This window comes from Myxocyprinus asiaticus, chromosome 29 (assembly GCF_019703515.2).
Source record: "Myxocyprinus asiaticus isolate MX2 ecotype Aquarium Trade chromosome 29, UBuf_Myxa_2, whole genome shotgun sequence".
Classification (NCBI taxonomy): Eukaryota; Metazoa; Chordata; class Actinopteri; order Cypriniformes; family Catostomidae; genus Myxocyprinus; species Myxocyprinus asiaticus.
In genome coordinates, this window is record NC_059372.1 from 11,758,021 (window position 1) to 11,879,530 (window position 121,510).

The 121,510-nt window shown below is 38.5% G+C and overlaps 2 protein-coding genes across 5 annotated transcripts; one reads left to right on the forward strand and one right to left on the reverse strand.

The window, feature by feature from the left end:
- The first annotated feature begins 3,880 nt into the window (after positions 1-3,880).
- Positions 3,881-29,284, forward strand: LOC127420123 (calcium-binding and coiled-coil domain-containing protein 1). Its single transcript, XM_051662134.1, has 15 exons — positions 3,881-4,051; positions 5,963-6,115; positions 6,210-6,312; positions 8,481-8,683; positions 10,319-10,531; positions 10,729-10,877; positions 13,690-13,759; positions 13,859-14,014; positions 15,207-15,461; positions 17,667-17,792; positions 19,165-19,260; positions 21,522-21,609; positions 23,460-23,713; positions 25,144-25,235; positions 27,452-29,284. The coding sequence occupies exons 2-15, from the start codon at positions 5,984-5,986 to the stop codon at positions 27,477-27,479; spliced, it is 1,965 nt and encodes a 654-aa protein (XP_051518094.1). The 5' UTR covers positions 3,881-4,051; positions 5,963-5,983; the 3' UTR covers positions 27,480-29,284.
- Positions 29,285-38,370: 9,086 nt separating this feature from the next.
- LOC127420108 (retinoic acid receptor gamma-A) lies at positions 38,371-103,726 on the reverse strand. Of its 4 annotated transcripts, none has more exons than XM_051662103.1 (10): positions 103,565-103,726; positions 86,576-86,855; positions 84,692-84,808; positions 45,997-46,145; positions 44,370-44,511; positions 42,833-42,999; positions 42,480-42,656; positions 42,194-42,398; positions 41,515-41,673; positions 38,371-40,501 (listed from the first exon to the last, which is right to left on the reverse strand). In XM_051662103.1, exons 2-10 carry the CDS (start codon positions 86,742-86,744, stop codon positions 40,146-40,148), a joined length of 1,641 nt encoding a protein of 546 aa, XP_051518063.1. In that variant the 5' UTR covers positions 86,745-86,855; positions 103,565-103,726; the 3' UTR covers positions 38,371-40,145. The 4 variants fall into 4 exon arrangements, with proteins under 4 accessions (XP_051518063.1, XP_051518064.1, XP_051518065.1 ...); XM_051662104.1 differs by lacking the exon at positions 103,565-103,726 and adding an exon at positions 87,457-87,473; XM_051662105.1 differs by lacking the exon at positions 84,692-84,808.
- Between the last annotated feature and the right edge of the window lie 17,784 nt (positions 103,727-121,510).

The window sequence follows — 121,510 nt, forward strand, 5'->3', positions numbered from 1 at the left end:
GCAAGAGACAGACAAACCTCATTTAAAGGTGCCGAATCAGAGGCTAAAGCCTGCCAATTTGGAATCAGCTTTCTGCATGTTTGTGTGTTGGAGGGTGTGTCCCTGGCGAAGGTGTGCCCAGCATGCGTCAATGCTCCGCTCGGTCCAGGGATGGCCACCGATCAGATGGATGATCAAACTCTAATCATTCCCTCACGGCCCATCCTGGGTAAAGCTGTCATTAATTTTGCGGAATTGCATCAAATTGGAGACATTCTTTATGCGGCCCACGGCCTACAGACAGTTATACGATGGGGACTGCTGTGCTAAGCAGATGGGGCAGCTTGGCCATGCATACTAAATACCCCTGCCCCCCTCCTTCATGTTTCTCTCGTTCTCTTTGGCACACCCACTCCCTCCCTGCATTTTTTATCGCCTCCCTTTATCTCTGTCACTCACGTACCTATCCCTCCTTCCCTCACTCTTTGTCTTCTACCCTTCTGGTGCCTTTGATTGACTTTTTAAGCTTTTTCTTATCCTTCACTCCTGCCCTGTCTCCGTTATGACACTTCCACTGACAGTATGTCTATATGCATAGTTAAAGTCGAGCTACAGCAGGTTTTCGCATAGTCGAGCTGCACTCTTCATCTTTCTGTCCAAGGATACATGACACAATGCGTAATCGAATATTTGGAAGGAAGGACGCCAGCTGAGGAAGTGTGAAATACACGTCACATGTCACCTTTGTCTTTTGGAGCATGCATATGCACAACGCTGAGGCCAACTGTACTCCGTTTAACATGTAAACATGCTGGACAAAGCAGAGCTACAACTGCATTATTTGGGTATTTTAGTCCAACTGGTACAATTTCAGCCAGACTAAAGCATTTACATGACATTTTAAAAAGACTAATTATTGTTGTAGTCAGACTGAAATCGAACCTTTAAAGTGCATGTAAACGTACTGTATGTCTCCTTAATCTAAAGCTGTTGTTTCTCACCTATAGTACCCACATCATCTCTTTCCCAACAGGTAAGACTGTATGTTCAGGGTTTGGTGAGTGTTTGTTACTGATGATCGCTCTGTCCCTCCCATTTCTCTCTGAAGATATCACCATGATATAAGCAAAACTACCCCACCCCAGAGGCTCACTGTAAAATCACTCATGTTGCAACTAAATGCATGTTACTGCATGTCAGCAGCACTCACCATGTCCTTCAAGGTGCTGTAATCTGTCACACAAGCCCAAATATGAAATATATAATCTCTTCTGCTGTGAAACCTAACACATAGTTCACCCATGAATGAAACTTCTGTTCTTTTTAACTCACCCTCATGTTGTTCCAAACCTGTATGATTTTCTTTTTTGTGTGGAACACAAAAGGAGATGGAAGAAAGTTAGCCTCAGTTACCATTCACTCACTGCATCTTTTATTTCCATACAATAAAAGTGAATGGTGACTGAGGCTAACATTCTGCCTAACATCTCATTTTGCATTTCACCAAAAAAAGGAAGTCATACAGGTTAAGAACAAATAATAACAGTATTTCATTTATAGGTGAACTATTCTTAAATATGCAGAGACAGCTATAATTCAGCCATTTGTAGGTTGATTTCCCCCAAAAGAGTAAATACTGTGGCACTCCGTAGCACTATCAAAACATTGCTCTGTTTCTTTGAGCATCCTGTCCAGCTCGACATATTAATACCAATTAAGACACAATTAATACCAGTAACAAAGGTCTGATTTAGACCTGCTGTCTGAGTTGTAGCAATTACTGCAAAAACTCAATAGTTTTCATCCTTCATGTCTTACAATATCTATAAAACATGGAGAAGGAATCCCTGACCAGGTTAGTAATGAGATGGTAAAAAGACTAGCCAACATAAGATCTTACTCTGGACTGCACCATTTCTTGTCATTGATCTCCTCAAATACGCTTGACATGGAGCACATGGGAGGAGGAGCAAGGTTAGGAGTATCATGGGCCTGAGGGAGATTTGTCATCAAGCAAGGTCAATAACACACTGTCTGTGTGCCATCAATCACAGGCCTCTGCCCTTCCCCCCTTCCTGCCTGTCTCTCACGGCAGCCTTCGACGCATTTCAGCCAAGCTCACTCTGTTAAAACAATCTCAGCACCTTTATTGGGCTGCCTCATTTACTGCCTGCATCCAATTACAGGCTTAGGGTGGCCATCTTGTACGCAGTGTCCATGGTTGCCTTTCTTGTAGTGCAAAGTGGTTCCAGTGCCATTATACACACAAAAAAACAAACAAAACAAAGTGTTGTATTTATCAGTGGTTTAAAAATCTGGACAAGATGACCATTCTGAGATTGATTTGGAATTGAAGAGGATATAAAAATTTTGCAAGCAGTGGACAGTGTTGTGAGACCTTAAAAATAGTGACATGTTCACTTAAACCCTTAACATAATAAGAATGTGTTAAATCGGTACTTTGAGATCATTTAAACTGTATATCACTTTGACGTCCTAAAGGCACTCTAAGACCCTGAGTGTTCTGTGTGCCAAATTCCTCATGAAAGTTCTTCTCCAATATAATCATCCATTCATTTAAGCACACCCCAAATATGAAAGATAATGTCTGACTGCTCCAAGGATTTACGCCGAGCTATATAGAAAAAATAAGTGTTTTTCTTAAGTTTCAGTGCCTTCTTTTACAGTTGACTTTTCAAATATAGTATGGTGTGATAAAATGCTATTTTGAAAACTATGGGAATTCAGTAACTTTATATAAACAGTATAAAAAATACATTTGAAAATGAAGAGCAAATATGCAATTTTCAGAGTGCTGGAATTGAAACAATTGTACTATTATTTTTATAAATAATATATATACATATATATATATATATATATATATATATATATATATATATATATATATATATATATATATATATATATATATATATATATTTTTTTTTTTTTTTTTTTTTTTTCAGAAATTGTAGCATTATAACAAAAAAGAATTGAGGGCAAAAACTCAGCTCTTTTTCACTGGCCTTTCCTAAATAGTGTTTCCTAAAAGTACACTGCCATCTCGTGTTTACAAGGAAAACACCAGGCTTTACCACAGTCACCGTTATGGTCTCCTGAGAGCACTGATTTAAGATAGCTAATTATACAGCCTCCCAGGAGCTATTTATTAACATATTGTAAATCCTTTTATTTCACCGTTGTTTGTTTTTAATGCATGCATTGAGCTGCTGATAAAAGGAGCTTATTTTTTTTAAAGTCAAACTAAGTGGGAGAGACAAATATTTCTTGGAATTATTGAAACATGATAGGCCTTTAGCATCTGCTTATCAGCTTCACTGCCAAGTATTCCAGTTTCAAGTTTCTTGAGAGTCAGCAAGCAATTTAGAGTACTGTTTACTCAAGCTGAATGTGTGTCTGCTTACTGGGACTGATGGAATTAAACTTTGATAATATGTTGACATTGCAGACATAAGTCAGAGGTGGGTATAGGCTATATGGATGGTCCATATACGACGCAGGTGCTCCAAAGGTCTATTATCTATGTACGTACTATTGCACTTGCAATACTGAAATACTTCACTGTTCATTTCGCAATCGTCTGATGAGAGTCGTGTTGCTTTCCACCGTGCGTGTTTGACGTAGAACTATCGAATTGGTCAAAATTTGATTGACCTGCATATTTAACCAATAGAATCAATTCGATGAATTCGATTAGCGATGTGAACCAATCAGAGCCGCAACCGCTGTAGCATCACCACGACATTTGACATGTCACGCCGACTTTCAAAGGAATCTCGTTGCAGATGGGGATTATTGTAGTTTTTTTTGCTGTTAAGCCATTAGTCAGATTCGCTTCTTGCACTACATTTCCCACAATGCAACGGGACTCAAAGCAACCATGCTTGTGTTTTTGTTATTGTTGTGAGTGGTTTGTGTTACGGCGTATCTCGGTGAATGTGTTAAGTCTCGATTACAGTTCTCATCAGTCTCATAGATGTGTTTTCTCAGTCATAACCGAACATCGTTTCGCGGGATGAAATTGTTCTGATCATCTAAGCAAAATCGGGTGAGTTCTTTAATCCGACGGTTGCTGTTTTTTTTTTTGTTTTTTTTTACACAAAAGAAAGAAGAAAAAATGCAGCATAGTCTGTATTACGCAGCTACTATAAAAACTTAAGCATGTTACTTCTGTATTGCATTTGATGTTTCTTTTGAGGCAATTCAAGAGAATGTGAATTACAAAAGTAGTGTCATATAATGTTTAGTCCTTTGTTGTTGATACGCTGAACCGAGTAAATTGAGCTTGTTTCTAACTTTGGGCCTCGCTTGCAGCGGCCATCCACGATCAAAGTAAACTTAAGAAGATTTATTTGGTAAGTCAGCAAAAAATTAAAGCAATGAGCCATATTATTCCAGCAGTCAGTATAGTTGTTGTCACCATCATAATTATTATTACAGTAAGTAAACGTGTACGTCGTTTAATTATGCTAAAACCGTCAGGTGGCAAGTGGCATTTTTTCATGAATACAAATGTAAAGTGGTGCTTTATTCTCTTGTTTTTCATTATCTATTAAGTCGCACAATACAATTCTGTTTTAAAACTACCTCATACTGTCAAGAGCATGTCCCTGTCATAATTAACCACCAACTGAAAAAAATAACAAATGTATTATTTTGCTTAAAGAGATAAAAATTAAGTCGTCTTTTAGGGCAATTAATTTTTTTTTTCGCATTGTGATTATTTTCATGACAACTAAGCACATTTGTCTTCACATTACCTCAATGCAAATTAAAAAATAATATATTTTTTTAAACTGATATAGTACTTTTATTATGCACTTATACATCATGCATACATCTTTTTGTTGATTTAACTTACAATTAATTGTATTACAGTATTTTTATGTAATATATTAAAAAGCTGAATCAGAGTAATGGAAATCTAAAGAGAAATCATGTAAATTACCCCCCAAAAATTAATTAAATAAATAAATAAATAAATAAATAAAAAGAGAGGGGCATTATGCTTAATTGTCATGAAAATGATGTCACAATGCAAAAATATTGATGGTCCCTACAATTGGCTTCATTTTCTCTTCTATTTTTTATTTTTCGGGTGAAATGTGACATGCTTTTATGACATTCACCCACAGTATTTTAAGACAAAGACTATTTGTTTTGTACTCTGAATAAAGCAAGGGTAGACTCATTAGACACTGTGCAGTCGTTTGTTTGTTGTAAAGTCATGGAGAGTCTAAATATGGAGCACATGGACTATTATGAGGTGCTAATGATGCACCCACCTGTTTTTGCATGTAATCTATGTGTTCACACACAGTCAGTCACAGCATCTGCAACACGTGACAGCCTGTCATGAATGCTCTCTAAGATCCGATCGGTGTCAGGGTGAAAAAAGTATGCACTTGTGCACACATCATCCTCAGGCACTCGCCGTCCAGTTCAACATAACAAGCTATTTCTCATGACTTGCGCAAGATATTTCACCTTTGCCCTACTGTGCTGTCCAAGATGAGCCTGGAAAACAGTTTTCATTTAAATTTTGTGGAGTAATTAATCTAAAGCCTGCTTCAAAGCATCTTCAGTCAAGCATTTTTATTAAGTCGGGTGTATTTGTAAATGTATAGATATTCAGCATATTTACAGATAGAAATAAATAGATAACATATCTAAAATAAAGGATGATACTTTTCCTTATTTGACCTTTGCTCTCACATGCACTTACAGTAAATATACAGTATGTAGAATGGAAGGTGTATTTTTTTGCACGCTGTAGATGTTCACTGTCAGATTTTTCACTATACTCAGCCTTTAGTTCAATAGTCCTGTGATGCGACATAATATTTAAAAATACTAATATTCCATATGACTGTAAAAACTGTAGCTATAACAATTTTAACATATTCCATGTCACACTGAAGGACACTTCACTGCTTGAAATGTCATGTTAACTTTTCAGGAGCATCACTATTCTGTTACCATGGAGAAGATATGTGGGGTGGAGTTTCGGAACGTCGGGAGTTGCTACTTCCCTCAGAGCAGAGTGGACTGTCATTACACCATCAACCCACAGCACACATGGGCCAGTAACGACTGGATTGGACTATTTAAGGTAAGTGAGAGCTATCTGGAATTTTTTTTTTTTTCCAGCATTAATGCAGCTCTTCTGGTTAATTACTGTTGATTTTTTTTTCTTACACCCTCAGGTTGGCTGGTCATCAGTCAGGGACTACCATACATTTGTGTGGGCAGTAGTTCCATCCAACTACAAAGAGGGGATGTCTGTCAACTGCTGCGTTAATTTTCAAGGTCTCTTGAGCATTGATTTTGGCATTCACTACCACTTGAAAGTCATCTGATGGTCTCAGTACAGTATGAATAAAGTATAGACTGCTTGAGGGATATTGAATGAGCTAATTACAGTTTCTTCTGTTGATTCACTAGACTACTGGTCTCAGGCACTGAGGTGCATCTAGTACATTAGCTAATGCTTGTCATCAAATGGCCAGTGAAACAGATAAAGCACCACAGAGGATTCATTCTGTTGCTAGTTATGAGACCTCAGGACAGGGCCCAAAATAAATGTTTTGCTATACAAGTGAATTGAGAAAATGTACATTATTCAGGGTATACATTTGATCAGTTTTGTATGTTCCCTGGGAGTCTAACCTTTGAACTTGGCGTTGCTAGTACCGTGATATGTTGAACTGTTTCCCAGGGAAATTTTAAATGTAAAATATTAATTTAACATTCATTTATAAATACATTTTATTTTAATATTTAAAACATTTCTTAATGGCCATGAAACTCAATTTTGCATTATGTTTATTAAAAATATATATTTTTGTCCTTATGACAGTATACAGTCATATTGTCACTCGCAGCATCATACTTGAGCTTGTCTAAGTCTCCCGGTGAAATGACACCTGACACAAAATGACAAACGTCGTGATTTTGTGAATATTCCATAAACGTGTTGCCACATAGAGTTCTGGAGAAAAAAAAATATTTAAAAGTAAAATTTCCACTGAAGCAAACGTCTTTAGAAGATGTGCAAGGTGCTACAGATGTTTTCTTTTGTAGACTGTTTGTATGCATTGATTTGAATCGTTTACATTGCTTACAGTAATGAAGGTCAGACTACCACTCTTGCAGTTCAACTTAAACTATAGCCGCATTTTCATTGTCTCCGACATTTACAAATGACTGTCGTATTTCTCCCCCTTGTGGCAGTCATGATGTAACTCTTAAGTTTGCTCACAATGTGATTTTATTCATTGAAGCTACCAGGTTTGCAGCCAAACCTCAGAACGATATTTTTGACACTATTTTTTTTATTTTTATTATTATTTTTTTTATTATATTTTTTTTAAGCAGATGTATGAATTCAGTGAAATTCATGATTAATATTCTCTCAGTATTTATTATTATTATTTTTATCTATTATTAATATTGTTTTTATAGATATTATAATAATTCACAACAACGACAACCATAATTTTGCAAATAGGAAGTTGAAATGAATATGTCATTAATTAATTATTTTAAGGTTTTACATGTGCAGAAATAAATGACACATTAACTGTAATTTTGTGATATATTTGCAATGTAAATGATTATTTCTGACTATTTTTATTTCTCATAATTGTCCAATATACAGAAAGAGCAAGCATTTACAACAAAGTGTCGGCCAAAATCCGTTGCTATTTCTCACTTTGCACTTGTAGTTTTGCATAAATTCATCATATACGGTCCAGTGGTCATATACGGTGTAGTCGCAAAGTTTGAAAAATTTCAAAGCAGCCAAAGCTCAAATCGGATCCAAAACTTCTGCATCCACAGATGGTCAGAACTCCACACAGCCTCCGTCCGACACTCCATTGGAAATGACTGATTTCTGGTCTGTTGTCTGCCGTTTGTCGGACGCAGTGAAAAGGCAGCTTAAGTTTTATGTTGCAGATCCTTATAAAGGAGAGTGGTTAGTAAGCCACTGGCGAGTAACTCATGTCAAAAGAGTTTTATTTACTCGCCAAAGTCCATTTTTGTTTGCATTAATAGTCTATATAGCGTTATGGCTGTTTCAAGGTAACATAAGTCTTGAGTAAATGCCCTTTTGTCTGTGCACAAGCATCTGAGCATGTCAGTCAAAGTGTCGTCCTGGCCGTGTTTGCATAATGCAGAATGGCTGTATTGTAATTTGCGGCGAGTAATGGCGATGCAGAAAGAGTTTGTTTAGGACCTTCGAGAGAAACCAGATGACGTCATCAGTAATGCCACGGAATACATTTCGGCAGGAAATCTCTGAACTCCACTTACCATACATAACCAGACAGGAAATATTCAAATGCACTTTGCCTGTATTCAAAAGCAGTGCCCACTCATGACAACTGTTTTGTTTATCCTAATAATTTATCATGTATACTATGAACCAAGGACACTAAATTCCACATGGCCTTTCAAATCTTCCTCTTTTTCAGCTTCTTACCTACCAGGGACTAGTGCTCAGCAATACCAGTTTGTGTATGTCGATGGAAAGGGGGAGGTTTGTTCTTGCAGTACTGCCTTTACCTTCTCGTCCCCAAAGCCCCTGGAAGAGCTGGTGACACTGGAGGAGGAGGGTCAAGGGGAGGAAGTGGGCGAGGATATGTTACTTGTCATCCCCAGAGCCCAGTTACTCCAGGTCAGATGGAAAAAAATGATAAGGTTCATAGGATGCTTATGTTAAAAGTGCAGATTGACAGTTTTTGAATAATAGAAATAACATCAAGTTCCAAGTAAATTGTTTTGTCGCAGACTGGTCAGCCTGACAGTCTAATTGATAGATATTAAACAAATATATAGATTAAATAACTGTAACCTTTTTTTTTGCGCAAACATATCATTGAAAAGATTACACCACCCGAATTGACCTCTGCCTCACTGTAAGCAGCCATTTGTCCAATGATTGTAGTGCCATTGGCATATTTGAAGAATCTGGACAGAGCTGTATCTTGACCACACAATTGTTGGTATCAAGGAGAACAGCAAAGGACCAAAATGCACAGCCCTGAGGGGCAACATCATTTGTTAGTGGGAGGACTTAAATCAACAAAAGGCTACAGACCTCAGACAGAGTCTCATTTCAAAATGTCCACAATGTGCAGTTTTGTTGTGTGGCTTGAGAATCACATGAACAACATTAAGGCCTTTGCAAACCAAAGGCGACGTGATTATGAGAGGCGAATAGAAGAAAAGTCAACAGTGAATAATGCTGATTTGTCACTGATGTAGTACTACAGGTCCTTGTCCTGAGTTGTTATCTTTTGGGCTACAGCAAAAAGACATGGTTACGTTGGTACACAATTCAGTAAGTTTTGAGAGTGACAACCGCAAAAAAATAAATAAATAAAAAAAATAAAGTGACTGCCTTAAATTTTCAGGACTCACAACCGAATTTTGAGTTTAGTTGATATGCATGGTACAAACTGAACTGCTATGAAAAATGGCAACACAAAAGCCCTATCAGTTGTTTGGGCAAAGGAGAAAGGAATAAACTGAATTAAACCGATTTCTTTTTGTTTTTACCAGATACCTGAGGGAATGAAAGCAGCAAGATAAATAGCTAAGAATAAGTCCTTAGAGATGCAATGCAAAGCCTTTATATTTACTATCATAATCTGTTGCTATGGTTACAGGCATTAAGGCTCTCATAAGTTATTCTAGGTTCCATTTGAAATTCCCAAATTCCTAGTAGTAAAATTCAAATGGAATGCCACATAATTTGGACTTCAAACTTGGAAACTCATGAGGGAAACTATCAATCCTACGATTGCCATATTTGATAATCGGACACATGTAGAACAAATGCTAGCATTGTAAAGCATCATTTATTCTCTGCAATTTGGTTGCTTGGAGACGTCTCTGTTGACAATTTAGAACCTGTTAAGTTTAAAGGATTGTTTCCTGATGCATCATCTTTCGAGCATCTGGCAGTTGACTGCGTAAATGGTCGGTGATCAGAGATATCATGTTGGAATATCCCACATCCGACTTTGAAAGGAATGCAGCATTAGAGAAGGGGAGTGATTTTGGTAACTTGAGCATCAAAACTGTTATTAAATAGGGTTATTACTCCCAGACAGTGTGAATGTAGCCTTGGTTTTTATTTGATTGACTGTTGGGGTAATATCTTCTTGAAGCAAAACACTAAGAAAGAAGGTATTAAAGGAATCAAATAAAAGCACGTTTAGAAGTACATTTTATTTTCCTCTCCACCTTTTTGGTCTTGTTATTAATATCTGGATCTGTCTGATTTTTTTTTTTTTTTTTTTTACAGAGTCGCCTGCAGGAGTGTCTGAAAGAGCGTGCGGAGCTGCTCAAGGCTCTGGAAGCAGCAGACCAGAACATGGAAAGAGAGAAAGACAGGAGAGAGAGAGACAAATGTTTCTGGGAGGACAACCGCAAGGAACTGGAAAGAAAGATCAGTGAGCTGAAGGAGGAAGTGAGAGAATATAGAGCAAAAGTAGAGGGAATGAAGAAAAAGCAAAAGGTAGCGTAAACACTTGTTTCATCACACTGTGTGGTCAGCCCTGGGTCATAGTTTTATGTGTATTTTCTATAGCCTTTCTTAAGTGTTTACTGTGGTGTATCTTATTACAAACACTGGTGGTGTGCTTACTACTTAATGATTTTTAGTGTTAAGATTTAGCGTAAGCATCTCACCACCATCATACCTCTCTTTTTTAGGAGGTTAAAGAATTAGGTGAGGCCCTGACAGAGGAGAAGAAAGCCCTCCTGGCTCAAAAAGAAGCTAATGAGCAGAAAATCAGGGAACTAGAGGAGGACATCAAAGTACTGACCCAGAGAGGCCTGGAGAGAGAAACTGACATAGAAAGGTAAGAGGCTATCTGTCTGCTAGTCATCTCTTTTGAACCTGTGTACAGCACAAACGTCTGTACAGTGGTCAAATTTTGTCAATATTGTCTAGGGGAGGGTCTTTGATGACTGCAAACATCACTTATGCAATAGAGTCAAAGTCTGTCGCATAGAAATGCTATGACGTCAGACATACCAAAGATGTTCTTCAAGTTGATTAAGTGATTATTTTAAAGCTGTACCTAGCTACTAACATTTAAAACCCTTGTTTTGGCACAAATCTTTATGTTACATGACTAAATGATGTTAAATCACTTTAAATGACATGAGTAGGTGGTCCTTTGATGTTGTCTGTGGCGCATCAAGATGTGGTCATATGCATCCTAGGCCACCTCTGGAGGGATGAAGGTGACTGAACCATAATTAGGGCTGAAACTATTTTGATAATTGGTTAATCTAACGATTAATCTAACGATTATTCGACTATTCGGCAATGATTGCAACGATTAATCATTAGCTCTTAACCGATTATTCAGCTTGTGCCCTGACTTAAAAGGTTGTATTAAACGTGCATACTAACAATAAAGGGGACAAAATCATCTTTTAAAAATACCTCTAAATGACATTCACTGAATTAAAGGGAAAAAATACTTTTTATTAAGTTTAATTCAGCAAAGAAATTCATGGCTAAAAATACTATTATCAAGTGTTTTTGTCTTGTTTTCCATTTAAAATAGTCTAAAAATCCTTAAAGCAAGATACATTTACTTGAGAAGCAACATATAAGATATTTAGACTTGCTTTAAGAGAATGTATCTTAAATATAGGTGTATTTTTTCCACTTGGTAATACTTCTGCGAGTGCTTATATTCAAGATCTATTCTCTAAAAGCAAGTCTAAATATCTTTTATGCTGCTTCTCAGGTGAATGCATCTTTTTTTAAAGGATTTTTAGATATTTTAAAATATTAGTATTTTTAATATTATATGCAACATTCTCAGATAACAATTTTTTCTTCTGCAGTAAAGTTCCTAAAGTAAATGTACGTTGTTTTAAAGGAGTTTTAGTTATTTATATTGGAAAACAAGTCAAAACAAAAACAAATCAAAAACAAATTTTTTTGCATTGTATAATGGGGCGAAGACTACCCTCTCTCACCTTTCTGTTCACTTCAATCCATCTTTAACTCACAAAAAACAAACTCTCTCTTGTTAATCAAGCTGCATATTGCACACATATATTAAGATTCAATAAGTTGCGTGCCATCACATTATAATCTAGCTGCATTAAGCGTGCGTGCTCGAGGGACGAGCGTCCCCGCCCCAGAGTGTGCATCAGCCGGGTGCAGTTTCAATCTCTCCCCCTTAGATCGGGACATTTGCGCAACTCACAGAAGAGGCACTGACTGCACAGAGAAATGCCAGTTTCGGAGTTTGCCGTTATTTACATGATCTGCTTCCGGATTATTTGAACTTTAATAAAGCTATAACGCATTAAATACAACTGAATTTAAGATGTAACGCCGGGGTGTGTTTCCTATAAAGATGCTCGACACACAAGTTTTTGGCTCCGCTTATTCCACAATAAGAGTGCTTCTGTATTTACATATTTAGTATTTTTGCATTGTAATTCCCTCATACTTTGTGGTCTACATCATCTGAAGCTCTTTGGAAGGTTTAGAGTGCTTCTGGACTGTGAGCTGTGTTTTCTTCCTCTCCTCAGTCAGTCGCGAGCTGCAGTGCTGCTCTTACGCGCCATCATTAGAGTTTAATATGATCTCATGTTACGTTAAATGAGATCAAACGACTATTCGACAACGAAAATTTTTGTCGACAATTTTTTTTATTGTCGACGTTGTCGACTAAACATTTCAGCCCTAATCATAATGCATGTCTAAAGCAATTTAGACCCCTTTAACACTTCTATTTAGTGTTGTCAACTTCTGATTAGATCACCTGGGATGGATGTTAATACTAAATGTAAACATGGGTTTTATTGGCTTTGTGTCCCACAAGGTGTAACGCAGTATGTTTACATGCAGAGTACTAATTGAGTTACAGTGGGTTTTTGCTGTAGTTGAGCCAGAGTCTTCATCTGTCTGTCAAAGTTTGCATGATGCAATAAATAAACGTCAGCTCATCACCTCTGTCTTTTGGAGCAAGCACACAAAGCAGAGGCCAATGTGGTCTGATATAAAGAAATATACAGTTAACATTAACTAGCATTTTCAGGCAAAAGAAAATCCTCTTCGGGTCAAAATGACCAGAACACAACATGAGGGTTAAAGGCAGAAATGTGAAGCTTATAGTTTTATAACAGAACTTGTATTAATTTTTCTGTTAAAACCTGTGTATTTTTTGAGCTGTAAATTTGTTTAAATCAAAATTTTTACAGTTGTTCTATGGTTTTAGGGTGTTACGTTATCAGTTGTAAAATCGGAAAAAACTTTACACAAAAAAGAGTAATAAGTGTTTTGTTTTTTTTTGTTTTTTTTCCACACTTAAATCATGTTCACTTGCATATTGTTTTAGTCTTATGTCTATACCTTTGAAACAGTGAGGTTTTTTTTTTTTTTTACATTTATGGATTGGCCCCATTCACTTCCATTGTAAGTGCTTCACTGTATCCCAGATTTTTGCTTTTTTTTTTTAAAGTAAAGTAGGGACAAGAACCCAGGAATATTCCTTTAATGTGTTTTCATGCCAAGTATCTTAGTCTGACTTTGCAAAAATCTGACTGGTACAATTTCATTCAGATTAAAACATTTATATGACATTTTAAAAAGACAAATTATTGTTTTATTTTTGAAGTGTTTTTTGTGGTTCTGTGTAGAATGAGGGAACGAGCTAAGAAAGCAGCTGCTCAGAAGAAGGAAGATGAGGATGAACAAAAGAACCTGAAGGTTTCTCAGCTATAACTTATGAACTCACATTTAGAATAAGCATACACAGAAATACATGTTCGCAAATGTTTATAATTATTTGATTTTTGTGCATTTAAGTTAAAGATGGGGCAGACCGAGAAAGAGCTGCACAGTCTGTCTGCAGAGTTTCAGAGTCTGAGAAGCTCTCTGGCCCAGAGAGATACACACGCCCTACAGCTCCAAGACACCATCTCAACCCTCACACACAAACTCAACAGTGCTCACAGGAAAGAGGTAACATTCCAGAAGTTTTAACACCCCAAAGTCGCACCTTCTATGTCTCATGGGGCTTACACACCAAACTTACTCTTGTGTTCAGAAATTGTTAGATTGAGCACATAATATACATAGATTTGGGCATAATGCACTGCAATGCATAGTGTATAATAGGGCTGGGTAAAAATATAAATTGTCCGATGCATTATAATCTTCGTTTGAACAATCTCAATATCCATTCTTAAATGCCAAGATCGATCTTTCACTTTAGGTAGCAAACCTCTATAATGCAAGTAAATCACTTGCATGTGCAACCAAATCTCATTGCTATGTGACTAAAAATGTCTATGATTAGCCACTGGCTAGTAAATGTTCAGATTTCACTCAAACTATATTACTGATTGAGTTGTATAGTGGAGAAGAAGTTATTAGCACAGAGATCCTTTAACTTAGTGTTGAGAGTAAAAGTTTGGTTTAACTCATTCTGTGTGTCCAAAGACAAGAGCTTCAGACCCATATTTAATTGAATAATGTCTCTTTTAATAGCCATTTTGTTTTTTACAGTCATTTGTTGATTAAAAAAGAAAAAAGCAAACTAATTCTAATTCTAACATGGATGCGCTAAAGAAACCACGCACGTCTTCACTCATTGTATGTTCTTATTGGCTGATGCCGCTAGTCTTAAAGAGACAGTACCAATTAAGCACGTGTTCTACATATCAATGTAAATACTTTTAAATAGTACAAATTATGCAAGTAAACAGTAAAAATGTAACCAAAATACTTATGCAATTTCAAGACATTAATTGATGGAACATTATTTGTAAAAATGAATATTTTCTAATTGTACCTAGAAGGGTTGCCTAGAAGGTCCCTTTATAATTAAGAGCATTAGCTGAGAGAGAATTTATTTTATAGGTTAGCAAAATGGAACATTGTTACAGAAATGTTCCCATACGATTCCATATCGAATCAGGAAATCTGTATCAATACCTAGCCCTTGTGTATAAGAAAAGTTTAACTGTGTTTAACTTAACACCATATTTACAATGCATGTTCATATCCATCCTTTGTAAGTGTATATAGACCTGTATGTAAACCTCCTGACTGCCTTTAGACTGATACCCTGCCTGTACACTAAACATACCCAAAACTGAGTATACAAGCCGATACCATATTATGATTATGTTTCTGTGTCATGTTGGAGCAGGCAGCCAATGAAGTGGCTCTGGGTGAACTCCGGAGTGTTCAGGAACGTTTGAACGTGAGTGAGCGCTGCGTGGAGACTCTCAAGGGGGAGCTGAGAGACATGGTCGCTCAGAGGGACACTGCACACACTGAGCTTCATCAAGCCCGTCTGCAGGCCGCACAGCTCACACTGCAGCTGGCAGATGCCAGCCTGGCTCTGAGAGAAGGCAGGGCCAGCTCGGCACAGGAGAGAGAGACCGTGCAGCAGAACGCTGAGGTAATCTAAAATTCAACTAAAAATATAAAAATAACTGTTTATTTTGGGGATAATAACTAGCTGCCACTCATTGTATTAAGCACGTAATGTATTCATGTAGCATACTACTCTTTATCGTTACATACTGCATACTATTTAATATTCTATTCTTAAAAGTAAAGTAGGCAGTACACAGTATACTGTGCAGTATGCAGCGCTATAGTATACCGCTGTGAGCATAGTCATAAACTCTTAAAGTTGGGGTGTGTAATTTTCATCAAATCACTTTTTGTCAAATTCCATGAATATCTCTTCACAGTCTGCTAGCTGTCCGTTCTGTGTGTGCGCTGAAAAGAAATCCGGTGTTTGTACACAGCCCTGGCTTTGTAAATGGGAAAATAAACAAAGTGGATCAGACCAATCCACACAACACTGTTGCAATCACACAGCATTGGCAATAGGCGTGCATGCATTTGGGGGGCGGAGCTTCTGAAGGAATCGCTTACTCCACCTTAAACATGAAAACCAGTTGAACCATAACACCGGCAATGTTATTGGACAATCCGATTCCTCTACACTGCTTTCTGTCTGGTGTGTTTATGTTATAGTGGTCTTGTTATTACGATGTTAAACGTTTATCATCTTTTATTTAAAATGGCCTATTTGTTCATAGGGAATCAGAGAGTGCGAAAGGGCATGATGAGTCTGAGGGGTGTTGGCAAACGTTGTTTGAAAACATACTTATTTTTGTAATTCCATTTGGTGCCACTAGTAGCGCAGAAATTCATACTCCACCTTTAAGAGAGATTGGACTGAGAGGCATGATGAAACTGGGGTAACCCATACTTTTGTAATTACAATCAGGGCTTATTGAATTATTAAACATACTGCTCTTTGTACGCACTACAGTCTTCCATTCTCAGGGACTGTTGTCATTAATCTGTAATCTTGTATACTTACATGTTGTTCTATTGTGTCTGGCCATTCTCTGTTGACCTCTCTTATCAACAAGGCATTTCCATCCGCAGAACTGCCGCTCACTGGATGTTTTTGGTTTTTGGCACCATTCGGAGTAAATTCTAGAGGCTGTTGTGCATGAAAATCCCAGGAGATCAGCAGTTACAGAAATGCTCAATCCAGCCCATCTGGCACCAACAATCATGCCACGGTCCAAATCACTGAGACCACATTTTTTCCCCCATTCTGATGGTTGATGTGAACATTAACTGAAGCTCCTGTCCCATATCTGGATGATTTTATGCACTGCACTGCTGCCACACGATTGGCTGATTAGATAATCGCATGGATGAATGTTGGTGCCTGACAGGCTGGTTTGAGTATTTCTGTAACTGCTGATCTCCTGGGATTTTCACACACAACAGTCTCTAGTATTTACTCAGAATGGTGCCAAAAACAAAAAACATCCAGTGAGCAGCAGTTCTGCGGATGGAAACGCCTTGTTGATGAGAGAGGTCAACAGAGAATGGCCAGACTGGTTCGAACTGACAAAGTCTATGGTAACTCAGATACAGTGTTGGGTGTAATGCATTACTAAGTAATTAATTACTGTAATTAAATTACTTTTTCATTGAAAAAAGTAAATTATGGGATTACTCTTAATTTTTCAGCAATTTAATTAGTCACTTCTGATGTAATTACGTTAAATACTATATAGACTCTAGAACAATTCTATATAAAACAATAGCGAATTTAAAATCAAAATTTAACGTCTAATGTTAAAATGTATGTTTTCTAATTTAACGCTGCCCCTTTAAATTCTTTGGCCAGTTCATGAATAGTTTATTTGATTTTATTTGATTTATTTGAAAGAATTAAAAGAACAGTTTCATGTCTTTCCTTGTATTTTTCATCTAGTCGAGGTTGATAGAAAGTAATTAGTAATAAGTAATGCAATTACTTTTCAGAAAGTGTAATTATTACTGTAATCTAATTACACTGTAGAAGATGTAATTAGTAACTTACCCAACACTGCTCAGATAACCGCTCTGTACAATTGTGGTGAGAAGAATAGCATCTCAGAATGCTATTCTGAGATGCGGGTTGGCGCTGTTTTGGCGCCACGAGGGGGACCGACACAATATTAGGCAGGTGGTTTTAATGTTGTGGCTGATCGGTGTAGATATTGCCTAATGAATAAAATATGACTTGCATAATAACAAGATTATTTAGACCCCTGTTCCCTGAAGTGAATTTATGGATTAACAGATGCACAAAGTGCGTCTGGACCGACTGAATGATGAGATCCAGCAGAAAGAGCAGTTGTTGCAGGAGGCGAGGATGGAGAGGGAGAAAGCGGTGGTGGAGCTGGGACGAGAAAAAGACTGCAATCGGGTAAACATGAAAGTTCTCTATTAAAATCATAAAGATTCTTACATTATTGATTAATAAGATATAATTATACATCACAGTGCTAAACTATATTGAATGTAGAAGTATTTGGGTAGTTGATATTAATATGACACCAAGAAGTTCTGACATGGTATACTTAAACTATTTAAACAATTTTTTCTTGCATGATTATTATACAGGTAGTTTATATATTTAGATATTAATTGAGAAACTACATGAAATATTTGCACTTTTAAAAATATAGTCTTTAGTCACACTGCAACACTACTTCAGTGAACTGCAATTAAAGTTAAAAAAGTTATTAAAATGGTGTAAAAAAAAAAAAAAAAGAAAAATGTTGACCAGTCACAGCACCTAAAATATAAATTTTCCTTTAAACGTATACATTTTAATTTAAAAATCTTGATGTAAAAAATACATTTATGGACATATTATTTGGCAACTGCCCATGTATGTGTTAATTAGGGCTGTCGATTTAACCTGTTAATTTAGTGCAATTAATTATTTAAAAAATAATAATAATAACGCAATTAATCATGTCTCCTGACCCGTACTTAAATTCCGTAATAAAAGTACGTATTTTTCTGCTAGCGGAGTGTTTTAAGCTTGAAGTAACATATAATGTGTTTTTACAAGCTGCCTCAGCAGGGGGCAGTGAGCGCAACTTAACAAATCTCACAAACAGTGTAGCCACAGAATGAGAGCCAGGACGCATTGCTGGACAACAAAATGCAGGGATCGCGAGACACGATTTTCATACTTCAACTACTTTTTACTTGACACAGCGTCCTAACAAAGCAGTGTTTATGACGCTGAAAACCAGTGAGATGCTCCATAAGCACCCGTCTGATACATATTTACATGGACCAAAATACAGTCAGAAAATAAGAACTGATCCTGTGAGAAAAGGACTCAATTGCAAAATGGATTGCTGACTGTAGGCTTATGTTCCAGGATATGGGAATAAATCAAACAATTTATTGACTTCTAAAGCCAATTTTTGTATTGTCTAATTAATGCTTTTCTTGTCTGCCACAATAATGCAATATATTTCAATTTGAATTAAATGTATAGGCCTAATTATTTAAATTATGTATTATTTACATTGATCTTTATTTAGGGGCCTTTCTCAGCAAATATTGATATGCAGTTAATTGTGATTAATTAGTCAGCATGTTATTTAATTAATTTGATTAAAAATTGTAATCAATATACAGCCGTAGTATTTATGTAATGTAGATTAAGGTTTTCAATGTTTAAGTTTACAATGTATTTTCAATGAAAACATTTTAAAGGCCGCCATGATAGGTCTATACTACTCTTGTGGAAATGTGATATTTGTGTGTGTTCTCAGGTTCAGCTTAGCGAGACTCGCCGTGAGCTGCAGGAACTGAAGGCCAGTTTAAGGGTGGCTCAGAAAGAGAAGGAACAGCTGCAGACAGAAATACAGGCAAGATTCTGCAGTTCTCACAAAACTCTCAGTGGAGCTGTCTCACTTTCAGCCTAACTGTCTTAAACTTTATGCTCTGCACAGTCTCAATAGTCTGTGGTTTTTCTCACAGGTTACCCAACAAGTCTTGTTGTTTATAAAGCTTTCTTCATATTCACTTGAGCCTGAAGGCATGGCAAAAACATGCTATACCTGTCCCAAACATCAGCTGCAACCTGTCTCAAGCATGTTTTGAAATGTGAAGCTTTGCCTTTTGATAAAATACTTGCATGAATTCTTCAGTAAAGAAATGTTACCTGTGCTGTTAAGTTTTAATGGTTCTTTTGAGTTGGGGCTACTTTTCTAGGTAGAGGAACATACAGTATGTGTTACCAACATATTTGTCCTCCTAAATTTCACCAAATTAAAGTTTAGCAGATAAACACATTTAAAATGTACAGTCTTTCTCTTCAGGGACAGTGTACCAAAAATATTGATGCTTCATCTTGCACTCACAGGTGTCCTATAAAATTCTCTCTAGTATGATAATGTCCCTCCCCTTAATCACATTTGATTTGATTAGGCATAGAAAGTAGCAAATCATGGCTGTGACGTACACAAAAGCCTATTGATTTTATTTATATATATATATATATAAAGAGAGACCTAAATATGTTTTTGCCCTTAATTCAGGAAATAAAACTGTTCTCATTTAGAGTTTGTCTTTACTGTAAGCTACTTTTAAATAGGGGTGGGTCAAATTATTGATTTCCTGATGCATCGTGATCTTCATTTGAACGATCTCTATATCAATTCTTAAACCCCAAGATCGATCTTTAACTCTATGCACAACCCTCCACTACAATGAGAAAAAAATCACTCGCATTTGCAACCAATTTTCACATTATGCGACTAAAAATGTATATATTTGGCAACTGCCTGGTAAATGTTTAGATTTCACTCACCAGGAATTGTGTAGGATAGTGGTGGAGTATTCAGCTGCAAGATCCTTTCACTGCGTGTTGAGAGTAAAAGTTGTTCCGTGTAATGTGTGTCCAAAGATAAGATCCACGCAACCGATTTGTCAATGAATAATATTTCTTTTAATAATCTTTCTGTTCTTTACAGGCAGTTGTTGATCAAAAACAACAAAAAATAAATATTTAATTCTAATCAGGCATAGCACAGATGAGATAAAGCCATTCGTGTCTCTCTCATTAACTTGTTTTAATTTAAAGACGCTGTTTACAGAAATGCCGCGTTTCCTTAAAGAGACAATACCGGTTTTAACACGTGTTCAACAAGTCAATGTAAATACCTGTAATTAGTACAAAAAAATGCAATTAAACAATGTAACAAAATACAATATTTGCAATATAATATCATATTTATTGATTAAATTCATTGATTCATTCTTTTTTTAAAAGCTAAAATAATGAAAAACTAATATTTATTAATATTTTCATATTGTGGGGGGCCTGGGTATCTCAGCGAGTATTGATGCTGACTACCTCCCCTGGAGTCACGAGTTCGAATCCAGGGTGTGCTGATTGACTCCAGCCAGGTCTCCTAAGCAACCAAATTGGCCCAGTTGCTAGGGAGGGTAGAGTCACATGGGGTAACCTCCTCGTGGTCACGATTAAGTGGTTCTCGCTCTCAGTGGGGCGTGTGGTAAATTGTGTGTGGATCGCGGAGAGTAGCACGAGCCTCCACATGTTGTGATTCTCCGCGGTGTCATGCACAGCGAGCCACGTGATAAGATGTGCAGATTGACAGTCTCAGATGCGGAGGCAACTAAGACTTGTCCTCCGCCACCCGAATTGAGGTGAGTAACTGCGCTACCATGAGGACCTAGTAGTGGAAATTGGGCATTCCAAAATTAGGGAGAAAAGGGGATAAAAATATATATATATATATTTTCATATTGTTCCTAGTTAGGTCCCCTGTATAATTAACAGCATTAGCTGGGAGAGATTGTATTTCTGTATTTAAGCAAAAGGGACATTATAACTAAAATATACCCGTATGTATCGATATGGATTTGAGTCGAATTGAGAGCTCGTGAATCGTATCGAATCGTGGATAAATTATCAATACCCAGCCCAACTTTCAAACATAGAGAATTGTAGAATTCAGCTCTCTGCAGACCTCAGAACAGTAGCAGTAGTTTTATAAAGATTTATGGCCAAGATGATAGACAGTGTGGTAAATATTGAACATTACAGTTTGACATTATTTTCATTCTAAACAATGTTTGGTTTGTTGACTGTGTGTGTGTGCAGGAAGTGATGGAGTACAGCCGCCAACTGGAGAGAAGGCTGGAGGTGCTGAGTGATTCTAAATGGAGTGAAACAGCCCTGCTGCACAGCAGTGAGTCAATGTGCTTTCTTTAATTCTGTACAAACACCACTACACAACGGCACTTTTGTGAGTCTCGCTACTCTCTTTATTACCCTCACAAAACAATACCACAGAACGCCAGGATAGCAGACAGCCACATCATAAAATGCCACACATCACTGCGCAAAACCGTTATACAGCCCAGCACCGTGCCAATACACAGCACTTTAAGACCATACAACACTATCATACCAATCCCACATAGTAGTAGCATGCAGCACTGCTATAATACATAACGCTCTAATTGAACACCGCTTTATTATAGACTTATTAACTTTTAAAATGTCTCGGCTTCAGACAGCACACCCACAGACCGTTCACTGACTGTCTGATGCATATTGCACTCAAAAATGGAAAGCTTCTCAAAGTCACAAGTGGGTTGCAAAACGATTGGTTGGCTCTACACTGTTTGTAACATTGTTACAAGTTCCCAGGCTGCTACTGTGTTTTTTTAAATAGCAATAATATTTTTGTTCATTAATTATGAACCCGGAGTTATACTTGGAAAAACCAACCAGAATCCACCCTGTCTGGTTCGGGTCGAGTCGCAGACCTCTACCTTGAGCACACCTATATATTCTACTTTGCTCTCAGCATAATATTGGGTTTAAGTTTTACCTATTCCTAACTGTAACATAAACAGGGCTCAAAAATAAGGACTGCCCGATGGCCCGGGCCCCAGTGTAAGGGAGATTCGGGCCAGTTGCAAGATCTGTCACTTGCCCTCTCGGGTCAGAGCTGCATTTATAACTTTAGTGCAAGCAGACAACAAGCGATAGAGCACAAAAATTACACAGAGCGAACACAGTCTTCTAACAGAGCGCACAGAGACGAACTAGCACGAGCGTGCAGACAGACGTGCATGAGCACTGAGCGAACTATCCTCGTTTTAAGTGTCTTAGCAGCATCAATTTCCAAATGGGTTGAAAATTACAGGTAAAAACCCACCTCATGAATTTCAAAGCGGGATCGCACGTATAACACAACATTTTAATTATCCCTGCACATTCCATGTTCACAGTGCAGGGAATTTCCTGTTTTTTTTTTTGTTTAACATGATGGTGAACATTAGTACCACATGGGAACACAAAAAATCAATAGTTTCTTTCTGTTGGACTAGAAATCCATTTTTCTCCGTGCATCTCTCTCATCATCTCTCTTCGTGCAGTGTACTGACCAGAAAAGGTTAGTCAGTGATTTTAGCACACTAAAATCATGTTAACACACTTATTGCTTATGTCGTGTGGCTGTACTTTGGCCCACTTGAATGTTTTCGCCTTCCGAGTGCCCATTGTTGTTGCATAAATTGCATATATGGTTTTTGAGCCTCTGATCTGCTCCGTTGAACTCTTCGCTGAAAAACATGTGTTAATTGCAGGATGGCTGAGGTTAGTATGATGTATTTATGACTTCATATCTGTAAAGTTCTTATATAGGGTTACATAAGGCATAAAGCTGTAATTTATGCGGGCCAGTAGAACAATCCTTATTGTTGAGCCCTGCATAAATAAAGCAAACTGTGATTGATCATTTTAAACGTCAGACAGACAGCCACTTCCTGTTCAAGTGGGCAGTTCCTGGCCAGTATAATCAGCCAATTTATGCTGATAGTCAAAAGTCTTGCTATGTCAATCTGGTAAAATACTGTACAATGAAAAACACAATTATAAAGCACATCTTTTTAAAACATATCTTTCAGGAGCAGAGCATTACACAACTTTACATGTTCAATTGTGCAAATCAAGACAATAATACATAATAGCCTAACAGGACTCTTCATATTATCTGATTATATGCTCCTATGCCATCCTCGGTTGCAGGCCGTGCAGAGAGCCCACTGCTGTCTGATTCGGAGGATGAGAATCCTGAGGCCTTGCAGGACGCACACTCTTCTGGGCCTCTGAACCACTACAGTCTTTGTGAGCAGCCCCAGGCTGACCTGCTGCTCCCAGCCACCCCACCACCCTCTCCTAGACACCCTTCCAGCATGGACACAGTAGTCATCAGCCAACCTGCACCTTTGTCCTATCCGCACCAGCCCAAAGCTCATACACACTCTCACAGCTCTGAGTCGGTGAGAGTTTGTTATCGCCAGGTTACTGCAGTACATCTAAAAGTGCTGTTATTGGGGTTGCATAGAAATCACTCTAGGGAACAATCTGCATATTGTCTAGAATAGATTATCAACTGTTTGTTTGTATAGTTTCGTTGTAGGCGACCTACATGTAATACTGCATAGTGGCTGAGTTTCACCTACAGTATAATGCCTTTGTACACTAGGGATGTGCACAACAACTAATTTCACTGACATTTAAAATGAAATTTTGTCTAAAAGTAAGAAAGCCTCAGAAAACAGTAAAAAAAAACAAACATTGTATATATTCAATCTATTTGAAATAATCTATTATTCCAACAGTCAAATCCGATACTAAATGTCGCTGAAAAAAGACCATTTGCGACGTGCTAGCCTTTCATTATGACCATTGTACATAAAACATAAATCCTGATAGGCATTACTGAATCAATGCTAGCCAATATAGGCATATTAATAAAAATTTTTTTTTTTAAAAAGAATAGTCTGCACTTCGTTGAAAACTACTTACTCAGACAATACATTTTTGCTGAGGGAAATTTACATGTCAGCGTAGTCCGGTTAAAGTCGGGACCTGAGGTGATTAATCCATGCACTTCAGAAAGCAATCCGCTAAAATTCTGAGTAAGCGTCTGGCATTCCCGCACCAATACAGAAGTGTATATTTCCATACTTTGCTCATCTTGCGAGAGGACAATTTTTCAGCGCACCGCGAGTGAAAGCATGCAAACCCTAATGTAAAATGAAACTTTTTATAGATCTGCTCCAGATATCAGCTTTTTTTAATTGTATTATTTATTATATTAAAAAAGGAATGTTAACATGACAGTAATTTGAGCGTTGCCATATAAGGCAAAAAGTTTAATGTGGAAATGTTTTTTAACTGACTAGTGCTAGTGCTGACTAGCAGCAGCAGTACCGTTTAGTTGACTAGTCTCGCACATGCGTTAAAAAATATTCGCACCAGTCTGGGAACACATATTTTTTGTTAAGTGAACAGTAATTTTTATTTTATTTTTGGCATCCGAACAAGTAAAATAATCAACAGCTGTAGCCTCCTAATTTAAAAAAACTGAAAAACGTATGCAGAATGATATTTTAGACTTTTTTTTTGTAATGGTCTGTGAGGGTTTTTTTTGGCATCTAAACAATTAAATAAAATCATCCTAGCCTTCGAATACAGATACTGTAGTATCCCTGAACTTTATTTTGTCAGTATAAAAGAGTTCAGAAATCTAGCCGAATAAAAAATAATAATAATAATAATTTATTATTTTTTTTAAAATTACATTTTTTTTATTTTTTTTTATTTTTTATCTTGCATTAAAAATCTTCTTTTTCATGCCATAAACTTGGTGTGAATATTCATGTGGTCTCTTATTAATGTGAATGTGCCTGTGTGTGTTTTGCAGGAGGAAGAGTATGAAGCCGCTCTGTCAGGTGGGCACAGCTCTGGAGAGGAGACAGCCCTCCTCTTGCCTGACAGCAGAGATGCTGCCCTCGGGTACAGCATGCACAAAAACACATTCATTGTCTATAAACTCCATCAGTCACACCGTCATTATCTGTGACCTGCAGACACGGGCTCAGATAGATTTTCACATGTACTCTTACACAACCCACACAAGTAAATATGTCACTGTCGCAAAAACGCACTCGGCCCTTCTCTTTCCCTAACACCTCACTTTATATCTCCCTGTCAAAGTTCATCTCTTTTTCTGTCTTTGCACACTCACACGCGTTAATGTAGGCCTTTATTTATGGTGACAGTCTGAATATGGTGAGGAGATGGAAGTTTTGAATACCACCTCATAAAATTAGTGAGGGAGAAGGGAGGAGTGAAAGAGAGCGAGAGAAGGCATAGAGTGAGTTCTGTGAGAGGAGGACAAGAGGACGGATAAGTTGACAGGAAGCTGTAGCAATGATTTACACAGAGGGTAGTCAGCGCTCACCGGCCAATTTTCAGCATCATTAAAAGCCTTTCTCCCTCACAACTCTCCTTCACCCGCTTTCTTTCTCTCCCTAACTCTACTCTTCTACCCCCCTCTATCAGTTCCCCTCTTTCTATCCATCTTTTTCATATTCTGTCCTGTTTTGCCATCTATTAACACCAATTCTTCCAGGGGTCCAAGATTTGGTTTGGTACTATTGGCAGTTAGCCCCTGCTGGTAGATGCCGTAACTACACCAATATATGTAACTTAAAATTGCTACATTTTCACATGTTCTTTAATTATTATTTTTTTAGAGGCTCTTAAAGGGATAGTTTACCAAAAAATGAAAATGTTGTCATTATTTACTCATGTGGGGCTCCAAAAAGGTCAAAATAACACTGAAATGCACCATTATATTAGTCAATATGACACGTGCTATATTCTACGTTTTTTTAAGCCTTTGTCCTCAGAAAAGTCATTATGCACTGAAAATCTTGCCCTACCCCAAATATTCAGCTTCAGGAGATTTGGAATATACAGAGATGAGCCAAAACATTATGACGACCTGCCTAATATGCTGTCGGTCCTCCACATGCTGCCAAAAACGGTGCCGACCTGCCGAGGCATGGACTCTACAAGACCCCTCTGGCACCAAGACATTAGTCCTGTAAGTTGCGAGGTGGAGCCTCCGTGGATCACACTTGTTGGTCCAGCACATCTCACAGAGGGAATTTGGAGGCCAGGGCAACACCTTGAACTCTTCATCATGTTCCTCAAACCATTCCCGAACAATGTGTGCAGTGTGGCAGGGTGCATTATCCTGCTGAAAGAGGCCACAGCCATCAGGAAATACCATTGCCATGAAGGGGTGTACCTGGTCTGCAACGATGTTTAGGTAGTTGGCACGTGTCAAATTGATGTCCTCATGAATGGCCAGACCCAAGGCTTCCCAGCAGAACATTGCCCAGAGCACACGTATACACGGCCGTCCACGTGATGTAAAAGAAAAAGGGACTCATTAGACCAGGCAACATTCATCCACTGCTCCAAGGTCCAGTTCCGATGTTTGCTTGCCCAATGTAGGCACTTTCGACGGTGGACAGGGGTCATCATGGGCACTCTGACTGGTCTGTGCCTATGCAGCCCCATACGCAGCAAGGTGTGATTCACTGTGTGTTGTGACACATTCCTCCCATAACCATCATTATAATTTTCTGTGCTACAGTAAACCTTCTGTCGGTTCGGACCAGACGGGATAGCCTTCGTTGCCCTCACTCATCGATGAGCCTTGGGCGCCCAACACCCTGTCGCCGGTTTGTGGTTTGTCCCTCCTCGGACCACTGTTGGTAGGTACTCACCACTGCTGACCGGGAGCACCCCACAAGCCTTAACGTTTCCGAGATGCTCTGACCCAGTCATCTGGCCATAACAATTTGGCCCTTGTCAAAGTCGCTCTGGTCTTTACTCCTGCCCATTTCTCTTGAATTTAACACGTTGACTATGAGAACTTATTGTTCGCTTACCATCTAATCTACCAAGACCTTGACATGTGGCCTTGTTAGGAGATCATCAACAATATTCGCTTCACCTGTGAGTGGTCATAATGTTTTGGCTCATCAGTGTATGTACACATCATATTGACTACTTTTTTTTTTTTTTATCCTTTTTGGAGCTTGACAGCCTTTGGTCACTATGAACTGTTGTATGTCTCCCCAAGTACAGTATATTAGAAATGATTGATTTCTTCCCAAAGTCATTCTTGTCCTGTTGTGTGTGTTCTCATGCAGAGATCTGGCTGAGAGTCCCCTGTGGTGAAAAGTAGAACTGCAGAGGGCCAGCACAGTGTGGATGGCTTCACGCCACTGCAACTTGTGTTAAAAGTTTTATATTTAGAAGCATTTGCGCTTTATATTATATTGACATGAGTATTTAAATATGCAATTTGCTTTATACTTTATATGCATTTAGAATCTGCACAAGCTATTAGACCTCTAAATGTATCACACGGTTTTAATGATATTTGCCCGGACGTGTTATTTTTCACATATCAACTGACAAGCAGAAAGAGTGTCTGTAATGAGCAGATCAAAGGAAAGATTGTATATGAGGAGGAAGTAATGCGTTTGTTTGTGTGTGTATGTTACTGTTGTTTATCTATTTGAATCTTGCTTCTCTTGGTATTTACTTGAGTTCTGTCACAAGTCTCATACTTCTATATTACCATTAATCTGTAATCAGCAATAATTTAAAGCACAATGTTTGACATCTTTTCAGGTTTTTAATGTAAGATTTAGTTTGGGTGCTCTTCATTTTGTGGGTCTTGTAGTAGAAATATTTTGAATTGTTGTTGCAGAATCAAAAGTCTTTTGAAGAAAGTTTCTGTGATTGTTCACGGATGACATGGTTATGTGCAATGGGACACACTAGCAACTGATCATTGTGTTTCATAGTAAAAGAGTGACATTTTTCATAGATTCATTAAATTTACTTTCATCCTAAAGTCACATCATTCATATATGCAAGCTTTTATTTGGTGGAGAAAATCCACTGCACCAGTGACCGGAGATTTTGGATATTTTAATTAGTGTGAATTTATTTAAAATTGTAATTACTCTGAATTGTTATTTGGTGCTTACTGGATTTATTGTAGTTTTATGCATTATATTGAAACACTATTTGACATTACAGAGGGAATTCTTACTTGTATTGACTTGGCTCTTGGATATCAGTAATTAGTACTGTAGAAAGGTATTTTAATTTCAAGGCATTATTTTTTCCAACAAATCAAACTGTTTAAAAATGTGCCTCATAAAAAACAAACAAAGCATATATTAAAAAGTGCAAATAATTAAGGGAAATATGACATGGTATTATACGTTTTTTTCCACAATGTTTTTTTTTTTTTTTCAGTCTTTAAAACATTGCCCTGTTTTGCTCACTGTATTCAAAGAACTTGCATTGTGTTTGGTTGATTTTTTTTTATTGCTTTTATCTTTACTATAGGGACAAGTTTGAATAGCTCCTATGTTATTTGCCTTTTATACAACACATTTTAACATCTGTATTGACTTATGTGATGTCAACATTATTACACACTGAAACATGCTTTTGCTGTTACTCTGTATTCATCAGTCTACTAAACTTTAGACTTTTGTATTGTATGCTTGACTAGGTTTTTCTTGAATAGTAGGCTGTACTCTAGAACGTTATGCTATTGTCAAGAAATCTGGGATTGAATACATCATTTTCATGAGTTAAACTTCTGTTGTTTCCACCAACTCTAAAAGTTTGACCACAGCTATATGAATTTTGACCTACACTACCACATTTACTGGAAACTCGTTTATGGCAGGAAAATGTTAAGTCATAAGTAATTGTTGTCAAATTATTTCTATTATATAAGAGTTTCAATAATGTCTAAGGGACATTGTTTTTAAGAACGCAGGTCAATTGAGGGCAATGTGATTTTTGTCAACTCTGTCAGAGAATTTGACTTTTGTGCAGTTATTGCTATATTCACTTAATTAAAATATTTTATTTTATTTTATTTTTATTTTTTAGGTTATGCTGTTCTGTGCAGGGTGTGGATGGGTTTCAGTAATAAAATAATATAACATTTATGTTTCCATTGGATCATTTAAAAAAAATTCAGTCTCAGTTAACAGAATTTGGGGCATTATGTTGATTAGCACAACTTATTTTGACTCATCACTTCTTTATTTAAAATAAAGAAAAAAGCACCGTTACATTAAGGCATTTACAATGGAAGTGAATGGGGGAAGTACATAATCGTTAAAATAAACAATATTTCAAAAATATAGCCACAAGACATTATACACGTAAACATGATTTAAGTGATATCAAATCACTTACTAACCTTTTCGGTGTAAAGTTAATCTTTGTTGTCATGGCCTGTAATCCTGTATTTGGATATACTGTAAGTTTACACAGACACGATTAGTAAGTGATTGTATCTCACTAAATTCACATTAACGGATAATGTTTACTGTATGTCTTGTGGCTATACCTTTGAAACCATGTATATTTTAATGTTATGGACTGGCCCCATTCACTTCCACTGCATTACTGTACCTGTTTTTTTTAAATAAAGAGGTGGTGAGTTGAAATTATTTTTTGTTAATCAACATGCCACAAACATAATTTTTGTTTACCCTTAAATGCATGGGAATTTCACCAATTCTTACATAGTTTGATCTTTAGAGACCCAGAACATATATCTATCAAAAATGGATCTACAAAATGCTCAGATAGTGTCAAATTTTCAAGACAATTAGAAAATAATAAAATAAAATATATTCTGATATTCTTTTTTTCATGTATCAAAGAGATAATGCAACAAATCAGGACAAATCTAGAACAGGATTAATTATTTTCATACTGAAATTTTATGAGGCAACTGGCTGTAAAACATATTGAGCTACGCATAACACATAAGATACACATAAGTATTTTCACAGGCACTTATTGAGTCTAAATTGATGCACAACTTGCATAATAATTTCAATAGTCATATCATACTGTTCATGTGTTGTACTCGCTATAGTTTACTTCCATGTTGTTTCTTCATCAAATAGCAATGTCAAATGTAAATCAAGTCAATCACTGATATATCACTGCCACCATTAGTAAAAAATAGCATGTATATTATGTGTGTACACGCAAATGGGATACATACAATCCACCATTTTTTTATATAATTTTATTTATTTATCACATATTATACATTTGCACATATACAGTGAAATTCTTTTTTTTTTCACATATCCCAGCTAGGCTGGGTTCAGAGTGCAGGGTCAGCCATAATACAGCGCCCCTGGAGCAGATAGGGTCAAGGGCCTTGCTGAAGGGCCCAACAGTGGCATCTTGGCGGTGCTGGGGCTTGAACCCCCGACCTTCTGATCAGTAACCCAGAGCCTTAACCGCTGAGCTACCATGTATAAAATATGCTATGCTTTTCAATAAAAATGGAATAGTTTTAAAATATATTTAGATCCATATGAAATATTCCTGAATCCTTCAGGTTATTAAGGTTTATTTCACCCAGTGTGCTCAAGTTATCTAGAATATCAATTCACATATACAGCAAAGTCCTACATTATTCTGCGATTATGCATGCACTATGCTGCTGGATTTTACTGCATAGTCCAGCCAGTGCTTTTGATTTACCTATAGAGATATGTATATAGAATTGGTCCATTGCCCTCCTGTTATCCTCTCTTGCTTTTTAACAACTTTTTTGCTGACCTAAACCTCATTTTTTTTCCTCTGTTTTTTCTATACCTCTCCAGCTCTCCCTTATTTTTTCTCCTCTCCACACTCACTCCCCTAGCTGGATGACGGGAGCTAATTATAAAATCAATGGAGCCGGGCTGCCTTCTTTACGGCTGCCTCTAAAACCTTAACAGGGAAATCACTGTAGGATTGATGACTCCCTAACTCTTTATCTCTTTTAATTAGAAATGTAAAAGATATGAAGAGCCTGGGGCCACAGCACTGCACCCAACTCTCAAATGCTCACCCATCTATCTCTCTCCATCTTTCTCCTTTTTCTGTTTTCAGTACTGTTTAGAGTCTCATGCATCCTTGCCTAACTCCCTAATTTGTTTTTGTTTTGTTTTTTTGCACCATTTCTGCCACCTTTTCATGTCTTTTAGGGCTCCCCACCTCTGTCTCTTGCAGTGGATTTATATACAGTATAACATGTATGAACTTTTCAAAACTGATCTCATTGTGAATTCGGAGACAGTAGGTCAAAAGTTATTTAGGTAAAATTGGCCTCTGCTTACCGAAATTCGAAAGATGTCTGATGGCAGATGGTGATTGTCAGTAAATCGGCAGAATGGGGTTGGTATCTATATGGGCAGGTAGTGCAGAGCCCCACCTAAATATTCATCCACTTAAAAACATTGATTCATAATATAAACTGCCAATAATGTAATTTGCTTGCAAAATAAATGTGTTCAAAATGCTTACATATGTATTTAAAAGCAGGTCTAGTATAAGTTTTTCTTCTTTTTTTTTTTAAGTCATTATGTAGCTGAAAGCTTCGTTACACAGTGTTTGATAAAGATACACAAGCATGTGGGGCACAATGTCTGCTGCCCTCCCGAACTCCACAGCACCCCTCAGTTTTTCTAATGGAAATCTGTGATCAAATATGGTACTGCAATGAGCCCTCATTAGCCGCTTTTCAACTGGCCAGCCAGGGTCAATAGCTTCGGACCTTGAGCCGCGAGACCAAAATCAATCTGTGTTCCCACCATCGGGCCAATAGCCCCACAGCGTTGCCCTAAAACCCACCCTTAACACGCCGCACTGGTGCCAATGTATCACACCCCGCCCATTTCACAAGCAAGAGGGAAGCTCAAGCTAAGGTATCATGCTATCTAGTTATCTAGAATATCAAGTTTATATTGACTGTATACATTAGCTAGCTAGCAAGGAATGTTAGCTTTGACAACTCACCAACTGTAACTGTCCCGAGTGATCTCTCCACTAACAGTGGGACGATGTACCAACGATGAAAACCAGGAAGTGACAGTGGGAACGCAACTGGCCCTGGCACACACTAGCATGCCCTCGATTGACCCGATAGTGGAAACGCGGCTGAGACCTATTGGGGCAGAAATGAATCTGCCCATAAATATAGTGCCAAACCAAAGGGAACTTTAGTATTAGTGTGCGCCAGCAGTGTGACAGATTGCGAACATGGAGAGCACTATCAATGAACGTGTGTGTAACAGCGTGTCGTTTCTACTGCAAATTCAAGGCAAAATGGTCATCAAACATCTTGGTCCTGACAAGCCAAACATAAAAATAGTTTGGCAATCAAGACAGTGTATGTTTTTTTATGACGACAAATCGTATATCAAAAAGCCTTGGCTCTTGAATCTTTCTGTTTTAAATTTACTGTGATTTAAAACATTACTAGCAAAAAAACAAATGTAGTTTTTCAGTACTGTGGAAACGTTTAAATGGCATGTAAATAATTCTGTTTCTCTCCGTCTTCTCCCTGGGGATTTTTAACAACATTTAACATTATAAAATAACACTGGATTTAGATTTGATCTACAAGTAAACATTTTAAAGCTACACTATGTAAGATTTTTTTGTTAGAAATGAACAAAATTTCATTAATGAGCAAGTACACCAACAACCCATCTTCCATGTTTTTGCCTTACCCTGATTCACTATGGTAAGCCTATAATATTGATTTATATTTTAGAGCTGTCTGGACGGATTTGGTGGGAAATTGCATACTTCCGGGATTCGTCCGTAAGTGTTTAGGTCATGTCCGTAAATAAAGAAAAGTAGGTCCAGCTACTACAGCGCGTGTATATTTGCGGTGATAGGTGTGGTAGTAGTTTGAAGCTGAAAGATTGTAGCCACAACAAATGAGCGACACTGACCATGGATCATTCAAAAAGGCAACCATCTGGGGAATAAACTGTTTTCTATTTGCCTGCTAGCTAAGTTATAATAGTTTCCACCGTTTGATTTGATCTGATATGACTAGCAATCGTTATGTCTAATGTCATTGTTGCCTAACTTTTGTAATGCTATTTATTTGAAAACAACTGTTTTCAGTAAGTCAAAACAACAGTGGAAGATATGCTTCTTACCTGCTCATAAGACATATTTTTCTTTGTTTCGTTATTTATATATTTTTTAAGGGGAGGGGGCGAGATTTGTTGTCATTAGTGACATTCGCTCTGATAAGATGATCACCTTTAACCATTGTTACATCGGTACTTCTCAAACCATCAGATTTATTCACGCCGATGAGCAGAGTCAAAGCCCAACTCACGTAATTAACAAAACAATGTTCCTCCACAAGTAACTTGCAGTTTTATGCTTCAGCCGCTAGAGGGACAAAAGTTACATAGTGTAGCTTTAATATAAAGCATTCTTATTTAGAATATTAGAATCAACATAATGTTCTAAGAGTGTCGCCTTGTGGTGGAATAATACAAGGACACCACATATTGTATCAGGGTGTTTGTGTTTGAATAATGAGTTGAACCAGTTGAATAATGTAAAAAAAAAAAAAAAAGAGAGAGAGAAAAGAGCAAGATCTGCCCCACCTATTTCTGTGGTCATGAGCCGCTACTGGATATCAGAGTACTGGAACATTCGGTAGCAAAATGTCAAGTTCCCATGTGACCGTGTTGGTTTAGGGCCTCTTTCTCTGGATCTTCTTTTTGAAAAACACCTCCAGCCAGAGTCTTTTCTGTAAATTATTAAAGTATAAATTATTATAAGTCGTTTTACATTTTATTACGAGATTAAACGGCATTAAATCTGTTCTGCTGGTATAGTCTCCTCTTGCTGGGCAAGTTATAAGAGCCATTCTTTTCTTTTACATTTAATACCATTAGAAGTGTTTTAAATTTCTCGCTCTGTCTGCACTCTTTCCTTTGTCACTTGCTCACTCTGCAGTTACTTTGTGTTGCGTTAGTCAATCTTTTTTTTTTTTATTTTTTTTATTTTTTTTTAGTAGAGTGTGCTTAAGCAAGCATGCTCATACTTACGGTTAGGGGTTTGTTTTGCTCTTTTGACTTGAGCCAGTAAGTAACCACCTAGAAACCACCCAGAACACCCTAGCAACGCCCTAGAGGCCACATAGCAACACACTAAAAATCACTCAGAACACCTTAGCAACCACCCACAACATCCTAGCATCATAGTGGCAAGTTTCGCACGGACAAGCACTTGTCTATTTAAAAATCTAGTTATTTATGAAGGGCTCATTGAGAATAAATGAGTGAATATCTCTCCACATGTGCCTCTTTTGTTGCTTCTGTAATTGAAACAATTGTAGCTGAGACATTCATGATTGCTCTTTTCTCCTTCATTTAACTCGTATTGTTCTCAGCGGTATGTGCTAAACTCCACAGGAAGCTGAGCATTTTCGCCACGGAAAGAAAAACATGCACTGGCTCTTTAAATCCATCAACTCCGTCTGTCTGCCTTGTGTTAGCATTGTAACATCTTATTGGATTGAATATATGGGGGTCCTTGTAAACCAGTGTATAATGCATGGGCCTTGTTTTAATCTTAGCTCTAGTTTATTTGTCTATTTAATGAAAGTTAATTATAGTAATCCTTTTAATTAATAGTACCAGACCCCTGTTCACCGCTAAACCCTCAAGCTACGAATAAATAGAATGCTATAATGTGAGCCTCTGTGTGCACTTTACAAATAAATAAAATCATTAAAGTGCTGTGTCCGTCGAGGATGTAAAATAAATAAATAAATAAGTAAAATAAAAAGATTGGGATCTATTACATCCAAATGAATTTGTGTTTTATGGGTGTTGAGAATATTAAAACATATTTAAATTGGTGTGGTCATATAAAGGCTATATTTAGATTTTCAGCCATCTGCATTGTAGAAAATACACACCCAGATGACCACAAAAAAAAAAAAAAAAAAAAAAAAAAAAAAAAATCCTAAATTAATTTGTATGGTCATATAAAATGGTAAAAAAAAAACAAAAAAACAAGCAAACAAAAATTTTTTTTTTAACATTTAATAGCTCCTATCCATTGTCACTATATATATATATATATATATATATATATATATATATATATATATATATATATATATATATATAATGCTTAAATTGCCAGCCTAATATAATCAATTAAATTATAGATTGTGAATATGCACGTACATTTTAAAATGTTTTTTCTTTTTAATTTAAATTTATTAATTGAGCTAACAGATGAATTCATTATTATTATTTTTTTTAATGAAAATTAATTTTATAATAATTTAAATATTTGCCTATGCTGTCTAATGTCTGAGCCTTTAATGTGCTGTCTTCCTGCATGAGTAACGCAGGGATGTTTCTTTGTCCTCAGATAATTACTGAATGACACATGCAGACAAATGAGCTCACACTGGCAGAATCCATTAGTTTGGTCTCAGTAGTGTTTGTGTGTGGTTACCATTTGATAAATTACACTGAGTTCTGCAGCCAGCAGTGTACCAGAGCAATTATGTGGTGCATGATCGCCCTCTGCTGAAAGAATTAACGGCTTACATATTAAAGGAAAGCTTGTTTAGTACACGGAAATTATCAGGGCATATTATTAAGACATAATTAGATTACGTATTATGCTGAGTGAGGAAATTATATTTCATAAATGTGATATTCATAATGAACCATTTAATGACTCATCTCTCAATGAAAATGTGGGCCTTCAGCATAAGTGTGTCATTTTGCTGTTAGGTAGTCAGTGCAGGTTAAAATTCCTGTTTCATTGTGAATAAAGGCTACATTATGAACACTCAACAATTTCCTCAGTGAATATTGTGAGCTAAACTTGTACATTCAGTTTTCATAAAATAGCAAATACAGATAAATCTGTCATCATCTTGGTACTCCCCCTCATGTCGTTTTTAACCTCTGTGATTTTCTTTCTACCATGCAACGTTAAAATGAGAAATTTAGCAGAATATCCAAGCTGCTTTTGATCTTAATACGTCATAGATACGAGTAGGCCTACCATAAACTTAGTCCATACAACTGATAAATGACTATTTTCCAAGTTCTTAAGTCCTATAGCTTTGTGTGAGGAACAGATCGAAAATTAACTCATTATTACCTGAAGATTTTGACCGTGTCCCATTGCTTTTCAAATCTAATTTCACGCTTACTAACATTTTATGTGCGAAATGGGGTGGGCGGATGGATCTTGAAAAATACTTCCCACTTCCTCTTATAAAAATATCGGTCCTGTGTGTTTTTAAAGTACTAATGATTTATTAAGCATTAAACTAAAATTGTATCACACGTTTTGAAGGGGAAAATTTTAACTTTATTGCCAAAATGTTGCGTAGGATAGGAACTATTTGTCCTTCCGCTCATCTTAAAAGCATAAAGCAGTCACAGACAAGACAGAGCATAGTGCTTGTTAATTGACAGAAAAAAGGGGACACCTAGGCCATGTCTGAAAATTCTGCCTTCAGAAGCTGTGTACATAGGTAGGATGAAAATAAGGTGCTTTTCAAACTGTTCTGAGACCAGTTTCCGTAAGAGTTTCATTCATTCAAAAATGCTGTCCGTTAAGCCATTACCTGAATAGGCAGCAAGGTAGCAAGTCAGCATCCTACGTTTTAGGATGCAGCCCTACAGTTTTCACACCACTAAATAACAACTAAGAAAAATAGGACATTTATCATACGCTAATAGGTTTTTGTGGTATTTTATAGTGTTGGGTAAGTTACTCAAAAAAGTAGGCTAATGTGTGAACCCCAAATAATGTAAATACCAAATAAAGTAATTAAATTTATCAAAAGTCAATGTTCTATCTGATTACAAAAATGCACTCCTTTTTGTGCTTAAAACATAGTTAGATTACAATAATTAGGTTACAACCTTGGTTTTATATAACTTTAATCTTTTATTACTTTAAAATGTTAAATTATGATCATTTTCTATAATTGTTGTTTATAAATGGAAAGCAAAAAGGTTTTAATACTTTGCAGTTCACCCCTATTAAAATCTCAGTAATGGCTTTTAAACCTTAAATGGCTATAATTTTACACTTCATCCCCAAAAAACTTTCCGTTTAATAGGGGTATTGGTATTGATACCTGAGATAGTACTGGCCTTGATAGTACTTGGTATCCAATCAAAAAGAAAATACAAGGTATAATCCATCCTTTGTGTTGCAGTATAGGTTTGACATCAGAATTCATTTTCATATCAGATGAAGTATTCCTTTAACCTTCCTATACTGTTCGGTCATTTTTGACCTAAATCAGTTTTTATGATGTAATAAACATGGTTTCCTTTATCTGAGTGGTACAAGACTTGGTGACTTTTCCTCCACTTGCCATCTGAACACACACAAAAAATTGGACTTGATTCAAAGAGTCTAAAAAATAAAGCAACACCTTTACTGTTTATGGACCGATCATAGGAAATGAATGGGAAAGACTAAAAAGCAGAGCAATTTTTGGGGGGGATTTATCAAATACAATCTACAAATCATCCAAAATACAGAACAAACACACACAGAAATAAAGGGGCGAGACTATACAACATGCTGAGTACAAAACATGCACACCAACAAACACACACACTTAGAAATAAATAAATGGGTAACATTTTAACACAGCCAGAAGGCAGAACACAACACAGAGAGAGAGAAAGAGCAAGAGAGAGAGATAGAGAATAAAGACTGAGTCTGACCCCAATGTAAGAAAGTTTACCTATTCCACTATGAGAAAGTTTACGCGTGGGTGCGGGAGCCTCACCTTCCAGACAAAAAACAGCATCTTTCTGACACTTCAAAAAAAAAAAAAAAATACTTGACGAATAATAGTTTGATAAAGTCTAAATATGTATCTAAATGCATGAGAAATTCTCATATTTTCTTCATGTTTCAAGTAGGTTTTTACTGTAGTGAAGTTGATAAATCTGATAATAAATTTGCTTATTTGCATATGAAATTGAGAAATGTATATGTAAATAAGATCTAGAAAACATAAAATCCCCAAAGAAGTGCATACTTTTATTGTATTTACTTCAGGGTAGAAGAAATGTTTTCCTTTCTTTAAAAAAAAAAAATTGTAATGTTTCTGGTCAAAAATGACCATGAACAGTAAAGTAAGCAGTCCTACTTGAACAGAATAGGAGGGTTAAATAAAAGAACGACAGAGACAGAATTTCTCGAAAAAAAAGTTTATTGTGCCTCTTATTGTTTATATGGCTTTTTTATATATATAACAGAATTTGTTGAACACAAACAAAGGACTAACAATACATTAACCAAGTTGAGAGAACAAAAAATATGACGAGGAGTTAAAGTTATCTCAACATTCCATTTGCGTGTGGCTGTCGTGCAACTCTGAAGGAGAAGAGGTCAGTATGACAGCTCACATACTCTCTGACAGCACCACAGTGATGACATTCATAATAATGTACTACACTACAGCTTATTGAGTGCAGCCATCCTCACATTCAACACACACACATACACACACAGCTGAGTTCTGGTCATAGTCATATTGCTGGACTGAGACAACTGAAATCTTTTAATGTATGTTCAGTGGCACATGGCCACCAAACTGCATATTGTGTGTTTTTGGCAATGAAACTGATCAAAATAGTACAGAGACAACCCACCAAATCTATTTCTATGATGAAGAGAGAAGATGAAAGTTCTGCAATGACTGTATAAGATATGCAGATATTTTCATTAATTGAATTGTAAGACAGCGAGATTTCTAAAATGTAACACACATAAATATTGCCTGGTTCTAGGCTGCCGCCAGACAGCAAGCGTTTGGTCCTTACAGAGATGCCCTGAGTCTGAATTTCATGTTTCTATTTTTCATTCTTTTTAACAAATGTTTATGAGTACATGTATAACAAGCATGCTTATCAAGTGTGTATGTGAGTGAGTGTGTATGGTACATAATTATGATTCAGAAAATCCTCCAAGTATACTTATCCTGAAGTGTTGTTAAGGGTGATGAGGTCAAATTCCATAATTACACACAGAGCATTAGGCTCGCCATCTTTTAGTTGAACTGAAGTGCTGCATAACTTTTGCCTGAGCACTTTGAATGAAACCAGTCCAGTATGACATTTTGTGTATGATGCAGAGATTTCAGGGTCATGTGGGTGGTTCTGTTTGGAACTGGGCTCCCTGACAGGAGTTGAACCCTACAAGCTGCAAACTTTGGCACAGACACGCCATTCAATTGGCAGCGAATCATATGATGCAATGAAAACTGATCCGTAAAGGCAGTCCCCTAAAAAACTGATCATCTGGCAGGAACAATGGGAGATACCCTGCCACCGAACTGATTATCAGTGACATCTTTGCTGAGCCAAAGTGCCCAAGAACCCATCCAAGCAGCTGGATAAAGACTCAGCAGAGAGGTTTGCCAGTTATAGTAATCCGATTATCTTTCTGTATCTCTGCCCAGGAAAGCTATCAAACAAAATATAACTAAGAAAATAGAATACAGGACAAAAATATATAAAGGTATATATTGATATGTATGGGTGTATTCATAAAATGTAAAGAGAACAAACTATCTCAAAGCTGAAAATGTCAAAAAGATATTCAAAAGCATCAATGATAACAGAAAAAGCATTAGCATTTTCAGTTTTCTTCCTGTATTTTCTTTCGAAAGAATATTTTGAACCCGTTGAAAGTCAGCTGTTAATGGTGTTAAAGTCCATTTGGCTTCTCCTTTTCAAAGCAAACAAACAAGTTTTTAGAAAAGCGGTAGTTATTTTGTCTAAAAAAACAGTTGTTTTGTCTTTTTCTACCTTCCCTCTCGCTCTGCTGGAGAGGTCCTGAGAATAGGTTTTTATGTGAGTTTTTTTTAAACTGCCTCACTAATGTGTCTCTCATCGTTGACCATGTGGCCTGAGTTAGGAGTGTCTGTACAGGTAAGGCTCTAAGTTTGCCCTGGATGAAGCATCCTCACTGAGCTCTTCCTCCATGTCTCTTTCTGGACACATCCACATTGGGTTCCTGGCCACCCCAGGCTTCTCCGTCGCTGTCTGTACCCCTCTCCTCCTCTCCATCATCATAATCATCATCTTCCTCTTCTGGTGAAGGCTCGCTGCCGTTCTCTGTGTTCCAGCTGTCTTCCTCATCCTCCTGCTCTTTCTTCATAGTAAGCAAAGCGGGTGGAGGAGTGAGTTGTTCGGGCTCCGGCTTCTTCTCTGTGGACTCAGTCTGATCCTCGAAGGCCTCTGGGTTTTCCAGCATCTCTCGAATAAGTGGCGGCATGGGGCCTGGGATCTCCATCTTTAAAGTTATGGCTCTTTCTGCTCCTGTTGCACACAACAGAAACAGTTCATTTCAGGATGATGTACATATTAACATTTTGCAGTTATAAGGTCAAATATACAGCTGGCCTACAGGCTTATTCACAGAAATTTGTGCATAATCAGTGAGGATTTTAAAACGAAACAATGCATCCTTACGGACCACTTTACACATTTGAACAATGAGATATAAGCTTAAGGGACATAATGTATATTCGGAACTGACATTCCATATAAACATCAAACTGTTGATACTGATGTTCTCCCTTTATACAAGGAACATAAACAACCCATATCGGCAATACCTAAGCAGGTATCATTATTGAATCGCATCAATTGGAATTTTATCGTGTCGATACCCAACCCTACAAATATTAGTTGATGCTGATTTAATTTTATAGGTTACAGCCTACAGTATCTTATTATTCAGATTGAACTAATTGATTAAATTGAAGTATTTCACATAAAAGGATGACAAAGAGTCATTTAATAAGATTAGAATCAATAGTCCTTTTAAATGTAAAAAAATGCCCCAAAGTTAATTTCTGACACTGATACCAGTATATATACAGTATATAGTTTAAATAATATACTTTAATATACAATTTATGACCATTTTCATTATTATTATGCTGTGATATAGTCCTATATCACACTATTTTACTTCCATTGTTCAATTCCAGGAAAGTGACAACATATTTGTTACATTTAGTAATGGGTTGTTTTGCATTAAAACAAGTCAAATTTGTACTGTCAGATGGGCTGTATTTTGCATTAAAGCATGTGAATGACTGGAGTGTGAATTGCTTTTGTTCAAGCATGCAAACTTATCTCAGAGACTGATGAAAATTTGAGTCACACTCAGTGTGATGAATAGTTTTGGTGTTAAAACTTTTTGACGATGTTTGTTTGTGATTTGCATCGTTCAAAGTGTGAAAATCCGTTAAGTTCTATAATACCTCCAGAAAACAATAGTAATCCTAATTTGTTTTTTGTCTATTTTTGCCTTGTAAACTCACCCTTGGTGCTGATGCCACGCAGGTCAGTGATCTTCATCAACATACGGGGAAACATGTGGGGTTTGTTGGGTCGGCGGCGACGTGCATAGATCTTAAGAGCCTCCAGCAGGGGCTCCTGTAGACGATCTACACGGTCTGGCTCTTCAAGGTCCATTCGGTCTACAGAAAGAGAAAGAGATGGTTAATATTAGTAAATTAGTACTTTTTATCAATTTTTTTCTTTTTGTGGTGGTGTGTGTGTAGTCAGGGGTTAAATTGGGATCGATCGACAAACAAGCCACCAGTTTCTCCTTTGAATCAAAGGTGCCATTCCGGAATGTTCAATCCCAATTTAACCCCTGGGTGTAGTGGGTAAAGATCTGGGCTTGCAACCAAATGTTGTAGGTTCGAATCCTACAAGGCTTATTATCATCGTGCCCTAGAGCAAGGCACTAAACCTTGGGTTGTTTCAGGACAAAAAACGTGTACTGCTTAATGGTTTTTTCTAAGGTTTCAGATAAGCTAATAATAAGATAGATCCCTGTGAATTCTGAATTTATGTTTTCATCATGTGCCAGTTTTCCTATTAGCAGTTTGTGATATATGTAATAAATAGAATTTAGAGCACATCCATCGCTGGCTGCTTGCTTCAACTAGGTGGCAGCAGTGTGGAAGAAAAACAATTTGCATTCTGTAGTACCTCCACAAATGAGGCAGATGGCACTGAGGAGGCCAGTCTCCGTATCATCCATCTCCAGGGGTAGGAGCTGACCAGCAAAAGCAAACACCAAGTCAGTGAGTGGGCCGAAGCCAGCATTGTGCATCTGGGTCCGGTTGAGGGTCAGTCCATCTGAAAAGGTCATTGTGTCCTGCTCCGGTGTGTATCGTGTGCAGATTCGCAGCATCTACAAGAGACACAATCGTTAATGATGTTAGGTAGATTCATGCTCTACATCAGGGTAAGTTTCTCTAGAAAGGGCACATACTAGAATATCCAAGCAGGCAGATTTAAGGAGGGTGATCTGATCTGCAATGGTGAGGGTGGTGAAGCCCGGCAGACGTTTGGCAAACTCCACAATTTTAATGATGCACTTGGTGGAAAGCTCACTGAACTTGTCCCACAGGCCAAGGTCCAACTGGACCCGGTGGTCTGAGCTAGAGTTCTGATGAAGAAAAAAAGCAGAGGAGGTTGAAGTGTTTATATTTGTCTCCATTAAAATGCTTTCAACAACATGAAACCTGTTTATCACACTACATCTGATACGGTCGGTTTACACTGCTGTAAATACATTCCACATTCCACTGCTGACAGATTCACTCATTTTGAGAAAACACTCACTGTGGTATATTTTCCCAGCTGGCAGAGTGAAGGGAAGGTCTCTTGATGTGCTTTGCTCACTTTGTTGACCAGTTCCTCCAGTTCTCCGCTCAGCTCATAGCTCTCTGGCGGAATGAACTCATCCTTCACGTCCTTAATTTTCTTCTTATTTCGATCATTGCGCACAGCTGAGAGGCACAAAGAGAGGCTACTTAGTACTTGCATGATGAATATGGCTCACCTACGAACTGCCAAACAATGATTGTAGAAGTTGGATGTGCAACCTAGAGGAACTCTACATGGTTATGTACCAGAAAAACGGCTTAACGTTTAATTTTAGGTCTAATCGCTTAGAATGTGTCCTTACCAGGTGTGACGCAATAGCGTCAAGACATTTTTGGCTATATGGTATGTGACAATTGGGGGGTTAAATGTGCTACAGTGTCCTGAAGCCAATGTCACAAGCCAAAAAATTAAAATGGTCTTAAAAGTAGGCTTAATTTCTTTATGCAAAATATTATTTATTATTTTTTTTTTTATTAATTCGGGGTTAAACAAACTGTACCTTGGCAGATTTCATGAGAATCTGAGCTACCCACTGAAACTAAACAACTGACAAAATGCCTTGATGCCTGCCGTCTGCTGCTGTTGCTGGTTATGGCAAAAACTTGGTGCGTAACATGAAAGCCATAGGCTTTATCAAGTTGCCAGGTTAGAACACTGTGTTACCCTCTGCCTAATCCTTAACATTATCACTAGTGGATTAAAACTGACCTTAGATCAGAAACCGTGGGTGTTTTGGTGAGTTTGACCCAAGGAAGAGGAGCACTGCCAACCCTGCCCCCCTCCCATTCTTTCCTTCCTACCAGGATATCCAGTAATAGCAAAAGCACAATGTGATCCCGGTCCCGAAACACATCCCATACATATAAACACACACATACATGTCCCAGCGGACACATAGAGGGCCAGTGTGCCACTCTTCATGTGACATCATCACTGTGACCCTGGCAAATGAACAAACACATGCCCCAGACTCGCTCTTTCAACCTCAGGATATTGTCTGTTACAACACAAATCTGTTAGTGCAAAGTCATAAAGTGACTTGAGGAAGGGCTACCAGAGAAATCACTCCTAGCATTGATTGATTGATGTGGGTGAAACTACAAACATGTAATCCATTTATGAAGTGAACGCTCTAAGTTCTAACCTCTATGCCAACCAACTACTTTGTTTGTGTGCTGAGTTGAGTTATTTGTCCTTTCTGTCTTCAAGTGTCTCGAATTTGCAGTTTACAAGCCTCCTTTCTACAGCTTGTTTTGCCATCAGTGCGTTTATAGTGCATTTGCGTGTGTCCCAGCGCTCAAGTCTCACGACTCTAAATTTGTCTGTGTATGTCTGGATTGTGTGTCTGTTTCACAGCTCCTAACCTATATCAGTGTGACCCAGTCTGTCTCCTCTCCTGTCCAACAGTCTCTATATTTGTGTTTGTATGTATGTGTGGGTCTTGGCTGAGGGCCAAGGAGCCCGCTAGCCTGGCAGGGGTCTGAACACTCACCTTCCTTGGACATGCCAACCTCGAAGCACTTCTGCAGCCGGCAGTATTGGCAACGGTTGCGTGTGACCTTGTTGATCTGGCAGTTCTTGTCGCGGTGGCAGGTGTACACCATGTTCTTCTGAATACTGCGACGGAAGAAACCCTACAACAAACATCCACGAGAGAGAGAGAGAGAGTAGGTAAATACAAGAGTCAGTACAAGAGTTATAACCAACTCACTTTTGCAACACTTTTGTCTTCCAACAGATGTCCAAAAAGCACGTTATACTGGTCTGTAGCAATGCTATAAAACGGAGAATGTTGTGAAAACAGTCCGTGGAAAAGTTTAAGCAAAATCAGAGTTGATGTCTTTAAATGCAATATAAATGTAACTATGGCATTTCACGGCTCAACTAAAGCGATGATAACAGCGCAATCACGACACCTCAGGAGCCACTACAGCCAAATAAGGTAAATTTCCTTTGAGTGCACACTCAAGAGACACAACATGCAGTGAAAGACGAGGCTGAATCCAGCTTCTTAAATGCCAGCTTTTTTTTCAGTAAAAGGATCGCTGTGCTTAAGTTCTTGACCACTACTCAACTCAATCACTGGCAAGTGAAATCTGAACATTTACTAGCCAGTGGTTAATAACATATTTCAGACATATTTTAGTTGCATAGCATGAAATGTGGAAGCATATGCAAGTGATCTACTTGCAATGTATAGGGCTGCATAGGGTAATATCTTAAGAGTAACTTATAAACCTTTAAAGACAGACCTACTGTGAGCTCTGAGGTTGTTAATCGATGCTTCTGCTGAAGCCAACAGTTCACGTTATTTCAAAAACATGTTTAATAACAGAATTCCTGGTGAATAACTACACTACCCATGATCCTGAAGGGAAATGATCCACCAACCAGAGAATTGCGGCAAACAAGCCACAGCAAAAGAGCCTATCAGCAACCGTGTACTCCCATGATGCACTGTGAATATCGAGTCGGCCTCCCTACATTCTCAAACTACTTGTATATTTACATATATATGAATAATTTGCAATAAACTTCAAATATGATGTTGTCCCTGCAGAAAAGACCAGCATTGTTGGTCACCAGCTTGTGTTGTGATTTGGGTGCTGGTCCTCCAGCATGGGATGCTGGTGTCTCCACCAGGCTTTTAAACTAGCTTAGCAGCTTCATCAGAAAGACAATGCTGATCAACCATCTTCACCAGCTAGGTTTTGCTGGTGAAAAGCACTAGCTAGACCAGCACCATGACAGCACTAACCAGCATTACCAGCCTAGACCAGCATGGGAACTGCATGAAGGTTAAGCTGGCCTTTTTAGCAGGGGTGATTCACCTCGGAGCCAGTTGTTTTGGTTCATGGCTTAGAACTCTTGTAACTCTTGTAACTCTTGTACATCTTTTGGATGTTTTAATAAAGATTTTTGCTCCCTGTACTACAAGTTCCTCGCAAGTTTCTTGGTGTTCAGCATTTCTGAGAAAGCCTTTTTTGTACACAGTCAGGTTGTCCATATCTCCATGTTTTTTCAAATTGCTTGCCAAACATCAAGACAAATTTTATAACAAACTCATGAAAGAACATGAGATTTGTCAGGCCAGAGGCGATGACAGTTCTGTTATTTACCTTACACCCTTCGCAAGAACTGACACCATAGTGGTACCCAGAAGACTTGTCCTGGCAGACGAAGCAGGGCTTGTAGACTCGAGGCGGCGGTGGTGGAGAAGGGGAGCTGGGCACCATCTCCTCCGAACTGGTGCTCTGGGTCTCCACCGCTGCAGAGAGAAAGACAGGGGAGAGAGAAAACATCAGACGCTTCACCTAATCGGATCACTTCACACTATTTACACAGCACAGGGGGATTTAATGAGAGTGAGATATTAAATGCCACATGGGGAGAAGAAAAGATTCTCCAGTGATCCTTTTAAACCGTATCCGATTTCAAAGACACTTGAGTGTTCCTTCTAAACCTTTTTAATAATGCCCTAAAGCAGAAACATACAAGATGCTAACTTTCCTTTTTTAAACCTATTATGGGTAGATTATGCATAACATGTCCATGGTTTTAGGGTTAAGATTTTGGGTTCAAATTTATATGTGTATAAGACAAGCATATATCTGGTCATCATTTCTTTTTATTTTTTTTTTATTTTTTTTTTTTTTTATTTTCATCACTTTTTGCCATTTTAAATGGTCCTACAGTGTGACAGATACATTTTTAGATGTACAATTATTATTATTATTAATATGGATAGTTAACATATCCATGGATGTTTTTTAAATGAAAAACATTTTGGATTCAAATTTATATATAAGTGTACATATAATTATATAACTGTATAAGTGTTTTGAGCCAAAACATTATGACCACCTGCATAATATGCTGTTGGTCCTTCGCGTGCCGCCACAACAGCACCGACCCGCTGGAGGCATGGACTCTACAACACCCCTGAAGGTGTCCTGTGGTATCTGACATTAGCTGCAGATCCTTCATCGGACCAGGCAACCTTCTTCCACTGCTCCAAGGTCCAGTTCCGATGCTCACGTGCCCATTGTAGGCACTTTTGATGGTGGACAGGGGTCATCATAGGCACTCTGACCGGTCTGCGGCTACGAAGCCGCATACGCATCAGGGTGCGATGCACTGCCTGTTGTGTCACATTCCTCCCGCCACAATCATTAAAAATTTTTGTGACTTGTGCCACAGTTGACCTTCTGCTGGTTTGGACCAGACCGGATAGCCTTTGTTGCCCTCGCGCATCGATAAGCCTTGGGTGCCCAACACCCTGTCGCTGGTTTGTGGTTTGTCCCTCCTCGGACCACTGTCAGAAGGTACTCACCACTGCTGATCGGGAGCACCCCACAAGCCTTGCTGTTTCACAGATGCTCTGACCCAGTCGTCTGGCCATAACAATTTGGCCCTTGTCAAAGTCGCTCAGATCTTTACTCCTGCCCATTTCTCCTGCATTCAACATTACCAGCTAATCTACCCAGACCTTGACATGTGGCCTTGTTAGGAGATGATCAATGTTATTCGCTTCACCTGTGAGTGGTCATAAAGTTTTTGCTTATCGGTGTACATCTAAGGTCCTGTAACTGGTCACCATTTCTTTTAAGTTTTAAGTTAAGTTCTTTTAATTTGTTTTTAAACCATTTTTAAAGAACTTTTTTTTTGCCTTTGCTAGTTAACTTTAAATTGTCCTACAGTGTGACAAATTAATTTTTAGAAGTACAAATATTTTTATTATTATTATTATGAGTAGTTGACGCATAACAAATCCATTGGGTGTTTTTTTTAATCAAAAACATTTTAGATTAAAATGTATATATAAGTGTAGATATAATTATATACAAGTGTATATCTTAGGTCCTGTAACTGGTCACCATTTCTTGTAAGTTTTTCACCATTTTAAATAAACATTTCTGCGTTCACTAGAGCATTTTAAATGGTCCTACAATGTGACAAATAAATGTTTAAAAGTAGAAATATTCCATGCAGTCTCTCAATTAATATGAGGTCGTAAAAGCTACATCCAAAATAATTACACAAAAATGTGTGTATTGCTGTGTAATATAGTTGGAGCATGTCACACAACAGGATATACAGTACGTCAACTTTCCAAAAGTGTTTCATGTCAACTACTCGTATGCTAAGCAAATGCCAACTAGGTAAAAGTCAAGTCTAGTTAACATGTCTGTAGAATTCATTTCCCTGTAGCTCCACCCACAGCCCACCCTATCCTTAGGGAGTCAGGATTCTAGGGATAAGAGTTCTAGGAGTTGATTGACAGTGGAAAGAAAAGACAACACAAACAGTTTAACACTAGCAGACAGATAAGCGGTGCAGATAAGACAGGTAGCTCATCTCTGTCACATAGCCAGGGGGCAAATCTCCACCCCGTGTTGGTGCCTTGCTTGCAGGACAGCCAACTTACTGTATATTATATATTCCCTTTTCTCAGACACAGTCTCACTAATTCTCACACTAATGACACCAGGCCTTAACAAAAGTCATGACTTTGAGACATCACACCATATTAAACCTTTAAAGACTATTTTTACAATATTTCATCATGTCATATTCATTCATTTTAGTCATTTTACTCTGACTAAAATTGCATTTGATAATGTGCAAAATGACAAAATGTGTCAAACTGTAAAAAAACTAACTTTAAATAAATATTCAAACATTTGGAAAAAATGTATAAAACATTTCTTAATTTAAATATGTATCAAACATATAAAAGACACTACATACAAAATACTGTACAACTATTCTGAAATAATAGCATATAATGAAGATACTAAAGTATTAACTACTTTTTAGAAGTTAGCCTACTGTATTATGAATTCTTGCTTTAGACAATATTATTTTTCTGTCTTTAGTCCGTTTATGATATTGCATTGCATGTAGCGTGTTTTTTAAGCAAGTTACACATACTATGACGAGCACGTAACATAGTTTAAGTTCACCTGTTGATTCACTTCATTGTCTGTGCAGATGCAAGTTGTAATATTACATATATGATGTGGATATAGTGATTAATCTCATGTATAAATAGAATGCATTTGAGTGAGGTAATTAACCCATTTTAAAGTGGTTCATTTTGCCAGTGTTCAGCACCTTTAACTCATCCAGCTCAAGCGGTAAAATCCCCAACATATTAGATTATTGGATTAGATGAATCCATATCTAATATATTCTTCTATAAACAGATTTTCTTCTTCTGTTTTTATCTTGCACTGTTAAGGCCGAAACATACTTCACGCAAGTACGCAAACGCAGATGCGAGCACTTGACCAATGCATGGCCAACGCGTGATCCCGCTGTACATACATTACGTGTGCTCTTGCGTTGCTCTAGCGGTTACAAACCTCAGACCACAAGGGGGCAATAGATTTCTTAGGCATGACCACGAAACCGGTGCTGCGTCCGAAACCAGGAAAATCCTGCCTTCTGAGGCTGTATATGAAGGCAGGGTGAAAATAAGGTGCTTTTCAAACCAAAAAAAATGAGTTTGCGTAGCAAGGTGCGTCTGAGTTCACGTACTTGCGTAGAGTATGTTTGGGCCTTTAATATCTTGCAGTATTATTTTAAAAATTATAATAATTTAATTATCGCCATAAAGCATCTTTTTCATCTCGTATTCATTATTCGCTAACAAAATCAAAAAACCCTTCATCAATGAAGGTTTTCGTCAGTGATTTTGTTGACGAGATTTATACTGCATACAGGCTCTTCAAAAGCAAACAGTAACCTTCAAACAACATTTGCCATTGGTCAACCTCCATATTCAACCCCCCAACTTCACCCTTGCCATCTTTTGACACACAAACCCTATTTTTCTCTTGTTTCCTGGCCCTAAATTCCTCAGCGCAGTCCTGCTAGGTTTTAATAGAGGCCCCTGCTCGTAAGCCAGACCTATAAAGGTGGTCTCATGGCTGGACTGGAGGCCCCAGCCCGGCTGGCGGGGTCTTTATTAAGACTTTGACACCTCGGGCAGCCATTCACACCACCAGCTGTAGCCCTGGCTTGTAAAAAAGGCCCAATCATAAAAATAAAAAAACAGAGAGACTCTAAAGTTCTAACTTTTATTGCCCCTCCTTCTTCAGCCACCTTCAATGGGAGCCTAAACTTAACCTACAACCCCTCCTTCCCTCTCCCACGACAGAACTTAGCAAAAACCACCAGCTTGGCCTTTAACAAGAGTTTGGAGACTTCAAAAGAAGAAAAGGGCATAAAAAGAGGAATTTGATAGAAAACAGAAAAAGGGACAAGGATGGAAGGGGTGAACAAGTAGAGGCAAACACTTCTCTTCAGGGTTGGGCTCACATACAGTAGAGCCCTGTGTTCATGGCCACGGTTACAAAGAAATCACTTATTCTTCAAGTGAGAGTGAGAAATGCACAAGCTTTTGCAGTCTATGATTTTGTAAAATCTGAAAGCAAAAGGAAATTCTAATTGCATTTGAACTTTTTTTAATTTTACAGTTCAAATAAGCTTGATGAATATTCACTGAATTTGTAATTAGACTGTAAATGAATAGGTTTTATTTTATATTTTTGGTGCGTTTTAATTGTCAACACACATTCAACAACATTTTCTTGGGGTACACAAACTAGCACAATAAATTAAAGGAATATTCCAGGTTCAATACAAGTTAAGCTCAATCGACAGCATTTGTGGCATAATGTTAATTACTACTATTTGACCATTATTTTCTTTTAAAAAAGCAAAAATCTAAGTTACACTGAGGCAATTAAGTGAAATCAAAGTGAATGAGGCCAATTTTTGGAGGGTTTAAAGACAGAAATGCAAAGCTTAACATTTTATAAAAGCTCTTACATAAATTATTCTGTTAAAATATATGTATATTTGAGCTGTAAAGTTGTTTAAATTGTCATTGTTACAGACGTTTTAGGGTTGTAAGGTTTCCAGCATTACTTCGTCATGGCAACACATTTTTAAAATTAGATTGAACTTTGCACAGAAAAGGTTAGTATGCAATTTTATCATACCCAATGCATGTTAATACATATATTGTTTACATATTGTTATTTGAAACGGTGAGTATTTTTAAGTAGACGTACAACGATATATCAGTTTTACCGATTAATCGGTGCCGATAGTTGCTTTTTGGAACATTATCACCAACTTAGTTATCGGTATCGGCAAAATCCACTATTGGTCGACCTCTATATTTAACGTTAACCGATTTGCCACATTCACTTCTATTGTACGCCTCACTCTAAGAAAAAGGAGGGATGAGTTGGAATTAATTTTTGTGGTAATCAACATCATGCCACAAATGCTGTCCATTGAGCTAAACTTGTATTAAACCTAGAATATTCCTTTAAGAACTAACATATGAAACTATCAAAAACATGACAAGTAAAATTACATACTAAAATTGTATAGACTCCAAGCATGTATGCTATCATAACACGCAGGTGTTTTAAATCCTTAAAAAAAAAAATTGTCTAAGTGGCAGAGAGACAGGCAAAATAAAAGAACGGGAGGGCGAGAGGGACAAAAATCCATCAGGATCTCTCAACAACCCGAGATGGTTGCTGCCGTAAAAACCCCGGTCGCTTTCCCTCCCTCGAACACCTCTTCCCAAATATCAGTCAACACTTCTCCCAGGGTGCACAATGGGACGGGATCCAATGTCAGCCCAGAGGCCCTCTCGGCATCCCCTCCACTAAGCTATCCTCTGTTTGGGAAACAAAGCGCTGTAAAATGAGAGGCCTCCATATCAGCTCTCCAGCCAGGGACTTGATTTGCATGACAATATGAAGGCAGAGGGTGGATGGCTAGTGATGGAGGGACAGGTAGAGACTGACTGCAGTTATCAGTAGACACTGTTCATTTCCTGCCTGGTATTGTGTTTCTCTCCCGGACTCCTCTCTCTGTATCCTCTGTACACAAGTACTCCAGGTGGACCATCCTATGATAATCCCACTGTCGATCTAGACAAAAAGCCCCTGCACTAGGAAATGTCCATATGCACACAATACACTCAACTCAAGGGAAAAGTAAACACACAAATGTGGCAAAAAGATAAATAAACATACATAGACTGCAAAGAATCATGTTCAAATTCTTACTCTTACTGTTACTATTTTATGTCTTGTATTCTAGTTAAAATACCTAAACATCCTTAAAACAAAATACATTTAATTAAGAAGAAAAATTATATTAAGGCCACATTGCGTTTGAAAACACATAGATTTTTCTACATTTATGATTCTCATCCATACTAGAACAGTGTTTTCCTCCACCAAAAATGGAGTGTTACAAACACAGTCTCCATTAACGCATACTTTGGAAAATGGTGACATTAGGAAACTGAAAACTGAGTAGTGTGGATGTGGCCTAAACTTGTTTTTAGAATAGAGAAATCTAACCAAATTTAGTGAGGTTTATGCTTAGGAGTGTCAAAGAAGTAAATGCTTGTTATGTTCCTAATTTGTAAGTTGCTTTGTATAAAAGCTTATGCTAAATGACTACATGTAAATGCATTCATATTTATATACATATTATCAATATAATCTATATTTTGGTTTGAGAAAAATCGGAATATTATTATTATTATTATTATTTTTTTTTTTAATAAAGCAGCGTTTCCAAACGTGTTTAAGAGAACCAAAAATAAAATACAAAATAATAATAATCTAGGGAAACTGGTGCAAAATAGAAATAAAAATGGAAGATGAAGCCACTATTGCTCTTTTATTAAATGTAATAAAAAACTTGTGGTCCAGAGAATGCAGATAAAACACTCTCACAAACTTCATATTTGCTAGCGTTATGCGGCAAATGCTTTGTCTTAAAGCGAAAGCGTGTCAGGAAGTTCTGGGAGGTAACAGTAGCCAATCATTCTGACAACAGGCTTTGGATCCGGCATTTCAGAACAACCAGAGCAACATTTGAGATGCTATGCAATGATATTGATGATATTCTTTGAGTGAATTATGTTTTCAGATGGATTGTTGAGGCAAAGTCACGTGACTTTTTTGATGTGCATCTACACTTACTGAGCACTTTATTAGGAACACCTGTGCACCGACTTATTCATGCGATTGTCTAATCAGCCAGTCATGTGGCAGCAGTGCAATGCATAAAATCATGCAGATATGGGTCAGGAACTTCAGTGAATGTTCACATCAACCATCAGAATGGGGAAAAAATTAGATCTCAGTGATTTCGACCCTGGCATGATTGTTGGTGCCAGATGGGCTGGTCTGAGTATTTGTTTAAACTGCTGATCTCCTGGGATTTTCACACACAACAGTCTCTAGAGTTTAATCAGAGTGATGCCAAAAACATCCAGTGAGCGGACGGAAACGCCTTGATGAGAGAGGTCAATAGAGAATGGCCAGAATGGTTCAAGCTGACAGAAAGGCTACGGTAACTCAGATAACCACTCTTTACAATTGTAGTGAGCAGAATAGCATCACAGAATGCACAACATGTCGAACATTGAGGCGGATGGGCTACAACAGTAGAAGACCATGTCAGGTGCTTTATTAGGACCATAGTGTTCCTAATAAAGTGATCAGTGAGTGTATATTCTTATATAAATTTTATCGGAAAATATTTGATAATGTTTCCATCGTAGTTTATGCGCATGTCTTATTATCGAATAAAACAATTATCCACCTCAAGGGAACGTATACGTTTTTCATGCACATTTTGGAAACTATCTGCATGTTGGTGTTTCCATAAAGCATTTTTAATGCAATACCCCAACATTTGCAGAAAATGTGTTGATGGAAACCCAGCTAATGTTCATAAAGCCATGTATATAAACATGCATGCATACTATGTACATTTCCTTGTTGCTGAAAAAATTTCCTTCAAAATGACATTGGTATCACATTAAACAACTAATGCAAACATAAATAACAGGAAGTGAACTGTGCCTGTGACCCAGAGTTTCTTTATTTTGGTTCAAAATGAAAGTGTCTTCCATGTATTAAAGTATAAATATTTTTGTGTTTTAAGTGTTGCAACACTACTTTTAGCAGAGCAGCATATGACGCATTGGCTGCAGAACAACTATTCTTTCACAATACAAGAGCAGATTTTGTGTACGTGACTGTGGGTGTGATTGAATCTTCAGTGGAACTGTGTTCCCAAATCTAGTCTTGGCATGTGAGTGTGTGTTCAGTTCTGCATGGGCGCACATCCAGCGAGTGTCTCTAAAGACTCCCATTTGATTTGCAAATATAGTTCTCTGCGTCTCAATTCCTCTTAAGTATTTCAGTGTGTTGGGCGTGTTTTTGCGTGTTGCTCGCTTTGCATTTCTCAGTACATGATCCTGCTTCCCTGCACTGAAAGCTCCCAGATTTAGCTTTGTCTCGTATAGAAGGGATAGTTCACCCAAAAATGAAAATTATGTCATTATTTACTCACTCTCATGCTGTTCCAACCCGTACAACTTTCTTCTGTGGAACACAACTGGAGATGTTAGGCAGTATGTTAATCTCGGTCAGCATTTACTTTCATTGTATGGAAAAAAGATGCAATGGATTTCAAACAACATGAGGATAAGTAAATGATCAAAGAACTTTCATTTTTAAGGTGAACTATCCCTTTAAGACACCATATCACCATGTTGGGTGAACAGACTGCTTTGTTGTGCATGCAGCCAGTGTGGCAGACGGGCCGAAGATCGGCCAGGTTTTTTGGAGCGGTGTGATTGATAGACTGACTGGCAAGGCCCCCCTCTCGGAGCAGTGCCTGATGGGCAAGGACACACAGCCCTACTGCCTGCCAGCTTCCTGATGAAGGGAACCAGCCATGGCTCTTTCTCTCTCTCTCTCTGTCTCTTATTGCCCACAATTTCCTGCCATCACCCAGATCCTCCTCACATGTTGTTGTCATCGTAAAACCTCATACAACACAATCACATTTCCTTCCTCTCCACTGCATCATGGTCTCTTTCTGCTGGATGTACTCTCTCTGATTGCATTCTTTATCTTATTGCAAGTTGTTTTCAACATTTGTAAATTCAGATTTTGCAGAAATGGTAAAAACAATCTTTATTTGAAGGAAACAATGCTTAACCTACCCTACCCGTCAAACGTCTGGACACACTTTTCAATTTATGTTTTTATGATCGTAAAAACATTTTGATTTAAAAGCTCAAGTTTAAGTGCATGAAATTAGTTTTTTGGACAAATATAAACTGTGCTAGAGTATAAATTTCTTGAAAAATTATTACAATATTTTTTTAAGTGGATGAGTTCGACAAAATAGTAAAGTGCCAGATTGATCTTAATGTCAGTTCGGCATCAGTAGGTGGTCAAAGTTATTCAGGTGAAATCTGTCTATGCCAAAAACGTGCTGTACAGCGAGGTGTTTTTAGTTGTGCATGATAAAATACAGTCAACAATAATGCATATTTTATTAACCATACAACCTAACCCAAACTACAACCCTAAACCGAACCATCAGTGGAGTTTTAGAGTGAAAATGCAACATCCAAATAGTGCTCATCATTGATTAAGCAAACGCAATTACTCTGGTTTACTCTTGTGTTTTTGAGGCTACTGATGCAACATTCTATCAGTAGCACCACAGGAAAAGGAACACACATTTTCACTGATGCAAAAATGTCTGATGGGATATGGTGCTTGTTAGTAACTCGGCAGAATGGGGTTGATGTCAGGGGTAACGTAAAATTCAGTAGCAACATGTCAAGTTTCTGTGTACTCATAAACATTGAATAGGGGTGTTTCTCAATTCTAAGAATGCAAAGAATGGACTTGTGTTCTAGTGGAGACTGGTCTTGTCAAGCCACCTTGGAAGAACGAACTCGGGAAGGACAGGAGGACGTAGAACTATTGTGAGATTTGAGAGGTGCTGCGATCTTCCTGTTGCGCAATTAACCATCACAGCACATTTGAAGGCAGTGAGAGAACTACTGGCATTATCACACCAGTGACAGCATTATTATCATCACACCAGTGAGGTTTTGCAGGACTAGTAACACGTTAAAAGAATAAAGTCTGTAAACACTCATTTCCTTCATGTGTTTATTACTATATTAAAATGATGCCCAACAAAACAACAAATGTTGACAGAGTATAACGACTCTCTCAAGCCGTCAGACTTTCGTGAGCTTACAGCGGGAAACTGTTGAGGTAAAACCACTGATATATCAGTGGATAAAACACAACGATAAATGTCCTTCGTCTGCCACCGTAGTACTGGATTCTTGCACACAAGTCACCATCCGATGCATCCTCGATATTCGGCCTGATCAAGAACAACCTGGGTAATTTTAGGCATTCTCGGTACTTGCATTCTTGAATATTGGAATTGAACTTTGGCAAGTGGATGATGACATCGAACGAGTCCACGAGACCGTAAGAACACAAAAGAACGCACATTGAGAAACAGCTTAGGTGTGTGCAAACTTTGACTGGTAGTGTACTTGCCAATTTATTTAAAAACAATTCAGCTCCTTGATTTTTTTGTAACACTCAAGTTACAATTAAAGTGTCAGTTAAGCAACCTCCTACAGTTTTTAAGCCACTTTTAAATACTCTCTGCACCATGATAGAGTACAAAAGAGGAGGTAAGTAATGGAGTTGAGAGGTGTGTGTGCTTTCATTTAAGGTGCTGAGCAGTAGCAGTTGCTGTCAACAGCTGTCTGAGAGCTCAATACCTGAGCTCCCCCTCCTTTTTTCCCCTTTTTTCTACTTGTGTCTAAAGCCCTCCCCCTCATGTGCTCCATCACGGGCCAGTGAAAAAGGAGGAGTTCTTCCTGTTGCAGTAAGGCTCTTTCTGAAAGGAAGCCCTGTGATAAAACTGGGATGCCATCCAAGACATGGCTCCGAGGAAAAGAGGGAAAGATAGAGCAGAAAAACTTATATATCCTCCAGACTGGACACTACAAGCAAATCCACAAGGAATTTTCACCTTCATGTCATAACCAGCACACAGGCATGAATACACACACGAACACATATGCATGCACATGAGCCAAGAGTCATTGGCAGATGAAATGCAGATAGTTATCATTCTCATATAGTTATCCTCATGGAGCTGGTCAAGAATAGGTCTTCTGCAGGTCAGCACTTTCACATAACATGAGCAGAAAGGCAGCAGGTGGGAACAGATTCTTATCAAAGTCTTAAACTAATTTTACTCTCAGAAACAGCTATGTGGATTCAACCATGGCTTTCTCCATTAAAACATATTATAAACCACATTTAATGCATGTTTTGATGAAGATGAGCCAGCATTTGGCTCTGAATGACCCCCTATCAGTGTAATACTTGCCCGTCAATGGACGCAGAGGGTCAATTGTCCATACATCAGTCCTCCTTTCTGGATTACAGGCAAAAACAAACAACTACAGGTAATTAGCCTTCCCTCCAACCATGACCAACTCAGATACTGGTCTCTCCGTTACCACCAAATTGGGTTTTTCTGCTGATCTACACTCCTAAAACTCAGGGGGGAGCTGTGGAGTAGTGGTTAATGCTCAGTGCTGGTAACCGTAAATTTGCTGGTTTGAGCAATACAAGGAGAAATCCATGAGCGTCCATTGTGAAACTCCATTGATATTTCATTCATTGTGCCCTTGAGCAAGGCATTTAACCTTGGGATGCTCTAGGGGGGGTTTTCCTTAAAATAAATGCACTATACAATAAGTTACTTTGGGCAAAATTGTCTACTAAATGACTCAATTAAAAATAAAGGTTTCAAATAGAACCAAAAAATGGTTTTACAGCCTAAAGCCAACGGGAAACCTTTAGAAGTTCAACAAACAACTTTATTTCTCTAGTTCTTTAGAAAATAATCTATAGCCGCTTTTCTACCATCGGGCTGAACAGTTCTGAGCATGGTGAGTAATGGTTGCAGTAGCATTTTCACTTGAGAGCTGTTCGATACAGTGCGATTACAAACCATTCCCAGCCCTGGATTTCTCAGCATGGTTAGCTAACCATACTCAACTATGCTGTTCGAATGCCTTAAGTACATGGTGACTCACGATTGGACACTTGCTCAGTCAGTCCATTCGAATTCTGATTTCGCTGCACAGTGGAAAAAGAAACTGTAACCGTGTCAACAAACCAGGATCAGTATGGAATGCCACGGTTCCACAATAAGAAACATTCAGTCCGATGATGGAAAAGCGGCTTGTGTAACCCAGAACCTATAGTGGAATAATTCCATAATTTCCAAAGAACAAAATAGCCAACTCAAAAATCCTTTAGAGTGGAACCCTAACAGAACAACTGAAGAACATTTATGTACTTTTTGTACAGACAAAAAGGTTTATTCTAGCCCCAAACACAGCTCATTTAGCAAAATGGTTTTACTAAATAGGCTTTTATTGCACAATTTAACTGGTAGGACTCTATCCAAACTAGGCAGTAAGGGGTAATCAGAACACAAAGACGGGGAATTAAGGTTTTCTGGCGCATTCATCCAAATTTTCAACTCCACTGCATCTCCAGCATCCCTACCAGGCTTCATCTGTGCTGTCAGCCCATGAGTGAGAGTGTCTCCTCCAATTCCTCTCCACTCCAATGGCTGGATGCCTCCTCCATGGATACAGCTATTGATCACTGGAAAAGCCAACAGGCAGTGAGACAGCCTCATCTAACAATTATGTTTGATCTTCTGCTCCTCACAGACTTCCTCACCATCTGTTTAGCTGTATGTGCTCACCTGCTTCAAGATAGGGAGCTTGTCTGAAGTGTCTCTCTGCTCAGTACTTGGGCAGAGGAACTCCTTCTTTGGCCCTTATTGCTTCCTTCCCCAAACAATAGAAACCACAAAAGAAGCAGCCGCAGAACTAGAAAGGTTCACACCTTAATCTTGCAAATATCTGTCAGAGTAAAGAGCAGGTCTGTTTGACTTGCTCTGGTCTCATCCCATTGTCCTGATCACCACACATCATGTAACTTTGTTGTGCATTAGCTGATTGGAATTGGATTTGACCAAGCCTTTGTCTAGCTGTGGTTGACTGTAGTAATTGCACGAGTACTACACTAAACTTTGCTTTGCAAAAGGAGAGGATACAACATTGCTGTGGCTTCCTGTTGTCTTTGTGATTTGTGGTTAAGGCAAGTAGTGGTTGTGGGTTTCTGGTGTATATATACTGAGCATTTCACTATCAGTCCAACAACCTGGCATAATTCCGTTCTCTCTAATGGCACATGAGTGAGTCTGTGAGAAACTTCTGCTTTTACTATAGGGGAAATTACAATATGATGTGTGCTTACGTGAGTGGAATATTTCACTTTAGCGTGGCAGCACGCCTTCAGAGACTGCCCAAGATGTTAGAGTGTGGACTGGCATGCTTCGTAGGAACAAAAGAGCAATACCACATGCAATCGGATGTCTTCATATAACTGCAGAGATCGACAAAAAGATCACAGCTGTGACCTTCAAAGAAGTTACCTTGAGAGGCAAATCCATCTTTGAGTTTCCCAAAATACGTTGTTTTATTTTGAGCCAACACAGCTTTTCTAAATGGAGCGTAGACCATCCGAGACACAGACCTGTCTACCAGACAGTCCCTGCTCATACTGTATTAAAGGCTGTGCTTCAGACGGCAGATGATCGTTTAAAAAGATGGATGTGTGGGGGTAAAGTACAGATGGTCGGCCCTAACAAGGATCCTCGGGCTCTTGTATCCATTCATCTTTCATGGCTGATTTAGGATTCACTTTTCCCACCTCCATCTGTACGTACACATAAAAAAAACCTGAGAACCCATCATACAGCAGGAAGTTTTTCGCTTACCAGCGCTACAATATCTGTGGCATAAAATCATTAAAATGATCAGTGTGAAAGTATTCTCACTACCTCAGTAGGTGTTACAGCAATAATGTCCATATCTTCTCAATATCAGTAAGCATTGAGGTAACATTCAATATTGAAACTTGTATAGGAGGCAATCTCAATATTTGCAAGAGAGCATTATACCTGAACCAATGTCTTCCAACCTGATCTCATGACAAGTCGTAACAATAATTAGTACGAGATGGCGAAATCATAAGAAATTGTGCGAGTTGGCTTTTACTCCCATAGAGAAAAATAAACGAACCAAAGAACAATAATATTAGGATTTTTCCTTAGTTTATGCCCTAACCCAAACCTTAAACCAAACCATTGAGTTATAGTAGGACTATGTGTCTTCTAAGAAGCATAACCCCATAAACAGTGCTATTAGCCAAATTAGATCCTCATTTTTGATAAAATGAATGATTGATCGACTGCTGGTTTCCACTGCAGAGTAGGGCGGCTTGTGCTATATTTCAGCTCACCTCTCCACAAAACAGTGAGCCCTAGCAACGATGGAGCCAAGCTGTCAGTCAACAACACACTAGTAACAGAACTTCTCCCCTCACACTGAGCTCACACATGGCTTCAGACTGACACAGATCCTGCCAATGCCTCGCCTCCAGAGACAATCTGCCAACCAGGCACTGCAGCTCTCAGTAAACAACCACTAAATCACTGGATAAAAAGGGAGGTGATGGCCAAACTATGACAGCCATTGAGCCTTACCCAGAGTTTAAAACCCATGATGCTTGGCCTTGTTTGTGTCTCTCAGAGACCCATGAAAGTGAGCAGGAATGACAGCTAATTAGCAACACTTCCTGAATAGAACTTGGGCAAATATGGAAGGGCCAATGAGTTTGTCCTGCTTGCATCTCTATATGGTCCTGAAATCTTCAACAAGGTGTAAGGAATTCGCCCTAATATTATTAACCACACAGAATTGGCGGACAAGCCCTTGCAGCCAAACGGATGTTTTGGTTTGATCAATAACACTGTCTGAACATTTTGCAGTCAGTCTAAAATTCAGGTGTCTTTCTTATTTGCAGTTCTTTGACCACGATAAACTCTCCTTACAGCAGCAAATGGATTCTAGCAGCACACTTTGAAATCTTATTTGCAGCGTCAGGTCTCCTCTCCTGGGTTTGCCTTTAACCTTAAACAGGGTTCAACAGCCATAAAAACACAGCTACTGTTCTACCTTTAAATCATAGTAATACTCTACACCCTATAAATAATTAACAGATGCCGATATGCAAGTGAATGCTTTATCCAATGCTTTCCTGGTGATACTTAACCCCAAATCAATACATAAAAAAGTACAGTTGAAGTCAGAAGTTTACATACACTTAGGTTGAAGTCATTAAAACTAATTTTTTAACCACTCCACAGATTTCATATAAGCAAACTATAGTTTTGGGAAGTCTTTTAGGACATCTACTCTGTGCATGGCACAAGTAATTTTTCCAACAATTGTTTACAGACAGATTGTTTCACTTTTAATAGACTATATCAGAATTCCAGTGGGCCAGAAGTTTACATACACTAAGTTACCTGTGTCTTTAAGCAGCTTGGATAATTCCAGAAAATTATGTCAAGCCTTTAGGTAATTAGCCAATAGCTTCTGATAGGCTAATTGGCTAATTGGAGTCAATTGGAGGTTTACCTCTGGATATATTTTGAGGCCTACCTTCAAACTCAGTGCCTCTTTGCTTGACATCATGGGGAAAATAAAAAAAATAAAAAAAATCAGCCAAGACCTCAGAAAAAAAATTGTGGACCTCCACAAGTCTGGTTCATCCTTGGGAGCAATTTCCAAATGCCTGAAGGTACCATGTTCATCTGTACAAACAATAGTATGCAAGTATAAACACCATGAGACCATGTAGCCATCATATCGCTCAGGAAGGAGACGCATTCTGTCTCCTAGAGATGAACGTAGTTTGGTCGAAAAGTGCAAATCAATCCCAGAACAACAGCAAAGGACCTTGTGAAGATGCTGGAGGAAACAGGTAAACAAGTATCTATATCCACAGTAAAACGAGTCCTATATCAACATAATCTGAAAGGCTGCTCAGCAATGAAGAAGCCAGACTACAGTTTGCAAGATCTTCCTTTTTGGATAAATGTCCTCTGGTCTGATGAAACAAAAATTTAACTGTTTGGCTATAATGACCATCGTTATGTTTGGAAGAAAAAGGGTGAGGCTTTCAAGAAGAACACCATCCCAAACATGAAGCATGGGGGAGGCAGCATCATGTTGTGTGGGTGCTTTGCTGCAGGAGGGTTTGGTGCACTTCACAAAATAGATGGCATCATGAGGAAGGACAATTATGTGGATACATTGAAGCAACATCTCAAGACATCAGCCAGGAAGTTAAAGCTTGGTCACAAATGGGTCTTCCAAATGGACAATGACCCCAAGCATACCTCCAAATTTGTGGTAAAATAGCTTAAGGTCAACAAAGTCAAGGTACTGGAGTTGCCATGAAAAAGCCCTGACCTCAATCCTGAGTTTAAACATATTTGGCTAAGGTGTATGTAAACTTCTGACTTCAACTGTATATTTTGCGTAAAGATATTTAAACCTACATGTAGTACAATTCATATTTTTTGCATTGTGACATTATTATCAGGACACTTAAAATAAGCACATTTTACCCTCCCACCCCACCCCCAATTATCATTACCGTAACGCATCCTGACCTTTTACTTATACTATTCCCATTATTTTAAATTATGATTCTTATTACTGTAACAGCCATTTTCTTCTGTATTACAGGTAAAAAGATGCTGTTGTACATCAACTTTTTTTTTTATCATTAAAATCAGTCAAAATGAAAGGCAGTACCAAGGGAGTACTACTATGATGTATAAATACTTTACAATTTAATCAGTATGTCTTTTTTTCACATTGTGGTAATGAAAATATCATAATGTGGTATCTTTTGTGCATTGCGGTAATAAGAATTTGGGGTTAAAATGTGCATAACTGTTAAAAATAATGCTACAAAGGCCATTTTCTGGACAGGATTTGTGAGAATCACCCAGATACTGGAATGACAGCACAGACAAATCTCTGACATCTGAAATATCATGGTTTAGAAAACACTATTATATTTGTACAAGACAAATAATAGTTATTCCAGGACAAAGTCATACATTCCGAGAAGCCACTATAAATATCTACACTATATAAAGTCACATAAATAAACAACATGCAGGCAATTTTAAGGACATTACAACACCACCATGGATTGCAAAAACACATCAGAGGTGATACTCCTTATCTCAAAGCTGAGAAGGGGCACATTAATGCTTGTTGGTTTAAATGCCCCTGAAACAATTGGTACAGGATTGAAAAACACAAGTTCAGTAAATAAGGGCACTTATCACATGCTCTGTAGAAACGTTATTTATGGCTTTTTTAATACCAACATCCGAATATCTCTACAGTTGGACAAGGATATGATTAGGCCACATTTTCCCATTTCCTCCCATATACAAACACACACAAACACACACACATGCACACACAACCATCAAATCAACCAAGTATCTTTTTTTATTCTCCTGCCTCCTCCGGCACTCTAATCTTTTAATTGAATCTTTTGCAATTATAATGAAATAATTGAAGACTTCCATAAAAATAATTTAATAAAATGAGAGAGGCTGCGTGTGACAACGGACACAGGAAGCCCTCATTTCCACATCTTTCACGCACAGCTCTGTTTCAGAGAGCTTATCAGACTCTGATGTGGACAGCACACTTTGCAGAAAACAATAGCATGTTTGTATGAGCTCGAGAGATCAGGAGAGGTAGACAATCCAAGATTTACCCATGAACTTAAAAAATCCTTCTTTATAAGAGAGCTAGACCAAAAGATTACCATCCGATACTAAATAAATACTCAATATTTTGTAAATTAAATTTCTCAAGAAAACATTTCTAACAAAACGGTGTGTGAAATTTAAAAGGATAGTTCACCCAAAAATTTTAATTCTCATCCTTGACTCAGCCTCATGTTGTTCCAAACCTGTATGACTTTCTTTATTCAATGAAACACAAAAGGGTTAGGCAGAATGTTAGGCTCAGTCACCACTGAGACTAACAAAAGGATTTCAACATGAAACAACATGTGGATGAGTAAATGACAATTTTAATTTTTGAGTAACTATCCCTTTAAGAGATAAAATGATTATTAGCAACATCTTAGCACATAAAAAAAGAGAAACTCGGAACAGAAACGTGATGTTATCTTTCTAACTTTTAAATTACTAAATCGCCTGTGCACTTCCTTTCAATGTATGGCTCAATACAGCCCTGGTGTCTCTCTTCAAAGTCTTACACAATAAAAAAAAAAGCTCTTTCACTGCTCTTTCCTTTCAGAGATGGAACATGAGCAGCACACAATGTCATAAGAGTCAACATTAGCCCGTGCATAGCGTCTCCTTAACCTCTGACATTGAATAAAAAAAACCTCCAAAGGTCTTGAACTGAAGAACATAAAAACAGGAAAGACTGGCCACACTGATAGTGGCTTGAGATTCTCTTGCTGGGGGGGGGGGGGGGGCTTCAGTGGAAATGAAAGTGAAGCCCCTATATTGTCAGCTTGGTTTACTGTGTGGTTCAGGTTTCCACAGACACCATTACCAAATAACAGAGAGGCACAGTGAAAGAAATCTAAATGCTATCCACCACTTAAAACATCTGAGTCCCATTTTAAGAAATATTTAAGAGAACAAAAGGGCTGAATCTGGTGTAGCCATGGTGCAGAGGTTAGCAAACATGCCCCAGCCATGATAAAGGAATAGTTCACCCAAAAACAAAAATTCTGTCATAAATTTGCTCCCAATTTGGAATGCCCAATTCCCACTACTTAGAGGTTACTCATCTCAATCCGGGTGGCGGAGGACAAGTCTCAGTTGCCTCTGCTTCTGAGACCGCCAATCCACGCATCTTATCACGTGGCTCGTTGTGCATGACACCGTGGAGACTCCACATGTGGAGACTCATGCTACTCTCTGTGATCCATGCACAACTTACCACACACCCCATTGAGAGCGAGAACCACTAATCACGACCACAAGGAGGTTACCCCATGTGACTCTACACTCCCAAGCAACTAGGCCAATTTGGCTGCTTAGGAGACTTGGCTGGAGTCACTCAGCACACCCTGGATTTGAACTTGCAACTCCAGGGGTGGTAGTCAGGGTCAATACTCACTGAGCTATCCAGGCCCCTAAATTCTGCCATCATTTACTCACCCCCATATGATGTTCTCTCTTTAATGGAACACAAAAGGAGATGCTAGGCAAAATGTTAACCTCAGTCAGCTTTACTTTCATTGTATGGGAAAATGCAGCGTCAACATTCCTTGAAATTTCTCCTCTTGCATTCCATGTAAGAAAATAAGTAATAATAGGTTTGGGACAACTAGAGGGTAAGTAAATGATCAAAGAAGTTTCAATTTTGGGTGAACTAACCCTTTAAATAGGATTATTCCGGGTTCAAACCAAGTTAAGCTCAGTCAACAGCATTTGTGTCATTATGTTGGTTACCACAAAACATAATGTGGGTTACAGTACGTTACTTACTGTAAACTTACAATGAAAGTGAATGGGGCCAGTCCATAAATGTTAAACTATACTTTGTTAGCCACAAGATATAAACATTATACGCAGTGTGATAAAAACGCTTACCAACTTTTTCTGTGTCCTGTAGTTATATCCTATATTACAACTTCTTTGCCATGACGATATAACAGCAGTAAACCCTAAAATCGATTTTGGCACACTAAGATCATGTAGAACAGAGATTTTTATCACACTAAAATCATATCAACACATACAGAGTTACCCCTTTAGGCTATATTTTTGACAAAGTGTGTATTTGAATGTTTATGGACAGGCCCCATTCATTTCCACTGTAAGTACCTTACTACAACCGCAATTTTTACTTTTTTCTTTTAAATAATCAAGAAACGAGTTGAAATAATTTTTTGTGTCGATTGAGCTTAACTGTTGAACCTGGAACGTTCCTTTAAGCCAGGGTGCTCATGCGAGCAATGCAGGTTCCCCAATAGCAACAATTTGGTGAGACAACACAATTTATGGCTGTAGTGAATGAATATGCGTCCATTGAATGGCCCATGGAGTTTACCCACCTGCCTCTAATGAGATATCAATTCATCTGTTTGAAGAGGACAATGAGGAGACACTGCTCGGAGTGTGGAATCTCACGGTCCTGCGGTTGGATAGGCCGGCCTTGTTTACAGAAGTTACTGGGCACAGAGGGCTGTAACCATACACCGCTCTTCCCTGAGGGCAGCGGGATATGTACGATTGCCTCTCTATCTCACCCGTTTCCTGGAACCAGGAAGGAACGGAACTCGAGAAGCCGCGGTGCATCGGAGGGCTCGTTTTCCAACATGGTTCCTGAGTGTGTGCTTGTGTGGCGTTGGTGAGACATGACTGATTAAATAAACAGATTTCATCTTGTTATCGTCAGGGCCCTGGCTGAGGAGAAGAGGCATTATGGACCCCCCCCCCCCCGTCCCCTCCCCTCTAAGTCAAGCTTAGACAGGACATCTGTCTTCATTAAAGAGAACCCAGTGTGGCTGACAGCCACTGAAACGTTGGTGTCTTCACGATTAATGAAGACGGATGACTCGCCCTCAGAGGCCAAGAAGAGGGAACAAAAAGCAGAAGGTTTGACAAATACAAATGGAAAAAAGTGTCGTGCATTATGGAAAAAGGTTGAGACCGTGAGGCTCAGAAAGGCTAACGGCAATGTTTACTGAACTGGATGCTTTTCTCAGGCCACATCAGCACTAATTTGTTTTTGTGTGAAAACTCCGTCTTCAGTTTCCTATGTCATCGTTTTCAAAGGTATGCAGTTATGGAGAGCATTTTTGAAAGTTCTCAGTTTTCGAAGACTTTCGAATGACAACAACACTCTAGTGTGGATGAGATGTATAAACATAGCGAAATTTTTTCAAACGAAAACGTTTTAGTGTGGACGTGGTGTCTGAGTTTCAGTGTACATTTGACCACTCCATGTAAATAGAAGTTTCCCAACGTCATTGTTTTCAAAAGTATGCAGTAATGGAGAGCGTTTTCCAGTAAAGATGAGAGCATGGGCAGACTTGGGAAGAGAAATCGGCCCTGAATTTTACATAGAAACTGGCCCAAAAGTTGTTGTGCTGTGGGGGGTGTCGCTGTCCTTTTCAACCAGTCGCGGCCTGTACAGCATAATGCGGCAGCCCGTTTCAGCTTATTGTTGCACGTTCGTCACCGTTCAGCCCCGTTTCACGGTCAGCCCACCGGGAAAAGTCCCGGTTCTCCCTATGGCCAGTCCACCCCTGGATGAGAGGCGTAAACGTAGCAAAACCAAACGAAAATGTATTCGTGTGGAAATAGGCCTAAAATACATCACATGCACTCTCTCACAAACATTGTCTAGTTCCCCTTGTCGCCTATAAAAATGGACACCAGTTTTGGATGTGTCAAAGCAGGATTGTTTTCAGAGCCAAAGGCTATCTACAGTCTGGAACAGGGGAAGGAAAAATAAAATTATTGCAACGTTGAGAAAAAATTTAGCTCTCCAACTTTCAAACTTACTTTCCCAGATTTGACTAAATCCTGAACGTTCACACTTAATAACTTATGCCATTTTTTAACAATGTACGTAACTCTTTATGTCTGTCTTACTAAGTTTCCCACGTTTCCAAATTTGAGTGTTCTATCTGTGACACATACTTAAAAAATGTCCCTCCTGTTTTTTTCCACACACTTTTATGCTTGTTTGATGCTGTTGTGTGGGCTGAGCCTTGGTCAGGCATGCCGGGATACCAGAGCTGTCAGGCACAATTGTGAAGTGAAGAAGACAAATGCAATCTGCATGACTGAAATTATAGCACAGTGTCAGGTTCCCCCCAGCCACCCACCCACCTCTCTCTCTCTCTCTCTCTCTCTCTCTCTCTCTCTCTGTCTGTTTCTCAAACACACTCTCTCTTTCATCTCTCACTCTCGCATTACTTCCTTTCTGTTTAACTTTTCATCAACATACAAGGTCAAAAATCAGGTTACCCACACTGTTGGTGAAACCAGACTCTCTTTGCGACAATCATGGAAAACAATCAAGTCAAACAGCACTCTCTCTATCGCAGTCTCTTTCTCATCTCTAACATACACAAACACAGTATGATGGATACACAGAAGCAGCTTAAGTGCTCCAACTTATGGTTAGTTTGGCACGAAGGGTCCTTTTCCTGCAGTCCTGTTTAGTTAGTGGCATGACAGAGTGACAGATAGATAGAGATGCAAACACTTACAACGTACGCTAGCCGTCCCCGTCCAAGCGAAAGGATCCAGTCCGGCATAGAAGGGGCTCACCTTCCGAAGCATGCACGCACCCCGGTTGGTGACATCATAGAGTTGGCGGGGACCCATGCCCAGTGCCTCCATACAGTCGAACATAGTGCGTCCCTGTCACCCACCCACCTCCAAATAAAAGTGATCCTGATCAGTCACCTACTTCCCCTCTGTCCCGTTCCCTATTAGATTCTGTACTGGCTCATGTCACACTGCAAAAAAAACAAAACAATAACAACACCAGCAGCTACGACAGCACTAAATCCCTCACTGGAATTCCTGTACTCGGGATATGTGTGCCGCTTGATCCTGCTGTTTTGCTCTTGTAAGCGTTTCCTCTCTATGTTTTTCCCTCCGTCCTACTGTCGCTCTATCACACTGCTTGATTCTCTTTCCCTCACTGTCTGAACTGCGCCGCTGGTTGCTGGCTGGCAAGACTGCGTCTCTGTACTCGGGGTGAGCTTCTCCTAGCGTGCTGTAACAGACCTAAATAACAGCCCCACAGAGCACTCGCGGCTCTCAGACACACTGGAGCGAACCAACTGTCTCAGCCCTGCGCACACAGAGGGGGGTGGAGAGAGTGATGGGGGGGGGGGGGTGAGAGAGGGTGTAGAGAAAGAGTGAGGGCCACAGGGAGGGGCCACCATGTTTGTGTGTGTGTGTTTGTATGTAAACTTGCCAGGCCTGATCTGGTTAAAGGACAAACTTTTATTTTATTCTTGCTGGCCTCTTTTTGTCTCTTTTGTGATTCATATTTCAGCATTGCACTACACACAAACACTCACTCTTTCTCTCTCTGTGACTCTGCACCTCCCCCTTTCCCTGCAGTACATATGAGAACCCCCCCTTCATCCCAACCCGACCCTCAGCCCCGTCTCTAATCATAACCACATTAAAGTCCACAGAGCAGTGAGCAAGAGAGAGGAGAGGGAGAGAGATTGAGAGAGAGAGAGAGAGAGAGAGAGAGAGAGCATTGTGCAAGCAGCAGATGCCTGGGCAAAATTCTCTCCTTTGTCTCCACAAAAACAGAGTAAATGACTGATGGCCACTGCTGTCTCTACCTCATTAAGTATGTGGCGAATATTCAAACCCCCTTTTGGCCCTCACAGAGCCTTTTAAAAGAGGAACTTTTATTCAGTTTGCAGGGAGAATCCAAACACTAGAGGACGCCAGGCAGGAGACCAACAGGAAAATGAACGCGGAATGGAATGTCATGGCTTGCCTTCAGACTCGCGATGTAGAAATGATGAATTTGAGTGCCTTCCCATGGGACTTAGTCAGGGTAGATGACATATTTAATTTGACGCAAAGGAAAATGAGGCTGTGAGGGATGGGAGTACAGTCTGCTCAATGTGATTGTTCAGCTGACGAAATTTTGATTAGAAAGACATCCTAAACTTTTAAAACGTTTAAAAGTTTGATTTCAGTCGGACTAAAATGAAAAAATGTATGTAAATGCTTCAGTCTGACTGAAATCGTACCAGTATGTTATTTGCGAAGTTGGACTATCGGATAATTCCGATTGTTGCTCGGCTTCATCCACCTTGTATACATGTTTATCAGACCACAACTGGCCTCTGTGTTTGATTATGTTCGATTGCCCCAAAAGACAAAAGTCATGTGTGATGTGTATTTAACACTTCCTAAACTGATGGCCTTAACTTCAAATATTAAATTACATAGGGGGCCTGGGTAGCTCAGTGGTAAAGACACTGGCTACCACCCCTGGAGTTCGCTAGTTCGCTGGTTCGAATTCGTGATCGCTATAATGTGGTTTGTGCTCGGTGGGGTGCATGGTAAGTTGAGCGTGGATGCCGCGGTGGGTGGTGTGAATCCTCCACATGCGCTATGTCTCCGTGGCAACGCGCTCAACAAGCCACGTGATAAGATGCGCGGGTTGATGATCTCAGATGTGGAGGCAACTGGGATTTGTCCTCTGCCACCTGGACTGAGGCAAATCACTACGTGACCACGAGGACTTAAAAGCACATTGGCAATTGGCCATTCCAAATTGGGGAAAAAAAATCACAAAAAAAAAAATATATTCAATTACATGTCATGTATAATTAGAGAAACGTGCAAGGAACTCAGTCTCCAAATGTAAAAAGCCTTTATTTTAATGGGCCAAATACATTTAAAATCATCGCATATCAGTAAACAAACTGCCTTCATCGGGGCATTCAAGAAACAAAACAAGTGTTTTTCTTTTTTCTTTTCTTCTTTTTTTTGCATCATGTATTCTTAGACAGATAAATAAAGACTTTAGCTCGACTAGGCAAAACTCAGCTGTGGTGCAATTATAAGTGGGTGATTCTCAAGAAACCTTTCAAGTAAATGTCCAGGTCATATTTAACCACAAATCAATAAAAAAAAATTTGTTAAAAAAGAAAGAAATTTTATTTTGCAACAAAATAAGAAGCCTACATTCAGGACCATTATGATTTTTTGCATTGTGACATTATTTTCAGGACACTTAAGCACATTTTACACACCAATTCTTATTACAACAACACGTCCAGACATTGAACTTTTACTATTATTGTTGTTTTCAATAATAATTATTATCGTAACACAGTTATGTTTTTACTGTATCCCAGTAAAAAGATGCGACTGTGCAATTATTTCTTTTTTTAGGAATGCACCTATATGGACATTTTGGTCAATACCGAAAACTGATAATTCATTATATTTCTAGGCTGATAGCCGATATATTTGCAGATAAATCTAAATCTGGACAAAAATCATCATTCTGTGTGCCTGATTACTAAAACAAAAGGCTCAGCTTGTCAAGCCACGTCCAGAGCACTTTAAATGAAATTAAACATGTAAAGTGGGTAATTGCCTTTATTTTAAAACAGCTTCAAATGCAGAAAACAAGGAACCTGCAAGAAAATCTAAATCATTTTTTCCAATAATCATTTACCAAATGTAGCTTACTTTGAACCAGTTAAATAAAGGAACTAATAATTTATTCCTATAGCCAACTTTCTTTTATTTAAAAAAAGTCTATTGACTCAATTACATAATTAATATGATGAGTGAGCTACTTTTATTAATACAGTGCATTGCACTTAATTCACACCTGTCAAAAGACCACAACAAGGGATGAAAACAAGTCTCAAGGAATAAAGAAACAAAATGCATGTGTGGAGCATCCAGTATGATCTTGTGAAAATGAAAGCCAATACCAATAGAGAAATTGGACCAGAACATTTTCTTGAGGTTTCATGAGCAGTGCCACATTAAGGTACTCCAGGGCCCTGGGGATTACAGTTTTGCTGGGTGGGGGGGGACATTGTTACTCTATGACCATGCACTACACGGACGGGTGGCGGATGTAGAGACTGGGCCCCAACCCCCGGGGAGTTGGGCTTAAACCCAGGTTACTAGTGCATTAATGGGACCCTGTTAATAAGAATCCCCTAACTGTGCATGTTAACGTACTGATTGACTCAACCAATGACGTTGAGCTTAGGGCAGGACTATGTGTTTCTCCAACCAATGGCAGGTGAAGGGAGTGTTTAGTAAACCTGTTTAAAACCTGTTACATTATTACATTATTTTTGCAATTCAGTTTGGAGACAATAGTGGCATAGACATTACACAACTGACCTTTAAGACAGTCCTTTTTCTATATTACTATCCCTCAAAGCCATCTATTCATTTGTTGTGTAATCTACTCTAACTAAGGTTTATTGGGCTTGCAATACAAGTTAGATTGTACCAAGTGGCTCACAAATAACCAGCTAATTCAACATGGTCCTCTTGCCAGTCACCTACACAACCCTAGTTGCCCACTTACATTCCAGCCCCAAAATACACCCTCGACCTCCAACAAAACTACTACATACATATACCTCCACCACACACGGGCAATCAGGACTTCATGACCTGGAAAAAAAGCCCTATGAAATTAATAGCTCTGCCAGTGTCAGTGCCAATGGCTTTCAATGAGTGAACAGCTGGGGAGTGGATGGAGCCATACCAGGGTTCAAGTCAAGCAAACAGCTGAACACAATGCCAGGAGCAACAGAGGTGCCTGCGCCTCGTCCTTGCCTCATCCATCTTCACTCCCTTCCCCACCCCCGTCAGCTTGCTGGTAGTGGTACGACCCAGCCGCCTAAGAAAAGACACCATTTCCTGTCAATCTGCGCTGCTGGTTGGGTTTTCTATAAACACATACTACCCTCCCTTCCAAATACACCCGCAATCATTCTGCTTTTCATTTTCCAAAACCCCCTGTTCTTTTTCACACTTGTGAAGAAACAAAGAATCCTTCTCTGTGCACGTCAGGGCATGCGCTGAAAATGGTTTTCATTAGGCTGTTTATTGATCTTGTGGCTCTTGACTTTGTTATGGTTCTCATTTATTTTCTTTAGGTGACCCTCATAGACACAGAGAGGAAGAGAGAGAGAGTGAGAGAGAAAAAGAAGGAGAGGGAGAGGAGAAAATGAGTGGGGGAGACTCAGAGAGAGCACTTTAATAGCCCTTTTGTTTGAGCAGACAGTAAAGTACATCAATTGTGACGCTGAGGTTCTTCATGTAATCGTTTTGTCATAAAGGAAGAGAGTGACAAAAGAACAAACAAAAGAAGAGATCAAAAAGTACAATGGTGGAAGAAGGAAGCTGTGAAGTCTAATAAAACCTACTCTTTATGCCAAGGTGAAGGCTCAAAACTTAAAAGTCCCTCACTATCCATGTATCTTTAAAATGATTTTAAAGGTAACAATATCTGGCTTTATTTGATAAATTATTATTATTATTATTATTATTATTATTGATCCTGATCAACAAAGACTTTTCCTTTAGTTCCTAAAAACACTTTTTGTCAGCGCTTTCCTCTACCTTTTCCGCAATTATGACTTCTGCTATAGCTTTTAAACTTCTCTGGCTCCTGTAAAATAAGTTGCATTTTTGCTCACTTGTTAGTCACTTTGCATAAAAGTGCCTGCTAAATAATTACATTTAAATGTAAATGCAATGTAAATGTCATCTTGCCTGACATACTGTCTTTTAGAAACAGAGAATATCTCTTAAAGTGACTAACTCTGCAGTTTCTTCTCTCCTGCTGAAAATCTTTTGTTAGAAACTGTTCTGTGTAGTCTGAGGGTGAAAAAAAAAGAGTTGACTTGGACATTTAATCCAACTTCATAGTGCTGACCCAAGTTCCTCCCTCCTCCCTCCCGTCCACAGCCGAGGAGGTTGAACTCCAGAAGAAATCCCCACTGGGCCACTAACTTTCCCCCAACTTATCCTGCTCTCCCTCCCTCTCTTTTTCTCTCTCTCTGGAGTTCAAGCTATTCTCAATCACTCTCTACCACCTCTGTTTAACTCCCTCTTTATCCCTCCTTTTCCTTCTGTTTTCAAAGTCATAGTCAACCAACTCTGCTTCGGTTTTTAAACCACCACAGAGGAACAGTTTTGTTTTCTCTCAATCTTAAGGGCCTGAGCAGATACTTCTATCTCTCTGTCTCTCTCTCTCATTATGCCCTCCTTCTCATTTGACAAAACTCTGATGACGAGCTGCACGAGCTGCACGAGATGAGCCGATCTCAGGCGATGAGTCACCTGGTTGAGAATCAGGCTTAATTGCTGCATGACTAACTGATGTGGACCTCTGATAACAGACACAACACATTAAATATGTTAGCCAGGACTCCCAATACTGTTCTGACCATGTGTGACCCCATAGGAAAGAAAAAACACAAATGAGATCTCTTTAATATCTCAAATGTTATTCCTAAACAATTTACACTACCAACTTCTTATGAATGTGCTATCTTTGTTTATATCGCTGGTGTTTGACAGGAAATGGACTATATAATAGGAATTAAATTGCACTTGACCCAGCCCATTAGCGCTTTGCGCATGCAATTTCGCCAAACCCACTTGCACCAAGACTTAGGGTATACTTGCACGAAATTACCAAACCTTCATGGCCATGCCAATTGACTGCATGTATGACTTATGGCACAGCTTTGCGCTTAGTGCTAGTACTCTTAAAATAGGGCCCATATTGTTTCGACTTGTGGCTGTGTATTTTAATGTTTATGAACTGGCCCCATTTACTCTATACTAAGTGCCTAACTGTAACCACTTTTTTTTTTAATAAACGAGGGACAAGTCAAAATAATTTTTTGTGATAATCAACATTATGCCACAAATGCTGTTGATTGAGCTTGTGTTGAACTTGGAACATTCTTTTAATATGCTGAGAGATCTATAAGAACAATAACCATTTGTAGGTTGATTTCCCTGGAACATATCACTCTGTTTGTTTGGTTGTTTGACCAGCCCGACACAGCAAACTTGGCTTAGCCAATGGCACGAGTTTGGGATGAGACTATCTGTTTGATAGACCAATGGTAGATGGGGAAAGTGTTTGGGAAATGCATTTGAAAACACTTAATATTTTTGCAATCAGCTTGGTGATGCTAGTGGTGCAGAAATGCACACACTTCAGCTTTAATTAATGTCACAAGTCTGCAATCAAAATTCATTTTGAGATTTCAGTATGAACTCAAACATCAGAGTCTTCCAAGACCGAATTTTCTGAGCTATGCTCTCAACATTCATTTTATGGCTCCATTCTCTTTAAGTACAATGGTCTCATTTGTGTCTATTTTTATTTCTCCATAGGACTTTGAGTAGAAACATCTGAGATACTAAAGTTGATACTAAAAAAAGCATAATTGAAAACTCCATTATGTCTCATGAGCTATGAAAGAGCAAATGAAAAGCACCCTCTGAGCAATTAAAGTTCCCCTGGGGATGGAAATGTTCATAAGAAAGACAGATTTTTTTTTTTTTTGTGTACTGTGTTAAACAGCTCAGGACATTTGTCGAGGCTAAGCATGACAAACACTTGTGTGTATGTGCATGTGGATGCGTCGAGACAGACTGCGAGTGTTGACAGAGACACAGAACACCACTTCATTTCAGCTCCGTCGGCACACACGCCTCAGATTACCAAAACAAGTCCTTGCAGCTGCATCAGTGAACACTCAAACATTGACACAAACACATCCCATTCAAACACACATTTTGTGTGTTTTATTCACGAAACACAAACCTTCGGCACACACAAAGCACTTTACATCACTTCATCTCAACAACATATCCAAAGCAAAAGTATGCATGTTTAAACACACTGACAAATTCCAGAGTTCCCTGCGTATGCGGCTCACATAACCAACCATGGTGTTAAATGTGCACTCTGCATTTTTTTTTATATGTTGCACTGGGTGATATGGCAGTCTTCTTGGACTTGTATTTACACCTAGTGGCATGGCTGCAGCATCAGGCAAAAGCAGTTGTTTTTGGTTACTGATGCCATTGCAGAAAGGCACTATTCGCAGTCAGCTACGATTACATGAATATTCCAGGTTCAATACAAGATAAGCTGCTCAACCGACAGCATTTGTGGCATAATGTTGATTACTAAAAAAAATAAAAATAAATAAATACCCCTGTACAGTACTTGGCACTGTTCAACAAACATATTTTATACATATTTACCTTTCAGGATTCAGCTGTGAATGCATGGGATTCATATATTAAACGCAGTTAAGGGATTTATTTACCTAATTTGGCATAATTGTTTCATTACGTTCTTTCCATGTTTTTGATTAATTTAGAATCTGTGTTTTTTGTACAAGTGAGATGAGTTAAGAGTGCTGCTGCATTAATATATGTCCTGTGTCTTTATATTTGCACATTTTGCTTCGAGTATACTCCAAACAAACTCCTGAACCCAGCTTCTCTTTTTTCAAATGTCTGGATAATATAACACAAGGTACAGGGATATAAATACACGTGGAATATGTTCATTAAGTAAAAAAGGTATAGTATAAAATATGACCGGATTCATGTTTGTAGTACAAAGTGTTCATGAACTACAACTATTTAGTTTTAAGTATATCATTTTCAGGTGTGTAAACACATCAGCATCTGCATGTCCGTAAAAAAAAACCTTTGGATTGTTGGCAACAATTGTTTGGACCTGGTGTTAATAGCGCCATAGGAATCCAATGTTCCTATTCAAAAGCTTGTTTGGAACAATCATTAGCACAAAAATTTCTGGCTTGGTGTGAATAGGCCTGTGGTGCACAAAAAGAGATCTTAGGCATAATGTCAGCCTCAGTCACCATTTACTGTCATTGCATCTTTTTTCCATACAATAAAAGTGTGACTGAGGCTAACATTCTGCCTAACATCTCCTTTTGTGATCCACAGAAGAAAGAAAGCTATCTGGGTTTGGAACAACATGTGGGTGAGTAAATGATGACAGAATGTTCATTTTTGGGTGAACTATCCCTTTAAAACCTGTTCCAAACTCACATCTCCGAGAGTTATTGCTCGGACATTCATCATTGCGTCCACCTCGAGCTCTATCATACACATGTTCGGCTCTGAAAAGACATGTAATCTCATCCTGACATCTAACTCGTCCACACAATACATCTCCTTAAGAGTTTGGAAGTGTCACTCGAAGAAGACCAGAGGGGAGAACAGAGCGAGAAGACAGGCTGTTCCAGTCCTCGACCTGGCCTCCTCGTGTTTTGTACCACACAAAAAAGAAACAGTGAAACTTTTCACAATTTTATCGAACTTGGCCATCTTTCAAACAAGAGATCTATCTCTGTGCCTCTCTTTCTCCCTCACTTTGCATGCCAGTGTTCCTGCTTTCTTAGTATTCTCATGACTTTTGACATGAGTTATTCAAAACTGGAATGCACATGTTGTGAATTTATGATTTTGACTGGTGAAAAGTTATCCACTCCTCCCCCTCATTTTGAGGCCACACCCAATTGGACAAGTCCATTTGGAAACCTCTCCCCTACACGGTCGCCATGGCAGAATCCTCATACTGCACGTGCCCAGTCCTGCCTGTTAGAAACCTTGAAGCTCCGCCTCTTCTCAACGCTAGCCTCTTTATCTTCATCTGTCATCATATTAAAATGCCAGTACACTCTTTACCTCTAAATACCGGCCCACTCGCTCACTCACACTCTCTTCCTCGTTTCGTCTTCTTGACACACTGTCTCTCACCTCTGCTATAGCCTGTCTCCATGGAATGGAGGGATCAAGGAAGGAAATCCATATAGGCACAGAGGAGTATAGAATGGGTATAGGGGAGAAAAGTAATCCAGCGGATTTTAGGGATGGAGCCAATAGAGCTGAGTTTCCATTTGTGAACAATTTGCAAAATTCTCAAACTGAGCTCTTAATGACCTGGCAGAGAGAGGCCACTACTGACTCTGTCTACCACTCGGACTGCGGTTACGCCAACTCTCAGAAAAAAACAGACAAGTGTGGGAGTCAGCTGTGGCCAAAATATTAACAAAGACTTTATGATTTCCCATTTACACAAAGGGCTAAAACCGTGCATTGCATATGTAATTACATCAATACAGGCACCAGACTGGAGAGTTTCAGCCAAAACAATCCAGCATCAGTGATGGCCAACAAAGCACTGAAACGTTCTGTAAACAGTTTGATGTATATAATCCTTGGTTTTCCAAGTTTCTCATCCAAAATTTTTTTGGTGAAAAAAACTGGTGGGTCGTGAGACTCGTGACCCAAAAATGGGTTCCAGGTCTGTTTTAATGTGGTCACGGACAGCGGGAAAAAACAATTCTAAATGCAAATAATAAAATACAACAAACCATTTAATCATGCATCATTTGGTTAGCAAAACAGATGGGCTTATCAACATTTAAAAGGGCTGAGAAAATGTTTCCTGTATCTTTTGTTGTTGACGTCAAAGGCTGTGCATCCAATCAAACACTATGGTACTTTGGTGCAAATTTTTCTGTTGTTTGGTAGAAGCTAGCCAAATTATGTAGATGCCGACATGAACAAGTTAAACAAAACTATGCAATGTCAAGGAAAATGGGACTCAGACTACAGTAAACAAAGATTCACTTGCAATGTGAATAAACATGGTGTGCTTAAGCTGGTTTGCTGGTCTTAGCTGGTTTAAGATGTTCTAGCTGGACTAACAGCTTGGCCAAGCAGGTATTTAGCTGGTTTAGCTGGTCATCCAGGTGGTCTCCCAGACTGACCAGCTGACAAGTGCCCAAAACCCATCTAAAACCAGAAAATCTGACCAGCCTTACCAAGATAAGAGACTTGCCAAGACCAGCAAACCAGCTTTGGCTTGTTTAAGAGTTTTTTGCCATGAATTATTGGCTGCCAAGAGGTTTGCCAAAGAAATTCAATTTTGTATGATGAACAATTTTGATACTGTGTTAGGTCACCACTTGATGTCCAATGTAAAATCTGGGTCCTGAAGTGAAACCAGTTGAGAACCACTGAGCTACAAGATAAAGTCATATCTGATGAATCCCTATCACCCATCATGGTGACTTCATTTGTTTCGTGCTGAACCACTTAGTCAAATCATTAAACAACGTAGACAATGGATTTGCAAATGCACTGGGAGACTACTGAGGTCCACAGATAACTGATTCATCCACCAGAACTTCTATATTTGTTTACAGCAGAAGGTTGAGTAAGTACTGATGCTAAGGAGTGAGGAAGGAGAGGAACCTGGCAGAAAAGCAGAGGTGGAGATGAAAGATGGTGGAATCTTTGAGGAAATAGAGAAGTGCTCAGGCACACCCATTGCTTGCTTGTTAATTTTATCCCTCTTGCACACAGACTCATGCAAGTTTCGGAGGAGTGCCAACACTTAGACGGGAAACTTTTGCTGTAAATAAATAATCAGACACAATGTAGCACTTGTGCTCCGGCCTTTTAAAGCTGAAGTGAGTAGTTTCTGCGGCAACAGCGTCACCAAACAAAATTGCAAAAATATGCTCCGCCCTAAAAGCATGTCATTGGTTGAGTCAATGTGGCTGTGTTGGGCTGGAGGGGTTACTTTAACAAATAGGAATGTTTTGATGGTGCTATAGAGCCACAGTGTTAAACTTTAAGGCAAAATCAACTTCACATCAGCTTTAATGACACATACCCACTACTTTCTTCTTTTTTATTTAAAAAAGAAGATTCTTTCATCTATGTGCAATCAGTGCTCACCATACAATGTTTCATTTTGACATCTCCCAGGCCTTTTAAATCACAGTTTGTCATACTCATGTACGTCAGCAAATATGGTCTCAATTACATAACCATGCACATATAAACTTTTAAACAGCGCCGTACGGGGTCTCGAGTTGGTAGGGTGTGCATACTTTTATGCAATTTTTTTGTGTGGGTAACACTTTACAATTAGGTTCTATTTGTTAATGCTTAAGGTATCATGAACAAATAATGAACAATAACTTTTCACAGCATTTATTAATCTTGGTTAATGTTTATTTATTAAAAAACATATATTGTTCATTGTTAGTTCATAGTTAGCTCATAATAAATTAGGGTCATTGACATATGCATTTGTCCAAGGTGATAAGATTAAAAATCTTAAAAAAAAAAATAAATAAAAAAAAAACACATGTCAGGTTCATAGAAAAGTAATTTATGAGTCCATGTTGGTTTCAATTTTTTTTTTTTTTTTGAAAAACATTCATTGCATTTTCTACAAAAAACTGATTTAATGATTTTAAAAATGGGGTGTAACCATTAAGTAAAATGTATTCAAATATTTTGCTTGCACCTTTAAACCAGAGAGTTTCCACTATGTAATCATGAATAAAAAAAAATTCAAACATATTTTTCAAGGTGGAAAATATTTGTACAAATATCGTGAATTTTTTTGAGTCAAGAATATCAAGAAGTTTTGACCTGAACGAAATGTGCCATTTTTATGAGATATGAAAAAATAATTACTTTTTAAAAAAAAAAAACATACACACAGTCATGAGGGTCTAAAGGGGTCCTCTTTATTGTGTGTTTTTGTGTTTGTTTGTTTTTTGTCACATGACAACATGTTGGTTACAGCAGATGACTTTGATTTGGTACAGAAATGTTTTTCAAATATTAATCATATTTTAAAATAAAATTGTTTCACTAATTTTATAAAGAAATAATAATAAAAGATTATTCTGCACCACTTATGCCAACATTTCTTTTTTCAAGAATATCAACTTTTAATGAGATTTTGATATTTTTTTTTACTGTCTCCGGACGGTTACACCATATGACAATTTTTACTTTAACCTTGTACAACCCTGCATACAAATACATTGTATTTTGGCTTTGCTATACACAACACATAACTTAAATTCATTTAAACCGACTGATCTCAGTTCAGGAGACTCTGTGCTCTCAGTAAAGGGTTAAACATTCAACACACGGAGTCATGTGACAAAACAACATTGCGCAGATAACAGTAGACTTTGTCTATTGTTTGTATATTAAAAACTTACTTTGACTGTTTACTGAGGTTTTAGTTGATGTGTTGTAATTCACATCACCAGAACGTATTGCTGGTCGGGGGGTTGAATAATTGTGATTGCAACTGTAAAAACGTATTAAGGTTTCTTACCAGATGTAGTTTTACTGGCATTTCTGGCACTCAATAGGTATTTGAGTGATTTTGAGAACAAAGAGTTCAGTTTACCCAAATTTTTACATAAGAAAGAACACATTTTCACAAATGTCATGTCAAAAATATTCAACCCCCAAAGTCATTTCAAAATCATTTGTGGAGCATCCTTTATCCTTAATAACAGCAAATAAATGTTTCAGGTAAGTGTTCTCAGGCTTCGGACACCTCTCTATTAGAATTTTTACACATTTCTCATGAGCAAAAGCTTCCAGCTCATTGATATTCTTTGGTTTCTGTGCTGCCACTGCTTCCTTGAAATCCCAACAAAGGTTTGCAATGGGATTTTAATGATGGACTGAAAGGGCCATTTAAGGACATTCCACGACCTATCCCTGAACCAGATTTTGGAAAACTTGGATGTATCCTTAGTGTTATTGTCTTGCTGGAAAGTTACTGTCTTGGGTGAGGTGAATCATTTTGATTGCAATTGTACACTGAAACTGGATTCAGTCCAAAGATTAGAGTCTCTAGTTTCATCTGATATGCTATTTTAAAGATTTGAGTGATTTATCATAAAACGCCATGCTGCTAAAAGCAATGTACACTAATGTGTACTTTTTAGTGCATCTTTTCCATATAAATCCTATATTGACTGTGCATTATCACATTGTGAATCAATGGGTTCATCAAAAAGCTGTAAAATGTTGCTTTCAGAGGCTTTATATGGAGTTAAGATGAAACTAAGATGCATTTCGAACAAACAGCACACTGGCGGCTAAGTCATTCACTAAATAGGAAGCAAGGGAGCATCCTATAGCTTTCCTATGCAGCTAAGTGCATTCAATCCAACTTCTTATCAAAAGTTACGTTTCAGGCTGCAGATGATGTTTGGACCACTCAACATGTTTGGCAGACATTGGAAAATGGTAATCAGTACTTAGATTCAGAATTTATAATGTATAATTTTATTTTAACATGGTTGGCAGTGATTGGATTGCTGGCCATTAATTTGAATCAAAATTAATTATGCTAATTTCTGATGTAATGTCTCAAAAACACGAATAACTAACACTCCTGGAAACATATTAAACAATTTGATTAAAAAAATCAGACTTTATATAGCTTTGTATTATTTAAAATTTCACAACTTAGTCCCGATGTCCACATATGTGTACATCAATTTTTAGGAGAATTATTTGCTCTTGAAAAAAAATGTTTTATTTTAAATTTTTTATGTTTATTAGGTGCTGCTAGTTACAAATCAAAAAGGGAAATGGGAAATGCACACAGCAGTCATGCTCAGGTCTCAGGAGGTTAAGCCCCAGAAAAAATATCAAAATGATTTAGAAATCAGTAATAAAAAAACATGTGCATTAACTAACGTTAACATTTACTTTTAAATGTAAAATTTTTAGGTCACGATTTGAGGTCAAGATTAGAACTGCTGTCTAAAATAATGTCAACATATACAACCTTACTGTTAAGTGTTACCTTTGTGTGAGTACAAGTGACTATAATGATTCGTTCCTGTGGAGGCAGTGAACAACAAAATATTTGCCTGTTTTCTGGATGACAAGCTGGAACAAGCACACTGTTATTTTTATAAAATACAAATGCCTTTACACAAGAAATTGGCCCCAGTCACAACAATAAAAACTCATGCTCGCACACCAAAAGGGAACTAATATCATTGATACGTGCAGTGCAAGAGAAAGAGAGAGAAAGAGACAGCTGCATACAGAGCCATAGCAGGAGTACAAGATTAGAACCACACGGTCTCGGTCTGGTTAAAGGAAATGACCGAGCAGCCTTTCAAAACATCCCTGTTGGTGGCTCGGAGCTAGGCCTCCTCCCCTGATTGGTAAAAGGTTTCAGGAGAGTTTGAGGGTTCAGTCAAGATGCTATCACATAGTAAGTGCAGGTTATGGGCCTCCAACTGTTTGTTTGAAGAGCTCCGATAATGACAGGGATCAACTGATAAAGGCTTCTGCATGCCACGTAAGACTCCCACACAGTTAAGCCTCACGGAGCCTCACGGAGAGCCTCAAACACAGTGACCGATGGCCCCACGTGTGCAGCGGCTCTGTAAACGTAATGTAAAAGCAATGGTGGAGCTCCATTAATGGACACTGTCCCCCCAAAGGCTTGGAGTACCTCTGTATGATCCAAACTGAAAAGATAGGCTTGAATTTCCATGCCATGCCAGGCTGTCCATCCATCCATCCCTCTCTCTCTCTCTCTCTCTCTCTCTCTCTACCTGGCAGTGTATGCCAACTGCACAGCTTAGGAAGGTGTTTGAACCTGTCAGAATAGTTGCTTGAACACACCAAACCAAACTACGCCACAGCATGACTATATTCGGGAAGTTATACACACTGGTCTAGGGAAGCATGCAGCATTACCATGCAGAAATACACACTCTCACACTCAAAGACAGGGCCCTCGGTGTGTCAGGACATTTATGAGCTGGGGATTTTTGCAGTCTAACTGATAGACAGCTCTGACAACAATGAAGAGGCCTGTTAAATCAACTCCTGCAAAATAAAAAAGCAAAAACAGCATTGGGCCGATGCTCGTCTGCCTTTGTTCTGAGAACCAGTGATGAGAATGGCTCAGTAAAACAATTTGTGACATGCCTGTCAGAAAAGAATGTCAAATGCCATCCCCAAAAGCAAATAAGGGCCTCTGAAGTCTTGACTCTCACCCAGTTCCTGGCATTACTTAGGGCCCGATGTGCCTTTGAGATATGCAAAAGGCCAGAGCAAGGCAGAAATCATTTTCAGTTCAGAAACAAGTTTATATTCTTAATAGGGCAGTCAATTTAATATGTTAATTTAGTGTGATTAATAATAAGAAGTAATGCAATAAAATTAACAAAATTAATCATGCCCCCTGACCATATGAAAATGTATTACAGATGAGGGATTTTATAGTGAGCAGGCAGTGCAGAGTAAAATTGCAAGAGCCGTTCACAAAGGACTTGTTCCTTGCCTTCAAACATAGCTAGATGGAGGGCAGTTATCTATAGAGTGCAACAATGCCCATCCACTTTTTAAGACGTCTTGGTTCCGGAAGAATTTTTCCCATTCATTTTTTCCATGGGGATTTCATAAAATCCTTTATCAAAGAGTTCTAAGCCATAAACAGAACCAACCAGCTCCAAGGTGAATAAAATTACAAAACTTTGATTTGAAGCAAAAACAATGGAAAATTATAAATGTATTGATTATTTGAATATATTGACCATTTGAAGCTGTTTGATTATGTATATAAAACAGTACATTTTAATATACAAGTATATACAATATATTACATTTTATAAGTATAGAAACTAGGGATGTCCCGATACCAATTTTTTGAGAATGAGTACGAGTAACGATACTTCCTTTTTGGTACCCGCCGATACCAAGTCCGATACCTGTTTTTGTTTTATTTTTTCTGAAATTCCATATCAACAGTTTATTTCCATGTTTTCATGAAAATGGTGTTCAAATAAATGAATTCATTAAAATCTTAATCAAATGAAAATATAACAATACATTTCCAACGTAATATTGTATTATGTTTATCAAATAAAGTGCTTTAATTCAGAACCTCACAGCACAATCCAAAATACAACATTGGAGTTCTACTTTGTAAAATAAAGTGCTGCATAACAGAGCATCACAGATGTGAGATATTGCATAAATATAATACAATTACTATTGATTTATTATTATTAGTAGTAGTATTACAGTGAGTATTACATAACTATACAGTAGTGATCTATTTCTGTCATAATTTTTTCCATTTTAATTAAACTTTTATTTTGTTTTTATTAGTTATTAGTTTTTTATTATTAGTGTTTCTGTGTTGTTATGACGGTAGCTTTTTAAAACAGTCGCTACGTGGCTCAAAGTGATTATTAAACTGCAAAAGGCTGCTGTTTAATTAAATAAATGTGTAGTCTACATGTGCCTCGTGCTACAAAGTGAATTAGCGCTCTGCTCGCTGTCATATGCTACAAACAGTGAGTGCAATGCTCATGATGGTGTTTTCCGTGTGAGTACATGAGCTGCGTATCGGACCCGATTCCGATACCAGTATCGGTATTGGGACATCCGTAATAGAAACAATACATGCAAAATATTCCAATGTATACTAATATATAAGCATTTTGAGAGTGTAGAGAGACCAACTTGATTGCGTCATTCGCAGTGCATCATGGAAGTAGGTGGTCGCTGTTTTCAATTCTCTGATTGGTGGATCTGTCTCTGCAGGATCATGGGTAGTGTAGTTCTTCACCAGATATTCCACTATTAAACACAATTATTTTAAAAATGAAGTTGAAATAACGCAGACTGATGGCTTCAACAGAAGCATGCTGTATACCATAGATTAACAACCTCTGTCTTTAAATGTCTATCGTAAATTATCGAAAAAAATACATTCTTATATGGAAAAAATAAATGAGATCTTTAATTCCGGAACCAGTATGTTTCCCTCTATTGGGGGGCTTTTCTCAGCAACTGCTAATATATGTGATTAATTGCCATTAATTTGATTAATTAATTGACCTATCATTTAATTACTTCCGTTACAAGGATTAACAACTTTAATTTTTAATGTAAATTAGTTAGTAATAGTTAGACATTTAAAAAAAATTATCTGTAAAACTAAAGCCAGAGCTCAGAATGCTAATAAACATTTGCCGTTTCAAGCTCTGGCAATAAATTCTCAACTTTCCCAGATTCAAGCAAATATTTTGTTTTTCCACAAAGGCAATTAGGTTTTTGGCCGTCTGCATATGCAAAGTGAAGTATGTTTCTCATTTTCATGAAAGGCAGACAAAGAGGGCTTGTTTGTTGTGTGTCTGTCAGTGTGTGTTTTCACAGCGGGGTGTGTTCTTGGATTCCACCACACTAGGACGTCATCCCCAGGTGCTTCCATCACCCTCCCTCTTTCTCTCTCTTTCTGTCTCTCTCTCTCTCTCTCTCTCACTCTCTCTCTGTAAATACCTATTGGATTAGGTGGGCGCTGTGGAGGGGTGGGTACTGATTGACATCTAAAAGGAATGCTGTTCAGACTTGCTGAGGAGAAAAAGAGGCACACCAGGAGATGGTGAGGAGTGTGTATCAGTGCATGTGTATTTTGAGGAGGGGGGATTTATCATCTTTTTCTTTGTTATTGCCATCCAAACCCATCACAGATTCCCCCCTCGGGCCTCAGATGAGATTTCAGATGTCTGTGGCTTACCTTTTCCCTTAAGCTACTGTCTAAACAAGAAAAGTCCACAGCCTACAAGAACCATCTCATACACACACACACACATTCTTACAACACACTCTGATTCTAAACCGCCAGAGAATGTGACATACTTCATCTAAAAAGAGAAATTTTTCCTATTTTACTTGTTGTTGTTTTGTTTTGTTTTTTACTTAAAATGAAACTATTAATGCAACAAAAGTAATTTGCGCAGAAATAAAAGAGTTGTTTAATGGCAGCTCTTTCCCTCTTTCTCCGTCATCTCTTGTTGGCCTATTAATTCTATCTCTCACATACACAGTGTCTGTACTTCAAAGATGTAAAACAGCGCCCCCTACGACATATCTTTCTGCAGTGTTGAAAAATGCCCCAAAGAACTGTAATTTTTTCAGAGAACATGGCTAGAGAAACTTTAGAGTCAAGAGCATTACAGTTGCAGGGTACATTAAATAAACATTAAAGTGTCATCTCTGTTTTTATTTATTTAAAAGACAGTTCTCTATTTTCCTCACCCCTTCACAGAAAAACATATTCTCATGGCTATGTTCGGAATAGCATACTTCTATACTACTCAACTAACATGTGCAGAATGTCAAAATGTGCAGTAACCAACAGAGGACACTATGCAAAATGCTTTATTCCACAGTGTAATGCAATCAACTTGACAAATTATTTCCAATGTGACTAATTAACCGGAAGGAATAGTAAGCAGTAAACAGTGTATTCTGCTTATTATTTAGTAAGCAGTAAGCTAGTATTCTATTTCGAACATAGCCTCTGACTGTGGTAAACTAATGCAGAACAGGTAAAACACTCACACAATGCTGCCATCTCTTTGGGAAGATCCGCTCCGAAACGCCCAAACAGGCTGCTATTGGCCAGCAGGTCAAATGGGGAGTGGCTCCGCATGGAATTGAAGGCAAAAGGGTAGACAGCAGGTGGGAAGCCAGTCATGTGACCCACCTGCCGTTCCCGGTTGGTTGCCATGGTGACGGTTGGTTGCCAAAGGCTGGTTAGGCCTGTCTTTCGCTCCAGTTTCCTATGTGACAGCCTCAGCCAGAATCACAGTTCAGCTTTCAGTTGTCTGACAGGACACACCTTTAGAAGGAAACACATAACAGGTTAAGAATTTGAACGAAGAATTATCAATGATACAACACGTTCTGTAAGTCCATATACACTGTAAACATCAAGACTGCCCTATCGATAAAGGTGCACTCAATACCTCGTTTATTTTATGTTTTTTGTTTTTGTATCACGAAAAAAAAAAAGATTTCAGTTATCAGTGCCATCCTAGAAATGCCCTATTTGCATAACTGAAAAACAGTGTATTTTCCCATTAATTTCTTCCATAGGAAATTCATAAAATCCTTCATATAAGAGTTCTAAGCCATGAACCAAAGCAACCAGCTCTGAGGTGAATGACAACATTATAAATTTTAATTTGAAGCATAACAATATTTGAAAATCTGGAAGCACTATGAATGACATAAATTAAATGAAAAATATGGACTATTGATTTAAAGCTGTTTATAATAAATTTCGCGTTGTTCGCCACAACTCTCTGATGGATCTTTCTCTTCAGGATTCATAGGTAGTGTGGTTAATCACCACGAATTCCGCTATCAAACACGATTTAAAAAAAATAATAAAATAACAATTTCTTTATGTATATAACATTTTAATGAGGAAACATTACCTGGTGCACCTTTAAGAACCCCCAACATTGCACAGGGAGAGTTAAGAGCCAGCAGTGAGTGAGAGAGAGCATTCATGTGTTTTAAGAGGAGGGTGGAGTCTGAGGCAAAACGATGGGGCGATATGTAAAAACAGAGGGAGAAAAGAAAGAGAGAACAAAAAAAGAGATGAAGGGAAGGGAAAATAAGAGCAGTTAGAAAAAGGTTCGGTTGAGGGGGGAGAGAGAAAGAAACAGAAAGAGAGAGCGCTTGTCTACACAGTTTTGAAAGGTGTCCAGACTTTTGTGGTGTTTCCAGGCAATTCCATATGATTTAAATCACCCAAACTCCACAAGAAAGAGCCTCTCTGTTTGTTCTGCCAGTCTCCCAGCCCTGCACAGCTCTCCCCATAGACCTGAGGCCCCGACAAAGGCTCCACTGATGAAGATGAGAGACAGAAACTAAAAGTGTGTAATTTTTTTCAGTGTTAAAATGCATCTCCCATCCCAGCTTAATAAGCAGAGGCAACTATAAGATAGCCATTTGTACCATTCAAACTGTGGTTCTGTGGCACTATCAAAACATTGCTTTGTTCATTTGAGCATCCCGACCAGCCCGTCACAGCAACATTGGTTTAACCAATGGCAAGAGTTTGGGACGTGACTCTAATGGCACAGAATTTACACACTTTTCCTTTAAAGATGAAGAGTGATTGTTTGTCCAAAGTATTGTGTATCTTTTCCATAATGTTTCTGTTCAGTTTCTCTCTCTTACACACACACACACACATATTCTCTCTCTTTTATCTCTCCCTCTGTCAGTACCTCCTTTTGGTTTTACTTTTCATCGACTGACAAGGTTGAAAATGAGGTTACCCTTATTGTTGGTGAAACCGGACACTCCACAATCATGGAAAACCGTCAATTCAAATCTCATCCCATGCCTGAGAGATCCTCTCACATACACACACATATACACACTAACAGTCATAGGTTTGGACACAAATGAGTTTTGATTAAAGGACAAATATTTGTAGACAAATATAAATTACATACTGTATGCACTGCTTTCCAAAACAAATATTTTAATTAATATTTTTTTAAATGATGCATTGGATCGTATATGAAGGAAAAGCAGCCAACAATTGCCCAGCATATGGGTGATTCTCACAAAATCTATCAAAAAAATGTCCTGATCCTATTCTACTTCAAAATCCAAAGAAACAAATAAAAAATTATATTTTGCATATAGAAAATGCAAAATGTAAAATTAAAAAAAAAAACATTTTATGGCCATTACATTTTTTTAATTGTGACGTTATTTTCATGACAGTTACACACATTTTCCCTCTGCAATTATCATCACAGCAATGCAAAAAAACACGGTCCTATGATTTTCTCATTACTTAGGAGCCCCTAAAGGGCCAAGTTGGTGGTTTGTAGCGTGGGAAAAAAATAAGCAAATGCTTTTGCGTTTTCTCGCAAACCTTTGCGTTCCCGAGAAACTATGCGTTCTCTCGCAAATTATTTTGCGTTATCTCACAAAACTTTGCATTCTCTTGCAAATTCTTTTGCGTTCTCTCGCAAAACTTGTGCTCTCATATATGCATTCCCGTGCTTGAATGCTGAGCAGGCTATTGCATTTATAAAAGACATGAGTCGAGATGACAGGTGCTGGTGCCTACTTTTTGTGGAAAACTGTATCTTGTAAACATGTAAAGAGTGAGAAGATACAGTGACTGCTTTCTGTATTGCATCATTACATCATACATAAATCTGATATGGCATATGCAAAAAATAATAATAATAATAATTACATGATTTTAATGCAATTCAAAATGCAACATATTTCAAAATGCTACAAAACGACAGTTTTTATATATGTAGCATGTTTTTCCAAACTACAGGCCTAATGGAATTTGAATATCATATGCTCAAACGTCAACTATTATTTTATATGTACATATGTTTATGTGGCCATTTATCATGCGCCAGCAGATGGCGACAATTGTGTTATGAGTGAGTCAATCATTCAACACTGACATGTACCAAAAGGCATAAACGATGCCTCCACAGGGCACTCCGAAAGGAGAGCAATCATGGTGGCCATACTAAAGGGTTGTTCCAAACACATACGTATGATTTAAAAGTTAGATCCCAATTGCAGTTATTTTAAAGCCCAAAACGATTTTTTTCCACTACCACCTTGACCCTTTAGGGCCTCAGTACATTACTGCAATATGAAAAAAAGTATTTTTTATTTAAGTTGTAAAGTATTTATACATCATAGTAGTACTCCCTTAGTACTGCCTTTCATTGTCGCCAATTTAAATAAAAAATGTATTTGTACAACAGTATCTTTTTTTATGCAATTCAGTAAAAAAATTACTGTTACGATAATGATCTTTGAAAACAATGGGAATAGTAAAAGTTAAGTAAAATGTCCGGAGGTGTTACGGTAATGAGAATTGGGGGGTAAAATATTCTTAAGAGTCCTAAAATAATATCACAATGCAAAAAATCTTCCTAAATGCAGGTCTTAAATGTAGGTTTAATTCTATCTATCTATCTATATATATATATATATATATATATATATATATATTGTGCAGTGGTTTGGGGTTTAATATGACCAGGAAATTTTCCTGACGGTTTTCGTGAGAAACATTCATGGGAACTCCTGCAATACTGTTGCTACTTTGAAGAACTAATAGTTTTCATTTTACTCACTACATTTAACTCATTTAATTTAAGCTCACTACATAATTTTCATGTTGTCGTTTGTGTTAATTCATAGTTTTGATGACTTTACTATTATTCTAAAATGTAGAAATTAGAAATAATAAAGAATAAGTGTTTGTGTTCCAAGGTTTGACTAGTAGTGTATGTACAGTGTATGCATGGTCTATCTAGATGTCAGGCTTTCCAATAAGACAGCACCCCTCTTTATCACTTGAGTGTCCATTTTTTGTTCCCCTCTCCCTTGAGTGATTTTATGAGTGGGTGGTGCTGGCGGCTTGTTGTTTAAATGTGGTTTTTAAAAATGAGCTGAGCTGAAGAATTCAGCATTTTGGAAGCACTGTGGTTTGTGAATAAGGGCTTAAAGCAAGGGAAAAATTCTGCTCATGAACTCGGCATAAACACACTTCGAGTGGAGAAAAAAGGAGGCAGATTCAGTGACGGAGTACGAGCACTGGGGGGCACTAGGGGGGCGGCTCTCTAGCCAGGAAAGAAGCATGGGCTTTCCAAGACACACATTCAAACGGTTTCTTTCTCAGTGTCGGATAAAAACCCTCGCACCTGAACACATACTGGAATACTGTGCTCTCGCTCCATAACAAATGCACACTGATCTACTGTAATCCACACAACGAAGCCCAAAGAAATCTCTTTCCAAGTCACACACACGTAAATCTAGTTCAAAGAGCATCTTTTATAAGAATCTAATGCATTAAACATGCTAAAACAAATATTTTTCTCTCCCAGTGTGCCCCTTTCTTCCATGGCTCCAGTATACACATCTGTCCAACACAGACACACACATACTAAACACACTCTCCCTCCCAGTCTCTCTCTGGTTCTGTTTCTTTCAGCAGAGCCAGTTAATTACAGCCTATTGCTGCAGGCAGCTTCAAACCACCACTAATTTAGAGTTCCATTACAGTAAACTCTTCCACATGTGCATCCAAGCTCGGGTGGCCACGTCTAAGGAAGGAGCTCTGCAGATAGGCACACGCCCCTAAGCAGCCGCAACAAGGCCTTGCCATCTCCCCCTCCCTCTCTTTTTCTCGGTCTGGTTTTCATCTGCATCTATGTGCCCTCAAACCCATCACTGCCCACACTGCCCCCCTCCCCAAATCCCCTCCTGCTCCAGCTCTGTCCGTGACCCCTCAGAACTGTTCCATATGTAACAGAAATCATTTAATGCTTACCATTCAAAACCACACATTGGCAAAATCAACGTGTTTACCCTGGAGACCAAAGCGCTATAGAATAAAAAAAAATCGCAATTGCGGAGGAGGGCAGTCGTCCACACTTAAGCTAAATTCACTATTTGTTGAACTAAAATAGTTACTGACTATTATACAAAAATGATATCAGAATCACACTTTCCTCTCTATTACTCAAGGCCAGGAGCTGCTTGTTTAATATCCACCAGGCATTTTACCCAACATTTACTTTGAAATGCTTAGTTTCAACTGTTGTTTATGCAAGGTATAAAATATAAGATATTAATGTGGTGAAACAAAATAATTATCAAAATACTGAAGATAAGACAAGATAAAAAAAAAAGATCTTAAGATAAAATATTCTTCAAGCTCTCCAAGTTTTTTGTTTAGATTAAGATTAAGGTAATAAAAATGATTTAAGGTTACGATTATTGATCACAGGATGGAAAAAATCAGGTGTTACAGCAAAAATAAAAAGATAGGTAGGAAAAAGAAAAAGAAGAACTGGAATAAATACATCATAAAAAAAGTTAATACTAAGTTTCTTTAAGTTTTCTAAAATTAAGATAAAGATGATTAAGATTATGCTTAAGATCGTGTATATTGATAGCAGGTAGAAAATCTGGTGTTACAAGAAAAAAAAAGAGTAGGAAAAAACTGGAATATATACGGCATTACGTTTCTTCATGCTTTTTAGATTAAGATGATTCCAATTATGATTATTGTTGGGATTATTTATCACAGGATAATGGTAGGAAAAAGAACTTGAATAAGCATGGCATAAAGTAAGTCAATATTAAGCTTCTTCGGGGGCCTGGGTAGCTCAGTGGTAAAATACACTGGCTACCACCCCTGGAGTTTGCTAGCTTGCTAGTTCGAATCCCAGGGCGTGCTGAGTGACTCCAGCCAGGTCTCCTAAGCCACCAAATTGGCCTGGTTGCTAGGGAGGGTAGAGTCATATGGGGTAAACTCCTCGTGGTTGCTATAATGTGGTTTGTTCTTGGTGGGGCGCTGGTGAGTTGAGTGTGGTTGCTGCAGTGGATGGCGTGAAGCCTCCACACGCATTAATGTGCTCAACAAGCCATGTGATAAGATGCATGGGTTGACGGTCTCAGATGCAGAGGCAACTGGGATTTGTCCTCTGCCACCCAGACTGAGGTGAATCACTACATGACCATGAGGACTTAAAAGCATATTGGGAATTGGGCATATTGGGAAATATTACATTTTTTTTTTAAGATTAAGTTTAAAATTAAGATAATTATGATTACAATTGTGATTATTTGTCATGGTCCTTTCACTCTGTCAGTCTGGGTTTTTGTGTGAGAGGATTGTGACATTGTTCTGTGTCTGTCTTGTGTTTCGTTTTCTGTCTTTGGGTGAGTGCAAGGCTTCGGTTGTGGTTTCCTTGCTGTGTGCTTTTCGGTCGGTCTCGTGTTTCATGCCCGGAGAATGGTGTCTGGATCCTACCTTCCCTAACTGGGTCAGTTTCGGTTTTGGTGTCGGAATCCGGACACTCATGCTCCATGACATGTCTTTTGTTGGCGTGAGTGCATTGTACTTACGTCATCTTGGCGGGATGCACTTGTGTCAATAATCTGTGTCTGTCTTTCGTGGACGCACGTTGCACTCGCTTTGTGCTGCACGCCCGGGTCACGATCTGTCTTCACGTTGTGCTGAGGTTCGGTCACTTTGGTCTGAGGTGTCGGGTTTATTTGTGGCCCTCGCATAGGTGTCCTGTCTCGTTTTGTCCCCTGTTGCGTGCATCGCGTGGTGTTTGCCTCGTGATGTACGCTCAGGCTTTGTCTAGTGTGAGAATGCATGGCATTGCTTTGCTAGCGTTGCCGTGCATTCTCTCCTCTTATCTGTCGGTTGGCATGAGCGCATGTTGCCTGTTGTCTTGGCGATATGCGCTCTTGCCATCCGGGTGTCTGTGTCTTGTGAGAGCATGTGGCTTTGTTTTGTTTCTGTATTGCCACATGTCTCTCAGTCTTGCGTAATACTGTTTCTGGTGCCTAGTCTGCTTGGTCGGTTCCGGTTTCGGTTCGTCTGTCCCAGTCCAGCTTCGGAGCGTTGCCTGTGCTGGACTGTGTTTTTCCTCTTTGGGGTAGTTTGTGTTTTTTCACTTCATTTATTTTTTGGATTAATAAAACCCTTTTGTTTGCACTCTGCATTTGGGTCCTTATTCACTGCAAACCCTGATATTATTAGAGGATGGAAAATCAGGTGTTACGACAATAAGAAAATGATGGGTTGGAAAAATAAAAAATAAATATGGAATAGGATATGATAATATTATTTTTTCAATTTTTTCCAGATTAAGATTAAGATGATTAAGAGTACGATTATGATTATGACTGTTGATTGCATGACAGCAACAAGAAAAAGATGAGTAGGAAAAAGAATACATCGTAAAATAAGTTAATATTCAGTTTGATTCAGTTTGATTGTGATTATTGATCACAGGATGGAAAATCAATTGTTACAGCAACAAGAAAACGAAGGATAGGAAAAAGAACTGGAATAAAAAAAGAGTGCATGGAAAACAAACATCATCCTCTTGCCATAATATTTTAGACCTTGCCTGGGGGGTGGGGTGGGGGGGAGTATAGAAAAACATCAAAATCACACCCAAAAAAAAACTAAAGGGAGAGAAAAAGAAAGAGCCGAAAAATAGTGGAAAAGAAGGAGAAAAAAAAGGGAGCAGGAGAAAATCCAAATCGCATGCAGCTATTTGAAAATGAACTGATTGAAAAGGGATCTGTGTTCCTAGAGTTTTCCCAAACACAATAATGAATTAATAAAACACTTGGCGCCTGTGTATTTTCATGAGTCACATCGGCAAAGAGTTTTACAGAGTATGTTCTGCTTTTATAGCAGGTAGGCTGAGCCGAAAGTGAACTCATTCTCGGGCCCTCGCCCTCTCTCTCTCTGGCAAGGGCCCCTGGGGCGCACTCACATACATATACACACACATATGTATAAATGCATGCACACATGTTCTCCCTTTACTGCTATTCTCTGGCTGGCCCTCACACTTACGCTCAATTCAAACTCTCCTTTTGCCTGCTGTGGCAGTTCAATAGGGCCAAGAGGGGGGCCAACAGCGGGCACCCACCACAGGCCCGGCATTCGCTGGGATTAGAAGAACAGGCTGGGACTTTCCAAAAGCCTGATTTCACCACTGTTTCTCCACACAGAACAAACACATCATTAGCAGAGCATGCTGAGGCCTATTAGCCACAGAGAAAGAAAGAAAGAATGAGCTAGACAGAAAGAGAGAGAAAATACTCATGGCATGGCTGGGTGATGCGCTGTGTATCTTTGACAGGATCAGTTCAATGTGATTTATGGTTCCTCAGGGCTGGGCCGAGCCATGCTGGTGACGTATACTCCCCTCTGAAGTACTAAAGTTTGCGACTGTGAAAGGGTGAGCAGGTAGCTTTTAGAGATAAAGTATCCATTTCACTCAGGAGAGAATTACCTCTCACGGATCAAGTGTCCCTCCTACCGAAGGTATCACATTCTCTCTTGAAAATATCAGTTTGAGACCTAACTGTTGAGCCATCACAAAATTGGCTTTAAAGGTGTAGTATGTAATTTATTTGTTTCTAAAATACTTTTTTTTAATCCCAGCTCAGCTAAATATACAGAGACGACTGAATATAAGTCACAAATAAAACACTGTGGGGCAAATTCACTTAAGAGTTTTTTGCAGCTTTTGTACACTTTCAGCATCTTATTCGCTAATTGACCGCAATCTAGTTTAAGCAGACTCAATTAGAACTGAAACAGCACTGCATCTTGAGTATTTAAAGTAAGTCATTCCTTTCATTGCAAACACACTGCAATTTAGCATTACTACCGCCCAAGGAAAGCAGGCGGTAAACTAGATTTTATTTTAAAGAAATGTTTGCATACCTTGTTTGTTTGTTTGAGCATCCTGACATGGCAACATTGGCTCAACCAATGGTGTGAGTTTGGGGCGGGACAATCTTTTTGTTCCTCCAATGAAAGACAGGAGGAGAGTTCGGGAAACCTGTTTGAAAACAGTCATCATCTTCGCAATTTCGTTTGGTGGCGCTAGTGGAGCAGAAACCACACACTTCAGCTTTAATTGCCACACATAATAAAAGTAAAAATAACCCAAGCATCACAGAAGGCATTAACTGCTGGAGCCAGTAGTGAGTTATTTTTTTCCTTTTGCCTGGCAAAAACCGCAAGCCATTCTTCCTCCAGAGCTGTGACGGATTTGGGATGGTACAGCGGTTTGGGTTCATTTCCTGTCTACACTCTGGATTTTTCCACTCCTCCAATCTAAGCTCATGGTGCTTTACTCAAAAAGCTACTTTAACTTTCCACATTAGTCTTCCTGCTGTCAATCAGCACTTAGATAGATTGACACCTCCAACCGTATATCCTCAACCGCCCACAAAAGACAGAGGCTCTTTATAGCAGCACAGGCCTTGAGAGTTCCACCAAGACTGGATTCAGTCTTGGATTCAGATCAAACGTCTTGTGGGTAAGGGCTCTGGAAACTTCTACGCAAGGTAACAAAGCTCACTTAAAAACCAAATAGAAATGGTTCACCTCCAAATTAAGGCAGTTTGAGCAAGTAAAGCCAACAAAACTTTCTACTAATCACACTTATTGTAATGAAACCCAGCCAATAGTATAGTACTTTTCTGGAACGACACGTGGAAAAAAAAGAATACCCTAGCCTTAAGTCACTTTGGATAAAATGTAAATTATTTACAGTATAGCAACTAGGCTAAATGCTTCATAAAAACTACACCAGTTTAAGCAAACAAAATACAATAAAAGGTAGGCTAAATCAAATGCAAACCACATCTGATAATAAAAAGAGATCTGCTTGTAGTTTACATACTTTCTGGGAAACAAATAATTGTCGTATCCTGTATAAAATATGAGCACATGTGTCCGAGGGATGTTTACACTCAAAACCATGATGGGTAAAACAATTTGTCTTCTTGTTGTGCATGGGAGACATTACAATAAGACACTGGTGAAATCATAACAGCGCTGTGTGCCATAACCTTAAATGAAATCTGTGTGCATTCAATTGAAGAAAGATGTTTGAAGACGAGACACATTGTGTGGAAAGTCTGGCTGTGGCAGAGGAACCTCCAGGCGGAGTCACATGGTCATGAAGAGGGTCAAAAAGACCCTACTGAAGGTTCAAAGGCTAGACATCATTAACATGCATTTACATTTTGAAAGATACCTTTTTTAAGTTTCTTTTTTTTTTAAGTTTCATCTTCTCTTGACATCTTACATGTCCACTATCCTAGCGGCACTAGACTACGGGGTACCGGTGGTTACAGTGCTGTCAGTGTTCTACAAAAGTAAAATATAACCTTGCCAAATTGGACTGCTGCAAAATTAAACAAAGCATATCATTGTGATGAGGCAGTCATTTCCGAGAGAGCCCTTCATAAACCTTTTTATTGTTGGGAGATAAAACTGACACATTTGAATTCCTCTGCCTTCTGACAGGGCAAATGGTAGTACAACATTAGGAGTGATAGATGATGTTCTACTTGGGAGTCACATGTCACATAATTTAAACCCTGTCTGACACGGAGCCCTATCCTGGCACCCGGCAAACATTTTTCACACCCAATCACCATACAAAACTGACAATGCCATAATATCTATCATACCACTTGGGTATATCTTGCCCCCAAAGTAATAATTTAAAGCATCAAAAATCCAAAACAATTGTGAAATAACCAGTGGTTTGGACAGATCCTCTTATTTTAGAGCCAATCTAGAGGTCGTAATATTGTCATAGTCACTTATTTGTACATTATATTATTTTACACAGGTGCAAGTCACACTTGGAATTGGTTGTTAAGCTATGACTCAAAAGTGGGTTTTTTTTTTTTCCGAAGGAATATTCCAGGTTCAATACAAGTTAAGATCAACTGACAGCATTTGTGGCATAATATTGATTACCACAAAAATAAATGTTGATTCTCCCCTCCTTTTCTTAAAAAAAAGCAAAAATCTGGATTACAGTGAGGCACTTACAATGGAAGTGAATGGGACCAACCCATGAATGTTAAAATACTCATTGTTTTAAAAGTATAGCCACAAGACATAAACAATACATGTGTTAACATGATTTTAGTGTGATAAAATCACTTACTAACCTTTTCTGTGTAAAGTAATGGCCAATTTTAAATTTTCATTGCCATGACAAAGAAATGTCAACAAACCCTAAAACGACTGTAAAAAAGACGATTTAAATAACTTTACTGCTCAAATAATACACGAGCTTTAACAGAAGAATTCATGGAAGTGCTTTTATAAAATGATAAGCTTCACATTTCTGCCTTTAAACCCTCCAAAAATTGGCCCCATTCACTTCCAATGTAAGTGCCTCCCAGTAAGTTTGATTTTTGCTTTTTTTTTTAAAGAAAAGGAGGAACGACTCAACATCATTTTTTGTGGTAATCAACTTTATGCCACAAATGCTGTCGATTGAACTTAACTTTATTGAACCCGGAATATTCCTTTAAAATACTTTTTTCTATCCTAGCATAATAAGCAGAGACAACTAAAAATTTAGCCATTCGTTGGCTGATTTCGCTGAAAAGTGTAAACAATGCGGACATGCGGTGCTATCAAAACATTGGTCTGTTGTTTGGGAATTCCGAACACCCCGACATAGCAACACTGGCTCAACTAATGGTGCGAGTTTGGGGTCTATTTGTTTTTGTGACCACTGGTAAAAAGAGAGTGTTCAGGACACCTGTTTGAAAACGCATTTTTGCAATTCCATTTGGCAATGCCAGTGGTGCAGAAATTACACACTCTAGAGTGGGGGTCTTATTCAGAACCAGCTCCATTTTGTAAAAAAAAAACAAAAAGAATACCAGAGCCAAATGACTTTCAGTTCCATTAACGGTTCTCGAATGTGCATTCCTCCGCCAGTGCAGACAGGACACCATGCTAAAATACTCTGACAGTGTTTCCTGTGCTACCATTCAGTGGCACAGCAACAGCACTGTTGAATCAGTAGCGCAAAACAGAGCGCAAACAGTTCAGTCCGATTTCAGAACGAGTGACTATTATGAGCTGGTTCCCTTGAATCTACAGTTAAAAACATACAGAGCTTTCTATCGAATGACTCTTATTAGTTGGTTCTTATTAGTGAATAAAAAAACATACTGAACCACAAGTCAATATTTTCGTCATGTCTGAAACGAAATGAACCAAGAACTTTTACTATGTTATGTGTACTTACTGCTTGTGAGACTTAAATCAGATTACTAGAGTTAAAGATTTAAATTATGAGTAGAGCTGTCATAATTAATGCATTAACACATGCGATTAAGTAAAGAAGTTTAACGCGTTAATTGTGATTAACGCATTACCATTATTACAACATATTCAACATAAACACTTGTTGGAAGGGTGGAAACTTTGTAATGTGTCTGTCCCGAGTCATTACACAGACCCACACTTCACTACACACACAACAGCGCTTCCATGTCAGTGATAAAACTAGTTTTTCAGAATATACTTTTGAAAACAGGGTTGCCACTTTTGAAGTTTTAAAAATAAGGGACACTTAGATGAGGGTGGGGGGATCATGGCCCCTAACCACATCCTCCACAGTTTTAGCAATAAATGTGTTAAGAGTTAATATGCATTATTAATAAAAGTTGTATACCCTTTCTTATTTGCTGAAATTACAACTTTCCTGACCCCTGACCTATAAAAATATATATCTATTTATATATATATATAGATAGATAGATAGATAGATAGATAGATAGATAGATAGATATATCTTTTATATGTTTAAAATATATTTCTTTTTATCTTTTCGATTATTTGTCTCCTTTATCTTATTTATGTACACATGTTGGTTGGTTTATACATATTTATTTTTTTTATTCCTTCACCTGTACTTGTCTTTATGACTCAGTGATTGCATTCATACATTGTTTGATCTTATTGAACATTTATATAGAAATAAATCCACAGTTTTAGCATCATTTGTGGACTTTTCGGACGGTCCATTACCCACCACAGGCACATTTTCCAACTTATATCAATGTTAATTTAGCGATCTGGAACGATTTCACCATGACGCCATCTGACCAGCTTAAATACGGGACAAATCACGTACCGTACTGATTCGATGATTCATATTATCTTTAAATATGGGATGATCCCGTATTTTACGGGACGGGTGGCAACCCTAATTGAACACAGGTGTAAGTCACCATTGTCACTTGGAATCAGTTGTTACGTTATAACTCAAAATGCTATGAAAAAATTCAAATGTGTTACGCAAGGTTTGGACAAGGTTATGACATATGGAAGAACATGGCAAATAAAGAGAGAGAGAGAGAGAGTAATGGAAAGAGAGAAGGAAAAGATGAAGAGGACAAAAACTCAAAGTGACACACCGGTTGTGACAGTTCCGTTCCGTGATGTGATGTGGACAAGGTGAGTGAAGTCACATTGCAAAAACAGATAAACAGCATAACGTGGAAAAAAGCTTGTTTAAAGGGGTAGTTGACCCAAAAATGACAATTCTGTTATTACTTACCCTTCTGTTGTTCCAAATCTGTATGACTTTCTTTCATGAAACACAAAAGGAGAGAATGTTAGCCTCAGTCACGATTCAATTTCATAGTATGGATAAATGATGCAATGAGAGTAAATGGTGTCTGAGGTTAACAAAAACAGTCATACGGGTTTGAAAAAACATAAGGGTGAGTCAGTGATTGCAGATTTAGAATTTTTGGGTGAACTACACACTTAAAAGAGGTATTAAACATTTGAACCGAAAGAGAAAGGCCCCGGCAAGTGAGGTTATTTATGCTTGCAGAATTTCTCTGTGGGAAACAAGGTTAAATAATTGGTTAAGGGTCAGAGCATTAACATGATCGTAGCTTGATTGTAGTTGCGGTTTATTACGTGAAGTAATCAGACAAGAAATCCGATTTATAAAAACAAATGAGATGGCTGCTGAGCTAAACTAGCCATTTCAGATGAACATAGTTTATTTAATCAGGGCAATAGAAGGTAATAGATGGCTCTCGTTACAGTAGCACTGGCACAGGGAATTCACATTCATGAGTATAAACACACACACCACACACACATACAGTACACATTAATAAAGGCCCTGACAAACACAGGAACTTCTATAAAAAGATGTTTCACACACACAGCCTGACATATAGTCTTACATACCAAGTCTTACATACTTTACACACACAGTCAAAGGGACACATCCCTCCACACCTGCAAAAGGGAAACAGTGATCTGATGGTTTCCTTTATAATTACAGACAGTGAACAACCACCCCCTCAACCAGATCCCCCATAAACCACTTGTGCCCTCCCTGCCACTTATGTTCTATTACCCCCCAAAATTCCTGAGAGAGTCAGCGATAAACGCCTGGATTTATGATTCCGTGCCAGAAGATGAGAGAACTATAAAGACAAGAGTAAAATAGGGATCTAGACAGACAGTCAGGGGGTGTTCTAACCATACAAGGGTCTTCGTGAAAACATCTCATACATTCAATGTGTAATGGGCACGGTCCAAGCCACAAGTCAAAAGTCAAAGCTATTCAACATACTTAAAGGAACGCTCAGGGTTTAATATGAGATAAGCTCAATCGACACTATTTGTAGCATATTGTTGATTACCACAATAGATATTTTCAACTCATCCCTCGTTTATTAAAAAAAAAAAAAAAAAGCAAATATCATGGTTACAGTAAGACACTTACAATGGAAGTCAATGGGGCCAGTCCATTACACGTTAACATTATTTTGATGTGATAAAATCTCTGTTCTACTTGATTTTAGTGTGATAAAATCACTGAAAGTGTTTACAATGTAGCGTTGTATGGCAACGAAGTTGTAATATTGGATATATCTTTACACAGATAAGGTAAGTGATTTTATCACACTTAAATCATGTCAACACGTATATTGTTTACATCTTGTGGCTATACTTTTGAAACAGTGTGTATTTTAACGTTTATGGACTGGCCCCATTCACTTCCATTGTAAATGTTTTACTGTAACCACGATTACATAAACGAGCGACTAGTCGGAATATTTTTTGTGGTAATCAACATTATGCCGTAAATGCTGTCGATTGAGTTTAACTTGTATTGAACCAGGAATATTCCTTTAAAACCATAAAAAGACAGAAGCACACTACCATTCAAAAGTTTGGATTCAACTGACTGAATGCAAGTTTCTCATTATGTTAAAAAACCTTTTCATCTACAGGGCAATTCTTAAATGCTTGAAATTGTTTTTTTGTTGTTGTTTTTTTTTTTATGGATGAGTTGGACCAGATAGTAAAGCAGTTTTATAGTTTTGATGACTTTACTATAATTCTACAATGTGGAAAATGGTAATAATAAAGAACAAATAGGTGGCTGGTAGGGTATATATATATATATATATATATATATATATATATATATATATATATATATATATATATATAGGCCTATCATAAAAACAATAAATGATAAATAGATTGAGGAGTAAAAACTGTCAATCTAAAACTATGTTTAGGGTGGGTAAATATACATTGCACTGTCACCCAACAGGGAAAATACACATTTAAGAGTATAATGACAGAAGTTTACCCAAACACATTAAGACACTCCTGTATTACATTACACTTACTCAACAGCTGACAACAGACTCCTCAGTCCCGCTCGAGTCAGAGTGGGAGTTTTGGTTGTGGTGGAACATGAATATCTGGTCTGACAATAGTTTGTTTTTCCTAGTCTCTGGTTCTTTTGTCTGAGTTCATGTAAACTCATGTAGCTGATCTGTGAGACATAAACAGCTTGAGACAGAAAAGGGTTGGCCCATTCCTCTCTCATTTAAAGAAAAAAAAAGCATTTGTGTGCATGTGTGTGGACTTGAGTAAGTCTGTTGTTTTGAATGGCTTTACACTTTCAGTCTTCTCCTCTGCACAGATTGTGTTTGGATGTGTTAACTAACATTATGTCCTGCGTTTAAAAAAGACACCATAAATCACAGCTAGCGTTGACAGTACTAAACATTGCTGGCATAAACTTTTTTTAAAAATGTTTCAACTTGTAAAAAATCTCACACGTAACATGTTGGAAAAAAAGTCATAAATCACTGCCAGCTGTGACACTGCTGGGATAAACTGCGAAAAATCTTTCAAACTTGAGAAAATGTTGCAAAAGAAAAGAATGCAAGTTTGGACCAAAAGCATTTAGACTGAAGACTGAACCAGAAGTACAAAAAAGCATGGACAAAGAACAGGTGCTACATTCATTGCATCGGTTCAACCTATCAGGTAACACAAGCATCACAAAAAAGCCCTGTGACCATGTTGATTTGTGCATTTATATCCATTTTATGTTACTTTTTTTGTGTGTGTTCCCTAATATTTGTTCAATGTGATTGCTCTGTAAAAAAAAAAAAAAATGCAAAATGTTGCTGTCATTTTATTTCTATTTTTACCTGATCTGACCAGTAAAAATGTATTTCATTTATCTAAAACAATGTATACTACCTTGATATAATCAGTCAATTTAGATGCTACCACATTATGTATACTTTTTTAAGTTACCAGACAACAATTTTACACATTGAGATGAGAGAAAACTTTTTCACTGTAGGTACCAAACTAATATCAGATTTACACACACAAACAGATAAACACACACATGCTTACGTTTAAGCAACAGGACTATGAGAAATACTTACAGTCTGGAAAAAACATTCCTGTAATGTTTTACACATGTCAAGCTACAAACTCCTCAGGTTAAGGTATGCACAAGAACAAAATCGTTAACAGTTGATCGCTTGAAACACATCAGGGATACAAAAAACACATGCACGCGACATATCAACATCGCACGTACGCGAATGCATACGCACGCACAGCACACGCGCTACAGTCAGATGAATTAAAGAGAATCGAGTGTAACGAAAGTCGCGATCAACCCGATCCTTTCATCATCTAGTTGCCTTTTAAGACAGTCTGCTGCATCTACTTAATTTATTTTAAATCATACAGTCTCTCAGTTGCTATCTGTCTCATATCTGGACGGAAAGGCAGAAAAACGAGAGAGTAAACTAATAAAGGCATCGTTTGATCGGTTCCGCGAAAGTTCAACTCACCCGCTCCGACTGGGAACCGCGAGGGACGCTTGAGTCTCTTCGAAAAGGGATGGAAATCGCGCTCTCTCCGTTCATCGGAGTCTCTTTCACACTACACGGTCGTTTCTCTCTCTCTCTCTCTCTCTCTCTCTCTCTCTCTCTCTCTCTCTCTCTCTCGCTCTCCCTTTTTCTCTTCTTTTTGTCTCTCTTAGAAATAATTATGCGCTCTGATTCATGAGCCCTGTCCGGGTCACGTGACTCCACCCTTCAAATATACAGCACATTTTTCACAAACCGCAAAATGCCTAGAGGGAAGAAACAGAGGCACGGAAAGCTTAAATTTCTGTTTTTAATTCTCTGCCTCTTTCCCTCCCCCTCAATCTCTTTCTCTCACTCCTTGAACTCTTTCTCTGCTTTCTGTATTCAAAAAAGTGGCATGCACAAAGTAGCACATGATGTAGGAAAGCCAATGAGGAACTCATTTTGTAAGTGCTGGATACAGTTTTTCCTCATTAACACAAGTCCTTTTCCTCACACCATTCCACAGTGTTTCTTGTAGGAATATGGTGTACCATAAACATATGCTGTGGTGGAAATTAGACATTTAAAGCATTATGTACAGTAGATGCATTCTCAGGTACGCAGCGTCTTCATGAATAATAATAAGAATATATTTACCACTTGCTTTTTCCATTTTCTAAAGAAAATGTGATTGGTGCTTGCCTGTGCAAAACTCTCCTCCATGATGTAAGTGTTCTGGGGGTGCTTAGTGGCCCAAGTCAAAAGTGCCCAAATGTCTCTATTTGACCGTTCACACTGAGACGCATTCAGAAATTTTTTTAATTGGATTCCAAACCACCTACAAAGGTAGTTTGGATCAGGCTTGTAAAAATCTGATTTTTCGTTTTTTTTTTTTTTTTTTTGTCCTGTTCAAACAACAAAAACCTACAGTAAATGGATTTGAGTCAGATTGGCATTTTTTCTGCCTGTGTGGACACAGCCTATGATATTCCCCCTCCATTTTTTTGTTTTTTTTATTATTAAAAGTTGGAGAGAATTTTTTTATTATTAAAAGTTGGAGAAAACTTTTTTTGATGGGAGGAATCTGTAAATACAGTATATGAGAGCTTCAACTTTCTTGGTACCAAGGGTGTGTCTGTATATATGCCACACACTGTACTATGAACTGCTTTTTTTTCTATCAGTACAGTGAGCAGTTTATGTTTTTGCATGGAACACTTCTGCGCTGGCTTGTTTGTGGTTCTGGGCGTTCTTCCTAAAGCTGCCATTCTGCACTGGCTTTGGTTAAAAGAAACCCCCGAAAACCTCACTGTGAAGACACACCTTAACTGGCTCCTTTTTGACTGTGCCATCTGAAACTCATGAAAGGTGGCACATCCAGGTTAAAGTGATAGTTCACCCAAAAAGGAAAATTCTCTCATTATTTACTCACCCTCATGCCTTCCCAGATGTGTATGACTTACTATCTTCTGCTGAACACAAACAACAATTTTTATAAGAATATTGCAGCTCTGTAGGTCAAAAATGCATATAAAGGCAGTTTAAAAGTAATCCATAAGACTCCAGTGGTTAAATACATATCTTCAGAAGCAATATGATAGGTGTGGCTGAAGAAAGAAAGTCATACACATCTGGGATGGCATGAGGGTGAGTAAATGATGAGAGAATGTTCATTTTTGGGTGAACTATCCCTTTAAACCTTGGCTTTGTTTGTGTGGTTAAAAATAAGTGTAATAAAGTCTTTACAAACCAATGAAATAAAATAAAATCGAATGAAACACATTTTTTATTGATAATTATTTACATATGTTGATATTCTGACATCTTGACAGGTTAGTGGCACATGAAACAACTTTAAATATACGGTTTAACATTTACTGTATATACTGTATATAAATAACATTTACTGTAAATAGAAAAAGGAGAAACATTTTAAGCATTGAAAATCAAAGAGATTTCCTTTGCTGACATACACCTCTTTTTTAAACAGTGTAGCAGTAGGAAACTTCAGCAGAGTTGGCATCAGGTTTCAGTACACAAGTCATCAGGAAGTGGTTTGCTTTGCCACACAACCTGACTTTACACAGAGCACAGTAAAGCTTTATCTGCATATCAGACTCTATAGAAACATGCTAATTATCTTTCAAAATGTATACACTATAAAATGTAAATCTTATGATTGTTTAATATTGCCAATCCTAATTTAAATGTGTATTCTTTTCTCTTTTATTCGATGTTTAAATACTTTCTCCTATCCCAGCTTAAGCCTAGTGTACACGGCACAACTTGCAGTCGGCACCCTGCGACTCACAGTCTTGCAATCCGTCATGCTAGTGCACACAATACATGATGATCGCAGACTGGGTGTATCAACTACATGACCATTCGTCCCCAACTGAGACCGTGTGTACACACTGGTATAAATGCATGTTTTGGGTGATCCGATCACAAGTGTAAAAGCGAGACACATCACCATTACACCTGGTCGTCTTTTTTGACCACTTGTGTTCGGATTTCGAGGAAAGAGTCTAGGATTTCATGAGGACATACATCAATCATTATGTCTGTGTTTTATTAAATGATAATAAAGTGCAAAAAAGTAAAAGAAGAGAAAGCGCTAAAAACCAGCACACATTTCTATGCAAACATGATGTTTAGAGCAGAATTCTGAGTTTTTAGTGCAGTACATGTAACTGAGGTTCTAATGTGGATGCTTCTCATATCTGTGTACCTATTGTGCATGTTCATGCATTCGCTTTTTTACCTTTTCAGATTGTACCCTTATCTACCTTTAAATAATGGAATTCATTCACAAATTGCGCAGTTTATTCTTCATAATATGTCAACAAACATGAAAGAATGATCACACACATGCAAACATGATCTCAAGAAAATCTGGTGACTGTGGCGACATTTCTGCAAAATGATATTACCGTGACAGTTCCGAAGTGAAATATTCACTGAGTGGCACTAAAAGCAAGTTAAATGTTCTCCCAAAAGATTAATGCTGTATTGAGTTTTAAATCAACAATACCTACCTCCCTACCCTAAACCTTAAAACTTAAACCTATCCGATAGTGTCATAAAAAGCAAATGTGACATGAAAAACGCAATTACTGAAGCAACCATGTTACTTTGTGAGTTTTGGCTCATATGCCCGACTACCTCGGTCCTTTGCTTTGCAAGTGCAATGCTCTATATGAGCTACCGCACAATTTGATTGCACACTTGAAGCTTATAAATATAGTTTGTAATGTAATTCAAACATTAAAATGTATTGCTTTACAAGTCTTGCACTATAGTAATAGTCTTATGCCTGATTCACACATACTCCGTGAGCAGCGCATGAGCAATGCGGCCGCGTTGGACTTTCACAGTGGGCGAGTTGGGCTTTCTCTTCTGCGAGACAGAGCTGTGGCTGTGCGGAGAAAAAAGTTATCTCTAGGTTCCTACAGCAAATATTTTCTTCTATAGGGACATAAATCATAATGTTTTGAAAGAGTGTATTTGATGATCCCACAATCAGACTGGTATCATCCATAGTTGTGGCCTTACAAATCTAAATGAGGTCAATTGTTGCTTCCACGACAACGGTGGGCAGTAACTTGCACTTGTTTATCAGTGTACTTGGTCATGATTGGTTAATGTTGTAAAGCCTTTATACAACTATACAGTATATAGTACATAATCCTGCAGATTATTTATTTATTCTTTCCTTTATTTAGTTATTTTGGGTTTGTTTGTATGCAGACCTATAAATTGTAGTTTACTGTCGGTTCAGTTTAAATATTTTTCATTTGCTTTTGTGTCTTTTCTATAATCTCCTGTTTTTTTTTTTTTTTTTTTTTTTTTTACTGCACCCAGAGCCGCTCAGTTCAAAAACTAGCTGCATGGCAAAAAATAGGTTCAACGCCGAAACTATCCGCTCACTTCCGCGTCTGGGATGACACACCTTGTGGCCCTTAGGGTTAGGTAAATCTTCTGTGATTTGTACAACGAGCCATGTAAAATCATTTTGCAAAAATGTAGGAATAGTAACATTATTCTTTGAGACCAGGTTGGGTTTGATTAGTATTTAGGTTGATTTTCATAGGTTTAAATTTACATGCATTTACAACTGGTCTCAGTTAAACATTCTATTGAGATTAGATACTTGAAGAGTGTCCTTTTATCTAACCATCTCAAATTGTGAGGCATTTGGAATATAGGTTTACTTTCTGTTACAGTTTTGTCTAAGCATATAGTTTACCCAGTTCCAAATAATATTACTGTATGTACTGTCATTCTCCATGTGTGTGTGAGTGAGTAAGGGTCTGTGTGTCAGTAGCAGTAGGGAGGTCAGAGGTTAGCAGTGTTTGTGTTTCATTGTCAGTGAAGTGTGCTGGGGGCTGAGATTTATGATCTCTGTGTAGGGAGACTGCAGAGTGGAGGATAATGAAGACAGATCAGACCGCTATCTCTCTCGCTCACTCTTTAAGTCTCTCTCTCCCTTTTCCCTATTTCTCCCACACTGAATTTGTACTGCCTCTTTGTCACTCATTCTCACTTTCACCTGTTTCACTCTTACAATTTCCTCTCATTTTGTGTTTATACAGAACATGTGAAATAATGTGTCTCTCTCTCTCTCTGTTTCCCCCTCCTCATTTGCCCCCTAATGGTTTCTTCATCACAACACTATCATTTGTCACTCTTTGCTATGACATCATAACTCATTCTAAGGGCCTCTGACATCATCCATTTTTTCTTGCTTTGCTTTTTTTATCCATCCTCCTTAGATCTTTCATCCGTGACCTGCTTTTTCCCTGTGTTAATTGTCATGAGTGCAAATAAATGTATGAATAATATGTCCACTAAGCATACATTTATTTGTGCCAAGGACTAGTGGGCCTGGATGGAAAAGGAGGAAAAAAGAAGAAAAAAAAAGAAAGAAAAGGGGAGGGGAGAGAGAGTGTGGCGCTGGTGGCCACGGCAGGTTTTAATCAGGAACAAGATGCCTGTAATGAGATCACTATTTCCTTGCATTCAGATTGATGTCATGTGAAGTTTTGTGCTGCAATGAGACATGCAGAGAGTGCAAGGCGGGCATGTGCATACACACACCCTGCACACATATAAGCAAAACACATTCAGAAATGCATTCAATCAAAGCACGCACACTAACATACAGGATGAACTTAAAGGGATAGTTCACCCAAAAATGAAACTTCTGTCATCATTTACTCACAATCATGTTGTTACCAACCCATAGGAATCTCTTCCATGCATCACAAAAGCAGATCACAATTCACTTTCATTGCATATTTTTGTCCATACGATGAAAGGAAATGCTGACTGAGGCTGTCAGTGTCTCCTTTAAGGATATACACAAACTCATGCATGACACATCAAGACACATACTGTACATAAACATACAGTTGAAGTCAGAAGTTTACATACACCTTAGCCAAATATATTTAAACTCTGTTTTTCACAATTCCTGACATTTAATCGTAGAAAAAATTCCCTGTCTTAGGTCATTTAGGATCACTACTTGTGAAATGTGAAATTTCAGAATAGTAGAGAGAATTATTTATTTCAGCTTTTATTTCTTTCATCACATTCCCAGTGGGTCAGAAGTTTACATACACTTTGTTAGTATTTGGTAGCATTGCCTTTAAATTGTTTAACTTGGGTGAAACGTTTTGGGTAGCCTTCCACAAGCTTCTCACACTAAGTTGCTGGAATTTTGGCCCATTCCTCCAGACAGAACTGGTGTAACTGAGTCAGGTTTGTAGGTCTCCTTGCTCACACACGCTTTTTCAGTTCTGCCCACAAATGTTCTATCGGGTTGAGGTCAAGGCTTTGTGATGGCCACTCCAGTACCTTGACTTTGTTGTCCTTAAGCCATTTTGCCACAACTTTGGAGGTATGCTTGGGGTAATTGTTCATTTGGAAGACCCATTTGCGACCGAGTTTTAACTTCCTGGCTGATGTCGTGAGATTTTGCTTCAATATGTCCACATAATATTCCTTCCTCATGATGCTATCTATTTTGTGAAGTGCACCAGTCCCTCCTGCAGCAAAGTACCCCCACAACATGATGCTGCCACCCCCATGGTTCACGGTTGGAATGGTGATCTTCAGCTTGCAAGCCTCACCCTTTTTCCTGCTAACATAACGATGGTCATTATGGCCAAACAGTTAAATTTTTGTTTCATCAGACCAGAGGACATTTCTTCAAAAAGATCTTTGTCCCCATGTGCACATGCAAACTGTAGTCTGGCTTTTTTATGGCAGTTTTGGAGCAGTGGCTTCTTCCTTGCTGAGCAGCCTTTCAGTTATTTCGATATAGGACTCGTTTTTACTGTGGCTATACAGTTGTGCTCAAAAGTTTGCATACCCTGGCAGAAATTGTGAAATTTTGGCATTGATCATGCAAAAAAACTTGTCTTTTATTTAAGGATAGTGATCATATGAAGCCACTTATTATCACATAGTTGTTTGGCTCCTTTTTAAATCATAATGGTAACAGAAATCACCCAAATGGCCCTGATCAAAAGTTTACATACCCTTGAATGTTTGGCCTTGTTACAGACACACAAGGTGACACATACAGGTTTAAATGGCAATTAAAGGTTAATTTCCCACACCTGTGGCTTTTTAAATTGCAATTAGTGTCTGTGTATAAATAGTCAATGAGGTTGTTTCAAGGAGCACAATACAACGATACTTGAACAAAAATGAGCTGCATGGTCGAGTTGCCAGAAAGAAGCCTTTACTGCGCCAATGCCACAAAAAAGCCTGGTTACAATATGCCCGACAACACCTTGACATACCTCACAGCTTCTGGCACACTGTAATTTGGAGTGATGAGAACAAAATAGAGCTTTATGGTCACAACCATAAGCGCTATGTTTGGAGAGGGGTCAACAAGGCCTATAGTGAAAAGAATACCATCTCCACTGTGAAGCATGGTGGTGGCTCACTGATGTTTTGGGGGTGTGTGAGCTCTAAAGGCATGGGGAATCTTGTGAAAATTGATGGCAAGATGACTGCAGCATGTTATCAGAAAATATTGGCAGACAATTTGCATTTTTCTGCACGAAAGCTGCGCATGGGACGCTCTTGGACTTTCCAGCACGACAATGACCCTAAGCACAAGGCCAAGTTGACCCTCCAGTGGTTACAGCAGAAAAAGGTGAAGGTTCTGGAGTGGCCATCACAGTCTTCTGACCTTAATATCATTGAGCCACTCTTTGGTCGTCTCATGCAAGACGACCAAAGACTTTGCATGACCTGGAGGCATTTTGCCAAGACGAATGGTCAGCTATACCACCTGCAAGAATTTGGGGCCTCATAGACAACTATTACAAAAGACTGCATGCTGTCATTGATGCTAAAGGAGACAATACACAGTATTAAGAACTAAGGGTATGCAGACTTTTGAACAGGGCACATTTAATTTTTTTTCTTTGTTGCCATGTTTTGTTTTATGATTGTGCCTTTCTGTTATAACCTGCAGTTGAATATGAATCCCATAAGAAATAAAAGAAATGTATTTTCTTTAAAAATGGTACATATATTACCAATTCTCCAAGGGTATGCAAACTTTTGAGCACAACTGTAGATACTTGTCTACCTGTTTCCTCCAGCATCTTCACAAGGTCCTTTGCTGTTGTTCTGGGATTGATTTGCACTTTTTGCACCAAACTACATTCATTTCTAGGAGAAAGAATGCATCTCCTTCCTGAGCGGTATGTACGTACTCTACCCAGACTAAATTATTGCTCCAAGAAGACAGGTTATGGGATGCCATACAGTGCAGGGTCTTTTCCAGTTCCTGATTAGTCCGCTCCGCTTGCCCATTAGTCTGGGGATGGAACCCAAAGGACAAACTCACTGTAGCCCCCAGCTGTCAACAGAATTCTGCCCAAAAACGTGACACAAACTGGGGGAATCTGTCAGAAACCACATCGACATTCTCCTTACGTGACATAGGGGTTCTCTTGACATGGATAGGCTCAGTTTCGGGGTGTGATTCTGGTGACCTGAGCGAAGTAGTGGGCTGGAGGGAATGGTCAGCCACCCAAGGAGGTGGAGAGCGGTGTCAACAGTGGTTATGGTGTAGGGCCAGACGTTGATCGTCTCGGATTGCCAGGTCCACCAAGTTGTTGAAACGTGAGGGCAGATCCAAAGGATAGATCTCGTCCTGGACATTGTCGGAAAGCCCACTCAAAAAGTGGTTCCACAAGGCATGGTTATTCCACTTGCAGGAAGCAGCCAGGGTGCGAAACTCGATCGCATAATCTGCGACTCGTCGATCTCCTTGGGACAGTCTGGATAAGACCCTCCCCACCTCCCGACCGTGAGCCGCGCGGTCAAACACTCGGCTTAGTTCAGAGGAAAAGTCTTCAAAAGTAGCGCAACACGGATGTCTGTTGTCCCACATGGCAGTCCCCCATTCACCGGCCCTTCCAGAGAGGAGCATGATCACACACGCAACCTTCATCATCTCCGAGGCAAATGTAGAGCACTGTAGAGTGAAAAACAGAGAACATTGTGACAGAAAGGTGCTACAGGATCCTCACCTGAGTAAGGAGCTGGAGGAAGGATGCGAGCCTCTGGTCGCCAAGGGGCATGGAGAACTGCCGAAACTGATGAGGGTGTTTCTTGAGAGGGACCAGCATTGGGAGATGGGCGGAGTTGTTGGGCCACCGCGGTGAGTTCAGCGAGCTACGATGCCATTATCTCCAATAACCAGTTAGATGCGGAGATTTGATCCTGTTAGTGCCCCAGAAGAGCTCCCTGCAGAGAGAGGGTGGAGCGATTCCTCCGCTGGGTCCATATGAGGCTAGATTATTCTGTCAGAGCGAGAGCGAGACAAAGGGACCCAAAAGCAGAGGAACAGTTCAAAGGATTTATTCACAATAAATGTCAACATAAACTGTGCTGGAGATGTATAAGAATCCCAGCAACGGCTGCAGTAGTGGGGGAAGAAGTACGATTCCATGCGCGTTGTGGCCGCGCAGAGAGCAGATAGGAAGAGTGTGTTCGTAGACAGGTGTATGTGTTGTGGAAGTCAGGAGCAGATCCATAGGAAGTGTCCGTTGAAGCGTAGTGAGGTGCAGAGAACAAAGCCCAGACGATTAGGAGGCAGTCGTAATCCCGACACGCAGGCAGAGACAAGGAATCCTCCATTGGTGATTTGTGGGCGGCGAGAACTGGCGTACAGCAATCTGGAAGGTAACCACACTCCCGACACGCGGGCAGAGACAGGCAACCAAACAGATACACGAAACAGCACCAACTAGACAAAGAGAGCAAGGTTAGTTGCTTGACATCACACAATAATCTAGCAAAGACAGTGAGAACACACAGGGATTAAGTAGGGAGTGAATTAGAGTAGAACAGGTGTAGCTAGCATGCTAATCAGTAGCAGGATCAGCGTTTCCCTGGGAACAATCAATGTTCCATGGAAACACTGATCATGCATGCCGGCTTCGCTTGCAAGACATGAGGAAGAGAGAATAACAAAACAAACAGAATAAACCAGCAAACTCACCGGAGCCGTGACAACATCACTGTACTCTCCTTTCCATCAATAGCTGCTGTGTGGTGAGCATACTGGAGCACTATGGCTGCTCCATCATCCAGGTGGATGCTGCATACTGGTGGTGGTTGAGGAGTTTTCCCCTCTACTATGTAAAGCGCTTTAAGTGCCTTGAAAAGCACTATATAAATGTAAGGAAATATTATTATTATTATTATTATTATTATTATTATTATATGCACTGATTACACTCTGTTTTTGTCATTTATGGTGACACTGATTCTACTGCAAAAGATTGGTGTTTGAAAGAGGGTTAATGCGGAAAAATACAGACAAAAGAATGATGATAGGCATACCTTACTATGGGCAGATGTGTGAATGGCTTTCACTGACAGACAGCACGAGTGAAGCAGCATACAAAACAAAAGACTGAATGGAAATTTGAGAGTATTTGAGTAGATTTGATTCCTTTTGTAGAATAATTAAACAAAACAAAAAAAAAATGCATGACATGTTCTTGGAAAATGTCTCTGTGCGAACATTCGTACAGATGTAGGTAAATTGCACCAGCTCACTAATAACTGCACGCCAGTGTGTTCATGTTCACTGATCTTCATCAATATCATGTGGTCAGTGGCGAATGATCAGACTCCAGTTTTTGCCATCTCACTTGACACCGAAAAAAGCATTTGATATGGTAGAATGGGATTATCTTTTTAAGGTTTTTCAATGTATGGGTTTGGGAGTACGTTTATTGGATGGATTAAGTTGCTTTATAGACACCCGGTAGCGGCAGTACAAACAAATTGATTATTTTCAGATTATTTTTCTCTGGATGGGGGCACCCGGCAGGGCTACCATTATTGTTCTGTCTTGCCCTAGAACCATTAGCTGCCGCGATAAGAAAGGAAGATGATTTTCCAGGGGTGGTGGCGGGAGGGATGCTTTACACAGATGATATTTTATTATTAATCTCGGACCCCACTAGATCTATGCCTTGCCTTCACAGAATTATTAATTCCTTTTCTAAGTTCTCAGGATACAGAGTTAATTTGTCTAAATCCGAAGCTTTGGCTCTGACAGCGTACTGCCCAGTAACGGCTTTTCAGCTGTGCGCCTTCCAGTGGCCCAAACAGGGTATTAAGTATTTGGATATTTTATTCCCAGCAAATCTGTGTGATTTAGTTAGAGTTAATTTTTATTCCTTAATAAAACGGTTTTCGAGCGATGTGGACAGGTGGGCTTCATTACATTTATCTATGATTGGGAAGGTTAATGTTATTAAAATGAATTGTATTCCAAAATTCAACTACCTGCTACAGTCTCTCTCTTCTCTTATTTCAAGCAATTTGATACCATAGCGAAATCCTTCATTTGGAATGGTAAACATCCCAGATTACATTTCAACAAATTACATAGACCGACTGACAAAGTTGGGCTAGGCCTACACAAGATTTTGTTTTATTATTATGCATTCGGTCTCAGACATTTGGCTCATTGGTCGCTTCCACCTGAGAGAGCCCCTTCCCGGTTTTGTATTGAACAGGAATTTCTTGCCCCTATTTTGCCATTGCAAAGCCTTTCTATTTAACTAACCGGAGTAGTTAAGTCACACCCCGTTATCTCGCATTTGCACTCGGTATGGACAAAAGTTTCCAGAGTGTTTAATTCAGACATTTATTTAAATGTTGCCTCGAGCATATGAATGAACCCAAAATTATGTATTAATAAATCCACTTTCTGCTGGTCAGAGTGGATTGTGAGGGAGTTTAATACGCTCGGTGACCTATATGAGACTGTAGTGTTGAGATCTTTTAAAAGTTTGGTTCAACATTTTAGGATTCCCAGATATCAGTTCTTTAGGTATTTACAGCTGCGCCATCTGCTCTGTTCTGTTTTTGGGAGTAGCATGCACCCCCCTAAAGTGGCAGATACTCTGGGAGTGGTGATTACTGCCTTTGAAAAAGGTCATGAGGCATCAGTGTATTATTCCCTGCTAATTCAGAGTCTGGGGGACGGACCTTTAACTTCTCTCAAGAGATTATGGGAGAAAGATTTAAACTTGGTATTGGAGGAGTGTGGGCTAGGATTCTAAAAAAATAAAGTCTACATCTAGAGATGCAAGGGTGCGTCTGATGCAACTTAAGATTTTACATCGATTTTATTGGACCCCCTCTAGATTGTATAGACTTGGTCTCAAAGACACACCCACCTGCAGGTGATGCCAATCAGAAGATGGGGACACAACCCATGTTTTTTGGAGGTGTGTAAAGATTCAAGAATTTTGGTTGACGGTTCAGAATTTTATTTGTGATGTGTTAGGTGCTTGGGTTTCATTTTGCCCCAGGCTCTGTGTTCTAGGCGATGGGATGGTCATTGATGTAGGGGATGGGTTCATGAAGAGTTGGGTCCTGCTTGGTGTCATGATCGGAAGGCAGGTCATCCTTAGGGGATGGAAATCAGCTGGAGCGTCCTCGTTTCTGGAGTGGTGCACAGAGTTGGGCAGGGTGGTGGCTTTTGAGGGGATGGTTTGTAGAAGGCTGGGCAACACGGGATTATTTAATAAGAAATGGGGTAGGTATTTGGATTTTTTGGAGGGCTCTTGGGGGGAGATGGTGGAGGGAGATGGGCAATATTGAATGTGTGTGTGCATTCTTATTGTTTTTTATTTTATTTTATTTTTCTTTTTTTTTTCTGAATACTTTCTGTTGATTTATTGTTTATATTTGTGTCATTGTTGGTTTGATGTCGAGTCATTGGGGTGTGTGCTTGTGTCAGGTGGGGGGGGGGGGGGGGGCGGATGTTCGGAGGGAAGAGTTTAGGTTCATGTAATGTGATTCCGTGTTTCCTGTTATGTTTGTTTGATTTGTCATTGGAATCAATAAAAATTGGAGTGTGTTTCAGAGGTCCAAAGAAGGTTGTCAGAGTGCCAATGAGCACATGCAATTGAGCGCATTGCCTAGACTTCAACATACGTGTCCAATGAAAGGTGAATGGCTCTCCTGTCTATACTATCCTCACAATCAGCCATGATGTCACCGTGAACCCTCGCTGAACCGACCTCTGTCAAAAAACATTTCTCTCTCTTTCTCTCTCCTCCGCTTCTCATTTTCCACCTTTCCCTATTGCACTCACCAGGCTGCCCCCCTCCAGTCCAAATTCTTCTGGTAAAACCCAAATTTTTCTTTCTTCTTTTCATTTGCTCTTTTCCCTTCGTTCCCCCCCACAAACTCCAGACTCTCCTGCTCTGATCCAGGCGCATTTTGTCCCTGGCTCTCTCGCTCAAATCGACTCAGCACAAGTGAAGCCCACTGCCAAAAGTACCAGGATGTTCTGATTAAGACAGACTTCAAGAAGTGGCCTTTCAAAACTGTTTGCAGTACCAAGGAAAGAAATTATGGCAAAGGGTGGAAAAAAGTATGGCTTAAAAACAGATAGAAGTCAGGGAAGGAGGTCACTAAAAGAGAGAGACTGTCAAGAAAGAAAGGAAGGAGAGGGGTTGGTGGGGGCAGCGGCGAGAAGCTGCCTGATCCACATATGGAAGTAATTCTGTAATTGCGGCAAATCTTTGTGCTCGAGAGGAAAGGTCCCCTTCTCAGTGCCTTCTCCCTTAACAAATAAAACTGCCATTGTATCCAGCATATTTTCAAAAGTTACCATTCAAAACACTATGTGACAGTAGACCATTGTCAGTTGAACTAGCATGAGAGCAGACAATTTCTTTGATCTTTCAGACAGAAAAACATTTGCTGGCATGGTAAAATAGAAAAAAAGACAGGTTGCACTCTTAAGAAGCTATAAATCAAGGTAAAACTCAAACAAGGCCTAAAATGTAACTAAAACCATTTCAATACATATTTTAAAGGGATAGTTCACCCAAAAATTTAAATTTGTCATTATTTACTCACCCTCATGTTGTTCCAAACCAATATGACTTTCTTTCTTCTGTGGAACACTAAAGATGTTTGGCAAAATGTTTGCCTGAGTCACCATTTACTTACAGTGCATATTTTTTCCATACAATGGCTAAGCTTTCTACATAATATCCCCTTATGTGTTCCATACCAGAAAGAGATTCATACAAGTTTGGAACAACATGAGGGTGAGTAAATTATGACAGAATTTTCATTTTTGGGTGAACTTCTCTTTCGCACACAAGCAATAAATCAAGAAAGGAAAGAATCAGATAGTATAATGCAACTGAAACCATTTCCAAAACATCCCCCACCCCTCCTTCCCCAAATGTTGGAAAAAACATTTAAAGTTTTTCCAACGCTTCTAAACTTTCCCCCGAGACCGTTTCCATCATCGAAGTGCCCTTTGCCTAACAGGGAGCTTGGTATAAACATGTTAAATTGCTCATCAGCCTAAAGAGAATCTGGCATAACTTCACATACAGAAATCTTTCAATAAAGGAGTGAAAGAGTTTGAGCAGGTAAGTGTTGGTGGGCAGGAAAGAGAAACAGATAGATGAAAGACACTGATGGCTGTCTGCCTACCCCGAGGCACAAGTTGTTTCTACTGTGTGCATGTTGGCAGCAGCCCCTGTTCAGTTCCCAAACATTATATGCTCAACCTCTGTAATTATCAGCATGCCCTGCCATAACATGTTCCTCAGTGAGTGAGCGGCCCACAGTCATGGGTTCATAGCTGCACAACAGAGCTCTAAATTTAACACAGCCAATTAACCCTGGCAACTGTCAAAACACCACAGAAACAGGGTTTATGTGAGGCGCCGCATTCTGTTCAAATTATTTCTATCTTGTGCAAAATGTATCATTTCAATCAACGTGTCAAGCACACAAGCTGTAATCAAGCTTTTAGAAAAAGGCAAACCAGACACTGAAAGCAAGAAGGAATGTTCATGGCTTGCTTTATGGAGACACTTCTAATGTATTAAAATCCAATTAAAGCCCTTAAAAGAAAAAAAAGAGTTTAATGTTTATGAGTTGAGTTTGTGTAATTAGATGGTGTAGGATTGTAAAAATACTAATTTGTCCCCAGCAGTGAGCTAAATGGGTGTTCCAGGATGTCCTAATTTGCAAAAATAAAAAAACAAAACAAAAACACTAAAAATAAGTTAAAGTTTTTTTTAAATGCTAAAAGTTTGATTTTAGGGTTAGTCTAGTCATTATAATCAGCTATATATATATATATATATATATATATATATATATATATATATATATATATATATATATGTATAAAAAGCAATATAAGTCTATGGTATATCACCATTTAGATACCTACTTAAACGTGTTGGTGTGTTGTTAGCATGGAAGAGTATTCGGTCTGTTGCATGACTTTGTGCTTTCTCAAGTTTTGCAATTTATTTAGTCATATGCGTTTTATTTTTCGGACAGAAGAAAAAAATGTCAGCATATCGGTTTGTTTGCCTGGTCTATCGTCGTGGGCGTTGGAAGGTTTTTATGCAACATGATAAATTGAGTTATGAATTAAGCTAGGCTACATAGCGCCTTCTTGCTTTATAGTGGCTAGTGGCCTCTAGTGGTAAACATTAGAACTACAACGTAAAGTCACAAAATGTGTCCTAGTGGCCCTACTGCTAGATATGACGTAATTATTCATTCTCCTAGTTATCATAATTAATTTTTTTTTTTTTTTTTTTTTTTTTTTTTATCTGATAGACTTAATATCAAGAAGCAGTGTAAACAAGTGTACAGACAGCTTAGGTTCAATATAATCACTTGCATCATCAATACCATCAATGTTGTTGATGGAATTTTTTATGAGGTGAAATTCTCAATCTGATTATTCAGACTGATTAAACTAAAGTAGGCCTATTTTAATAAAAGAATGATACAGTATAATATATATATATGTTTTGAAAAATATATGCCCTCATAACTGTAAAAAAAAAAAAAATCCCCTGGAAATTAAAGGGATAGTTCACCCAAAAATCTAATGCAATCCCAGATGTGTTTGACTTTCTTTCTCCTGCTGAACACAAACGAAGATTTTTAGAAGAATATCTCAGCTCTGTAGGTCTGTATAATGCAAGTGAATGTGACCAAAATTTGAAAAAATTTGAAGCTCCAAAAAGCACATAAAGGCATCTTAAAAGTAATCCAGTTATTTAATACATGTCTTTTGAAGCGTTCTAATCCATTTTGCATGAGAACAGACAAAAATTTTACTCCTTTTATTATTGCCCATTTATGGAAAAGTTCATTTTAGACACTGTTCCACACATCATGTTCCAAAAAAAAATAAAAAATAAAAATAAAAAAAGTATAGTACCATGCAGCGATTGCATACAGTACTCTTTTCTCACACTTAATACACTTTACTTAATACAGTTTAACACCTGACCCTTCAGTCCACTGCACCAAAAGCTTCACTACTTTTTAGCTACACCTACATCTTGTCTTCTATGTTTATATTTTATACTTATTTGGTTCTGTATATTGGATATATATTTAATTATATTTTGACAATTTATAGTAATGTATCTTTATTTAGACCACCACAACAGCATAAGATTTTACCATGGCTGCAGGGAAAAACTCAAAACTCTGTTAACCACAAGAGGGCGCTGCCTTTCTTTCAGTTTCAACTAGAGATTATTTACAAAGCAGGCTAATTAGTAGTACTCAAAATGTACTACTAATGTTTCTAATAACTGCTTTTACCTATATTTTTTTTACACTACAAATTGTTTATAAACTACAAATGGGAGGTAACGATAAATAGGCTACTCTTTGCCCTTTCCGACCTTGACACCCTTGTAAGTAGGGTAGACTGAGTCCAGTTGTAACACTTTTTGCTTTTTGCTGCACTACACAAATACAGAGCAGAATAAATGTGCCATTTTTTCAGATGAGATACCTTTATCTGTCTACTAACAGAATACATGACAAAAATCTGAATACATTGTTCCAATTTTCTACAATTATTATTCTTCAGCTGAACACAAAGATTTTCAGAAGAATATTTCAGCTCTGTTGGTCTATACAATGCAAGTGAATGGTAACCAGAACTTTGAACATCCAAAAAGCACATTAAAGCAGCGTAAAAGTAATCCATAAGACTCCAGCGGTTAATTACATATCTTCAAAAGCAGTATGATAGCTGTGGGTGAGAAACTTTGAAGTCCCTTTTCACTATTAATTCTCCCTCCCAGTAGGTGGTGATATGCACGAAAAATGCGAATGACCAAAAAGAAAAGAAGAAGAATGTGAAAGTGAAATGAAAAGTGGAGAATTTATAGTAAAAAAGGACTTAAATATTGATCTGTTTTTCAATTTTACCTATCATATTGTTTCTGAAGATATGGATTAAACCACTGGAGTCTTATGGACTACTTTAATGTTGCCTTTATATGCTATTGGAACTTCAAACTTTTAGTACCCATTCACTTGCATTGTACTGACCTACAGAGCTGAAACATTCTTCTAAAAATCTTCTTTTGTGTTCAGAAGAAGAAAGAAAGTCATACACATCTGGGATGGCATGAGGGTGAGTAAATGATGAGAGAATTTTCATTTTTGGGTGAACTATCCCCTTTAAGTGAAATATACTGACATATTTCATATACTCTATGATTGTTTTCAAATATTTCTAGTTTTTCTCACCCTGATACGAGGCATGCAAATGTAAACAAATTAAAATACTCATTTACAATCATATGTTGGACTACAAAATCATCTATCCATCTATCATCTTAATTCGTTTTGCTACCTTATCTAAGCTTTCTGACTGAATAAAAGCTGACAAAACTCTAGAAGGAGCATTGTTAGCCATGTTTTTTATGGCACAAGTACAGTTGTAACACAGTGTTACATCAGTCCCCCGCTGATCACCTTGCATGTTGGCCTGATTTTCTCTATGACCTTTCATTGAAGATAGACAAATCAATAATTACAACAAGCAAAGTTTCCTTTCATGGTCATTCAGAAATAATGATTTATTCACAATGAAAGAGCAGTAGGAATATGACCCCCCTGCAAACTTGCATTAGAAGGGAAATATTCAGTGTCTCAACTCGGTCTACTCTATGGTTTAATCCAGTGGTTCCCAACCCTATTCCTGGAGGCCCCCCGACACAGCACATTTTGTATATCTCCTTTTACTGACAACCAGTTCAGGTCTTGGAGTCTCCACTAACGAGCTGATGAGTTGAATCAGGTGTGTTTGATTAGGGAGCTATCCAAAATGTGTAGAGGGTGGGTGGCAAGCGCGCGCCACCAGGAACAGGGTTGGGAACCACTGCTTTAATCAAAAGTTCAAATATACTGGCCTATAATAACATGAATTTAACCACCCCAAGATGCCACTGTCACAACAATGTTTACACACAGCGTTTGCAACTTGGACCATTGCAAACACTGAAATAGGAGCCCTGAACCGAGAACATTTTTAAATGCCCAGTCATTTGCTATATTGTTTACGTGGAC

Excerpts from the sequence above, each read along its gene's own strand:
- LOC127420108 (XM_051662103.1), bottom strand. The coding sequence starts at position 86,744 with ATGGCAACCAACCGGGAACGGCAGGTGGGTCACATGACTGGCTTCCCA. Across the intron at positions 43,000-44,369 it reads GGTTGGCATGTCCAAGGAAG|CTGTGCGCAATGATCGAAAT; the intron begins GTGAGTGTTCAG and ends TGTGCCTCTCAG. Across the intron at positions 40,502-41,514 it reads GCGTGGCATCAGCACCAAGG|GAGCAGAAAGAGCCATAACT; the intron begins GTGAGTTTACAA and ends TGTGTGCAACAG.
- LOC127420123 (XM_051662134.1), top strand. The coding sequence starts at position 5,984 with ATGGAGAAGATATGTGGGGTGGAGTTTCGGAACGTCGGGAGTTGCTAC. Across the intron at positions 10,878-13,689 it reads AGAGAAACTGACATAGAAAG|AATGAGGGAACGAGCTAAGA; the intron begins GTAAGAGGCTAT and ends GGTTCTGTGTAG. Across the intron at positions 21,610-23,459 it reads AACAGCCCTGCTGCACAGCA|GCCGTGCAGAGAGCCCACTG; the intron begins GTGAGTCAATGT and ends CCTCGGTTGCAG.